The sequence below is a fragment of the Pagrus pagrus genome (assembly GCF_965226575.1).
Source record: "Pagrus pagrus genome assembly, chromosome: 4".
Taxonomy (NCBI): Eukaryota; Metazoa; Chordata; class Actinopteri; order Spariformes; family Sparidae; genus Pagrus; species Pagrus pagrus.
In genome coordinates this window covers 26,863,158-26,992,781 of record NC_140188.1, presented here as the reverse complement: position 1 = coordinate 26,992,781, position 129,624 = coordinate 26,863,158, and the positions used below count along the sequence as shown (strand labels likewise).

Here is a 129,624-nt window from a genome sequence, read left to right as displayed (position 1 = left end):
ACACACACACACACACACACACACACACACACACACACACACACACACACACACACACACACACACACACAGCCTCACTCTGTTCTCATGATAAATGAGAATAATGCACAGGTCACATCACAGTTTCCTCAGTCTTTTTTCAAGGGGTCACCTCATCACTGCAGCCCCTTCCAGGGACTATATAGAGAGCTGATGAGTGGTGGAGATCCTCCTGAGTCTTGCAGAGTGGATATGCATTCACTTTAGCTTTTGAAATATTTATTTAAAGCATCTTGATTTGGTGGTAAAGATGCTTTTCTCAGCAGCCCGCTGTCTCGTCCTCCTACTCCTCCTGAACTTCGTCGATGCTGGTGAGTTGCTGACTGCTTCACTGAATACGGTAATGGATTGACTCAGATTCATGGCTCAGAGTTTGATTTTATCTACTTTTCTATAATTTGACAGTTTGATAATATAAAGATTTAAAGTGATTTACCCATATCATCATCTGAATGAAATCAAATATGACAAGGTGATCAAGTAATGTTTCATTCTTTGCTCATCGTTGCAGATAGAGTTTATTTATGCTCGCTGTTGTCAAATTTGAGCTGGAGGAAAAAACAAGGCTGATGCTGGCGGCGACAGTGAATCCCTTGAGAAGATATTGTTTGATCTTGACTGGTCCTGAAATAGATCACAGATTTTGTAGGTTGAGTTTTAAGTATTTTTGTCAGCCATCACATCAGTGACATCAACATAAACCCCTCTGTGAAACATGAGCAGATTTGTTCAGGTGTTTTTAAAAATCAAATGGCTGATAGAGCCACACAGCAGGCTTTTTAAAGCAGGTTGCATCCTTAGGTCAGGATTAAATCTGGTGTTTCTCAAAAACAGCCTGAGCAATTACACAGAACATGACTGTGCATAATCGTCGTTCCCTCTTTTGTCCGATTCTTGGTTTCTGTTTTTAATGCCAGGACGGCTTCTGACGAAGATCAAGGAGCGCGTGCGTCATCTCCAGCTGCAAAGAGCCAAGCAGCACCTCCTGACACACGCAGCCAGCGGTCGTCAGCCTCTCCAACATGTGAAGGAGGGCAGGATTCACCAGAAGCTGGACCACTTCAACCGACAAGACGTTAGCACCTTCCCTCAGGTAGAGAGAGATCAAATAATGTTTTACATTTCAAAGTCTGGTATTGATCTATCCAGTGTGAGTGCGTTGAGCAAGGCCTGACATTTGAGACATAAAAAGAAAATGCACACACAGTTTTTGTAATGTTGTCATAACCTACACTAAGGCAATACTTCATTTCAAGCATCCAGTTATATGCAATGGTGTTATTTCTGAGAACTGTTCACTGTAAAAATCAACTACAAAAAAACTGTAAAACCCTGTAATTTACAGACTTTTTCCTGTTTTTTTTTTTAATACAGAAAAATATCATTACAATTGAAAAAGAAAACATCTTGATCAATCTTTTTTACAGAAAATTGATGTGTTCACACAAAAAGTACTTAGTACTCAGTATGCTAACACACAAATTAATCATAATTTCAAAATATTGTTTTTTTACTAGATGAAACTGTTACATTCAAATTAAATACTGTAATTACTTTTATGAAATCAGATAAATTTAGTAACAATTAGCAGTACAAGAAGTATTGTTTCTGTAGTTCTATCTTGATTTGTCTGTTAATTGACAGATATCTTGTATAATTACGGACGTTTTCTGAACACAATCGTTGAATAAATGTGTTTCAATCAACTTTCCAGCCATGTATTTCACAAGCTAGCAATTTTCCTGTGAAGACTCCACTTGACTCCACTCCGGCTGTGCTGATGATGGCCCACTTTTTCGTAATGCGATGTGCCGGGAAGCTTGTTAGCTTTGCTGTTTTATGTCACTGTTACTTTTTGTTAGTGTTGGTGTACTGTATGTTCAGAATATCCTGGTTTATATTGGTAATTGTCATTTTTGGTTCTGGTTTATAGTATGTACCATTAGTGTGAAGTTCATGTCACATTTCTTGACTCCAAGTGTTAATCAGCCCCATGATGACAGCTGCTTATCTTCAGAATTGAAATCTGTTGAAGAATGAACATATTTTAGAATTGCTGCTTGCAGCAGTAGTACTCATCTGGTCCACGCAGACTTTGACACTGATATGTTTCTGATAAACATTGACTGATAACTTGGCCCGGCACTGGTATACTGTTATAATTATAAATCTCACCTGAAGTTTTAAGAATTTTTGTGTGTGTGCCTTTTGTTAAGGTGTAAATCAATTATTTTTTATGAGTAGTTCATCATTTTATTACATTAAATATTAATTGCATGTACACGTTTTTAAATTTTATGATAAAACCCAACTAGTAACAGCACTCTTCTGCAATTTTAACATGGATTATTGGTATTGATCATTTTGAAAGGTGATTTAATTATTTTTAAATATGCAAATAAATGATGAAAAGCCAAAAAATAAACAAGATCTCGTATAAAATTAAAGCTAAAACTGTATTTTGATTATAGAAAATTACTTTTTTTTAAAAAATGATACTGTTATTTACCCCAGCTGCTGGAATGGTCAATGTTTATCCAGTGCAACAAAGCTAATAGGCTGGATTCGCAGTCTTGCTGGCTTAAATCAGAAAACATAGCTGCAGCTGTCCTACTGAACTGTGCTGCTGTAGAGCAAAACTCTGAAGACTCGAGCGAAACTGAACAAATTCCACCTCCCCACCTCCACCAGGCACAGAAAAGATGACATTTCCAAACAGCATTACAACATGCAGCTCCTTCAGCTCTCGCTGCCATTTGAGGCTGCCAATGTGCAAATGTGTCCACTGCAGCATTAAATTAAGGATTTACTTACACCAAGACTATGAATGTGCTGCCAGTTTGGGTGAACCTGAATAAAACATTTCTTTAGTTCTTCTCTCTGCCTGTCTTTCTTCCAGAGGTTCTTTGTGAACGAGGCGTACTGGCAGTCGCCTGATGGACCTGTGTTCCTCTTCATCGGGGGAGAAGGGCCCATATATGAGTTCGATGTTCTGGCAGGTAGGATGCAGCGCATGTCCTCACCTGTCTTCACACACTTTCAAACAGCAGATTGGTTCAAACGGAATAGAGAAAATGCCTGAATGAACAAAGGAAGTGTCTGACACACCATCACAGATTTAGAAATGAAAAATGGAAACAGTGAGTGAAGCATCATATTATGTGTCAGTAAGATGGCACTTTGCAAACATATTTTTCACCTTTCACTCTGTCAGAACCAAATATCAAATCTCACACCATCTGCATCGCCCTCACATCCTATTTCTTGTTTCTGTTTTGAATTTCAATGCTGCTTTCTTCACAGTTTTCAGCTGGGAATAGTGCTTCATGCTTATTCATGCCATTTCTGTCTTTGCACAATTTCTAGCCTGCAGTACAAGGTTTATGTCAAGGAAAATCAAATAGGTACACTCTGAAATCACTTTATGTAACACATCATGTCATTCACAGTCAGAATATCTCTGAAGATTATTTGCAACAGTTTTTTATGTCTGTCCTAATGGGAAAATATGACTTTTACATACCTGTAGGAGGTTTGCAAGTGTTGTGCATCATCATCCTATTATACATTTGATCTCCTTGTTTTTCTTGTATAATAAGAGACAACACCATTTTCATGCACTAGTCAATTTTGAGATTTTTGTTTTATTTTGTTTCCATAACTTTTTCAGAATAGTGAAAAGAATGTTGACAATACACATTCAGGTGATTTTCCTTAGTTCAGATACAGTTCTAGTCCAGTTCTGGACATTCATGGGAATTAGCAAATGTTTAATTAGATTTCATTTACGCATTTCAACATAAAATATCAGAAAATCTACTAAATATGAAGAGTTACTGACTTAACCTAAGTCATGAACTGGGAAAATGTTATGATGATAAAAAAATATGGGTTGGTAAAAATTCCCAACCCATTTTTTCAAAAAATGTATGGAATTTTACAATACATAACTTTAAAGGCTGTTTTCTCACACAGGGTTTACACACATGCCCAGGGCCTCCTTGCCACTAGGGGGCCTGGACGGAGTAGAAAAGAACATCAACTTCCTACATCAAAACATGTTTAACATATACAGTAGTTCACAATATTTTAAAAAATATAACAATCTGAAAAATATCTCAGATCTAAAACTCTTTTTCAATGTTTATACATATTTTGATTAATTTTTTTATAAACAACATTAACTTCAGTGTTCTGGAAAAAGTATTCTAGTGGTCCAGCTCATCAAAGTTTTCCATTTAAATATCTAAATCTAATTGAGTAAAGACACAAATTTAAATGAAATGTAAAATGCATGTAGCGTAACATATGATATAGAGCTATAATCTTCCTACAAATGCAATATTCACAAATATAAATAGCTAAAATATATACAAAAAATAAATCAGTGAGCATATTAATAATCATGTGGCAGTTAAGTAATTTTGCTTGTTTACCAAATATAAAAATGTGTGTGTAAGGGGGCCCCCGAAAAAGTATAGTCTACCCAGTGTAATCTATCCATTTAATCTGGCCCTGCTCTGGTTTAACACAGAAATCTTCAGCAGCATTTAGATACAAACTTTCCAGTTTGCTCCGATCTATATTCTAAGGTTTGCACAGATTCATGTGTCAAGCTGGATTCATAAAGCATTTTATACATAAAAACATGGTGATGATTGACTTTTTCTTATGCTCTTGACATTATTTTCTGATTTATGGGTTGATAAAGATATTAAAAATTCCCTGTGTAAAAACCTTTGACTCTCAACAAAATGAAACAAGAATTCTGAACCTGGTTTTGGCAAATGTTCAGATATCTGTTGTGGAAATGTGAGAGTTTCATGGTAATATCTATGCGTTACAATTTTTACATTATTCACCTGTAGTGTCTATGACCTTCCTACTACACTGAATCTTATCTGCTCTGACCGTGTTTTCCCAGGTCACCATGTTGACATGGCTGAACAGCACGGGGCTCTGCTATTGGCCCTGGAGCATCGTTTCTATGGCGACAGCATCAACCCTGACGGCCTGGAAGCAGAGAACCTGGAAGACCTGAGCAGCCAGCAGGCGTAAGTGTTGTGTGTGTGTGTGTGTGTGTGTGTGTGTGTGTGTGTGTATGTGTACATATGGTTGTAAATGTGAATCTTTCACCCTGTTTTTCACCCCACTTCCTCATCTCATGTATGTGCATGTGTCTGTTTTTACATTTATGTTCATTTACTCTTCCCTCCTTCTTTCTGTCATTCTACGACAGGTCAAGGTCATAAAGGGGTGGCCAGTGACCAAACACTTGCATCAGCCAATCAGATTCAAGTCTCTTTCCTGACCTTGCCTTGACACAACTCATAGCAATGAACATACTGACACGATTTTGCTACTTTAAAATGTAGAGCAAATAAAAAATATTCTGTCCCAGGGAACCTGAGGATATTTTCCAGGACAGTCGATCAAAAATAAGGACATACAAGGGAAATCCATGACAGGTTTCCACCTTATTGAACATGTGAATGTGTTTACCTCTGTCTCTTTTTCTCCCACACTCATTTATTTTCTTTGTGTAGGCAAGTGTGAGGAAGCTATTATGTTTTGTATCCATGCATCAGTCTCTCTCTATTTACATTTGTCTGTATGTCTGTGCATGTATCTACAATATGTGTCCTGTGTGTCAGGTGAAAGACTGTAGTGTGCAAAGGTTTGTCAAAAATGTTTAAATAGAGTTTTTGTGTTTGTGTCCAGGCTTTCTGACTTAGCTGTATTCCATCAGTACATCAGCCAAAGCTTCAACCTGAGCCGCAGGAACACCTGGATCAGCTTTGGAGGCTCATACTCTGGAGCTTTGTCAGCCTGGTTCAGAGGAAAGGTGCAGGACTGGATCCATATGAATGTCACCTCGTATAATTAGATTCTAAATAATAAAAAAAGCACTTTAGTTGAGGTCAGGCAAAGATCTTTTTAGTTTGTGAAATCGTCAATTTAATCTATAGGATTCATTTTGTATAAGGTACAGGAAAAATCATGATTTTGGTTGAATGTTAAAGAAAACATCAGTTTGTGAAATAGTCCAGCAATTAATTTTATAGGATTTGGGTACATGGACACATGGACATTTAACATTTGAACATTTTACGTTGGAACAATTTGTCCCGACGTATACAAATACTATAGAGCAAACTGTGTGCCTTCTTCATCAACTTCATGAATAAACATTAGACTTTATATGAATACAACATCCTGTATCTTACTTCATTTTTTGCTCTGTCTCTGTTCCTCCTACTGCAGTTTCCTCACCTGGTGTACGGAGCTGTGGCCTCCTCTGCTCCTGTCAAGGCCAAACTGGACTTCTCGGCCTACAGCAATGTAAACTGGCACAGGGCTGTAGCCGGGATTTTTGAAAACACTGATACCAAATGTTCCCCAGTGCAACCATTTAAATCTTAGAATTACATTAAAAACAATAATTTATTTTTCATTGTTATTAATCTTTGTGTCACATTTGTGTAAGTCTAAAAAGAATCAGTCTTAAAAACCCTAAATATGTCATGACAGTGTATACACAGCCCTGCATATTACACATGCACAGTTGCTAATTATCACTAATTAGTCTAGTGATGTACACGTCCCGTAAATAACAATATTCTCACTCCCACATCTGTGATATCCTCTGTTTCAGACTGTTGGCCTGAGTCTAATGAATGAAGCAGTTGGTGGCACAGAAAAGGTGTGAAGGCAGCCACCTGCCTGCGTATCATATCACAGACATTCAATTCCCGTCTGTCATGTGTTAAATTCAGCCTCATCCTCTTCCTGTAGTGTCTGGCTGCTGTGCGGGAAGCCTTTGCTGTTGTGGAAGCAGCACTGATGGGTGGCAATGTCAGCCAGGTGGCCGCTGACTTTGGCTGCTGTCAGATCCCCAAGGAGCTCGATGATAAGGTGACAGCTTTCGGGGAACACTTGGGTGGTTACTATTACACTGTTAAGAAGTTTTTTACATGTTGGACAAGCCAAAGCTGAACTTAAATCACTGTTTTTTGTGTTTTTAATGGCCACAGTAGGGGAGAATTAGACTAGGGTTGTTCAGCTGGTTGTAATCTGCAACCTCCACTAGATGCCACTAAATCCTACGCAATGGACCTTTAATTACTCCTCTGTTGATACGAGCAGTCATGTTCCAAATGTGCTCCTTTGAACTATTTTAAACTTTATGTTATTTTAACACTATGTAAAAACATATATTGTTATTAAATATGCTTTTAAATCTTAAATCTTGCTTTTTGCCATTTCAAGCATCTTTTAATCACTCTAAGCTGTTTGCTTTTAGCTAACTACCACATCAATTCACTCATTACTGTAGCTAACTATTGTAACAGTATATTCAGTACTATCTATTTTAATGACTCAAAAATGACTTTTAGTTAACTATCTAGCTCTTTTCTCACTAACTATTTTTTGCACACTCACATGTTCAGGCGTTACAGCTAACTCAATCTTTTTTCATCATATTGTAGTTTCTATTCTTCTGAAATGTATCTGCTACTATCTTGCATTTTACATGTACCCTTGGTTAGGGTAAAATCAGTGTTCTCATTTCATCTCATTTTACTCTTTTTCTCTTAATTCTTCCCCCTTCTTTGTTTAGTCTTTTTTTTCAAGTCTGGTGCAGAATAAGTGGTGCTGTGTGGAAAATATGCCTTGTACTATATATTTCTATTTCAGATTGAGCTGATGCAAAACTTGGCCGACATCTTCATGGGAGCAGTGCAGTACAATGAGGAAGGGGTGCTCATGTCTGTCAATGAAATCTGTGGTGTCATGACCAATAGAAGTGAGGCACGTGAGGAGGAGATGGAGGCTTACAACCGCCTCGTTAAACTCGCACAGGTATAGAAAACACACTGACAAGGATGACCCCCTGTAGTTTTCCCTTTTCATGCATGTCATAACCACAAGATGTCAGTGTTGAGCCATTTCCATGAACTCCTCACAAGACACAGGCTTGTTGTCCCCCTACAGTGACAATGAAAAGATGCAACCATGTGAGATTTCTATTGCCAGCAGAATTATGCAGCTGGGGACCTAAAGGGCAGGTGTTTTCTGTGTTTTGTGTTTTTGTTTGTACAGATCTACCATTCCACCAGTGAGGAACCATGTCTGGACATCTCCCATGAGAAATCAGTGAAGGATCTGATGGATACGTCCCTCCACTCAGGCAGGAGAGTAGAGAGACAGTGGACCTACCAGACCTGCACCGAGTTTGGCTTCTGTACTACACACACACACACACACACACACACACACACACACACACACACACACACACACACACACACACACAGACAGCGACATGCATTTATTCAACCATCATTTTTGCTATGTTCTGACACCCTTTCCTTGTGTGTATATATGTGTGTGTGTGTGTGTGTGTGTGTGTGTGTGTGTAGACCAGACTTGTGAGGATGTCACCTGTCCATTCTCCGGGATGGTGACCCTGCAGGTCCACACTGAAGTGTGTTCCATGCTGTTTGGCATTTCCCAGCATTCCCTGCCTGGACGCATTGCCTTCACTAACACTTACTATGGAGGAGACAGCCCATCCACACACAGGGTCCTCTATGTCAATGGTAAGACTGGCTTTACTAGAGACAGACCACCTAACCCTAACCACTATTAATGACTGAACCTGGGGGTAAAGTTAAAGGAACAGTGAGATGAGGGATTGGAAAAACAAAGGTTTAGGATTTTATTGCACATTTAAGAATCAGTGTCGTCATTGCCACAGGTGGAATTGACCCTTGGAAGGAGCTGTCAGTGGTGCAGGGCAGGACTGAGGAGGGAGAAGAAGCAGAAACCATTTTCATTGAGGACACTGCTCACTGTGCTGATATGTCGAGTGAAAGAGTCACAGACCGCTCCTCGCTCAAGAAAGCCAAACAGGTACATCATTATGTAATCTGTAACATAGCAGCATAGAGAAGTATTCAGATTGTTTGATTAAAAAGTAAAAAGTCTACAAATATCTATATCAGCCTTAAAAACCTCATGTCAGAAGGTAGCACCATGTCCAAACACATACACACATGTATTTAGCCGCATACATCGATCATATTTCATAGCTGCTTAGTAGACATTTACGCATTTATGTGGTTGCATCATTATAAAATAAAATCAAGTGTTTGTGTTTCTGCCTCTCAGGAGATTGAGAAACATGTGGCCAGCTGGCTGAAGACTGCTGCCCAGGAGAAAACAGCCTGATCAGATCACATTATAACCTGATCAGCTCTTATCACTGTTCCCTGGAACTGATAAGAAGCAGTTAATAAGCTGGTGTGTCTCGCTGCTCTGCTTCATCATCATCTCCCCCATCTCCCTCCTTCTTCCCTTTAAGAGATTTTTGTCTTGTGCCTTTGCAGATATGTGTCCTATTTTAAAGTTACCATTAATTTTGGAGTTCAGAAACAGCTGTCTTTATTGTGGGCTACATACTGCATTTCTTAGTTATCGTTATATTTGATATTTATGGAGAATTTCAAGGTTTACGTCTACTGAGCTCATGAGTGTCTGTGTTTCTAAAAAAAAGCAATGATTTAATAGCTGTTTCTATATGTTGACTAAAATAAAATGTTCTGGTTTGATGGTTGTTTTTTTTACAATATTCATCTGTTGCCATAACCTGGTAGCATCACTAGGGTGCGATGTTGTTACATGTGTGTCAAATTCATTTCCTTCTCCTCAATCTATGTGAAACAGCAGGGAATCAAAACTCAGAGGACTGTTGTCACGTTGGTAATTATCCACTTTTGATAGAAGGCCACAAATGTCTTAATTGTGAACAATTAGCACAGATTTATTGATATCATCATATGACACTGGTTCATGAGATAGTGTCATGTCATAGAGTGTCTGCAGATGTGTGCAGTCGAGTTTGTAACAGTGAGAGAAATCGTGTAGAGATGGAGAGTATTTTTTGTGATGAAGGTGAGGAAGCACCAGTTGTCCCAAGGCCATCTGTTTCTGTCTGTGTGTGTGTGTGTGTGTGTGTGTGTGTGTGTGTGTGTGTGTGTGTGTGTGTGTGTGTGTGTGAGACCCTCTCAGTTGGGGGTCAAAAGTGGGAGGTCATGACCCCGCTGACCCCGTGGGAGTGGAGATCATCAATCAACTAGGGGCTGGACAGAGCAGCAGGAGGGGACACACACACACAGTGACACACACACAAACACACACACACACACGCATACTGTAACACATACACTCTGCAAATATACCATGGTAAACAAATAAACGTTGCATTAAATACATCAAAAGCACATATGAATCCAAATAGTTTGATGAAACAAAAATGTATCTTGGACCGTGGAAAGCTGATAACGTCCAGATATCAAACCTGTTTTTAATGTTGCAGCAGCCCAACACACACACACACACACACACACACACACACACACACACACACAAGCTATTTGGCTCAAAGCAAATGTCTGAAGGGCCTTTCAGCATGTAATTGTGTGTGTGTGTGTGTGTGTGTGTGTGTGTGTGTGTGTGTTTTGTTTGATAACATACAAGCTTTCTTATTCATGGAACACTCACAGATGCTATCACACGCCTCAGCACAGAGACCAAGCTTCAAAGGTGGAAAGAAAGTGAGTAAATCTGAGGCACTTTTTCACTGCAGTGCTCTCTAACATCTCCTCATCTCTTTGCTATTGCAAACAAGCACACCCACAAATAAACACACACACACACACACACACACACACACACACACACACACACACACACACATTTACACACACTCCGAGAGCCACTATCAGGGTTATCAGCCAGCACTTGCAGAGCGACAGGGCATGCTTTTTCTCTCTCCTCCTCCTCCTCCTCCTCCTCCTCCAGCCTGTCCTGTTGATCAATGAGGAAGTTCTTGGGCCTCAACTATTAATCAGAGCCTATCGGCTATCTGTCTGCAGAACCAACCAATCACGGGCCTCCGACAGCTGGGCCATGAAAAATGTGGCCCCGGTGGATGGAGGGGAGGTTGGGAGGGGGGGGTGAGGAGGAGAGGAGGGAGGTGAAGGAGCACTCTATCTGATCCGAGTCAGGTCACGGCTGCACAACTGCACTTTATGCACTTACAGTTGATTCTTAATGTAATGATGACCACCACACACGCACACACATGAATGAGTGCGCAGGTTTCATGACCGATACACACAGAATAATACACTTCAATCAACACATTTTGTTCCTGTTTCACATTTACATCCAATTGAGGTGTTTTGCAGCCATGCAGCACCCGCTGTGCCACCACTGCAGTCACTGGTGGTGGCCAGAGTGACAGAATCGTGTCGTAAAACTATAATGAACAGTGTTTTTGAGTGTTTGCAGCAGAAAGCTCCTCAGCGAAGCAGTACAACAATGTTGATCTGCTGTCCAATAACTTGGCCTGTCCTCACGCCTCAAAGCTTCATCAACACACTACGATCCCTCTTCTGCATAATCACCATGCTCACACTCATCCATTCGCATCTTATTGCCATGATTAGATTACATCTAATGCTATTACACCGCTCCCATCTCTCCTCCTCACTCCACCTCTGTCCCACTCTCTCCCTCATCATGGATTTCTTGCAGATCTTATTAGTGTGTGATGCCGACCAGGTCTCCCACTTTGGATTTATGAACCCTCAGACTTCTCTCCTTTAATCTCTCCCTCTCCTCCTCCGCTCCCTTCCTGCATCTGTCCATCTATCATTCCCAGGGTTGGCTTGGGCGGAAGAGTATTAATCCCTCCATCTCATCTCTCACTCCTCTGGACAGATGAGGAGGTGGAGGAGGGAGATGGAGATGGGAGGAGGAGGAGGAGGAGGGGTCGAGGGTAGGGGACCTCAGATTACTTTTCATAATATTTCTGCAGCATTGTGAGAAAAATGGAGAGGCATTACAGGTAATGTATGCAGATTTACGGGACGATAGGTCACCTCTTTGATGCTTTCAACAGGTACGAGGATGAGCTGAAGTTGCCGCAGAGGTGAGTGTGTGTGGGCGGAGTGCAGAAGCAATAACTGCAGATAGGATGATAAACAACTTAGTGTGCGTGCGTGTGTGTGCAGTGTTACATTTATATGCCATAATGGGGTCTATGCAAAAATGTGTCTACATGCAAAGTGTGCATTTCTGCAAAAGGGCAACAGAAGCGGCATCTCATTACCTGTTGATGCTCATGTGTGCAGGACCATATTTATAGGGAGGAGCTGCCTTGCACATGCAAATTCATGTTTAGAATAAAGTGACAGATGTAGTATGATTTCTGTAGTTGAATCTGAAGCTCATGTGGAACAGTATTACTGCAGAATAAGAAGTATTTTCCATGTAAATGAGGATATATAAATATACTGTCTTTGGGGTTTAACATCTCAATTTCAAGTATTTTGTTTAATTGTAGTTATATTACATATGTTCAGTGTAAAGGTTCACGTTTAGTCAATGTGTTTATGTACCAAATGACCAATTTGAAATGCAGTATTTTTATGTATAATACTTGAATAATAAACATTTGAAAAACACGTTATGTGTATACAGAAGTTCCCTGTATAAGTTTGCATTAATTTAATTTAGTCAAACTACGTTTTTGAATTTATTCACATTGATGCATACATAAAAAAGTTCTAAGGCATTTCACTAACAGTGGTATCATGCGAGCAGACTGCATGCATAACGTTAGGGGTTCATACGTGTTATAAGTTATAACACGTATGAACCCCTAATGTTATAACTTTTAACGAAATAATTCGCAAAATTGGCCACACACCTGACACGCCAACTACATCACTTATTTGTCGTCAGGCATTATTGCTTCTGTTTTTGTCTCAATAATGCTCCATGTTCACATAAAAACAGAAAATTAGCTTCTCTCTCATATTAGTGCTGGTGTTTCTATCCATCCATAAATAAATGCATTACCTTGTGTTGAACTCTGCTGGCAAACATCTGTAATTACCAATACAAGACAAAACTTTTGCAGTAGATTTCGGGCAGACAAAATGCTATGTGTTGTGTGGCACAGGAGGTTAGCATACAACTATTAAGCTAACTAATTGATGAATGTAATACAGCTCTATCTATATATTTTTTCTACATGAATAGATCAGTGGCATATTTAGCTAACACTGGTAGCATACCAGCTATGTAACATTATAGAGCGTGCGTGCATAGTGGTTCATTCGTCTTTTAACAAAACATTTCACAAAACTTGATACACATCTGGCAGGCCAACCTCCTCACTTCGCTGTGAAATTACTCATTTCACTGTCAAAATTTGACCCATTAAGTCCAATAAAATTTGGAAAGTCTAGAAGAGCTGCACGATAAAATTATTATCCCCATCCATTTTGCCAGGTGCTAAACTGGATGTTAGCTGGTTTAGCCGGCGGAAGTCTCTAGTGCTCAACTCTATGGGCCGCACAATGGGCCACTTTCATAGGAATGACTGGGGCTCTGTCTCCAACACTGTGTCCAGATTTAATATAACGTCCTTGGACATAACCACATGCAGAACTGCAGTAAAAACAGATATTTGTTGATTTAGTTATGATTATGATTACTTTTCCTAAGGATTATTTCAGACAGCGGTGCGCCATTGCTCGTCATAGAATACATTTTTTATCAATGGTCACATTGGTGTTATTGTATACTGTCACAGTATTTATTGGCTTCGGCAATATTGTTCTTGAAACTTCCATTCCAATAAAGCCCCAATGAATTGAATTGAATTGGAAAAATACTATGCTATAGTCAGCCATGCACTGCCGTCTAAAATAATCATTAGCAAAACAAATCATAGTCATAAATCAATTTCTGGTTTTTCTGCAATTCTGTGTTTGTGGTTTGTCCAAGTGTAGTTTCCTTTCCTAGCTGTCCAAGATGGTGGATGCACTCACTCATGCGGCGCTTTGATCGGGAAGTCACACTCACCATGCATTGGTCCTATTTTTGTCTCAATAATGCTCCATGCTCGCAGAGAGAAAGAGACAATTTGCCTCACACCGATGCTTGCATTAACGTTTCTATCCATCTGTAAATGTTTTTCTTGACCTGAGTGCATACAGTATGTCCTTAACACATTGTTAAAGATGCATTATCTTCCAGGTAGATGTCCATCCTGTCTGTCCTCAGAATGAGGTCAGCAGGGAGGGAAAAGGGAACTGTGTATTCCTAGCCACAAAGATACCAGAATGAAGAGCAGTGGATGCGGTGAGGGGTCCATAGAGCACTGGGTACGAGGTCCAACATCGTTGTGCTCGTGTGGGTCAGTTGCTGCTCTGTGTGCTCAAGAGGACACAGATATCCCGTGCCAGCACAATAAAATGTCAAAACCAGAACACACTCTGCATAAATGCAGCCGTGGATGCACAGACAACAGGCAGCCTCAATCTCACTTCTGCACGCTTTTTCATAGAGCCTGTGTGGAGTTGGCTCTGGACTATTTAAAGGGAATAAATATGCTATTTTCTGCACCATTAATTTGCTCTGGACAGTTATGTTCAACAGCTCCTCTAAACCTTTAAGTGGAGGCAAGCAGTCAAGTCTCTTGGTGTATATAAACTTATATGCTCCACCATATATCCTTCAAATGTACTTTTACTGTTTTTCACTCTTGAACCATAATAGATCACATGCACTTGAAAGTAACATTATTTCTCCTCAGAGATTATTTAAAAACTGTGAAATTATATTTCCACTCTGTTTCAGTCTGTCCGCCCCCCGTCACTGATGATGCCTGTCAAAAACACACTGAAACAGACACACTTCTAATACACACACACACACCAAGTATGTTCAACAGAATCCAATAAGCTTGTGGAAATCAATTGGAATGATCAGGACATTTAATGAGTCCAGTCCCTGCAGACCTAATTCTCAGAAAAGCGAAGAAACAAATTCAAGGTAAAGAAAAGAAAAAAAATAAACCTTTGACCAACAGTCAGGGCGAAGCTCTCCCCCTCCCCTCGCACACTCCCCCCCTCCATCCGAGCCCTTGCAGTGACAGGTAGATTAAGGGGCGTGATAGATGCCCCTCTCTGTCTCCCTCTCTCCACCCCCTTTCCCTCCCCTCCATCCATCATGGCGGCTGGTGTAATTGCGGCTGCGTGGGGCTGGCAGAGGGAGCCTCCATCCATCTCCTTAACAACAAACAGTCAGGAGGACGGATGGCGCTGCGCTCCCCAGTTAATCTCCATCTATAAGGGAGGGGGGGGGGAGCATGGAGGAGGAGGAGGAGGAGGAGGGATGGAGAAGGAGAGGAAGAAAATAACAGAATGGTAGTGTTGGCTTACTATAAACAAAAAAAGATGGAGAGGGGAAAAAGGCAGACGGATGGAGAGATGGTGGAGAGCTGAATAGTGGCCATGCCCAAACAGGTAGAAACAGGAGGGAAATAAAGGAGGAGCAATGACCCGGGTGGGGGTGAACGAGAGAAACTGGAAGGAAAGTTTGCAAACAGGCAGCAGGAGCAGATAAGGGGGGATTTGCTTGGCGAGCGTGCCAGAAGAAAGCAGGAGAGGTGGAGGAAGGGAGGGGGCGAAAATTTATGTCTATGCGGCCAGACGACCCAGAAACTGGAGAGGTACAAGCTCATAAAAATGCACTCTGCACCCCCCAGCTACCCTCACTTTTACCCCTCTCTGTTTCTCACTTTACTTCCCTCCATCACTACGCTGCCTCGCTCTCATGCAGGCGGTGGAGGGCCACAGCTCTCTGATGTTTTGGGTGCTTGTGTGCGGTTGCCGGAGGTCACGGCAGCCATATTTTCTTAATGGCGGAGTCACTGAAGTCAACAAGGCTGGGTGGCCTTCTACCTCCCTCCATCTTTCTCTGGTAGAGTCGGGTAAACTAGACTTTGTGGTGAGGTGAGTTAGTAGGTTGTTGTTTTTCACCTTGCAGATGATGCATTATCATTTGAACAGCAGCCGGCAATGTCATATTTCTGTTGCACCAACAGCATCATGTTGGACAAACACCACAGAGGACAAGAGCAGTTTGTAAAGTCTACCGTCTTTTGTTTTTAATCCAGTCAGAACTTTATGAGATTACACTGGCTGACTCTATTTATTTCAAACAGGAAAATACAAAGACACATGCAATCTTGCAGGTAAATGTCCACAGTTGAACACACACTCACAAACACAGTTGCCTTCTCTACTTGCTGTTTCCAGTTTTCTTGCCCAGGGCATCGCCTGCAGTGAGGACCGACTTGCAAGAGGAGCACCTTGACCCTTCAGCACGCAAGCTGGCACACAAAACCACGGACACGCACGCACAAACACACACATACCACTGCCATGATAACACACGTGCATGCCATAGTGGGAGTGCACACACTCAACAGGCCTTGGTGGGTGCAGAGGAGTGAGCGCTTGAGCCTTGACAGGGAGTGACGAATAACTGCAGCAGCCTTGACATGCAGAATGGTCCCACAGTGAACCTGCCTGACTGATATTCAGCTGTGTGCTGCAGGAAAAGAGCCCGTTTCTAACACGAGGGCTCCACAATGGGAGGAAATTATGTAAACCTGAACCAAGAAGCCATGTCTTAATATTGTAATGAGCCATCACATCATGGAAGGACAATTTCACTTATTTACTCACCATGTGAGGAAGAAAATGATTTTCAAAAAGGAAATGTATTTCATCTCCTGTATGTGTATGTGTAACAATTAAGTTTTGCTTCATATTAAAACTCAGTATATAGAAATGTATTGAAGTTATAACCCTTGTCTTTCATACAAACTGGGCTTGCACATGTGTTGATCGTGACAAATGGAAATGAGCTTAAAGTATGGTGACGTAAATCAGGAAATAGTCATGTTTTGTTATTTGGTCTATGCAGAAAAAATACATATAGCTTTTTCCTTGTGTAAAAAGTAATTCATTCACAAAGAAATGTTATCCTACATAGTAGTGACAACACACTGTCACTAAACTCTAATGACAGTCACCTAAATAAACTCAATATTTTAGATGGTAGCATTGTGTGTAAAGTGTTGTGTCAAAACAGAAGCACTGCATAATTTTCTGTATCCCAAAATCAATAGTTTAATTTATAAGCAATTGTGAAAAGTAAAACATGAAGTTTAAAATGTATTAAACAATGTTACTACATGTGTTTTTCGTGCTGTTAAAGAGGACCCGGGGTCTCCAGGACTACAAACAACATCAAGGTCTAAACAAAACAAGACAAACTGTATTGAAATCATTTGTTTTAGTGCGTTTTTACAATTTATTTCCACTGTTTGCAGCTTTTCTCATAAAAGTACACACACTGATCAGTGAGGTTGTTTTTTTTTACGCTTTTCTCTTATGTCATAAGTTTTATTTAATTCCATTTGGCTTCTTTATTTATCACGCTGGCAATATTTTGATTCAATCTTGTTCCATCTTTATTTGTGTGTGTTATCATAGAACATCTGTGTTCTTTGGGACAACATACTACAGGTGTGTTGCCTTTCAGCACAGGTTTAACAACATATGTTGTGTTAAAATGTTGTTGTCATTCACATAATGCATCTTAGAAAAGTAGGTGTTGCCCCGCAGGCACAAGGAGATGTGATAGAAATGACAGATCCCTGAGTGTTTGTGATGTAAATGAGTGTAATCTACATGCTTAGATAATAGTCTGTTAGATAAATGTTACAGAGGGCTGAGATTTATGGTCCGAGTTGCAGTGTCCTGAGGACTAACACTTACACTGGGTCAAGAAGTCTCTCAAACATTTAATTTGTGAAGTTTTGAATTTTCCACGGAGAGGCATGAGGAAGTCTAGATCCGTGTGAACATGAAATCTTCAGATGATGCGCACTTCGCTGTTAATCCTTTTTTCATTCAACCTGTTAACAAAGTGAAAACAAGCCTCGGATCGTCTTTTCCAGCCCATTGACACCGCTTCACGGCTGTATTACCGGCTCAGTGTAGGAGGGGGCTGAGCGCTGTGATCACCGCTGCGGGGAAGCAGCGCCCTGCGGTGTTAAAAGACCCCTGACAGGACGGACGGTGCGGGCCCCTCCACGGTCAAACTCCGTGCCGCCCACGGAGACGCCTGCCCCGGCCCGCTGCACCCCGCCAGGCCGCTGCTGATTGAAGTGCAGCCGCCTGTTGGCCCCTCACAGCGGGGCGAGAGGAGGGGAGAGGAGCGTTTTGAATAATTATTATGTTACTGAGGTGTCATTTACAACACAAGACTGGGCCTTTAGATATTCCACCAACACGTCAAAGGGACTTTTTTTTCTTCTTCCTCTGGTTAAAATTAAACTTTCTCACAGTAATGGTTTTGTTTTCGCACTTCTCTCAATCAACAAAAAGAACAGGGCCAAAGGGGACATTTGGGCAGCGTCAAAAGGCTGAGCCACAGAAACAATAAAGCACTTTGAAAGCTATTATCAGACGGTTACTTTGTGTCATCTAGCACGCTTCAAACTTATTTATGACCCTTTTAGTGGAGCAACTTGATTAAAAGTCTTAATTTTTTTGGCTTTCGGTTGTATTCTCCCCTGCTGATAACATTTTAAAGTGCACATTTACATTTATTTCTGAAACTTCTGAGGCATTTTTAAAAAAGAAATATCTGTTTTGCAGCCAGCAGACACTTGTGTGTAAGGGATTCCCATTCCCATCACCTTAATTGCCTACCAAGGGTTCAATAGACTCTAATAAACATGCTCCATCCAACCGGACTGAGAGAGTGATCACGATTCCTCTCCCCGGTTATCCAGAGATGATTATAGCGCAGCGGCAGCACGGATGGGGAGAAAAGAGGGAGGATGGAAGGATGATATCAGCTCGGGAGGTGAGCCTTGATAAAATAAAAAAAAAGAAGAAGAAGAAGATCGAGGGGGTCCTCTTCTTCTTCTTCTTCTTCTTCTCCTTCTTCTTCTTCTCCTTCTTCCTCTTCTCTGGCGTTTTGTGTGTGTGATAAGGAGGAGGAGGAGGAGTGACGGAGGAAGAGGAGGAGGGATGGAGGGAGGGGGGCCAAGAGACCCCGTCGCGTTTTGACCCTCCGAAACCTCCCCGCACACCACCACCACCGCCACCATCACCACTCCTCCTCCTCCTCTCCTCTCCTCCTCCTCCTCCTTCTCCTTCTCCTCTCGAGACTGAAAACACCATCGCTCATTCCCAGCCGTGACATTTTCCAGCCTGTCGCCGTATGCTGCGCGGACAGCGAGCACAAGGAGCCAAAAAGGAAGGGACTGCTTTCTATCCGTCTCTCCCCAGCGCAGCACCGAGCATCCCGACGCTCGCGAGCCGGACCGAGAGGCGCACCAGGCGGAGGCGAGGCGCTGCAGGAAGCCGCTGCTCCCTTTCACCGGCTCTGCTGTGGACTACACCGGACACGGGCCGAACAGGACTGGATACGGCGCATATTTACGTCTCGGTGGGACATTTTACACCATTTACTGGAGCCTTGTGTTATTTACTCAACACCTTCAGCCAATAGCATTTAATAGGCAGCGAGCTTTAGTACCGCTAAGTGTATTATAAACCATTAAGCTTACATCGGCAGCAGCGCACAGAAGGATATGAGCGTCCATAAAAGCTCCAGTCCCATCATAATGTTGTAATATAAAACCCGACGCGCTCGGAGTAAACAGGCAGAAGGAGCAGGTCTTGATTGTTTTTGTTTTCCATCCACAGCCATATGTTTGTGTTGAGTCCTCACAGGCTGCGTCTGCATGGCGTTAACGTGTTTACAAGCCCAGTGCTCATGAATGTAAGAAAACATATTTACTTTTATTTGCAGGACCCCCAGGGACAGAGGAAGGGAGCACAGCTCGCTGGACTAGCCGAGCAGCGCATCATCGTCTCCGGTGTGGGACTGGCTGTCGAGTCGCATGGAGAAGAGGGTAGGTCTGCTGTTTATTTGTCTTTATAACGAAGATGGGTTTTAGACCAGAGCCTGGCGCGATTTGATATCAGCGAGGAGGCGAGGTAATTAGAGAGACATCATATTGGGAGCATATGGGTGGGAATCCTCTTTGCACCCCTGGGTCTTAGCAGCCACGCAAAAACACAAGGCCCACTGGAAACAGACTAGTGGACTGTGGAGGCATGGGCTCAGTGTTTAGGGGGAGACAACAGGAGAATGTGCCAGCAGAAGCGTCAGAGAAATCCTTTATTTTAACTGTAAAAAAAAACACTCAGTGTGTGTGTTTGTGTAAGTATTTTTAATGCTGCTGCAAAGAAACAACTTTTAAAGCAGCCGCAATCCCTAATTCATGAGTTCACTGGAGGTAACTCGAATTGTAGATGTCAGCAGTCTTTCAGAACCACTTCTTAGGGAGCTGTTGACGGGATCTCATATTTAACCCTCTGCTTCCAATAATATGGATTTACTGTTGTGTAATGTCAGCCAGGCGTTAGGATGGCGCATGAGGGTTAGAGTAGTGTCGGTCATTAAGAGGCAGAGGAGAGGAGATGCAGCCTCTTCAACTCGGTAAGTAGGTCAGGTTTTTTGCTACAGTGATTCAGAGGCATGGTGGTGGTGGTGGTGGTGGAGGAGAAACGGGCAGAGGCTGACGGGCAGCAGGAGACCTCAGAGTGGAAGGGAGCAATTAGAGATGTACAGTGTGCAGACAGAAAATCACTGCTGTATGAAAACAGACACACACACACACACACAGAGAGAGAGAGAGAGAGAGAGAGAGAGAGAGAGAGAGAGCAACAGCATTAAACAACATTTAAATAAACAGATGTTAGATAATATAAATGTACTTTCTGGTGACACTCTGGTCATTTATACAGTTACAGGTTCTGGAAACTAATGACTGGATGTAAAAAGAGAAGCACGCATGTGATCTTTCACCGCCTATTCAACTTTAAATTGTACTATTTTGTGCGGTAAAAATGTGCGTAATAAACAAAAGTCTTACCAGTTTCTTCGGGCAAAATTTTAAGAAAATCAAATGGAGTTTGGTGTCTCATGCGTGTTTGCTGGGAACATGTCGGGACCTGCATAAGTTTTTAAAAAGTTGTAGTTGTTTTGTAGCAGAACTTGATGTTGATTTGATTTGTTTAGTTTACATGTAGTCATAACTATTTAATTTAACTTCAGGCAACTTTTTTTTTTTAAAAACTTCAGATTTTTATATCAGCTTTCGCTCGTTTTGTTAAAGTTTTGACAACTTTTTGTTGTTCTCCGTCCTGTTAATTAAAGTGCAAAAAACAAAACAACAGGAAACAAAGAAACTGCCAGACTTAAGGCAAATGTACGATCATTTTTATTTGAAATTAAAATGATTTCTTGAGGTGAAATTGTCCTGAAACAAATTCACGTTTCACTTTTATTTTCTAAATCGACGCCTGGGAAAACTGTGTTGGAATTAGTTCACTTGTTTCCTACTGGATTATTTCTGGATGTAGAAAAGCAGCACTGTTTTTAATAAAAGCCGTGCTAGAGTAAAATATAAATGTTTGTTACAATGAAATAGACCCGTCGTTCTTTATTAACAGTATGAGCTTTGTTATAAGGTTTAAAAGTGTCTGGACCAACGTTCGTCCTCATTTTTAACTCTTTGTTTTGCTCATTTTAATTTTCCACTCCGATATAAATCTACTTCTTCAAAGCTAAATGATGTTTTTCCTACACATCATGAGAAGTTGTCGGCGGTTCCCAGCTGAAGCCTCCACTCGCCTGTTGAGGGCCTGCAATAACTCCCCTGCGTCGGTGGAAACAACACAATCAAGACTTGTAATGAAAATGTTGTCCTGCCATCTGAAGCCTGTTTACCAGCTCCGTGACTCTTAAAAAAGGGAAAATTCGCGGAATTTGTCATCTCGACTTGTGCGCTTTGATCCGCTTGACGCACAGAAACCCGATAGGGTCCGTGCGTAAAGAGAGACGCGCAATCCGATAGCGGTGATTGTGTTAATAGCCAGCCTCCATAAAAACTAGAAGGTGTCCCGGGCCAGGGCCTCAGAGCAGGTGCTTTCTGTGATCCCGGTGGCCATATGGGACTCTGAAATACAACAATTTGATAAGCCATTTAGGACAGTGGTTCCCAAAGTGGGGTCCGGAGACCTCCAGGGGTCCTGCAGAGGGGTTTGCAGGAGGGCAGTAGAGGGACATGAAGAGGGATAATTTAATTTCTCTTTTATTTAATTCCCATAGGTTAACAGAGGGGAAGTGTAATAATAATTACTTTTACATTTGTTCAACCGTTATTGTCTCACCACTTACTATTTAGACATTTATGCACTCCACCTCCAATGGGACACTTTTGGACACAAATCTTGGTGTGTGTGAGACATTTTCACTTCTGACAGGATAAAAGAAGTGTGACAATTAAAAATAAATATTGTTTTAATTCTGTAAATCTTAAAGATCAAATATTAAAGCGTCACTGTGACAGTCTGTAGTAAATCAATGCTCGGGATAGTCTCCACAGGAAAAACTAGGCTAAGCAGATCATAACTTTTATGACTTGGTTAAAATAACACTCAAGTGAAAGGTGTCCGGGCCAGGCCACCTAGCAGGTGCTGTCTGTCTGTGATCCCGGCGGCCCTCGGGGACTGTGCTGGGAGTCCCCTTTAATCCAGCAGACAGAGAACCAGAAGCAGATCTGCTGACCTGAGCAACGTCGCCTCAGAGACAGAAGCTGCAGTGAAGCACAAATTAGCTCGGTAACACAGAGGAGGAGAGGAGGGAACAAGGGAGTCACACATGTATATTCATGATGCTATGTGTACTCTGGCTGTATCTGTGTGTGTCTGATTCACAGTGTTAAAGTGTGTGTGTGTGTGTGAGCAGGCCCCAGTGAGGCTGTCACAGCGGGATGTGAGGGACGTCTCAGCACGGCTCCTGTCTAGTCTGAGTTTAGGAGGGAGGAGATGATATTAGCAGCTACAGGCTCACCGTCTTTCTCCAAGGAGCTCATTTGCCTCTTTTCTCGTCTCCTCCTATTCAACAACTAAGAAAATCTGCTTTTCAAGCCCGACTCGCTGTGCATTTCTCAGGTTATCCAAGTGCATCTGAAAGAGTTTCATAATCCTGAGGGTGGTAGAATTTTCAGCAGCATGTAATCGTTCATCTGAAGTGAAGACAAAGAGATTTCAAGGTTTTTTACGAGGGAATGGGGGCGTACTGTATGCACACACACAACTCGACTGTACCACAGAAAACTGCAGGGATATTCGTCTATCAGTGAACACACACACACACACACACACACACAGAGAATATTTGGAGTAAAAAGAAGAGTGTTGCTTTTCTGACTGTTGTCTTGCTTTGCAAAGATTAAAATGTTTTTTCATTACAACATTACAGACACTAATTTCTACAAATACATGTGCATGTAAGAGCTGAAACAAGTTACCATCAACAGTTCTGATGATCTTTCAAGAATTTTTTTTAGCAAACATGCTAGAAATTATCTCTCTCCAGCTGCTCACGTGTGAACATTTGTTGGTTTCCTTAGTTTTCTTTGATAGTTAATTAAATATATTTGCATTTTGGACTGTTGGTCAGACAAAATACAACAACTTGCTTTGGAAATTATTATGGGGATTTGTTTAATGAATTTCTTACATTTTAAAAACCAAATGATTAATCAAGAAAATAATGGTAAGATTACTCAATTCTGAAAATAAATAGTTGCAGTCCTAACACACACACACACACACACACACACATATGCAACATAAAATTCCAACATTAAATGGCAGCACAAAATATGTCCAGCACTTCGGCAGATATGAAACCACAGCAGCAGACCTCCTAACCGAGAGTCCAGTAAGCTGTGCCGCTGAAGCCCCCTGACAGCTCGGCCACCTAATAAAATCACAATATGATTTGATGTCAGACAGGCGCAGATGTCGAACGTGTCTCATGTTTTCTGTCTTTCCGTCTAATTGTGTTTCAGTATGAAGAGCTGGTGCACTACTCAGGGTCGGAGGGCATGTCGGTGGGGGGGTACGGGGACGATGTCAGGCCATTTCCTCCCCCACAGTACGGACCCACCGTCCCCGACTCCCTCAAACACCACAAAGACCAGATCTATGGGTAAGCATGTGTTTGTGGGTGCTTGAAACCTTAGACAATGATTTATGTAGCCTGTGAGTGGTTAGAAAATAGTTGACCAGTTTAAAATACATGTGCACTTTTAGCAGATTAACATTTGTATAGTGAACATGAAAATACATGTGAAGTGTTTACAGCTGTCTGTTTCATAAATACTGTGCTATAAAGTTTCTTATAACACCTTCTGTGAATGTATCGTGTGTACACTATGTCAACTGTTAGTGTGTTTATGTATAGTATGTTAACTGTGTATACGTGTGTGTGTCTGTGTGTGTGTGTGTGTGTGTGTGTGTGTGCAGTCACCCACTGTTCCCACTGCTGGCCTTAGTGTTTGAAAAGTGCGAGCTCGCCACCTGCTCCCCTCGAGACTCCGCTTCCCTCTCAGCCACCTCCCACCTCCCCGGCATGGCCAATCACAGCGACGTCTGCTCCTCGGAGTCCTTCAACGACGACATTGCCGCATTTGCTAAGCAGGTGAGCGACAGCCGTGAGCCAATCACAGACCAGTCGTCAAGGAAAGTTTTCAGATTTGTAATCAATCTGTTTGTTTTGTGTCGCAGATCCGTTCAGAGAAGCCCATATTTTCTTCCAATCCTGAGCTGGACAACTTGGTATGGTGCACTCCGAAATCACACTAAAACATAAACACACCTGTTCACATATGCATTGTGGGGAACGTGTCAATAAGTAATCCACATTCTCCTCTCCACAGATGATCCAGGCCATACAGGTTCTTCGCTTCCATCTACTTGAGTTAGAGAAGGTCGGTCATGTACTGCTTGTTATAGAAATTAACAAAACTAACAATGTTGATTTGTTAATTTTGATTGTTTAAGAGTTTCCAAACCACTTATGTTGACAAGGTTCAAGGGAATGTGTTTTAAATTAGAGATGTGGGAAGGCAAATTTGGTCAGTCTGTGAAAGACATTAAAGAAAAGGTTGACAGTCTTTTGTCTTTTAATCGCGCGGAATGATTACAGCAAGCAAAAACTTCTTCAGTACACATGTGAGCGTGGGTATAATGTTTTAAGAGAGACTTTAAAAAATGTAAACCTCTCCTTTAATGTTCACACCACTACTGTAACACTACTATAACTGCATGCACTGACGAATGTGAATCTGTTTTTAGGTGCACGACCTGTGTGATAACTTCTGTCATCGCTACATCACCTGTCTGAAAGGCAAAATGCCTACAGACCTCATCCTGGATGATCGGGAGGGCGGCTCCAAGTCTGACATAGAGGACTTCACTGGATCCTGCTCCAGTCTGTCAGAGCAGGTGAGATGAGCTATCAAACAGCGAGGCGCCACCGTTCACTCATCTGGCTGCATCCGCTGGATGTCTGAATAATGACTCCCCGTTGTCTCACCTGATGGGGATTCCCCATCTTCCCATCACTCTTCCTCCAACCTCCTCTCTGTCTCTCTCTTTCTGCAGAATGCGTCATGGTTACGGGAGCCAGATGAATGTGCCACGACTCCTCTGGGAACACCGGGCTGTGGCCTGCCTTCACTGAGCACAGGAGACAACTGTAGCGACACAGGTGTGCATAGAAACACACAGACATGGTGAAAATACTGTATGAGTGACAAAACACTGCCAAGTGATGATGAAAATATTCTGTCACAATGCCATCACAAAAGATTAAGACCAAAATTTACACATAGAATGGCTGTGAGATAGGGTTTAGACTGATGTATCTCACCAGCTTATTATTGTTATTCATATTGGAAGTTTTGGATATGAAACAGTATTTGCAGCAGAATGTATCATTGTTGTTGGTAATTATTATTTTAAATGAACTGTAATGCAACTTTTTGGTCAGTTTACATAAATTCAGTTACAAATCTCTTGAGTCTGAACGCAGATATGGCAAATCAATGACATCACATTCTACAAGAAACTATTGCTTGGCCTCCAAAAAAGGTCAAATCTGATTGTAAAAATATGAATACAACATATCTGCAAAGACATAGCATAGACAACCCTCATAGACACTTATAGAAACGGTCCCTGAGATACAATATGTGCGTTCCTGCAGGCGATGGTCTGGACGGAGGAGTGGCGTCCCCGAGTACAGGCGAGGAGGACGATTGTGACAGAGACAGGAGGAACAACAAGAAGAGAGGGATCTTCCCCAAGGTGGCCACAAACATCATGAGAGCATGGCTCTTCCAACATCTGTCTGTGAGAACGCTTTTTCATATCCTTATCCCATCAAAGTTAAATTATTACAGGGGAAAATATTGAATTTGGACAATCATTGAAACCATCCTGCAGGAGCTGAAACAGAACAAAGAAAGCTCGTGTAGATCTGGATGTAAGAATAATTACTGACAGGGTGGATTTAGTGTGAGGCAAAACATCACTGACAGGAACAGAGAGAGGAAGCGAGTGTATCATAGAGGTCAATTAAATTAAATGAAAAATTGGGGGATTAAGTGATTATGGGAATATGCTCGCTGTTTAATAACTGTGGAAGAGATAGAAATGGAGTGAGTAATTGTCGGTGAGGTAATTAGCTACTAAATGAGGCAGGTCAAATGTTGCTTCACTCCAATTATTACAGTATGTGTGTGAGTGAGAGAGAGAGAGAGAGAAGGAGTGAGGGGTTTCTCAGGTTGAAAATGTGAGTGGAGATGTGAATCCAGATGGAAGGTCATCAGTATGCACGCTGAGATTTCTGTCAAATACATTCATTCATTATAGATGATTAGATCACTTCTAGCCTCAATGTTATTCTCTTGTTCATGAAATAAAAGAAAAGCCACCAAAGCCTCACTGTTTTGATTCCTTTAACCTTTGCTCTGTGTGTCCTCTCCCAGCACCCGTACCCGTCTGAGGAGCAAAAGAAGCAGCTATCACAGGACACGGGACTGACCATCTTACAGGTCAACAACTGGTCAGTGCACTCCCAATCAATACACTAATTCTAGCCCTGTGGCTTATCAATAATCAGTTAAACTGTCATGTTTAAATGCAGGGCGCCAACTTTCAATTTAACAACACAGCTGTTGCCACGTCAATAACACTATCTGCACGATACTGTGCTGCAGAGATGAGCAGTAGCTATATTTTATGCCTCACTTATGTCGCATATTTTGCTGAGTAACTCTTTATTGTGCACATTTCGTGCAAATAAGTGTCAGTTAAATGAAAGGTAGCACTTTTACAAGACTTTTGGAGAAGAACATCATCTGGTTTATTAGAGAGAAGCTTGTAACACAGGGAGAAATGTCCTACTAAGCAGTTTTTTCTGAAGCGGCAGCGCAGCAAAAATCAATTTGCGCTATGTTCATAAAACAGAATAGCAAATCAATATCCAATAATCAGATGGTTTACTGCACCAAATTCCCTATTCACTCCCCGGGCACACACGTGTCGTTACAGGCCAAACACACACACACACACACACACACACACACACACACACACTCATTCACACAACGTTTCCATGTTGCCATAGAACTCAGTTACTGCACCCCCAGATATTGATACAGAAACACACAAAAAACTAAATATGAAGTGTGTGTTTCATGTTAAACAGTAGATTTTGTAAGCTGATTACATCCATGTTTTTATTTGTATCCCTGCAGTGCGTGCACACACACAGAGTGACCCGATCAATGCGGATCAATCAATTATCACAGTGCGATCGATACCTGCTCTGCCCTAACGTTGATTTACTCTGCCCCCTGAAAGGGTTAAGTGGTTGTAAAATGAAAAAGGTTAATAGTGTCCCGGTCAGCCTTTTTCTCCATTAACGAGGGGCCTCGTCCATCTCTCGCTCTCTCTCTCTGAACACACTCTTTCTTTATGTCTCTCTCCCCTGTGCAGGTTCATCAACGCCAGGAGGAGAATAGTTCAGCCAATGATTGACCAGTCAAATCGCTCAGGTCTGTGTTTATACGTCAGTCAGCTGGTCGGCTGCCAGTTAAACAACTGTGTATATATACGAGTGGGTGTGTGTGTTGTTGTGTCTGATGGTGTGTGTCGTCTCACAGGTCAGGGTGGTCCCTACAGCCCAGAGGGAGCAGCTCTTGGGGGCTACGGGCTCGACGGACAGGCCCACCTCGGGCTTCGAACTGCAGGTACGGTAGCCTGTAAGGAAATACTGCTAACTTTCACACGCTGAATGTACAGAGTACAAAATCATACTAGTCAAATATCTAGTCAACAAATCCAATGAAAATACAAAGCCAGCTGTGAATCGATACTACTAACAAGCACTGTGTGTATATAAAGGCATTATTCTTCAAAAACTATTAAAAACACATCAGTGAGTCACACTATAGCGCTGCATTCATGTTCCGTCATTACCATGAACACACACTGTAGTCTATTTCGAGTTTGAGTTAACAAACACCATCCCGCTGCTGAAATTCTCACTTTAGCACCAACTGTGGATTCATCCACAGCTGAAAATAGTCCCCAACAAATGCACCATGTACTCCTGTTACAGTAACATTTGCTAAAAACTACAGCGAGGAGCTGTTTCTGAAATTTAAAACTAAAAGAGATTAATGTCAAAAAACACCCTATCTCACATTGTAAAAGAAAGTGAAAAAAAAAAATCCTTTAACTGCACCAAAAGTTAATGGGGTCTACTCTTTACTCTTGGCTGAGACGCATCCTCCATCCCACTTCTTTGCAAATCCATTCAGTATTTTTTGTGCAATCCCGGTGACAGACCAACACACATACAGACACAGGGGAAAACATAACCTCCTCGGCGGAGGTAAAAATATAAAATATCACCAGCGTCATCCTTTAACTCCACTTAAGGAAAACTCAAATGTAGCTCACCGCTGCTGAGTGCCTTGCAAAAAAAGAAAAAGAAAAAAATGAATATGGCATTGAAGGCAAGGAGTTGAAATGAGAAATCTTACTTTAAAAAATAAGATGTAAATATTTATTCTCTGTTTAATCCTCACTCTGCTTTTTCATTAATATTATGAATATAAATATTTATATGCATAAGTAAGGAGTGACTCACCACCTATTTAGTCAAATGTTAGAGCTGGTTTCTTCACAGCCTTCCATAACTCCCCAGTCTGTGTGTGATGTGAACAAACGCTGGAGAAGGCAGCATTGTGTGGGAGGTTGTGGACTGAAGCTTTAAAAGAACAATCTGTGATTTAAAGGTGAACAAAAGGCTAGCCAACCACCACACAACCATCACAACAAAAAACTGGAACCTCACACAAGTGATTTAATACTTATCACAAGATGTTGCTAGCCGTTAAAAAACTCATAATAAGCAGCGACAACTCATGTTATAGAGCCAAATGTTGTTCAAAACCAACAGGGATTTAAAATACCAAATATATCTGTTTTAGTTTTACATATGTATTGAATGATTGGACCCGGAACAAGCTGATTAAGAATATAAATGTAGTCAGGCAGTGTGGGATTGGAACATTTTAACAAAGTGATACTTTATCTAAACCTGTCCTCTGTGTCTCCCCGCCAGGTCTCCAGGGGATGTCTTCTCTGCAGGGTGACTACCCCGGCGCTCTACTGTCCCAACCAGGCTACCCACCCCACCCAGGACCCTCCCTCCACCCCTATCCGGGTCCACACCCCCATCCCGCCATGCTGCTCCACCCGCCACCACACGCACACCCCGCAGAGCCGCTCCTCGCCCAGGGACTGGACATACATGCACACTAGCTGTGGGGGGAGTCGGGGGTGTGTATGTGAGGGCAAAGTACTGTATGAATGTGTGTATGTCAGTGTGTGCAGTGAGATGTATATGTGTGTAGGTATGTGTGTGTGCGTGTGTGTATGTGTGTGTGTGCGTGTGCGCTATGAATGAGTAATGATGCATACAGAACACTATTTAAAGAAAAGAGACACATTGCTCCGAAAGTTTACATTCCCCACTGAAAGACACTGACCTCAATGTAGCTGTTCCACTCGGTAACACACACAGAAACACACACACACACACACACACACACACACACGTAGACATAAACATAACTCACACACACAGTCTGGACCCACAGGTTTAAGCCATACCTCTTTCAGAGTAGAAGTGCTTCCTCCTCTCCAAATGTCTCCACTGTGTCCTGTGGGTGAGACACATGCTTTAAACTACACTTCCCATCATGCCTGCTGAACCACAGGAAGAGGGTCGATCAGATGAATATTTATCCCCGGACATTGCTTCGGCACACAGACGTTACTGGATGGGACTCGATCCTGTGAACACGCCTTCTTCACTACTCCCTGTCTTCCTTCACATGTTGTCTGTCAAAGACACACACACACCTTCACACACTTTATTTAAAGCTGATTTGAGTTTTTTCTTATTCTATTTTTATATTTATGTGTGCCACTCCAGGCAGATGCAGCTTCACGCAAGCTTGTTGAATTATTAGTGCTCTTCCTCAGCATGAAGCTAAACACTATGAATGACTTCCAGTCTGCCTCGCTCTCGTACCACTGACCTCCTTAAGATGCCAACAGGTGTCCGTTACCTTAGGATCTTTCCTACACACGCACACAAACACAAGACATACAAACATAAAGCGACACACACTACGCTGAAAGCCATTTCTACACACACGCATACACACACAAACTTCTGTAAGCATTTCTAGTACATTTTTTTGTCTGTCACAGCGGTGTGTGAGGGGAGCTGCAGCCAAAGGACTCTTGACACATTTCAGGCTCCCTCTCCACTCTGCTCTGACTGCTGAAACATTTCTGAATGATGATGGAAAATACCGTTAAAGTATTAAAATGTTTTTTGTAAGATTTGTCACTGGTCATCTGTTTGTGTGTGTTGTCTTATTCTAGCCGTGGCTGGTTTATTACTTTGGTGCAGGAGGTGATGGATTTTATGTCATTTTGTTTGGAGTGTATAGAAACTAAAACTACAGGTCAGTCAGTGGGTCCCATTTTATACGACTTTGTATTTCTAAACAAGCTGTTAGTAACTGAATTTATACTCAGAGATGTCAGTGTGCATAAATGTACTTGATTTTTGGGTATGCAGTTGTTGCAAATTGTTGATAAAAACCTAACAATGCACCAAATAAAGGGAACATTTCAAAGTATTAAAGGTGCAATATGTAAGAATTTAAGTTTTTTAATTAAAAAAAAAAAAATTATATATATATATATATATATATATATATATATATATATATAAAGAAATAACACTTGACATAATGATGTGTACATATTTTAGAGGTACTGTATCTACTGAAACTAGCATGCTAACCAGCTAGCCCAGCCCATACAGGTCCAAAACTGTTGTGCTAGTGTCGTAAACACTAATACACTCCTGGGTCCCCAACTCCCAGTCCCCTACTGGTAGCTGCATGGCTATATAGCTAACGACAGCTACAGTTAGCAGCAGTTAGCGGTTACTCTGGTGATATGCCGCCCCCTATTTGTTTTAAGTTTAAATTTGACAGTTGGCCAATTCTTGCATATTGCACCTTCAAATATTAGGAAATAAAAACAATACTTGATGAGACTGTAGCTCGTTTATATCATTTCCTGTTAGGACAAAATGTAAAGTAATATACTTGAATTTACCATACACAAACCTCAAAAACTGCATTGTCAGCTAGGTGGTTGGTTATGCTATTATTAAGTCACATGCACATACAAGTACTAAGAGTCTCTGTAACATTGTATTGCAAACAGAGAACTCTGCCATCTGTCCAAAATTAAAAACAAAAGTAGGATAAGACTGTCAAGTTTTAATATGTTTTGAAATTCTGGAAGGCAATCTGTCCAAGTTCTGTATTCAAGGGGGTGTCAAGATTTAGCAAGTTGCCTGATCTGGTCTGATGAACTGCAGTTTTAAATTCATGAAGAGGTGATAAACTGAGGTACCTTTAGTTGGAGAAAATTATAAACAAAAATGTCAGTGTACACAGGTAGCCAGCCAGCTTTTTCATATAGTATACATGGATGAGTATGAAATGTATCTCCTGAAACAAACTGTAGGGCACAGAGGTAAACAGCATCAGGTTTTTTGATGGTGAAATGAGCAGCAGGAGAGTAATATCTCTGCAGTCAATCGCAGACATGATAGTTGATTATACAATGGTTTTCCTCTTCTCACGAGAAAAACATGCTTTATTCTGAAACAAGAAATCAATTTTTATCATTAGATTCTGTGTCATGTGTTATATAAGCTAAAAAGCAAGACTGCAAGATAACCAAACTTCCAGATATTTGACCAAACAACTTGAATTTCAGTAGAGATTGCAGGAAGACGTGCTACATGATAAAGCATGTTCGTCAGCATTTTGCTCAAGCTTAAGTTTATGCAGAGATGTCTTAAGATTGTTAAAGACAGGCTTGAGTTGAAGAAGAGGCATGTGCAAACAAGACTGTATCATCTGCAGAAAAACGGATATTATGATTGTAGTAGAGTAGAAATTAAAATGGAGTAATAATTTTGTTTATATCAATAGTAAATAATAATGGACCGAGCACATAACCTTGTGGTACTCCCTTGCTTATTTAAAGGGATTGTTGATTTGAGACCAGTACAAATAATTATAAACACATGCAATGGACTTCAATCTCGCCATCTTCGTCTTCAACGACACCATTAAACCTGCCTTTTTCCGTAGCTAATGATAATGTACCTGAGCTAAATGATGCCTACGGAAACCTTTGATGTTTGGTTACAAATAACGCTCAACACAGAAATTAGATTTCACTGGAAAATATGTTAAAAATGTAGGTTTGTACTGAACGTCAGAAAGGAAGAGTTTACGAAACACTGTCTTTCCTTCCACATTATGGATAATACTCATATAAATATAACCTGCATGGACAAGTAAAAAAATTAAAAGCATTCAAAGAAATATTGCCTCACTAGCTCGAAATCTATCGTGTTTACTAAGGAATTAGGACAAAGAAAATGTCTAAACCTTATATTAGACAGAAAATGTATACATTGAAAATCAGAAATGGTCATTTACGAGCAAAATGTTCTATTTTGCGGATTTGCAAATTTACGAAACACAGCAGCAGTGGGCATACCCCTCCAGCTTGCAACTTCTACCAATCCATGTAGATGTTTTCTTTCCTCATTCTCTCTCCTAGCTTCTACTTTAGGATTATATGTGCAATTAATTCTAAACATCTGTACCATATACAGAAAATGGTGTAATGAAACAACAACAAATTTCAAACGACACAACCAGAAGTCAAAAACAGGAAGCAGAAATGATTAAAAACAGCTTGTGTGTCTCTTAATTTACAATAATCCATACCACTCAGGAATATTTTGGCTCCTTCATGAGATGTTCAACACTTATAATAAAACACTTTCCAAGCCACTCACTTTTACAGGACCTCTTCTTGACAAATAGTGTAATCTTCCGTCTTTTATACAATCATAAGTCATGTCACTCCGTCCCCTCCACTGACTATCAGTTTAGCTCTGACAGAGGCCTCAGGCTGCAGCTGCAGTGATCTGTCACACAGGCTGGATTATCACTGGGAGGAAAGATTTTTTCTTTAATGCTTCGCAGGACAGACCAGAGCTCCTTGTGGCTCGTGTAGATCTTTTCCAGCCCTCACATCCTTCTTGTTCATCACCAAAATTAAGATAAACATCATGCGTCGACAATGTACAAACCCTACAAAACTTAAACAACCTCTTTGTTTTCTGTCCTGACCTTTCCCCTCGCTGCTCCTGATGTACACATCCTATCCATAACCTTCACCTCTTCTCTGAACTACATCCTGTCAGTCCTCAAACATCCATACATAATTCCACCTTTTGCCAGCCTACATCCACCCACAGCACCCCAAACACACAACAAACACAGTGAATACCCCCCACCCTGCCCCCATTCGGCCTAGAGCCGGAGGGGGGTCAGAGGCCAGAGTGCAAACGGAGGTCAACAGGAAATGGCTGTTCTCCCTGGCACCCAGGTCCTGACCCCAGCACCCCTCCACTTTTCATTTCTCTTTGTCACTCCACACACTCTCTTCTAGGACATGTTGGTCAGTATGCGCCCCTCACTTTTACTCTTTCACCTCTGCACCTCTCTCTTTTCACAGCATGTAATATGTCTTGTAAAAGAGTACAACAACTTTTGTTTTCGTCCAAACCCTTTCTACATCTGAAGGCTGGAAGGTGAACGCTGGTTTACCACAAAGCTCTTTTTGTAAAAAACATTGGTACGTCTTAATTTTTATTTTTCATGACATGATAAAACCAATAAACACAAATTCCTTGAGTTGCAAATGTGGTCACATTCAGGACTACACACATGCACTGTCCATAATTAATCTTAAGTATGTTGCCTTAGACCTTTATCTAATATCCTGCCTAAAATCTTTCCTCAGAACCATTCAATGTTGAGACATCTTTGTTGAGGTGTTTCAGTCTGGACCAAAGTGATGGACATACACTTTATTTTTTAATTGTACTGATATTATGTGATTTTACACTTAAAATGTCAGTATCAGATTTTGTGAGCTTTCTTTTAAGGGTTATTATCTACCAAATTGATTTGAAAAGAAGTCATTTACACCCTTTTGAAAGCTGAAATCTTCACTGTAGCTGCTCAGCTAAAGCGCACACTGAAGTGGTCGAACCGCTGCTTTATATGGTTTATTTTAGCCACTGGTGGCACTTCACATTAGGAAAGATGGTGGTCCTGGTTCAGTACAGAAAGGGTCAATAGTGTCTTGGTGTCTTAGCCTAAACCGTGACATTTCCCAAACCAAGGGTTTTTTGTTGCATAAACCACAAGCAAATTAGGATGCTAAACACAGTCTTGCGTTTTGTATGCCCACCATTCACACTGACCATCTCCATGAAACTCGCTGGCAATACAAAAATGTAGCACTTCCCTCACTGGAAATAAACATTGCCAGTGATCACGATAAAGGCAGTAATTACATTTCATTACAAAGTGTAGTTGGCCAAACAAATTAGTGGGATATTAATGTAATTTCTAAGAGATACAGTTGAGTATCATTATCAGTATCAGCCAGGATCAGTCTGGCTCCACAATTCTTTACTCTAACAACAACTGAACCTGTTGCTCTACTGTATAACAGCTCCATTTGAAAACAATGATCCTGAAATGTATAATCCTGCAACATCACAAGTCAGGCAGGGATCTCAACCGAAAAATCAACAACACATACTTTATTCATACATCAGTGTACAGCCCGCACTCACACAGCATAATTCATAGTCATAGCCTCAGCTTATGATTGGTTCAGATAGATTGCCAGCCTTTTCTCTCCCCAGCTCAGACTCCATTAGACGGTGGGAATTAGACTGCATAAAATCTGTTGACTTCATGCTGACAAATGAAGAGGAGAGGGGAAACGGGAGGGAGAAAGTGCTTGAATGCATTTATGTGGATTGTGTTTCAATGTTTGTATACTGTGGTTAGAAGAGAATATATTGTAGGGAGGTGGAGTGTGTGGCACTGCAGTATGATTCATTCTAACAGCCTCACAAATCAGAGGTGTGAGGTTTTGTCTGAATTTTGAGACGATGACTGAAGTGAAAAACGTGTTTTTGTGGGAAATATTTTTCATAAAATCACATTGGTTGAAACATTTTGTTAAAATGACAACAGTGATTGTCATTTTAAATGAGCTCCATTGCAGCACTTGTGCAGTGTCGGCCCTGTGCAGGATAATATATATTGCATTCAGTGTGTATTGCTACATTCCTTATAATGTCTCAATCATTTCAGTCCTGCTGGTTTGAATTTGACCATTTGGGCTATTGACGCAAAATGAATACACATGTGTAATGTGAAAATGTGCACGTCCGTGTGTGTCAGCGCATGAATATGTGTGTGCATAAATATGCACAATTCCATTTTAACATAAAGTGTGTGTCCGTTGGAGGGTGGTTTACTCTGGTGGTCATTAATCATTCAATTACACACCTGTCAGAGTTCAGACAAGTGGGAGAGAGGGAGGGGCAGCGGGGTAAGAGGAGTTAGGGGGTAAAAGAGAGAGAGGCGGAAGGAATGGAGGAATGCAGCGGTGAAAGGAAGAAGAGCAGAGAGAAGCTGAATGACAGAGAGAGGGAATGAAAAAGGGTTAAAGAGAATGGGCGAAAGTTTTATTGTGTTGTAGTGTGTGAACGAGCCGTGACAGAGGCAAGCTGCTGGATGGTGACAGGCCACAATAAGAACAAAGACACTTATGTATTACAGGGTACGACTAGTGACAGATGAGGACAAGGCAGCACAGTAGAAGATGAGACCAACTCAGCACTTCATCTGAACTGATTTGAGGTTTAAAGTGAAGCAGTCCAGAGCATCCTCTGTGCATTTAGAGAAAAATGCAATAGTATGATAGTTATTAAAACTGGGACAACAGAATATGCCAAAAAGTAGAGGTTTAATATGACTAAGGCAAATCTTATTTGGTATTTTATGCACTGCAAAAACTCAGAATCCCACCAAGCACAATTATCTAATTTGTAGTCAAAAATATCTATATACATTTTTTCTTTCACTTTCTACCACCAACAAACACTTTTATTAATTTTTTTGTTTTTTTTGTTTTTTTTACTTACTTTTGTAGGTTAGTGCCAGTTTAAGTTAAAATAGCTATACTATTAAAAACTCTAGTTAAGGGAAGTTGTTTTTACTTTATGTATTATGTTAAGTACTCAGTAAATGGCTCCTGTGAGGGTTATACTATTAAAAATTATGATGTAACACTGAATTATTATTAAAGATGGATTTTCTGTGTAAACCATATTTAACTGCTGTAGGTTGAGGAGGAGCTTATTCAAAATACTTAACACAGTATACTGTAGGGCAAAAAATATTACAATATAGTACATTATTTAAATCTGAATTGTACTGGAGTTGAAGTATAAAGTATAGCATGATAATACTCAAATAAGAAACCCTACAGTTTTAATTTAATTTGTAATGAGTTACATTCTACCATGGAAGACAAGCAGCTATAATTGTTAATCGAGATGTTTTTCACCAGAATCTGCATGCTGTTGTCTTCTTTATCAGCGAATTGACTCATAGTAGTTGTAATATTTCTTCATTTCTGATATGGAGGAAATAATGCCAACGTATGTTTGTTCTGTGTGGCTCTTTGTCCCTTCATATACAGTGTATGTTTATGTGTTTGTATACTGTATGTGAACGCCCCCCCCACACTTAATCTTCTGTGCCTGTATGTGTGTGTGTTGCAGTCTCCATGTTAAGCTGCAGTACCTCAACCGCCTCAGGCCACAGCCATCTGTGCCCCCCCTCCTCATTTCACATACACACAAATACACACACTCCTCTTCTCTTCTCTGCGGACCCCCTCCTCCCCTGCCACCACCACTGCCATATATCTAATTTATGGCCTTGGTGAGTGCGTTACACACACTCATGTATGCATAATATATCACATGTGTGAAAGAACTGTGTGTGAGAGAACGAGTGTGTGACACTCATTGGCCAGTATAGACCGCGACTCCTCCCTCGACGCTTTCCTAAATTTTGCTGTGTGCATGCATGTGTGCGTGTGTGTGTTTAAAAAATGCGTGATTCTCTGTGTTTCTTTCTCAGTCTTCCACCAGATCTGACATCACTGATAAATTGTGAGAAGAGAAAGGGAATGTGTGTGTGTGTGTGTAAAGGCCCAGCTGTTTCTGGGCTTGACATCCACATGCAGGCAGAATGCCAGATGTCTCATTAGGCAAATTTGATTGGCTGGGTCATTTAGAATGCAGCGATGATACGGTTCCATATGTGTGTGTACATGAAGCTGAGTCTGTGTCTGTGTGGACATTTACATAAGAGGCCCGTATAACTATTTACATGTGTACATGCCTGATGTATGTGCATTCATTAACTATTTTCTTAACATTTGAACTTACAGGATGTTAAATGTAATGGCAAAAAAAGCCGAAAAACTGTATATAACAGGAAGTATGTCAATCTTAAAGGGGCTCTGTGTAACAATTTGTGATGATAGATCAGTTTTTATTGACCATATGTGAGCAGATTTTAATGTGACGTGAAGAAAGACACCTTCCCTGTCTTTTTCTGTCGTCTATACAAGCCTGCGGACGATTTGTTTGAGTTGTTTAATGCTGCTGGACTGTGGATTTCTTTGTGAAGGACTCTGGTTGGTTTTAAAGCGACAGTCACACAAAGGATGTGACTTTATGCACGTTCTCAAGCACCTCATCTCAGTGCCTCTCTCTGCTCCACTAACAGAGATGACAGTAGCTAACGTTAGTTTAAAAATGGGGTCCGTTACATTAACTAACGACTGGCTTCCAGCACAACACAGAAGCTGAAAGGAGCCCCTTTTACCTCCTTCAACTTCAACTGCCACTCCAACCTTTTTCTTTAAATATACTCCATTGTGTGTACTTAAACAGCTACTTCATCTGTTTGTCAGATTCTGATTTCGCTGTCACTACTGCTACTTGTCATGTCATTCAACCTCAACTCCTGCTTTAAGCTCCTATTGTTGCTTCAACAGCGACACATGCTTATACTTCAACTGCAACTTCAAATCTTTAACCTTCAACTTTGACTGCTACTTTAATTAATTTTGTTTAAAGCAATATTATGTAACTTTTCTACCTTAAGATAACAGCTTCAAAATCATTTTGATAGTACAGAAAATTGCACAAAATGCCAATATCTACATAATGTTGCTTTAAGAGTCTTTCCTTCTGGCCACTTCACCTCCTGAGATTCTTTACACTCAAACTGTCATTTCAATTTATATCAGTGCTATGCCTACCTGACAAACTTTGAATAGTTTTAACCTCAACTGCTCAATTAATTCTTGTCTATCAATTTTCAACTCAGGTCCCTAAACTTCAGCTGCCATTTCAACTTTTCCATTGACAACAATTGCTACTTCAACTTCTTTTATTGGTGAATCCTATGCAGTCAATTCGACTTCTGTGAACCCACAACACATGTACAGTATCTTTCTAAAGTGTGGGTACTGCATTCAATGTTGTGTATCATCATGTGCAAAAGGGGAATGTCTCCTCCTAACCAAAACATACCTGCAGGGACCCACCAGCCACACGGGTTACAGCACTTGTTGACATAGTTTCTCTATTCAAAAACAGCATGAACGTATTCAGAGTTTATTGTTTTTTGCTTAATATATTCCCCCGTACAAATACAGCGCCACCCTAGTCAATTAGTTAAAAAACAAACCTGTGCAAGCTGTAACTATAAGCTCTACATCTTAAGGTGGTTTAATGCTGCCCTCTGGTGGTCCAAAGGGAGACAGCTTTTTGTCAACTTTTTTGGGACACTTCAGGGGTAGATGAAGTCAGGATCAAGCAGAAAAGACACACCTATCTCAGTTAATGTGTTAAAAGGGTCGCAAACAGCTGCCTACTTACACATCCAGCAGACACAGAGTAACACTATCACTCATTCTGACTTGTGTTTCTGTCCATCTGATGACTGTAATACCAATATTCACTCTCCTTTTAGCATGCAAGCTGTGCAAGAAAAACTGTTTTATTAATACCTTATGAATTTACTCTTTTTGCACATTGTTACTTTAATATTAATACAAAATTACAAATCAGAAATGACAGTAGTTGAAAATAATCATCATATAAAATAATCCCATCTCATGTTGCGCCGCCTCCAAACACAAACTCTACCAGTCATGACAATTTATTTAATAACACAAGGCGACAGATCTCTAGCTTCAAATAATATCACTGTAAGCTTATGTTTACACATTTCTGAGGAAACAGTGGATTGATGGCTGTTGACCGGCAATATATTATTAATTGATCAGTGTGATCAATTATTAGATGTAAACCCAGGTATCAGCTGATCCTATGACACAAATAAACTATTGTCAACTTATGTACAAACTCCTCTCTTCTTTACAGTTACCGGCAGAACCCGTAAAATGGAGCAATCGCCAACTGTGGCCCCTAGACACAAGTTATTGCCTCAGCATGGACTTAACGAAGATTTCTACTTCCCCAATATTTTTAAGCTGCCTTAAGCATTATTTTCTCATTAAGATAAGTGTTAAATAGCTCTATTATACAACAGTAATCAGTGTTATCGAGTGTTTGGTCAGCAACCCAAGTCTCTCCACCTCCTGGTTATGCAGTAAAAGAGAAAAGAAACTTTCTGGTAACCCTGCCCACTTTATCCAATCAGGACAGAGAACTCCACAAAGAAGCGATCCTGTCTGCCGGTCAACAGGCCGAGAGCAGGATCCTTCTGGCAATGGCAGAACATAGAAAGGAACAAATTCCTGCCCTCCAGGTTACACTACCAAACAGGCCAAGTGATGAAAAGCACTAGAAAAGATGGAGGCAAAGAGAGCTGTCGAAAACACTGCAAAACAGACAGGAAGTTAGCTAAAGTGATGCTTACAGCAGCTTTAATTTCAAACGGTTTTAGATCCATGTAGAAGTGAAAAAAAAATCCAGTATTTTGCAAAAAAAAGCTCAAATTTTTTGAAAAGTAAAGATATTTCTGTATCCCTTTCAAAAATACCTTCAGGTTTACCTCAGGACCCCTGGAGGAGTCTCGACCTTCAGGTTGGCATTTTTAATTTAATTTTTCTTCTTTGGCCTCTGTAGAAGAGGAATCTGAGGTTGGTTCATGTGGCATGGAGAGTTTGACCCACTGAGAACATTGTTTGGGATGGCCTGACTCAAAAATGTGTTGCTGACCGGTTGCTATTCTTTGCTGCTCAGGTCCATCCTTCATCCTCTCTCAGTCACAATCCTCTGTGGTTCTCTTCTCCTACTGTACATAGAGCCAGTCCCTCTTCCTGTTTGTCTCTTACTACGTCCATCTGATTACAGTCTGATGCTGGAGTGGACATCTGTGGTTTGTCCTCAGCTCCTCGTCCACTGCTTGTCTCTTCGTTCAGCGGCTGCAGAGCCTCTGCGGTGCTTTCGGTCTGCTTCTGTGACGCATCAATATTAACAGGATCAGATTCTTTCCCACTGTCCTCTTTGCTTTCAGTTTCTGAGTTCTTCACGACCTTCTCCCGACCCGACAGCCTGCGAATGGTACGTCTGTGTTTGCTGCGGCGTGATTGGTTGCAGTGCAGGGTGCGCCTGCGATGCCATTGGTTGAGAGAGTTTTGGGCTTCGACGCTGAGCTGACGGGCGGGCAGTCGTGGCTGGAAGCTGCTGATGTAGTAAAGCGAGGCGTATAGAGTTGTCAGGTAGTAGCCACCTGTTGATATAGGGAATACATACAAAAGTCTGTGATTAGTGATGTAGCAGCATCTAATTGTTTAATTAATTAATTTATTTATTAACTGAACAAAATTGGCGGTCAAACCCAAACCTCCATTTGGAGACGAGAGCTGAGCTGCACCAGCTGTTTTGTAGATGCATCACTATGTTTAGAGTCCTTCCAAATTCTATGTGACTACAAGTTACATTCAAATCATCCATTTACTTAATCTGGCTTAAAACTTTAGCAGTGAATTAGCTGGGAAATGTACGTATGACTTTTTATTTTTTATTTGCACATTCGAACATAGAAATATGTGTGTTTTGGTGTGAGTAGTGTTCATGCAGTTTAGAATGAGTGAGAAAAATATGATAATGCCAGCCTAGTTGATGTCATGCGGTCATTTAGCAAAACGTTACTGGCATATTCTGTAATTTGAGGTAAATTGTGTTCTTTTGGTGGATTTTAATTCAAAATATTTTAGTTTACATTATAATAAACAGCAATTAATAAAATGTTGAATCATATTAATAAATAACACACATGTTTGCAAGCCAACAGTTTTAGTTTTATCAGTTAGCTAGTTACAACAGCAACAGTTACACCTGGAAGTTACTGGGTGGTTTCTAGAACAATAAGTACCAGCCAATCACAGCACAGCCATGCAGGACTTAATGAAAGAATCTTGGGTAAAGAAATAACACAATCTGTCCACTAAAGTGTGGTTTGATCACATCTGCCTTACCCTCTCCCTGCAGCTGTGTAGGGTCCAGCAGCTCCATCATGTAGTCTGTGTCCAGCTGTAAGGTGAACACGTCACTACGGAGCAGCACCCATGTCAGGCAGGGCAGGAAATCATCTGCCCCAAACACTTTTCCTGCAGGAGAGGAGAGGAGAATGTGGACTTAATTCTGCCAATCCAGAGACAGACAGTTATAAAAGTATTAATCATAAAAAAAAGAAAAATGCCTGGTTACCTGAGCTAGCGTTAGCACTCATGCTGTGATAGATGCTCTTGCAGACTTTGAGCAGGATCTGGACCTTTTTGTTCGGTGAGTAGGCCTCGTGCACACTAGTCCACCTCTGCTGGATCCGCTCCAGGGTGACGGAGTCAGGAACTCCAACTCCAGCCGACCCCCCTAGCTCCTCCATCCCCTTCTTCTCCAGCACGCGCAGGTTGTTCTGGAGACGCTTGAAGATACCGTCTTCAGTCCGGGAGGAAAGTATGCAGGAGTAGAGGTGTGTGGAGACAGGCTTCAGAGCCACCTTGTGGAGGGTAAGCTCTACCAAGGACTCTACAAGAGGGTCAAAAGGTATGTGAGGAGGAATTAGAGGAGTACTTAATATTGATCTACTGGGTTGCATGATAATAACACAACATGTTCTGTCAATTACACACTCACTCACCGATCTCTGAGTCGTTTATGTCAGTAATGCTGTCCAACAACGCCTGGATTTCTTGGCAGTCCAACAGTGTCTCCTTCAGTGACGTGAGCGATGACCTCACTTCCTGTAAGAACTCCATCCCCATGACCCCGCTGGAATCAGCGCTTCTCTTCAGCGTCGTCTCCACAAATTCTTTCACAGCCTCTGCAAACGGCTCACCTTTCCGCTCACTCAGCTCCTGAACACGATTGGTTAGTCTTTTTTTCTGACTCACCAGCCCACCAATGGCCTGACCCACCGCTGACAGTCGATGTATGACCTTGTCAGCCAACCGGTGAGCGCAAGGGTAGTGCGGGTTAGGGCTCGGCGTTTGGGACTCCTGCTCTTCTTCTATGCTGCTGATTGACAGCGAGTCAAGCTCCAGCGACGGCGGCTGGAGCAAAGAGGAGGGCCTGGGCGGGGGCAGCCAGACTCCGTCTTCAATCCAGGACACCCTGTGAGGAGACTGAGGCACAGTGCTGCCGGAGTACTGCGGCTCGAACACTGCGCTGTTCAGGCTTCCAGGGGTGGAGGGAGTAGATGGAGGAAGGCTCTCTGTACTGTCTCTTTGAAGAAGGCTGGAGGAAGAATCTCTGCTGGGCCTCCTGAGAACCACCCCGGCAGGAGACGCTGTAGCTGACGGGGCTGGGGGGCAATTTGGTGAATCAGCTGACTTGGCTCTGGTTAGACCTGGACCAGGAAAATGTGGAATATGAACACCATGTGGTTTCTGATTTCAAGTATTTAATCCATGACGGAGCACATAGAACACACTAAGGGACGCACTTTTACTTGGTCTAATTTTCCCAAAACTTTCAAATGAAACTGCATGAGTTTGCTTTTGTGTTTAAAAAGGTCACTTTAGACAAATCAACTAATAAAAAGATGTTTCCATTTACCCCCAATAGATTTAGCCAAGGTTCTAAGTTATCTATGTCTAAGTTTTCATCATCAAAAAAAATTCGTTCTGCGTCATATCCTCACTTGAACTCTCCATCGCGACAGCAGAGGGTGCCTGGTCCAACGAGATGGCTCGTTTATTTTGTAGCCCCGCTCCTGCCCATGTTCTGGTGGTGCTGAGGCGTCGCTCTCGTCTGTAATTCGATGGCTGTGTGGCGGGCTGTGCAGCAGTCGCCCTGTGGGTCAGCCAATCATCTCCATGTTCACGAAGGTAGAGGGGATTGATGATACACAGGGCCCCATTTGTGGAAGTCAACTAAGGAAAAACACAACAATGTAGGCTTGAATCAGGCAAGAATTTGTCTATTTATCCATCTATCAGGAGTAATTTGGGGTTCAGTATCTTGCCCAAAGATCTGGATCTGGGGATCAAACCATCAACATTCCAATTAGTGGACAGACTACAGCTGCCTTCCTGAACCATAGCCGCCCCCAAGGTAGTTGCTAGCATTTTCTGGCTGTGGTCTTGTGCTGGGCAGCTACTGTACTGTTACCAGACCTATTTAGCAGAAAACTGCTAATTTCTGTGTCTGAAAATGATGCTCATGAGCATGGAGAATGCGGGACAACAAAACCAAAACAAAACAATGAGCTTAAAGAGGCTAAAACACTGAATAGCAAAAGGAAAACATTATTGCTGTTGAACCTTTGTGGGTTTGTCAAAATGAGCGACTCCTTTTAAATTAAACATTTGAACCATTGTTGATATAAAAATATTGAATAATGCAACTTTAAGGTGCTGAGACACATGCCGTCTTGCTTGCAAACACAAGGAATTCAGAAAGTGTTTCCCTTCTGAACACCAATCTTATACAGTATCTTACCATCACCTGTACTTTTACACACACAATGTGCAAACACACACACACACACACACACAGAGTATATACCTGTATGGAGCACATTACGTTGCTTGGCTCCCTCTGGGTCATTTCATCAGTCTGCTGGTCAGGGGGTGTGCAGAGCCAAGTTTCTGCATTAGAGAAAGGTTGTATGAATTAGGCAGCTCTTCAAAAATGTCCTCCAGGTTTAGTATTTGCGACGTGGCTTGCGGGAGTTGAGACGAGACAGAAAACAGAGGTGGAAAAACTCACTTGGTTCAAGTTGAGCGAGGCAGTCTTTGTTCTTATCGGTTACACCATAGATCCAGCAAGGAATGGAAAGACAAACAGCCAACACATCCCTGACACAGACAGAGATCAAATAAATGTGTTAAACAAACAGAATCAAGAGGTCTGCACAGATCTCGAAATGGCCACAATGTTGCTAATAAGATGTTGGAGAAGCCCAGCGTTAAAATGGAGGCTCAATCACAAACATCAAATTCATTAATTCGAACCTCAACATCAACATCCAGCAAACAAACAGAAAGCAAACCAGATTAAAATAGAAATGCTAACATATTAAACAACAACAGTGTCAGTTAAAGGGGCAACATGTTAAAGTTTTAGTTGAATCAGTCAAAAATTGTCAACAGAATGTGAAGAAATAGCAGTTTTGAACTTATGCTGTCTATGTATTGTGTTGCAGAGACATCTACCGAAGTAAGCATGCTAACCAGCAAGCCCTGGCTGTCCCCGTCCAAAAATCCTGCGCTAGCAGTGTAAACACCAATACTCCCCTGATCCCTGAGCTCCCAATCTGAACTGCTAGCTGCACGGCTAACTCAGCTAACGTGCTAACAGCAGCTACAGTTAGCAGCACTTAGCTGTTATTCCGATGATATATGATCCCCCTTATTTGTTTTGAGTGTGAATTTGACCGATGGCCAATTCTTACATAATGCACCTTAAATCATTTGCAAGCCGATAGTGGACAGTTATTTAGTACAGACTTAAAGCGTCCAAATGATGAATGGGAATTTAGTTTTAGTTCATATTGTAAGAGCTTCAAAGAGACTGCAGCACCACCACTAAAATAAGTCTTGTCAGCAACCAGCCAGTCACTGGAGCGAGTTCCAAATTGACCAGGGTTGTAACACAGATGTAATATTTGATGGTAACTTTCCAGTCAAGGTTTTAAATATAAACAGACACCAGTGATCATTACGTCTCTCAGACTGGCTGTCACCAGTAATAAATCTAAGGGTTGAGTGGTGCAGCATGTCTGGAAATTACGTCACCGTAATCCCAAATTGCAAGAAAAGTTTAATCAATAATCTACTTCCTCCAGAAGAAAAGGCAAGGATTTCTTTTTTAGAAAGAAAAAGTACATTTATGATATAATTTATAAACTAGATCACCGATGTGGCATTTAATGAAAATGTGTCATCGAGCCAGATGCCAAGATACTTGAATTCAGCAGCCGTTACAATAATCTATGTTTTTGATCTTGAAAACACCAATAATTAATTTTTATCATCATAGAGATCCAGCTTTAGATTGATACGAGCTTTCTTGAGAGCATTAGATGAAATCTGCAAGTTCTCGATGGCCAGTTGTACAGAGTCCACAATACAATATACAGTGGAATCATCAGCATAAAGATGGGCCGACAACAATACAAAGACATAAAAGACACAGCAGGTTCTTACCTGGTCAAAGAGTAGAAGAGCACGAGCTGAGCCAAGTCAGAGAAAGAAAGACGAGATTCGGCCAGCTGGAAGACTGATGCAGGGAAACAGAGAAAGGGTGGGCAGATTTAGTCGCACGACAAAACATACATTCCTGGAAACACACTGAAGCTTGAACCAGGAAGGTCTAAAGGGGACTTTCACACTAGCCTCATTAGCCATTATGTGTGATATTTTCTGATAGTGTGGCTGTGGTTTGGTAGGTTTGTTTCAAGTCAGAATGGTCTCTTGTCTCTTTAACCCGTAATGTTAGCTATAGTGCATGCATCTGCAGAGAAGTAAAAGTAGCACCAATAGGTGTGGATATAATTTGTAACTGAAAGGGAGTTCACAGTTTAAGGAACCAGAATTTGCAGTTTGAGAGCGACCAGGAGGTGTGTATCTGATTACCTGCTCATGTTTGTGCTGCTGGCATGCTCAAGTTCAACAGCAGAAAGTATTTATTACTGAACATGTCTACTCTAGTCAGTGTCAGAGGACAGACTGAGTCATAGAACAACAGCTAAAAGTGACAAAGTGACACCTCATCACACAAACGCCCCCATACAGAAAGAGAAAGTATAGCCTATGTGTTTGCATGTGGTTGGTCCGTACCTGTGTCTGTGCTTTTGATATTATAGTCAAGAACTGCTTCATTTTCTCCTCCAGCAGACACACACAGCAGGCTGGGCTGAGACGTTGCAGTGTCGCGAACAACCAGGAAACTCTGGAGGGAGACACACAGTGACTCATTTTAGCATCTGAAGTGTGACGGAAGCTTGTCGAGCCGGTTTTCTCTTCAACATTCACGCTGGAAAAGTGCACGTTGTGGCTCATTGGCAACCAAGCCGCAAGGAAAGGAACGCTGATGAGTTCAGACAGAGCGTGGTGAAAATCAGCACTGCGTCAGAGTTTCCATGACAAGATTTGATCTTGAAAATTTGTCATGATGACGTGAAAGTCATTTCCCACCATTAATAATTGTTGGTCAGTTCCCGCTCTTAAAGCTGATAGGACCTATGGGCAACTTATCTCTCATAAATCTGCAGACTCAGTTTACAATCTATATGTCAATTTGTAAAAGATTCACCAATTATTAAGGGTTACTAATTGTAGAAAAGTTAGCAAACATGTGAATCAAAGTCAGATAATGGTAAATGGGTTGTTTGTTTATGCTGCCATATTTTTAAATTGTACATAAGATATTAGATTTAAAAAAATACTTTGAACAGCCACAGTTGAAATACGTTTTTACACTGATAATAACTTTGCTGTAACTGTAGACGCTCTGCTGGCAGAGCCTCTCGATCTGATCACATCCCCTTCTTTGGAAACAGTGACTAAAACAGAAGAGGCAGTTGGTTTGGACATGATCAACTTGAGTAAGACGAAGCACATACAATCCCAAATACAGCAAATCAGCGGCTCAGTCATGTAGTTACATCACCACAACTGAACTCAGAGGTGCTCTCAAACACTAGCACGCATTTATACACACACACACACACACACACACACACACACAAAGGAAGTGGCTTTCATGCTCAGAGTACACAGAAAGTTTTCGCCAAACTTCAAACACAGACACGTAGCGGGCCAGTGGAGATATCACAGGAACAAATAATCCTGTTGATTCATAATGGCAATGTTAAGTCACAGATTCATGCGAAGACGCACTGGAAACTACTCAAGCTGAAATAAACATTTTTATGAACTTTTTTGTTCAGCATTTCAATTCAACAAAATCAGCAGGCCTACAACCAACAGGAGGGACATAGTACTCAACTCTTAGCCTTTCTATGACGGTCTCTGCAGTAAAAACAAACTCTCACATCTTCCCTATGATTTAACACTTATTTGCTGCCTGTTACGAGTTTTGCATTTCAGATAAAAAAACGAGCCCTTTCATGTTTTTCCTCAGACCTACTCACATTCTCTCTTTGCTGCAGACGTATCCATTTTGTAATGTCATTTCCCTCACATGCGCACACTTTTATTCAACGCTACTTCTGCATTCAGCGCTAAAAGATGTCCCTGTCATCAGATAGTCACACAGAAAAGGGAACTGCTTTCATGTGCATGTCAGTGTTCAGTGTGAGAATGAAAATGTAAGCGAAACAAACAGACATCCCTTCTGTTTGTCTGCTCTGCTCGTTTGAGATCCAGCTTGAGGATACTGAGTTTCATATAATATAGGATGGGATGGTCTTAGTTGGGTTACTTAAAAATGAGGGGTGAATTATTTGAATTACCAACCTTCTTTCAGCTCTCAAATGTGTTAACAAAAACACAAACATTAAACATATTTTAATTCAATAAATATCCATATCTATAATTCAACAAGTTATTTTACCCCGTGTATGTTGTAGGATATATCAAAATGTAACAAACAGAGCTACTGGACAAAGTGGGAGACCATTGGTCCATTTAGGATCAGCTGATAAGTTTTTAGTGATTATACGGATTTGGGATTTCTGTCATAATTCTGTACGCTTCAGGTAAAATCGAACTTTCATTGTGATAAAATATACCAGGCAGGTTTCAGCTTTTTCCAAAGAGGAGAGTTATTGATTGTTACAGAAGGTTTACACTCAAAAGGCAATGATCAAGACGTATATTGCATTCAATAGATTTTAAAGTTTTAAAGTGTCAGGAATGTCCTTGACGTGTTGACAAGTGACTGATTTACTTCACTGAATTCTCTAAACACGTAAAGAAACAAGTTATTCACCCTCATATTGAAGAATTGGTCTCACATTACATAAGAAAGTTAAGACTCCTTGATCGATTGCTTTTAGCAGTGAGGAGGGGAAAAGCTCACCCCAGCAGGTGTTCCACGGATAGCAGCGTGGGCCTCCTCTCTATCCCACGGTGCCCTGGGGCACCAGGCCTCCTGACAGCCCCTCAGCTGCTCCAGCAGCGACAGCCTCCTCCTGCTGCTCCTCCACGGGATGGCTGTGGTCCCATTGACTGAACTGTGAACCGCCCTGGACACAGACATATGGACGCGTTTATGTGCACGTACAACCGTCTGTATACATGCACATAAACAACAGATCGGTGTGTCAGTCAGACGGATTGGGAACAAAATAGATCATGACTGCTGGTGACTTCATGCATATAAGGATAAAATACTGACATTTTTTATGGAAATGTTGAGTTTCATTTAAGATTTTGCTTTTTAAACATACATTTGAAGTAATGAAACCAAAACATCACTAGACTTTTAGAAAAGCACTTAAACACACGTTTACTGATTGTATGAAATGAGTTGATACTTACATGTGTTGGTCTGGCTCAGTTAGTTCTTGTATCTTCTCTCCTCTACACTATTGGCACACTTCTGCACATGTTGCAATCTTCCCTCTTGAACTCTTCCTTTCTGCACGACGTAAAATGTTGCTTAAGACCTCAAAATACCAACAGGGCTTGAAAAAAGGAAGCTCTCGTACATCCTCAAGAAGTTTCCTGCTGTATTGTGTAGAGCGTTTTGTATCTCAGTTGTCGTACGGCTGCCATGCTTGCCTCCTTCTGTCACCTGCACATGCTGGCATCTGATGCACTTTCAATTTTCATGTGAGCCGTTCAGCTGATGTTTCATCGCAACCTCCTCTTCACCCTCGCATCCCCTCCCCTCAGGTCTGCATGTGGTTAACCCAGCTCTCAGTCAGAAGACACTATGTTCTGTAAAGAGATACAGGTGCCTAATTTATCTCTCTGCAGCTCTGTTTGTGTCCTCAGCTCAGAAATGGTGAATGTAAAAACTGCAAATCTGTCCTGAATGCACTTCACCACAACTCTGAAATGATCTGTTTGGTAGATTTTATCTTGCAGCTGAGGAAGAAAAGCACACAAAGAAGCATACACTTAGCTTTGAAGTCATCAGTAGGAGATAATGCACAGAAAAAAACTGTAGCACTATTATTAGAAGAAGAAAGTACACTGGCTCGAGTGACTGCACAGAGGTGTTTCATGTCTATTTTATCTCATGTGCATGTAGGTGGCTTGCTGGCTGTCAGATAGCCCTGCCTCTCACAGAAACCACAGAGAGACTTGTAGTTGGTTGGTCAGTATTTCCGTGGCAAGTAGATTCACAGTTCCGTTTAAATGAAATGCTATCAGACTTTCTGTTTAAATCATTTCCTGCCAACACCATGATCTGTACTATTGCAATGGCCAATATTACCTAACTGGCATATGATCCCTTTTGTCCTGTCAAACCGGAGCAGAAGGGCAGTATCTTAAATGTTTTAATCACATGCTTTGAGCTCTGCTTTTTTAAAGTATTCTTAACAACTGTAGAAGCTGCCTGAAGACAGGCACACTTTTGTTAGTGTAGATTTTAGCATTGCTAACGGCATGGCTCTCTCAGTTGGCCTGTCTGATGGTCCAGACTGGAACGTCTCAACAACTATTAGATCGGTATCCATGAAATTCTTTGCAGACATTCATGGTCAAATCTTTAATATCTCCACTACTTCTGTTTATGACCAAATACCTGTAAAACTTACTTGTCACCATCAGATGTACTTTGTCTCCAGTGCTAATTTGCAAATATAGGTATGCTAACATGCTAAACAAAAAGGGTGAACATGCTAGACATTGTACCAGTTAGAGATAACAGACTACAGACTTTAAAGGCGGTGAAAAATCCGGAAAACGTGTTTAAAACTGTAAGTAGCCTAAGACTTATGACCTAGAGCAGTTCAAACAACATCATCTTTAACGTTAGCATATTTCAATGTATGAATCAGGGTAAAAAATAAATAAATATACAAAATAAAAAGTGGCCAATTAGAAGTTAAAGTTGGCTAGTGCCACCTCAGCCAACCATCTGGTGGACTGTCACAGCTGCACTACATATCAACAGTCACTCAACCTTTCCATTGTGAAACTACTGTAAGGGAATATGTGTGTGTGCGTTTCCCTTTTCTCAATGGTTCAAAGAGTTGGAAAATGTGATGTGATGATTTATTTCTGTGCACCAATCAGAGTTCAGCAATATCTGAATCAAAACGTGCCGACAGTCGCAGGGCTGTTTGCTTATGTCTCCAGATGGCTGTCATTAATAAAACTGCACTTACACCATCTTGATGAAGTCAGTTAATTGATTTTTTTTTTCTTTAACTCATTAATATTTGATGTTAAAAATAAATATTTAAGATTTCAAACTAGACTTTCAGGGTCATTAAAATAACATGTATAGAGATACCCATTGGCTTCTTGGACACGTGAAGCTTCAGTATTCAGTACCGCAAAGTTGAACTCCTCTCTGGCACAATCTCAACTAAAATGACCATTATCAGCTTTAAAAAGGTCAGATTTATTGCAGAATTTAAGTATTGTGTTCCATTATTTTGTACAGATGGTAATATAATTGTGTCCCTCCCCTGTAATTGTTTTATTTCATTACAGAACAATTCATGCCTTTTCAGAGAGCCCAGGCAGTTTCCTATGAAACAACATTTTAGCAATTTTAGCAATTTTAGCAATTCTTGTCTTTTATCCTTCTTGTGTCACGGCAGCATTTTATCCATCCCTGAAGATTTAAAAAGGTAAAATGAATGAAGGACAAAGTCACGTCCAGACTGTAGAGGGTGCAAAGTTACTGTTATGTTTTCGTATCATGTACAATTTGTTGTTCATCTGAGAACATCTGAAAACATCTGAGAACATCGTGTTAAAAGATATTACAGAAGTCAAATCAAGTATAAGCAGAAGGTTAACATGAAAAACAGCGTTAATTTGAACATTGTTAGTCTCACATGACCAATTTTCCTATTGTTATATTTACAACTACCTCAGTTCACTCATCAGGAAGTCTCTGACCAATCAGGCCAACAGTATTTGGCTTGGGGGGGGGGGGGAGAGATGACAGATAAAACAACAGCCTGATTATCTTTTGAGGAAGCTTAAACTGAAATCAGATATTGAATGAATATACCGAGTTGAAGTGGCTTGGCCCAAATCACTCCATCAGATGTGTTCAATAGTTAACATTGTACTTTGTCCTATAATGCAGCAGAGAAATGAAAACCCTGCTGCGGTTTTGGAGATTTTAACTACTTTCCACAATCTGAGATCGGCACGTTTTTCTGAAATATAGATATGTCTGAACAATTCGCTGTCTACTGCGGTAAAATCTGCTGAGACAGATGTGAGCTAATGCAAAAATATAAAACAAAATAAAATAAAATAAAGGAAAGTAGATTAATAATCAGTAAAGTGCAAATAACGTTTACAAACAGGACAGGAGCATACAACACAGGGATGTCCTGTGAGATCATTCAGAAGAATTAAATGTCCGCAGATGGAAAATGAGCTTCATTTCCAAACAAAAACCCTTGCACCATAATCTCCCTTTAAGGGCCAACTCCAAACTGCGACACCACTATCAGTAGCTTTTCTGAAGAAAGGGAGCTTTTGTAATGAGTTACTCCTCCTTTTTGGTCTCTGGTGCCACCGATGCAGAGCTGGCCTTGGCTGCAGCTCCTTTGCTCTCACTGCTCTTTTCGTTCTTGTCCTCGCCGTCAATCCTGGCATGCTCCTGCTTCACCAACTCTTCCAGCTCTGCCTGCAAAGAAGTGGAGTGGCAAAACAAGGGATTTAACACGAGTAAGGCCTGGTGACACGGAGGACAGAGTGGTGAGCGGAACGATGAATTATTACATATAACAGCTCATGCTTTACGTTTATAAAAAAGCCCCTCTGCAGTGGTGACTTAAGACCACAACATCACACAGGAAAATCAGAAATAGGTTAGGCCGACGTTTAAAAGCTCTCACCTTTTTTTTTTTGCTTCTGCTGCAGTTCTTCACTCACAAGACTTCATGACAACCACTGGTCGTCTTTGCAATAAACTGTTTGCTGTATATTTAGACGGATCAGTGTGTCTACATATAGCTTTGGTATTTCTAGAGGAGCTCTACTGATATAACAATTATTTCATGTTCATGATGAATGAAGCTTAAAGGTTTATTTGAAGTCTTTCTAAGAGTAAGATGCAAGTATGGACAGCAGTCTCATGCTTATACGCTAAATATGAAACAAGAGCCAGCAGTGGTTAGCTTAGCTTAGCATAAAGACTAGAAATAGGGGGACACAGCTAGCCCGTCTCTTTCTAGATTTAAAATGGATCACCTATACAAAGCTAAAGCTTATTGTTTGACACACCGCTTCTAGTTGGTTTAATCTGTACACAAACAGTTGCGTGAAAACATCTTGTGGTTACACGGAGCAGCATCTCCGCTGCTTGCTGGGCAACCTCAACATGAGAACAACAGTCAAAGGTGCACCAAAGCTGTTGTTCACCAAGGAATAGTTCAGCATGAAACCATAAATAGAACAATAAAATGTGTTTTTTACATTTCTGTTTTTGTTCAGATTAAACAAACTACTGAAAAAGACGTGTTAATTAGTGAACTTAAGAGGTGTTGGTAGATGGTTCTTCCATTTCTGACAATATTGAACTCTAACTATTTGTTTTTATTACAGAAATAGTTGTCCCCCTGCAAAGAGAACTAAAATCTTGATAATGATTCTCAAAACGATAGTATGTTAATTTAACATACCAGGGCAGAGTACTGTATGGGAAGAGTCAGTTAGAAAATATTAAATTAAGCATTAATGATAGAGTATCTGTAAGGAAACTCAGTCTGTGTTGCAGGATATGGTGAGAGCTTAGAATAAAATTAATTAAAGACAGGGGGAGCGAGAGGAATAACACCTACAGTAGCATACAATTAAAAATGAGATTGTGCTTAACTTCACTGACCCCTAAGAGGGAAACCGTGATAGAACATTGCGTTTCAGTTAATTAGAAGTGGGCACATTGGCCTAATTACCTCCAGACTGAAGAGATTACACTTAACTTAGAATAATGTGTGATTGTACTGTAGTACATGGACTGCGCTAAAACAAGAAGTACGACCTGAAATGAGTACTGGATCTATGAAGATGACAGTGAAACTTACCTTCCATCCCAACAAGTCAGCGAGAGCCAAACAGCCGTCATCACATGTACTGATGTGAGCTACATCTCTGGAGAGAAGGAAGAATGTCACTATGTTAGAACCTCTGCATGGCTCCACACCACTTCCTTATTTGCAGCACTGGTGCACATACATTACTGATGCTGATATAAAATAAATCCCATTTTAAGTGTTTCTTCTTTAACATCTATTAAGTGGTTGATAAGCCAGTAACATGCACTTTGTTATATGTGATGCATCATCCTTTAAGTAGTCTTCATCACTGTTACCAGATTCCCTGCGTGTAAACCTTGAAAACTGTTGGCCTGTAGGGCAACTTTTTGTGGCCCAAATTTACTGTGCTGTTACATTATTGACATAACACACACTCACACACACTTGAGCATCAAAGTGGGGAATTGTAAAATTGTGGTTTCACCTTCCTAGTTGTTGCACTGTCACATATGACTGGACAGTTTGTCAGTGGTACCTTGAAGTTAAATGGTAAGTATAGCAGAAATGTAGTGCAGCACTAAGTATCTCACTAAATCATCAAATGCATAATGCTTTGGGACCCTCTGGTGGTTAAAATGTAAACTGCATGATGTCAGTTAAAAAAAGACAACATTAACATGTTTAATATTTAAAGAGTATCAATCAGTATTGACTAGTTTAGAAATTTTTAAAAATCATATATACGTTGCAATGGGAGGATAAAGGTAATATAATAAAGCAGTTGGAGAGAAGAAGTAGCTGCATCTCTGTATCACCTGTACGCCTTGTCTGAGTCAAAGTCCATCCCTCCTCCAAAACCCAGCAACCCCAGCAGAGGATCAGCCTGCACAGAGAAACACACAAACAATGCTGCACAGATAGAAAAACAATGGAGATAAAGACAGAAAAGGGTTGATTGAGGGGTGAAGGTTCACCTGTCCTGCCTTCTCCATGTTAATGAGCAGTCTGGGGCAACTTTTTGAAACCCTAAAAGAAAGAAAGAGTCAAACAAACATTTACTTAAACATGCCAGTGATTCAGCTGAAATGCAAAGTCCCACTGGCTTGTAGACTATGTCTGATTATTCCTGCAGCAGTGCAGCTTTCAGGAATATGAAACTTGATCTGCAGTACCTGCTGACTAGGCCTGCAAAAGGTTGGACCTGCAGAGACGTCCCCATGACGATGAGAAGATCACAGCGAGGAAAGTCCTGTCAGGTACATAAAAAAGGTGAGAAGAGTTTATTTCTGCAGAGGTGTTGCAACACATTCTCTTTGAACATGCATACTTATAAACCGTCATTATGTGCTCACCATCTTCATTGAAGTGAAGAACCGGGCGGGTAGATTTTCCCCAAAGAAGACGATATCTGGGTGAAGAACAAGCAAGGCACACTGAGATATATGGTGACGCAGTTATTTAGCACTGAGTGTGCCTTCATCTATGTTCCAATTGTTCCGATTCTTTGGTCAATGGCCGTCCACCGCAAAGTCCCACCCTCTCCAATCTCACATTTTTATTAATATCAGTCAACTAACCCACATGCAACCACTTCATAAAGATTTCAAATCTGCAAAGATGTTAGAACTTCTGTGATAATGTGATGATACTGCTTTGATAAATGTACTCTTTTCTAACTGTATGTCCTCTGTTATATTACAGATTCACCTGCTTACTTTAAAGAGAATTAAGTTTGAATAATTTACCTACACTCCTGTAAGATGGACTGCACAATAGCTGTGTGTGTATATGCACTCACATATGCTCACAGACATACATTAACATTTGAAACCTCCAAGTACAGTCCAGGTGAGGAACAAGCTCACAGGTAATACTTCTGACACAGCTGCCTAGGCTACCAACATCGGCAATGAGTACGGGCAGGTTCTCCTCAGTGTCCTCAAGTACTGAGGGCGCTACCTCCCTCCCAGGTAATCTACTTGGACCGTGACTGCTGCAAGCAAGACGGCGTGTCAAAGATGGCTGCCTGATTTCAGGTATAAAACTGAGATGTAATTACTAAAACTGAAAATAACAGTAACACAGCAATGATATGTTTTAGTCGAGATGATTACAACAACATAGCGTATTTAAGATGTGAAATAAATCTTTATCACAAGAGTGGGGACAGCTCACAGTTCGCCTTGACATCTGGAACCTGATGCTCAACATGTGTCCTTGGTTTGAGTAAAGGCCGGTTTGGAATTGGTCTCAGCCACGTTTGCCCTAGCTCTTTCCTTGATCACCTCATGCTTGGCACGCCGACTGATACTCGTCGCCAGCGATTACTTGGGTCACAACACAGGACGCTGGAGTCACACGCCCCTCCAGCGCTAAACCTTCTGGGTGAGGTGTTGCCCTCCTTGCACTCGCTGTGTAAAGACTTTGGATGTGCAATTTGACACAGAGCACCGGGAATTCCAGCCCCTTTATACAGGAGACGCATCCCCCTCAGTTGCTAGAGAAGGGCTTGGGACAGCACAGGCTATTCAAAATGTGGAAACGCTTCACGAACTTGCGTGTCAATTTGTGAAGCGTTTCATTCTTGTAATGTACAAAATATATTAAATGGTACACAAAAGGGTTTGAAGAATGGAAGGAAGATGGAAGTATAGGAAAACTACATTCAGACAAGTAGGACAATGCTCACAGAGCAAAAATAAACAGAAAATAATTGAAAACCCAACAGAGAGACAAAGATCCACTGACCTGGCTTGACCAAACTGCTGCACTTGTCACATTTGGGAATGTCATCAGAAAATATTTTTTCTGAAAGGCAGAGGGAGGAGGTTAAAGTCCTGAACGCCTCTAATCACAGCTCAAGCTCCAGCATTTAAAAGGCAAACCAAATACACCTTTCATCCAGTCCAGGTTGTACTCCTTGCGGCAGCAGAAGCTGATACAGTGAGAGGTGTAAAACGTTCCGTGAGCTTCAATTAGATCGTCTCCCTCGAGGCCGGCCACCCGCTCAAGAGTGTCAATATTCTGAATGAACACACATATTTTAATGTCAATACAACAACAGAAAGAGTTGATGTTCAGCATGTGAAGTTGAGACTGTTTGTTTTCCTACCTGTGAGTAGCAGCGTCTCAGGAGCCCCTTGTCCTTCAGCAGCTTCATGAAGTAGTGACAGACTGTCGGCTAAACACCGATGACAGTCAACCACAAGAAAACAAACAGCTGTGAGTACTTTGATTGTTTTCTGAAGTTAGATTTTAAGCTTAAATGTTCGATGTGGTATTTAACACAGTGATTTCATTTTTAACATTTATTTGTGGCGGCAAGAAGTGTTTTATACCTTAAACTGTCCTGGGTAAAGCTCCCTGGCCAAGGCGAAGAAAGGCTCTGGATGTTTCTGAGATTGAAGACGAAGAAAAATGTTACATGTTATTGTAGTAACTGGAAAGGACGGTTGTCAGATGACTGTACAAGTGTATACTCAGCAATTAGCCATAGTGGCCAATAAGTATTCGCCCATTTGACTGAAAAATGGTCTGAGGTTTTAGTGTGCACTGTTTCTGTTTCTGAGTTCAAGTCCCAAACCTTTTCAACCCAAAATTAGAATAGTCTTGGCGTTACACCACATGCAAAGAGAAATCCATGAGAGTTAGCTTAGTTATACTGTTGATTAAACAGGTTATAATTAAGGTTCAAACATCAATAATCTAATTTAAATCCTAAAAATTCAAACCAGACAAGGATTTTAGAGCCTGAGAAAGCTGTTATAAACAGTAGTGTGTCATTCTTTGAACTTCCAAGAATGCAATCTTTTACACACCTTGAAGTAATCTATCTGGAAGATGGCCTCCGGGTAAGGCAGGTTATATTTCTGCAAGTTTGCATACAGGCCAGTTCCAGGTGAGCGGAAATCAGGGATCCCAGCCGCTGTGGAAGGACACAGTCTCGAGGGTTACAGATGAAAAATTAAAGAAAAAAAAAATATTTAAAGTAGATTAATATCTTTAAATGATCTGTTACATTCAAACTGAGATACTCACATGTGGATATTCCTGCTCCAACCATGCAGAGGATGTTTTTACCTGTGTGGATGCAGAGAAACTTCTGACTTAGATCAATAACAAATGCATTATTATAAGAGGCTTGTAGATTGAAGAAAATCAAATTAACTGTAGTGAGAAATAATGGATGAGCAGAATGGAATCAGGAAAAGACTCACATTTTCCACTCTTTATGTATTGGGCCACTCCTTCCAGAGTCAGCTCATCCAGGACTTTGTCTGGTGAGCCGAGTCCCAGGGTGCTGGAGAAGAGGTTACGCAGGAAGTCCACTGGCAGGAACAGCAGAAGACAACACATTTAAGAATAAGCAGAATACAACTAAACTCATTTACTCAACTATTGTAGTGAAGTACAATTTTTATGTTCTTGTACTTTACTATTTCCATGTTATGCTACTCTAACTTCTACAACACCACATCAAGGCTAAATTTCATGCTGCCTTTGTTTGCTCACACTGAGCCAAGCGGCACCGGCATGAAGCTGCTCCTGTGTGTCATTTCACACAGCATGCCGGCGTTGAGGAACAAAAAGAGGTGTGACAGTACACATCACATCGAAATCTGTGTGTGTGTGGTTTTTAAAAAAATATGTTTCTCCTGGTTTCCACCAGTTAATCTAAATATGTATCTGCCGGCTGTTTACATCATCATATGGATGCTGTTGTAATGTGTTGTGATTGAGATCCTGACCCACCACATATTCTGGAAAGTAACAAAGAAGTTTTCTTGCTCTTAATTACATCACATAATCGCAATCAGTAAATAGCAGACCCTGTCTGGATCTCAATCACAAGGAGGGATGCTTATTATTTAACTGTGGGAGCTGCCTGGCTCTCACCGCCAGGGACGCTGTTTTTCAGGCAGACAGACAGGATGACAGCCATTTTTCCACGTATAAATTGGATGAGGGCTCATGTCTCTCCCTCTCCCGCTCATGGAGTAAAAGAGAAAAGACATTTTCTGGTACCCCTGCCCACTTTATTCAATTAGGACAGAGAACTTCATAAAGAGGCGGTCCTATCGACACGTGAACACGTATAGAGCAGATCCACCTGTTTCCTGATATGTCTGCTGATTACCACTTCACATTCATGTGGTGACATAGAGAGGAGGGAAGGGATTACTAGCTGTAAAACTGATGGAACGTTAGCAAAAAATGATGACCATGTTAACAGCAGCTTTAATACCAAATATAACTCAACTACTAAATTATTATGTATTATTATAGATTACACTTAAACACAGCATTAAAAAGTAGTTCAGTTAGTCTCACATTTACCAGCTGCAACATTAAATAGAAACATTAATGCATCAAAAATGATCATCCACAAATATCATATATACGATTCTGAAATAAACTTCTGTGCATAATGAGTACTTTTCAGTGCTTACCGTTTAATTTGATGCAAATTCTTTAGTACTTTTGTTTTGTGAATGTAGGACTTTTACTTGTAAGAACGTATTTCTGTACTGTGGTATTTCTTCTTTTACTTAAGTAAAGGTCTGAGTACTTCTTCTATGCACTGCATACAGATAAAAGCAGTAGCAGAAGAATCTACTTAATCTAAATGAGCTATGAATGATAATAATAATGTACCAGATGTAGTATTGACTGAAAAACAGCTGTCAGAGATTAGTACTTTGTATTTAATTGTAGTGCCCCACTCTCGGATATGTGTGAACAAACAAAGGCATCCCAGTTGGCATTGCCCCCCGGGGACAAATAAAGTTTTTTGAATTGAATTGAATTAATTGAATCACACATACTCTCTGTGGCTCCTGCAGCTTCCTCTTCACTGCTGTCGTCGGACTGCTCCTACAAAAGGACACAGTACTGGCATTAAAACAATGACTGTATGAGCAGTAAACCATTGTGAATTGCCGTTTCCTTATTCTGACATCTGCGTTATGAACGTGACAGACAATGACTGCTATGTTTGGACAGTTCAAATCTGACAACCGGCTAAGTAACAGTAACCTCACGGTACGTGCTAACGCTCGTTAGCTACCCTCATAGCTGCAGATAAAGTGGCTTTCTTACCTCTGGTTCAGGTGTAACCTCCTCCTCTTCTTTTTTGGGAAGCTCTACAAAGGCGAAATTAAATAACACGTCAAAGTCTGCCTCAATAAATATTTCCTCATGTAGATGGTCGTGTTAGTTGCCTAGCTAGCTAGACTAGCTAGCGCGGTGTAAAACCGTCTGTCAAAGTTGTAACTCAATGTTCGCATCAGACAGTCATCTTACCTGATGCATCAGACATTTATCTGCCTACTGAGACCCTTTCAACACAAGGGTCCGAGTGACAATGAATTTAAAATCAAGATTTTACAAAGTTACGGCAATTATCCGCTGCAGTTGGAGCTCAGCTGGGAGGTCTTGTTGTTGTCCGTCAGAAACACTGTCCGTGTCTTTTGTGACCCACTTCCAATAGCAATTGGTTCCTACCGCACATCGAACTTACTCTTCTGTTAAACGTCACATTGACCTCTATTAACAATATTATATATTCTATCTTAACTCTACCAACAAGCCCACTGTTAATTAACATGACTAAAATGAGAGTTTAAGTTCTACATACATTTATTGTGTGCAACCTTAAAGCAGGCAGCACCCTCTGAAATGCCTTGAGAAGTAGGTCATATAGAAAGCTCTGTTCATATCAACACTGGATACCAAATCATCGTAGTTATCTTTACATCCAAAAGTAGCTCTGACATCTTCATTCCCTTTCACTCTCGTCCCCCAGTCTTACTTGTGTCCTGCTCAATGCAATGCTGCAGTACAAGTCTCATACTGGATTATGGGCTTTAGTTTCCTCACATAAGCTTCCACAGTGAAGATTAGATATGTGTGGCCACATGGATTCATTGTCTGTTGAACAGTACTTGTGGGTTCAGAGACAAAGGTAATTAATTTACAATAATAAAAATGATATTTGTTACGACCCCCTACAGAGCCTCCAGGCTGCTCTGGTCAGATGGTGGAAGGAAGGGAGAGCAAGCCTAGTGCTCTTCCCCCTTTTTGGTTATCCTCAATCACTCAGAACCACTTTCACCTGGGAAGACAGGAGACTACGCAATGCATGTAACAATATTAAACAATAAAATCTTTATTCAGTACATTTACAATCATATTTACATTTCAGCAAAGATAATCATCATTACCAAATGTGCTGGCAAAGTGTAAGTAACCTAAAACAGACATGATTTGCATAAAGTCTCTCTTTTTTATACCCTTGACAACAAGTTGGTCCAGGAGGTAAATAACACGAGCAGTCATACCTTAGTTTTTTTTCCACACCTTCTACTCACTTCTTTGTTATGCTCATATCTAATTGGATGATGTCAGTGTCCAATCAAATAGAAGTCTTACTGGTTAATCCTGGTGGAGTGTGTCAAGACTTGATGTCAGTTGAACCATTTTCCAAAGGTGGACTTTCATAACCAAAATGGCCTGATACTGAAAATAAGCTGTGCACACTGTATTGCTGTAAAAATCGGACTTTTCAGCTCCTCTCTTCTTATGTCAGATCAGACTCTTTCTCTTTCTGAACTTGAAGTCCCTTTATTCCCCTGATTCCCATCCTTGTCCATGTGCTACCTCTGCCCTTGCACTTGCTCCTCGCTACCCTCTCCTCCCCCCTGCCTCAGGCTGAAGTCGTAACCAGTAGCAGTGACCTGACACTGTGGTAACATCTCCTCCAGCAGGATAGTGACCAACCCAGGACTTGATATCCCAGGGAGTGATGATACGTTCAGCTGCCGCAGTCCTCTGCAACACACAAAAATGGTGGTACTTAATGCAACAATAGTGTTTTTGTTAAAATAAGTAGGCTATGTTGTGAGTGTTTGGATAATTACTTGAGATTCCTGAGTGCAGCCAGGCCACCTGTGGTGATGCGTGGACAGTAAGAGATGTCCAGTTCCTCCAGGGAGTCCTGGAACATATGAAGCCGGGCGAGGAACCAGTCGTCCACTTCAGGACATCCTCGTAATGACAGTGTCCGCAAAGATCGCTGATCCTCTGAGGGAGGACAAAGCAGATCAGAAACACTGAACTTGTAAACAGAATATCATTGAAATTAATTAACAATGTATGTTCCTGACAGAGAGAAAATAAGGTTACAGTAGAAAATTATTTTGAAAGGAAAGAAAAAAACAAATAGAAAAGGCTGAGTTGGTGCTCATTACCCAGGTTCCCCAGTCCTGTGTAGTTGATGAGTGTGTGGTTCATGTTTATTTCCTCCAGGGGTGAATCTTTGTGATCCAAGAAGTCCCATTTAAACTTGCCCCTCTGGTCTGCGCGGAACCACTCTGATTGGCCAACAAACCTGATGGCACAACACAGACGATCACATAGAAACTGGATCAGAACAGCACATTTGAGACATGACTATTCAATTTCATCTTTGCTGCATTATTACAGATTATATGCAAATGTATCAAAGAAGCAACGTTGCATACAAAAAACTTAACACATTTATTGGCCAAAAAAGTGATGAGCCAAAGATTTTTTTCTGAATGTATTGAGTGCATTTAAACTAATTTGAAGACATCAAATGCAAATATTCAAGGAGTCAGACAGACGGCTGTTTGCAAAAAGTCAATCCCCAATCAATTGGTCAATCAACAGAAAATCAGAATACACTTAGTTATTGATTTATTGTCATTTTTTAAGCAGAATCTTGAAAATATTCACTTTTCAATGTGAAGATTTGCTGCTTTTTCTCTGTTTCATATCACTGTAAATTTATACTCTTTGGGTTTTGGATGGTTTGTCAGACAAAAGAGCATTTGAAGATGCCATTCTGGGAACTTTTGATGGCTATTACTTCACAATGTTATATATAGGGCGGCAACCAATGATTCCTGTCCTTATCGATTAATCTGCTGATAATTTTACAATTAATCGTCTATAAAATTTAAAGGTATTGTGAAAGATCATCACAGTATTCCCAGAGCCCAAAGTAAGGTCTTCAAATTGCTACTTTTGTTCAACCACCAGTCAAAAACCCAAATACATAAATCTCATAAATGACAAAGTAAAGCAGCAAATCCTATAAGATATAAAGATGTAATAATGTCAAACACGTGAACAACAGGTTGAGAAAAAAGGAGCTGTGTCTCATCATGACATTTTTAAGAGTTATAATTAAATATGCTGTGTGATCATCTTGTATCCATATGACAGATAACATTGCAGAAGCAAGGAAAAACAAGGTTCTTACCTAAATCCTCCCTTCATACTCAAGATATAATACGCTGCTGCTATGTTTTGCCCGTAATACTTCTGACTGTAGCCATAGTAACTGTGAAAGACAGTAGGGAAAAGAAGATGGACAAATATTCACATGAATTCAAAAGTACAATAACAAACTGCACCTGAAACCGACTTACAGCACCTTGTCACGGCTGTTATGTCAGAGCGTAAAGAACTGTTATATTATGAGTATTACCAATGCTGATCTATGTCAGAAATTGCTGTTATGACAGTCACATTCAGCTCTAAATATGAAAATAAAAAGAAACATTTTGTGTGCTCAGCAGTAACTGTGGGGAACTTTTTGTTCAAGTGTACTGATTGTAATTGCAGCTATAATGCAGAGAGTGGTGTGCATTCAGCTTGAGGCGAGCCTGCAACAGATACCAGCACAAAGACAGCCAAAAGGTTTCTTACGCATTCTTCTTCTGAATCGCCCTCCTCCTCAGCTGAGACCTCCAGCTGAGGAGCATCTCCACATCATAGAAACGCTGGGTGAGGAAGAGGAGAATCCTCCTGTGCAGAGGAGGAGGAGACACAGGGCTGGAGCTCCAAGGTCGCCTGGCAACGGTGAGGAGAGCCGACCGCTGGCAACATCTGTGTAGAGACTGAGAGGACAGACAGGACGGACATGGACAGGACACAGTGACCAACTGTATCTTTTCTTGTCAGATAAAGTCTCAGTAGAGAATATGAGAAACAAAACACACACACCTGAGGCCAACAGCGCTTTTGTTGAACTTTGTATTGTCTGAACCCTTTGTTTTGATCATTACACAGGCAGAGGAGCATGTGTGACAGTTTAACTGGTGTTCATTTTAACTGGCGAGGGTCCCAGATGTGCTGGAGGTGTGGTTAGAGAATCCCGTCTCGAGAGGGGTCCTCGGCCCTGTCCGCTAACCAGGAAAAACCTTCCGATCACCCTGCTCATTGATCTAAGTCACGTGTATGTGTATTAATGTTGACGTGGTTTGAACACTACTACTCCACACGGAGATGCCGGAGTCTGCGACCTGCAAGCCACTTCACAACGAGCGCTACAGAGCACACAGTGACAGTGTAGGTGACTGTGTCGATGCCTGTCCAGAAAACGCAACTGTCAATAAATCGTCCAAAAGTGCATGTTGTCGGTCTGATATCTTTGTCGTGGATGTCTGTACTCACATACAGCTCATGGGTGAAACAGTCTGCGGCATCTGTTCACGCCGAGCGGCTCAAGAGCAGCGTGCAGAGCGCTGTTAGCTGCGGCGGTGAGTCCGCAGCGTCCAGGTCAACTTGTGACACTTCGTATCATCGAGTATTTCTTTCATTCCACACTCCGTTCAAATGGTCACTTAAAGTCATCGGTCCCAGCGGTATACATCGTTATTAAGCTGGCGCCAAGTCGATGTGAAAACTGTGTACTCTGTCATACAGCCTGCTCGTCAAACAGTCTGCAGAGTATGTTGATATCCAGCCCGAACTCAGCGTGAGGTCGGTCAGCTGTGGCAGAGCGTGAGACGCCCAGATCAACCTGTGATACAAACACCTGTAGCGACCGTAGATCGCGGTTCATAGCGGAGTCCAGACATGTATCTCACACTGCTCAAGGTGTCAAGATGAATATCAGAAGGGAGAGGATGACTCCTTACCAGAAGTTAGGGCAGGTGTCAGCAACCTTTACTATCTAAAGAGACATTTTTGCCCCGTCCCTTGCCAAGAAAATCTGTCTGGAGACGCAAAACATTTTTGTGTCTTATAATGAAGGTAACGCGGCCTAGAGAGTCTAACTTAGCCTATCAAGATTATTAACAGGCCTAAATGAACATTCATTTATATTTTCACATGATGTGGCGACTCTGCAGGGGCTAGTTATGCTTACAATAGGTAGCCTACTTGAACTTGCATTTCCATTTCAATGATGCCATGTTTTGGTGCATTTGTGAAATAAAAGAACTAACCTACCGTTAATAGAAATACAATAGCGATACAGAACCATATATGCAGACCTACTTAAGTCCTCCCTGTGTTTGTGAAAATGTACACAATTAAAAAGTAGCCTCATTTGATAATAAATAAAACACATAGGCCAGGCTAGATTTAAAAACAGTAAAAGTTTAAAAAAACCCCACAAAAGATAAAACTAAAAAAACCACCACGGTTTGATTTTATTTCAGTCCATCTCAGTGTGAGTTAATCCTTTTTTTATCCTCAGCCGCATACAGTGATCAGCCCTCGGGCTAGAGCATGAAACACAATGTTAGCTCAGGATCATTCACTTAATCACAACTTGATAGAACAGATACAATTCTGTGTGCAGGCTGCACATTATACTGTCAGAGAATGTAACAATAACTGTTGGCCTAAAACACTGATGATGATATTAAAAATATATTTATATTTACATATATAGTATTAATTTTCATGTAAAATGTCAAACAGGGAGCTGCTGCAGAGGGGCAAAAGAGCCACAGGTTGCAGAGCCCTGAGTTAGATTAAAAGGGCAAATTTGTGTGGCCTAGGTTGGACAGTGACTAGACTGTTTTACAAGAGCAGAGCCTCATGCATGTAAAATATAAGATAATTGTGTCCTGATTAGTAGCTGCACGATATAAAGCCTAACAAAATATTCTCGAATTACTGGCTGTATTCCCCACTTGTCATCATTTACACCCACCAAATCAAACCATGGGCAACACACCAGCTCCGTGTTACAGCAGAAAACAAATCCAACATATGTCAATGTGGTGGACAACATTACATTCAAGATACAATGCAAGCCCTATGTCCTCTCACACAGTAGCAAGAGTGACCCACAATTGTTACATAAGGAAAGACGACAGTAATGTCAGTAATGTAGGACTTTATTTTAGCTGTCCCAGCCTTTACAAAAGTAGTCCCCCTCAGTAGAGGGACGACCAACACATGTGGTGAATACCACATGCTGCATGTGATGCATTCAATCTGAAAGGGAAGCAGATGTCAGATTTTGGCAAACAGGTAAGCTCTTTTGCCCTTTTACTCTAACTCACACTGAAATGGACTAAAATAAAATTAAACTGTCCTGTGCTTCTTTTTTTTCCCGCCTAACTTCTGGTAAGGAGTCATCCTCTCCCTTCTGATATTCATCTTGACACCTTGAGCAGTGTGAGATACATGTCTGGACTCCGCTATGAACCGCGATCTACGGTCGCTACAGGTGTTTGTATCACAGGTTGATCTGGGCGTCTCACGCTCTGCCACAGCTGACCGACCTCACGCTGAGTTCGGGCTGGATATCAACATACTCTGCAGACTGTTTGACGAGCAGGCTGTATGACAGAGTACACAGTTTTCACATCGACTTGGCGCCAGCTTAATAACGATGTATACCGCTGGGACCGATGACTTTAAGTGACCATTTGAACGGAGTGTGGAATGAAAGAAATACTCGATGATACGAAGTGTCACAAGTTGACCTGGACGCTGCGGACTCACCGCCGCAGCTAACAGCGCTCTGCACGCTGCTCTTGAGCCGCTCGGCGTGAACAGATGCCGCAGACTGTTTCACCCATGAGCTGTATGTGAGTACAGACATCCACGACAAAGATATCAGACCGACAACATGCACTTTTGGACGATTTATTGACAGTTGCGTTTTCTGGACAGGCATCGACACAGTCACCTACACTGTCACTGTGTGCTCTGTAGCGCTCGTTGTGAAGTGGCTTGCAGGTCGCAGACTCCGGCATCTCCGTGTGGAGTAGTAGTGTTCAAACCACGTCAACATTAATACACATACACGTGACTTAGATCAATGAGCAGGGTGATCGGAAGGTTTTTCCTGGTTAGCGGACAGGGCCGAGGACCCCTCTCGAGACGGGATTCTCTAACCACACCTCCAGCACATCTGGGACCCTCGCCAGTTAAAATGAACACCAGTTAAACTGTCACACCTGAAAGACTACCTTTAACGTTAGAAATCATGAAAGAGCTAAACCGTATTTATAGGTAACTAAAATATATATGCCACTTAAAACTCCAATGAAAATGATAAGTCCCGCTTTGCTAGAATGACTAATATAGCGTTAAAAAAACAACATGTTAGCTAACATGAGCTAACGTTACATTCAGCGTGTATCAGCCTCCTAGCAAAGACTAATAATAGCTTACGCTTCAGCCTATCACCTGGCTGTAACCACGGCCCTATAAAAGGCTACAAGCTTTCATTTAAAATGAACAAGTAACAAAATGTTTAAATGTGTCATGTAAGTGTTATAATTACTTAAAACTTGAAGGGTAACTTACCATGAAGGGGGCAGACATGATAACACCGTTCAACGGATGCGCGTAAGGGACAAACATTGCACCTTCGCATTTGGACAAGTGTTGTTCATCGTGTGAGCCGCAGAGTGTCGCTCCATGCGCGTCTCTGATGCTGAGCAGGTGAACTGTAGCTGACCTGAGGTAAGAAGCCAAGCAGTGCAGTTAATGGTAACATGAAAAGCCAAATGAATTACAAGGAAACATCGCAGAATAAAACAAACTTTGGTATTTTAGGCAATGTTCTGACTTTTTGAGGGCCTTCCTCATGTTGGAGCCCGGGTACGTGGTAAAGCTAACTAATATTTTCATCTTTTTTAGATGTTATGTAGCTAACAGAAAGATTCTCAAAATGACATTTAAAAATAATGTTATATATTTATGTGACACGTAGCCCAATGTGGCGGCCATGCTGACACATTGCTTCAGTGAAAGCCAGCAAGCATTGATGTGTCTACATGTACATACATTTCTCTAACAATGAGGTAAAACTATTGATAGCATCACAAATACAATCAGCATCTACTCACTCATGAATCCTGTTGATCTGGTTCCAGTTGTATTGGCTGGGACAGTGCACATCAAGAAATTCAACACAAAAAACTCATTTTTTGCTGTTAATTTTATTCTACATAACTTGATTTGGAGTAACATCAAAGTGCTTATTGTTAAAACGTATTCATTTGCTCATTTGGGCCAGGAGGCAGAGCAGGCACCCACCATTCTTGTTTCGATTCCTGGCTCCTGCAGTGTACACGCCGAAGTGTCCTTGGGAAAAATACTGAACCCCAAATCTCTCCAGTTGGCTCTTCCATCAGTGTACGCATGCACATGAATGATTATCGCTCCTGATGAGCAGGTGGCACCTTGCATGGTAGCCTCTGTCACCAGTGTATGAGTGTGTGTGTGAATGAGTGAAGGCTGGCTTTGATGGTCGCTAAGACTAGAAAGGTGCTTTATAAGTACAGTCCATTTACCATTTAAAATTTGCTTGCTGACTCCAAAGTAAGCATTGAGGCTGGTGGAGTCACTACACGTGCACGCTTGGCTGACTACTGCCATGCTTACATCACTGAATGTCACCAGCACTTCTGAAGTTTGACTGCCATTGTGAAGAACATGAACCTGTCCTCAAACCCTTTCTCTGTTGCTGTGGAAGGAGTATTGGATGCAGTTGGAGCTAATTGAAATGAATTTGTTTTGATAAGTCCAGATTTCTGAAGATGTGGCTCCATGCCAAAAGGTTTAAACCTTTCCACATAAACATGTGAGCAAAAATTAAATGTTGGTACACTGAACAAGAGCAGACTGAGGTCAATGATGACTGACAGTCAGATGTACTTTGAACCTCCATTACAAGACTTACACCTGACTGAAAGCAAATCTTCAGTCCAAGGCCATGATCACTGCTTCCATTAGGACTGATATTTACTGCTGAGTGACATTAAATAGTGATAAAATCCTCTTACTGCGAATTCAAGTGTACAGTACCAAGTGCTTAAAACTCACTTATGAAGATAGTCTCTTAAAGACTCATGGCTCAGGATTTTAATTCTTTCTTCCTGGCATGAAAAGTTTTGACACCCCTGATCTATAACCTCACCAGAAAAGATGCTCAGAGAATACAGACAAATGATGTCAAACCTAGTCATTGTCTTCCTATCTCCAGCTATCTTCGTTAATGATCATTGCACTTGTATATTCATCTTTAATCACATGTTGTCATTTTTCGATGCTTAAGCCTTTTAAACCTTCACCGTTCACCTCAGGTCCTCCTCTTTTTCAACCACAGATCAAGACATCAGGATGATTCAGCAACAAGGAATACAGGTTAGTTCAGTCTTGTAGTAGGCGGTTGAAGGGGATATAAGGGGGGTTCATTATTATTAAGTTCTTTATGTATTCATTGTGACAGTTGTGTTTATGCTAGGTGTTTACTATTTGTACAGTTTAATTCGGTTTATTTATTCAATTTAAGTTTGTTGTATCATGACAGTAGCAGAAACAAGACATGACCTGGAGATGATAAAAGTATTTAAATCAATATGGAAAATATTTATTATTAACAGACACTGAAACTTGTCTAGCTATCAATCAAAAACTGCAGCAGCCAGTTGAGTACACCTGTTTGTAGTCTGAGCAGTTTGTCACCACCTGCTTAAAGCTAAACTGTCACAGTACAGAGTGACTTTGTTACAGCTAAGGTTGTAATGCTTACATTTTGTTCACTGGCCGTGGAGAAGGCAGGAGAAGGTGTCCGTGTCAGACTTAAGTGTGCAAAATGAGTGAAAAACAACATGCACACCACTTGCTTTGACTTTAGAGTATGAGCATATGGCTCACTAACTCAAAAAATAAATAAAACAGTAATAAATCAAATGTATTTGTCCATTTTTTGCCACCATTACTTGTCATGGTGTCACACACACAAACTTTATACCGTCACTTAACATTGCACTGACTTGCAAACATTTCCTGGACACTTACCCTGACCTTAACCATAATCTCTACCTACCTAACCCCAACCCTCACCCTAACCTTTGACTAGGTAATAATAATTCATGTTGTGGGGACCTGCTGATTGGAAGGTGAATCCCAATGTGACTTTGCTTCCACAGCTTATTGCGGGCCGTGTCTATTGACCGTGTGTGTGTGTGTGTGTCTCTCTCTCTCATCGCATCCACTGATTATACCGCACAGGTCATCAACCCACAGAACCGCAGGCAGCCTAACCGTTACCTGGTACTTAATAGGTCTGCTTGCTTAGGTGAGTAAATTTACACACACATACTTTCACACAGAGAAACAAGCAACAAACAAGCTGCCGAATAATTTTCACGAAAGAAATTGAAAAGAGATAAAAACATGCATCTATTTTACATTTTACTCAGTTTCTGTATTGCCATTGAAGATCATGATGTTGATGTGTGATGTGACTTGTTGTGTTTGCATTTTAGGTTATCTAATCTGGCCCAGATCTGCTTCATGAACTCCAGAGCCTGCTCACACTTCTAGGGTTCATCAGAGATGTCAGCTGGCAGAAGGACATACTGGAGATTCAGCCTCAGGAATAGCTGATGAGGTACAGCAGCTACACACACACACACACACACACACACACACACACACACACACACACACACACTCCCTGATCGACACAAACCTGGAGACCAAAGTGAAATAACAACCACAATTTTCCTCCACCCTCTCCAGCTGTTTTATGAACATTTTAAGAAATCACATCATATCAAATCCAATGTGTGTCTCTACTCAGGGAACTCTTGAGTTCTTAACAACTGTCCTGGTACAGATGAGGAGTCTGGCTCCAGCGCTGCAGGAAGTCACAGCCTTCTTGGGGAACAGATACCGCTGTCCTGTAGAGAGGAACCTGATGTTCAAAATGCAGAACAGTAGGACATGCAAAAGGTAAAACCACACAGAATAACACGCAGGCCAAACATTCTCCCAGCTGTCCACAGTTTTACTCTCCTCACCCAAATCCCAACCATCCGTGACATCCATACCGTGATGGTTCAGTACGAAAACATGTACCATTAAAACCACTGTACATGACTGTCTGTCAAATGTATTCAGTAATACTTTAACAGTAATACTTGGGGGGGAAAAAATCTAAATTGCGGATTAAAACAAAGTTTTAAAACAGAGTTTTAAGCAATTTAGAGGGTTTTTAGGGTCCTCCTAATCGAGGTCCTGGATACTTGGTACCACTATCCCGCTCACTACTACAACCCTGTCCCACACACATAAATAACTCTTAATGATTTGCTTATGATCATAAAGGGGGCGTTTGTGACTTCATAAGGCTCTTTATTAATATACTGTTAACGCACTTTATTCATTTGACCTTCTCCACAGGGAGGTAAAGGTGAAGAATGCTGTCCGTGGAGACATATCACTACTGAAATAATTTCCCCAAATTGAATGATTTCAGCTTTTTTATTGGTGCAAAAAATAACACACACTAACTGAATCAATCCCCTCAAGGTGGCAGCCTATAGCCTCAGTCTGCTGCTCGTGTATATTGTGTCACATCTCCGGACCAATATTGCTGGTTTATTCAATTTTCCTCCAAGCGTTCTCTGGATTTTCACTTTAATACCACAGGGAGAGAAGACAGCTTGAGGCACTACTCATCTGACAGATGTGTCACCGAAAGCATACCAACACCACACAAATCACTATCACACACGCACGCGCATGTGCAAACACATGTATAGACCTCCCCAAGCTCCCGCGCACTCTCGCAGCGAGTTTGATGTGACAGACGGCTCACACCTGCTGGTCCGAACAATTAGTAAATGAGATCACAGCTTGCACTTCTCCTGTGTGTTTTCAGAGGCACAGAGAGGAAGCAAGAGTGGAATCAAGTATAATACAAAGTCAGGAAAACTGTTTATAGTTCATTAGTCTCTTGGTATTACTTGGAGAGATTGACAAAAGAATGGAAAGATGGAGGAAAAGGCAGTGAAGAAGTGTGTGGTCTATGTGGAGCCCGTGTAAATCACATTACTTGAAGGGTTGGTTGAATGAACAGATGGGCCAATGAAGTAAAGAGTGACTGGCAGAGGGAATGAATGAATTGATCGGGGAATGGATGGTGGAATAGATGGATTGTTTACTCGACCTGAATTTCAATGCTTCTACAGAACGGACGGATAGACAGTGTTGTATTGTCCTCATAGTGCGAGTGCCTGCAGAAAACCTCCCGTGTGTGTGTGTTTGTGGGTGCTCATGTGTATCTTGACTCCTACCTACATTGAGATTGATGATCATTGATTCTGATCTGTTTGAGATTTACAAATTAAATATTCTGCATGCAGCTCTGGTTGGAAACACCTGGAAACAAATCGATCTTTATCAGGCTGAGATGACAATTATAATTTTTTTATATCTGGAGAATATCTAAGAATATTCATCTATTCAGACTAAAATCATTTCTCTTAACCTAACGGTATTTTTGATGGGATTGTTTTTCATGTTGTCTACGTGTGGTTTGATGCACTGCATTCATACCCCCTGTTTGTTTATACTCATGAATTTTTGATTGTGCCTTAATGGATTTTTGAAAAGTGAACCGATCAGTAGCTTCAAGTTTGAGGTCAACAAAGCTTCGTCTACAAATACACAGATGGATATTCTGTGCCATACCAACAAAGTATAATTCCTTAAATGTTACGCAAACAGCTTTAATGTAGTAGCTTACAACAGTATTGCTAAAAAGCCAAGAATAGTGGCATTTCATCAAATATGGCTTTTTTCATCTTTTCCTGAGTAAACAACAAAAAACTATATATGCTGTATGCAAATCCCTGGGCCCTTCCATTAAGCATTGAGAGGGTTAAATACTTTATTTAAAAGGTTTAAGGAAGGATAAAAGTGACATCCACAACCGAAAGCTGCAAAAGCAGCATTCTAGTTCCTCAAAAGCTCGTCAATTAGGACTTTGTTAACACAGTAAAAAATCAAAGAAGACAGGGATCATGACCTGTTTCCACAAATTTTGTACTCCACTGATTTTCTTTCTTTTTCTACCCTCCACAGTGAGGTCAGGATGAGGTAAACAAGAACATGCCTAGAGCTGGTAGGTGTCTGTGTTTTTTCCTGGACAAAAGCCTTTCAGGTGGTGCCAGTACAGCTGGAATGATTAGTAGAGTAATCTGTTATCGTCCAAGAAGAGGAAATTCTTTTTAGGCAAAGTGTCATATAAAACATGTACAGAATAAACATAACATACAACAAGATAATTTTTACTTTTAAGTCTTTTTAAAAGAAAACAAATGCCAAACTGAGCCTCGTTCAATTTCTCCAATTGTGAGTATTTGCTGCATTGCTTTATGTTTTACTTGATGGTAAACTGAACATCTTTGGGTACAAAACAAGTAAATTGAAAACATAACCTTTGTTTGTTTTTTACACAATAGCTTAATGGTTTTCCTGTCCTTAAGAGAAAAACATGCTTTGTTGGTAATAAAACATTTTTTATTCTTGCAAGTTGCTGAGGTTCAAGATTACAATTCCAATCTTACCAAATCTCCAGATATTTAATAGATCAATTGACTTCAGTGTCAGTGCCATTATGTGTATGGATGGCCCATCCTCATTAGAAAAATCAGGAAGGTTGCACCTGGCAAATAACCTTGCGGTATTCCCTTGGTTACTAAAAAGGAGGTTGATGTGAGACCATATTTGCTTCTATGCTTTCTGAGCACGATCATCCAAATCAAGACAGCATAATATGACAGAATTATTCATTGAGAAACAATCAGCAGAATAATCGATAATGAAAATAATTGTTAGTTTAGGCCCTAGAGGAAAGGCCTTCTCTTTATGCTACACTGCCCCCTTTAACACATTAAAATGCAGTCCTTACCATTGACATGAATCTCAAGGGGAACACGACTCCCCCATCCTGGGAAAAATTTGGTTTGAAAAAACAAAAGTAATGTAATAAGTAATGTTCCTGAGTTGGCAGTGTGTAAGAGTGTTCGTTAGCGGAGTGACTACACTACTTTTGGTGTTAGGAAGTGCTCATGAGAAGATTTCATGCAGGTGTCCCCTCCTGAGTTGATTTTAGATTTTCAGCCCTGGTCCTTACATTGGTATAAATCCATTATCCCCTCCACTTGCTTGCTTGAGTGTCAGTGAGTACACGGCAGAGACATTCTGGCAGCAGTCAAACACATTGAGCAGATTTCAACTATTATGCACAGATAATCTTAGTGCGCTCTTGTCAGATGCTAATGACTATTACTATTTTATTTCTCTTAAGCGGGAAAAGGCAGAACAGCTTTCACAGTCTTGTTAGCAGATGAAGTCTGAGGTTTCCTAATAGCTGCCCCCTGTGGCTCCCCACGTTTTACTGTGAGATGGAGTGAGTGGTGGCCCTATGGGAAAGCCATTAGCCACTGGTTGTCTCTCTCGTTCTTTCTCTCTGCCCCCACCTCTTCCCTCTGTTTCTGCAGAGATGTGGTAAAGACACACACACACATCACGTTCACATACGCACATGCACAAACCACTGCTGCATTCTCGAGACCGTTAGCGGCTGTCAGGGTTGTTTTGTTTTGACCAGCTCCCATAAGGCCAGTGGAGTCTGTAAATCTCTACAGTCTTGGCAGGAAAGCCGTTAGTGGGCGGTCATACTGAGCTAGTTGCTTAATACTCACATTGAGGGACAGCCACTGAGAGGGCAACTGGAGGGCACGAAGGGTATAATGAGTAAACCAACAAATGACTGAATCAATGCCTAAATCAGACATACGTAGATGTTTAGTTCATATTTGTGCAAACTGCTTGAAAATGAACTAAGTAGAAGATGTGATATTGAATATATGATTTACCAGGACTTAGGTACAGAGTTGTCATGGATGAACCAGTCTTCCTCTGCTTAAGCTTTAGTTATTCACAATAAAGCCTAATTGGCACACACACACAACCATGCACACACACACATTTTCCTTAATTAAGTGTGCATACCGCTGCTGGACTATTAATGTGATGTGTGTCCCCTTATCTTTTGTCCATTCGCTCATTATTCAGACACCTCTGCATACCGTTTGTGTGTGTGTATGTGTATGTGTGTTAGCACAAGAGCACATAATCATCATCATGTTATCTTTCTTTTCCACACATCTGTACTAATTTCCATTGACGTAATTAATTACCATGGTGATGAACAGCACGCCGACCCAACCCATCGTTATACACACGGCGCAATTATACAGCACCATTATCTTGTAGGGAGATGTCACTCAGAATAGCACAAAAGCCAAAAATAGCATAAGCTGTTGGAGCATGTCACAGGATGGAGGGACTGTGTTCACTGGAAAATGCTGATACACCTAAAATCATACACATACTGACAGATAAGGCTACAACTAACGATTATTTTCATTTTCAATCAAAGGTAGGGCAGTCGATTCTGGAGAATGATAGTTGGTTATTAATTCTCATTCCCAGGTCGTCAAAAAATGTCGGTGTTCAGCTTGAAATTCTGTCAGTAAAGTGTCAGTATTTGACAACCTGGGAATGAGACTCAACAGTCAACTATCAACTATCTTTCCTGCCTTTAGTCTATTATAATCTAAATTAATCAATTAATCTAAAAAACATCAGAAAATAGTGAAAAATGTGCGTCCCAGTTTCTCAAAGCTGACATCTTTAGATATCTTGTTTTGTCAGTACTCAAAGACTTTTAGGAAATCTCAATATCTGAGATTCTGAAAAAAGCATTTTTGCCATATTTGCAGAATAGATTACTTTATTGATTAATTGATTATCAGATGTGGCGCTTATTTTTCTTAATTTAATTAATCGATAAGTTGACTAATTATTACAGCTCTTACATAGATGCAGACATCATCAAATGCTGCTGTTTGGAGATCAGTACTCCCCCGTGTGTGACCCTGAAAGAGCAGCTCCAGTGTGGGTGTGGGCTATTAAAGAAAAAAAAAAAAAGAGCGAGGTCAGGGTTGGATTTTCCCCTGAGACCTCACATCAGAAATGAAAGTTACTGCTCAAAATCCTTGAACATGCTGATGCACACACACTTACCTCAACTCAAGAAACATCCTTTAAATTCGGTGTATTAGATTTATTGAATTAATTGCCGCACATAAATCCTGCACTCCAGTTCTCACGTAAAAAAGAGCCTTTTAAATCTCTCTACCCCGCGTGTCTCTCTGGAAGGCAGTGAATGTACATACTGTATGAGTATTCCCATTAGGTTGGAGAGAGTTTTCAAAGTGTCAGCTACATAGCAGCAGATGAATAATGCAGAGGAAATAAAAGGCTTTTTTCTGCACAGCAGCTACGTGAGCTATGATACATCAGATGTAAAGTTGTAAACTGATGTTAACCTCAAATCATCTGCCTGGCTTGGCATCTCTGCCGTGTGACTTTTGAGTGACTCCTTGCCTCCACAACAATGATATGTAGTGTTTGTCATGAGTTCTTTTGAGCAGTCATTTCACTTAATTAAGGGGAAATAAAAGCATGTAGAGTATAGGAGATAAAATGGAACAGGCTGTGTGGCACATCCATTCACTGTTGTCAGAAATTAATGTATTTTACATTAAAGCTAGATCTATCTAATTAAGGGTTAATTTAATATATATATCAGCCATTTGATATCCTGTCATAATTTTCTATTTCAGTTCTTCCCACCTCCTCTTTAACTTCCTCTCCTTTGTTCTTCTTTGACTTACTGCCGAAGCCATTTTTTCCTCTCTCAGTTCTGTATAACCCCCCTCTGTAACAGCACATGCAAGTCAGGGTTTTTAATGTATAAATTCAGCTGGTGCGTTATCATTTCCATTCACGTCCTTTCTCTAATCCCTGCCTCGTTCTGTCTTTGTCAGCAGAATATTGAGTCGAGCCCGTGGTGTGTAATAAGCACAGTTCAAATGCACACACACACATAAATACATGTCAAAAAAGAAAAAAGGAGAGCGAGCGAGAGAGAGAGAGAGAGAGAGAGAGAGAAAAAAAGATGACAGAAGATTCAAAATGACTCCAAGATCGAGCCGCAAATCAAGAATAACTAATAGCATGTTCATATTCTGGCTGTTCGTTCGCGGTGTCATCAATCACGAACCCTGTCTTTTCACTCCGCTGTGGCTTCATTAAGCTGATAATGGACTCTGGGCTGTGTGTCAACCAGGCAATATCTGCTTCTATTCAAACTGTGATTAAATAACCTCTCAGAGCAGCCAAACTCACTCTGAAGTGGGTTTGCCCGTATAATGTAGCTGATAAATGACTTTCATTGCAACTTGTGGTTTTACTGTACAATAGTGCAGTTTTCTCAGACATGACTTCAGACATATTGCAAAAAACAGTGAACAGTTCATTCACACTATTTAATTATGGCATATACAGTATATATTATATTTTAATACAATATTTAACTATATGTATAGACAGCATCAGACTCATATCAATCATTTTTAAAGCCTAATTGTTGATATCTCATTTTACAATAAAGCCTAAAAGTACCTGTGTTATGTCATGGATGTAAAATATTGATAAATGTATTAAATCTGTTATAGGCAGACAGAGCTATTACATAATCTACCAATCTTTCTGTCTCCTCCCGTAACCCCGCAACAAATCAGGACCCTTTACTCTGTCAGGTGATAAGCTGATTAGAGAGACAACAACCTCCTGCCACAGGCCGGCACACAGCGGGAGGTCTGATGAAGCTGAGCCAAACCCTCGTCTAAAATACTGATTGATTCCGTTGTCAACCACAAACAAAGTCTGAGGATTCTGTTGAAGATTATCCTGCTATGACTTTCCCAAAATCATTTTAATGCTGAGATCAAATTCATGACAAGAATAAAGCAGTTATTTCTCCTAGTAAGCACATGTATGTGCTTTTGTAGCTTAAACTGACAGTAACCCCAAATTTCAGCAGTGATTTGCAGCAACACTTGTTGCATGTAGTCACACAAAATATTCATTACAAATTAATAATAAGGCTCGTATTATACTACTTGTACATGTGGACCGGTGTAACGGTTTATGAAGCTCACGATTCGGTGCATACCTCAGTATTGGGGTCACGGTGGGGTGAAGGTAGCATCCAGAAATCAGAGGGTCGCTGGTTCGAGTCCCCCAAATTGCTGCTGATGAGCAGGTTGGCACCTTGCATGGCAGCCTCTGCCATCACTGAATGAATGTGTATGTGTGAATGGGTGAATGTGATAAGTGTTGTAAAACACTTTGAGAGGTCTGTAGACTGGAAAATCGTTATAGAAGTGAAAGTCCAGTTTAGGTTCGGTACGACAGATAACACAACAAAAAACCCTTATGGATAAGGTCAGGTCTCTTGTCATTGGACAATGACGCACGTTTGTTTATTTCCACCTGAGGCGGCTGTTACAGCCTGTAGTGTGTTAAATAGTGAGCATACAGTATTCATACTTTCATGCAGGGCTGATAAAAAATAAAATGTAAATGTGATGTAAATGCGAATTGCTTGAATAATGTCTTTGGCCCTGTCTGTTTTCATATGCGGAGGCAGCTTTAAAAAACAGCAAGGATAACTTATTAGACTTTTTTTTTTCTTTCTTTTTACTGGGTGATGCCGCCTAATATGCGTTACAACTGAAAAATCAAACATTGACAACACACCATCAAAATTTTCCCACACAGCTAATTTTAAAGAAGCGGGCCTCTAGCTCCAGTGTTTCATTTGAACTCGCAGTATTGCATTGTCAGTCACAGTAGCCCCATTCACCCTCGCTGTGTGTGTGAAAGTTACAGACGCGGAGAGGGGGGACAGTTTTGGATTTCCAGTTTCGCCCTCTGAGGTAGTATCAGAGCTGCAGCAGAGGTGAGACGGCGTCTGTGTGAGTAGAAAAGCCGGCGGCGCGGATTAGGGGCGTGTCGATCTGATGGTGTTCACAGTCTGACAACTAAACAAATCAACAAAACAAAACAAAAAATAAAACAGATCACACATCAACCCACACAGCAACGTTACAGGACCAAACAACAGTAATGTGGTAACTGGTAGTGTCTTTGGCAACGTATTATTTTGGAAAATAATACTGCATTCCATACGTGGAAAAGTGTCTGTCATCCTGTCTGTCCTACCTACTTTTTGTCACATTTCTGCCCAAAAACAGCGTCTGTCCCCAACAGCAGAGCCAGTCAGCTCCCGCAGTTGAATGGCAGAGATTATGTGACGCGATTCAGAGCAAAAAACTTAAACTCGCCATGTTTTTGTTGCCTTCCACTATTGTGTTGTTGTAGTTACTGTGTCTGGCAACTTGTATTGAAAAAATCACAGTGACTTGTTCTATTCTTTTGATGTTTAATGGTGGCTAGTAAACCGTTTTAGGTACATTACCACATTCTGAGTGTAGATCAGAACAATTATACTGTCGCCTACTGACATCAAGCTCTTGCCATAGCGTGACAGATATATTCTGCGAATGACTGCAAATATCGAATCATGGCATTTCTGGATGAATAAATGTACCGTTACTCCCCTAGTACTTATTTTGTACATCATAGTGACATGTTATGTAAACAACATCATTTGAGGTAAATAAACAGTAACCTGATCTAGATTTGATGACGTACATTCTTTTTTTACCTCCACATAATAAATTCTGCCTATCACCTAACAACCATAGCTCAATAACTATTCATTAAAATCAGTGGGTTAGTCTGACAGTCGCCATCTGGAGCTATCAGATGGCGAGAATGCCTGAGCCATAACTGCTTTGATGTTCGGATCACTACCGTCCGTCTCTCATAATGTGACTGTAGCTTCATCTCCCTTGAAAGTTCCCAAAACAGACTGTAAAAAGCACTGAGATCTTTTCTCACTGACTGGAAATGACGTCAATAAAAGCCCTCAGAGACAAACTTGTGATTTTGGGCTTTATAAATAACACTGACGTAACTTGTCAGTACACTTCTGCTTCTCCACACTGGCAGACCCTTTTCACAGTGTCACAGCAGGGTGAAGACAGCTGCAGCTTATAAAATAAAGAAAGGGTAGGTTTGACAGGGATGTGCCAATTAGTAAACACTGACAGTAGTACTGACTATTGTCAATTCTTGTTGCTCATCAACAGACCTAAATCAAAGCACTGAAGTCATTACGTTTATTAGCTGCAGCTGTGTTTTCTATGCTACAACAGCTCCGTGAAGAGTCCCTTGAGAAACCAATGTAGCTTTACAGCAACAGATATTAATGAACTGACATTTAATTATTTATTTCTCATCACTTATTATACTGTGGCCTCCCTAACTCTGGGATAGTTTATTGTTAGTGGGACATTAGTGTAATGTGCCATTAACCCATCAATGTCCCACTGTATTCAACCTTACTATGCTGCATTTATGTCGTATTGTGCACACAGCAACTGCTAGGAACTGGTTCATGCCAGCCTCCGAGTTGTTGAGCCTTGTCAGAGATATCAAGAGTCTCTCAATTGGTGAAAAGAGCTACAGACATGTCAAAGAACCTGTGGCAATGGGGATGCAAAGCCATAATTTCTGTTGCCACCAGATTGACAACAATTAATCTGAGGGTAGCTGACAGCTAGCTCGAGCTAAGTGAATGCATGGTGCTTGTGAATAAAGATATTTTTTTTTCATCATGTTTCAGACAGTCCACTCCACATCTCAGCTGAAGGCTAGAGGCTCGAAGCTACATTAGCCACCACTAGCATATCACACTTGAATGTCCAACTGAACTATCGGCAGTAGAGCTGCATTGTGGGAAGAAGAATTTGTGGAATAAAAATAACCCTGTTTCTGTTGCATCAATTTGGTACTTTTTTCTTTAAGGCAACATTATGTAACTATATTATCTTAAAATAACAGCTTCAAAATGATTCTGATGGTACAGTGACTTGTAATAGGGTGATTAGTGTCTCTGTCTCAGCCACTCCGCTCCCTATCGCTTGTTTCTGCACTACTGTATGTAACTTGGAAGAGCAGGTATCATCGCAGTGTGGAACGCTTTAACGTACATTAAACACAGCACCATCTTTGAGTGATTTGGGGGAAACTGGTTTATATTTTATGCAGAAAACATCCTCTGATTTCCGGTTGATGTCCTCAGGCTGCTCCTCGTCTCTGAGATTTACCAACTTTCCTGGTTGTCAGGTGTGGAGCCGGAATAGGCACCAGAACGGGAGCCAGGCAAGTGGGCGACGTGATTGGTCTCAGTAGCTTCTACAGACATCATGACAGTGGTGAAGAGACAGAAGAGGACGCTGGTGGAGGAGAGAAGAATAGACAGTAACCAAGCAAAAGACAAGAGTACATCTCAGATTGGCTGTTTTTGTCATTTGCAGCATCTTTGCTAAATTAATTGCTGCAAACAGATGCAACAGATGTCTTGCTTGATGTTTGGCTGTATTAGCAAAGTTGTCAACTAGCTAGGTCAGCCCATTTCGACAGAGGTTTAACTTTGGCATGTGTTGCTGGCCAGGATGTGCCACTGTGGCTGATGCTTGGTCTCCTGTCTATCCAGATGATAGCGGTCTGGCTGATTAGGAATAACCAATAAGAGGGGGTAGGGCACTAGGCTCTGTCTCTCTCTCACTCCATTCCACCTGACCAGAGATGCAGTCAGTCAGCTGGGGGGCTGGCTGGGGTATTATGTTTTGTTTTATGTTTATCTGATGGGTGCAGTAGTCTAGTTTTTGTGGTTTTGTTTCAATTAGGTTTAGTTGTTCCTTTGTGTTAGGGTTGAGGGTTAGCCCCCAGCTCTGACGGCCCTGGTGGGTTGTTCTGGGAGGCGGCCTTTCTTTTGTTTCTTTTGGCCGGCCCATCAGTTTGTTTGTTTGATTGTTCTAACTGACAGAGATACCTGGGATTTGTATTTTCCGACAATAGTGTAAGAAAGGTGTAGCGCCAAATCGCATGAAATACAATTTCCCACATAATGTTGCTTTAAAACAGCCCATTATATGTCCAAAAGTGGTACAAGTGCAATGCTTGATTTGCGGTATATTCTTTAAATGAATCACTAAAATATGAAACTTCTAAAAAAACAACTAAAATAGAGGTTATTTATCTGGTGTGCATTCAAGGCTAGCAGTGTCTACTAATATTGTGTAAATGCCTGGATGTAAATCCAGTTCACTATAAAGTGATTCACTTCTGTTGAAGCTACTGAACTGAAGTGATTTGAGACACACTATTGACCATATTTGGAAATACAGCTGTTAGTTCCAGCCTGGGGGTAGAGTGACCAACTGCTGAGGCTCAAAATAGCCTTACACTTTTTAAACATTTTCAATCACTCTCAGTAAAATTAAGTGTGACCTAACTCTCTAAATTTACACGTTGAGCGTCTTCAGTCGTAAAGGTCGTGAAATCAGCGAAGAGAATCAACCAGTGCTTTAAGAAAAACAACAGTTCCAACAGGTGATTTACAATTCATATCAGATCATTGACAAGCGTATATGAATGTGTTATGAAGCAAAGGCGAGCTGCTGTGTTTGTCCATGAAGACAGAGAGGAGGAAGATGAGGAGGAATGGAAAGTGGTGCCAAGAGCAGTGCAATTTGTTATTTTTACTCTTCATGAGGTGTTACATGTCACATTATGATTCACTGATTCTTCATGTGACTGCTGGCTGAACTCCAAACAAACCATAATACATCAAATTAATGTTTTGAGATCATACAGTGTATCTCATACATTGTGACATATAAACAACTCAGCATCACAACATTTCTTCTAATGATGGTTGTTGGATATGATTGGCCCTACGCAAACAGATCTCAGTCCTCATCATGACACACACACACTGTCTTCTCTCATTTCTCTATATCATTATCTATCCATCTGCTTTCGTCCTTCATATGCAGCTTTATCATTGTCCTTCCCTCCTCTTCCTCTGCTCATTTATTCACTCTGACATACCCATAATGTCTCTTCAATTTCCTCTTTCACCCTTCACCCGACCGTGCACCCATCCATCCATGCTACTCAACCTTAATCATCAGCTTCACCCTCCTCTTCACCCCTCTCACTGCTATGTGCTTTCATATCGCTGAAGTCAGATTCATAACAAATTCTGGAGTAACAACACAAAAAATATGCCTGCGCTTGCAAATTCGAAATCACTTATCAGCCCCTCTTCCTCTCTGTTTCCTTCACTACCGCTCGCATGCTCCATCCATGCGTGCCATCAGGGCCTACTTTATCATGTTGAAGCACCGAGGTTGAGAGCTAATTAACGAGGATCATACTTAATACGTGCTCAGCCATGATTTTCACATCATGCGAGTCTGACAACCGAGTGGAAGAAGCACATATTGCAGCCGTCAGCCTTTCGACTCATCTTTCTCGTCTTCATCTACTGTAATTCACAATCCTCTGTCACCTCCATCTGTCCTTCTTCCTCTGTCAATCTTTAGACGTTGCATTATATCTGTTCTTTGGACTCATTCAATTTTTGTCTTTATGAGAAAATTTGTACTGCATGTTTTGGGGTGTGTTCATTTTTCTGCAAATACAATTGATCGGGGTCACTGACCTCATAAGGATCACTGAAGGTCAAAGTAGATCCACTTTTAGATTTCATTATTACATCATCCCCTTTCCTCACCACTCCCTCCAATGACCCATTTCTCCCCTCCTATCTCATCTCGTCCCCCTTCCCTCCTGCAGGGTTGAGCACGCAGTGCGAGGGGTTGTTTGGAAAGATAGAATGATTTACTCTTCATCCTTTGTGTGCTCTTCTGTTGATAGATGCTAAACAAAAAACAGACATTTCTTTGTAGCGTATTGAGCAGCTTGGCTCACGTTTGGTGTGACTGGTCTTTATTTCTCTCACTCACCTTCCTCTTCTTTATTGGCGCCTCATCTCTAAGGTCCATCCTCTTAAACAAAACAGTAAAAGGCAAACTGAATAATAGTAATTCCCTTGTTGTTGTCTGTATTTTATTGTCCATTGCTATATTTTCCTCTTAACTTCCATTTATCATCATTAATACTCACTCTTCCTCCTTAAGGGTGAGATATGCTACTGGAATACTGACGATACAGTAAATGCACTGATTTAAGAGCTGAAGCCCAGTCAAAATTTGTAATGGCAGCCATTCAGACAGCTTGTGTGTTCTGCTCAAAAATAGTCAGTGTTTGTGTGTGAATAGCGACTTAGCGTGTGTGTGTAAAGAGAAGGAAAAAGGGGAAATCACACTGCCTCACTGATTCAAAATGATTTTTGCCTCCTCTGAAAGCTACATAGTAGAGAAAATTGCTTTTTGTCAAAGCTGGCCTATGTCCTGTGACTGGGCAATGCGTGAGATTGTTTTGTGAGGACATGCATAGTCTGTATGTAGGTTATGTCCTAATTTCCTGGTGTACATCAAGCCTCGGATTATACAAAGGACAATGTAGTCCTGTCCTTTTTTCCTATTTTTCACTAGAATATGTGAATTTACTGCTTCTTTCTTTAACATTTTAAACACCACTGAAAAAACACACTACATGCAAGTACGGTAAGACAAACAGCAACAGGCTGATAGTGTACACCATATTCATCTGTTGTAATTTTAATATTAATGAAGGGTTAAATATTGCAGCTTTAAAGCAACATTATGTAGAAATAGGCATTTTATGTGATTTTTTCGCTGTGATCCTCCCCTCTCACTAACGCTACACAGTGCAGAAACAAGTGATGGGGGCAGAGTGGCTGAGACAGAGACACCATTCAGCCTATTACAAGACGCTGTACGATCAACATGATTTTGAAGCTGTTATTTTAAGTAAAAAGTTACATAATGTTGCCTAATTGTTGCCAGATCTTCATTTTTCCCCTTACGTTTGTTCACTCAACTTCTACAGTCTAAACAGTAGAAAACAAAACATAAACCACTATAGTTGAGGCTGCCCACTCACCCCACACAATTTACTCCCTCTCATCTGTATATCATCTGGTGTCAAGCAAGAACGCATTCAGTAAAGAGTGACTTCACAATGAACCCAGCTGAATCACATCTGTTAATAATGCATGCAGAGGGGAAATTAAATGTTGAAATGTAATAGAAATGTGTGAAATATGCATGAAGAAACAATATTTTAATCATGTGGCAATAGTAGCACGCAGACGGACAGATGACAGCACATGTTCGTGTATACATCCATGCATACGGTATAAACCTACATCTCTGGCCTTCACACACACACACACACACACCATCTGCTGGATGAGCTGACACAGGCTGAAGGTGTACACTTGTGACTGACAGTAGAGTCATACTGTGGTGCTGCGTTGTCCTTGCTGATGGCCTGTAGAGAGTCACAGTGATTCAGAGGAGGGTGAAAGGCCAGCATATTCATTCATTCATTCATTCAACCTTTATTTAAATCTCGAAAAATCATTGAGGGCAAGTCCTCATTTTCAATGATGTCGAGAGCACAAATGCAAAAACAGAATAGGTGCAAAAATGTGATAACAAACAGAAACAATGTACATAATCAGAGCGAATAAACAGAATGGGTACATAAACATGATAACATAACATTTTTCTGTGACATAATAAATATATTTATGTAATGTAAACACTGATCTGAAGCAATACAATGTTTACAGTGTCATTTACTTGAATGACACTCCTTTGTCCTCACAGTTGACTATATTTGGATATGAATATGTATAAATGTGTATGTGTGTGTGGACTGTACTGATACACTGAGTGTTGCCTGAGTAATCGACATGGACTTGTTTCACCTTCAGCTCAGAGTTCAGGACAGCCCCACGCAAATCTCATTAATAGTTATCCCAGTTCTTCCTGACATTAAGTTTTTGTTTTTTTTTTCGTTGAAGAGGCAGCTGACTCATCTGTCCATCTGTCTGCTTATCCAGTCTTACTTCCATCGCCCCGAAGGGGAAGAATTATTGATGGCGCTTGGGCTCATAGCTACAGCTAAAGTCAGATGACTAACTGCTGAGTAACTACAGAGAGTTAAAGTGACAGCTAGTGTTCTTACATTGTGACATTTTCAGTAGAAAACATAGAGACAAACACAATCACTACCAACCACTGTAGTAGAACAAAAATATTTACATAGATGATGTGCAATCTTCAGTAACTGCCAGGTACATTAGACCACAAGCTTTGGAGCAGCTATGTATATGATTGCACATATTTTGCATATTTGCATTTTGCTTAAGAAATTAGCTGTTTGTTTTAGCGGTCACTCTCACTCCCTCCGTCCTTGTTGCATTGGCTCCAATTCTATCTACATTTGGTGTGAATATAAAAAATATGGTTATTTATGGTTGAAGGAGTGTCATGCATTTTCTGCTCAAGAAAAAACATTTGTAACAACAACAACAACAAAAAATGAAGTCACACCTCAGCCACACCCCTTAGTTAAATAGCGAACTGCCCCTAATGGAGTATTTTTACATTGTCACCAGTCTCGTCTTCTCCCCCAAAATTAGCATGTATATGCAGGTATTTTAAACATGGGTAAACCCGCTAAAAACAAATTAATGACTCCTTTCCTGATGCCAAGAGCTGAGTTTGGCTTTCCTTTGCCTTCGTTTTTTTTTTTTTCCCCTTGTGTGTGATGTTCATCATCCTAAGCTAAGAAAATATAAAATGGTAGAAAGTAGCATCATATACATTCTGAGACTACATCCAGAAGACTTTTAATAATAATAATAATAATAATCTGAATTAGACCCATTGCTTTTTTCCGGAGCGGTTGATGGAAGTAGCTAAGGAGTGAGACCTCTTGCTTCTTTCTGTTCTCTGTTGAGAGTTGCACATTAGCAGTACTGATCGGCAGCTGGCAAGGATTGGGTGTTGACATGGAAGCCACTGACACTGTAACAATGTTCACTTTTTAAGTATCTTTTACTTCAGTCTCTCTTTCAAACTCAGTGTTGACTGAGCAATGTTGGAATGCTGCTTGAACAGAGACGGGTGGAAAAGTTTTAACGAGCCAGCGTCCTTCACTTCAACACGTGTCGTGACAAAAAGGGCAAAAATGAGTGTGTGAGTGTACAACCAATCGGAGCAGGAGCTGATAAACACTCATGATTACTGCAGGTTCACATGAAGCAGCCCATTAAAGACAAAAGCCAGATGGTTGTGGGTGTTTTTTGTCTGGTGTGAAAGGGGTGTAATAAAACCAACAGATGCCATGCAAGAAACCTTACCCTGAGTGGTCTGATGGGAATTTGTAACTAAAAGGTCCAGTGGTGAGGGATTACCATTCAGGTGTTTCCCCCTTTGTTCTTTCTCAGAGTTGCAATGTATTAAACGGCACTGTGTGAGTAACGTCATGAGAGAAACTTTCCTGGCACGGTCTGAACCAGCAGCTTCCAAGAATTTGTTGCCGGTGCCCCATCCGTCAGCTTACCCTAAACAAAGTGGCAGGGGCTCGAGATACTGTTAAAATGACGGATTGAAGCTTTAAAGCCCCTGTAATGATCTCTAGTGGTGAGGATTATGTAAGGAGAGTGTGTCATGTAGATGGACGGTGAATCGTTCCGGTCTGTGTATCTGTGGAGGAGGAGGATAAGTTTAAAGGGGACAGGGATGGGTACATGCACGTGTAGTTGTGTACAAATATACATGTCTGTGTGTATGCTTGTATATGTGCGCTTGTTCCACCACGCCGCTGTCTCTCTGAAAGCACTTAGCAGACACAGTCCAGCGGCCCTGTAAAGAGCTCCTGTCTAATGTCCGCTGTCCCTCTGTTCCTGTGCATTATGTAAGGAAACACTGGGGCCTTATTTATAAAACATGCTCTTTGACTTTATCCTGGATTTCATCGTGCAGTCGTTTCAACAACTGAGATGGCAAAAAATAAGTTATCAATTGCAGACGTGAGGTGCTGTACCTTGGGCAAGGCTGGAATTTGTTTTTAGCTTCTGATGGGTGACAACGTTTGAAACAAACTAGATAAATCCTAAAAATAGCAAAACAAGAATAACAGCATCGGAACTCTGAAAATACTCCTCTGGTAGCAGTTAGGGAAGAAGAGCGATCAAAGGCACTGCACAAGTCTATTAAAAAGCCTTCTCTTAATTTGGCAATCAAAGCTTAACTTAAGTTAGCTCGGTGCTTTAAATTGCTGTCACATTAGCTGTTTTTTTTAATTAAGTCATAACCTTGGGACATATTTAGATTGTAAGCATGAATTGGAACATTTTATAATTATCCCATTGTGTATAGTCAAGTACAGTGGGGAGGTGGTACGATGTAAAGACTAAATTGAAGTGACATCACAGCCGACACAATAGACAGACTCCCTCAGAGATTGTCAATAATTCATTGAGAGACTTTTTAAAGTGGAGCAGTTTGAGGACATAAACAGGATTGCACAGAAACTCTTTTGTTTTGACAATGATAATTATAGCTAAGTATATGCCCATTTTCTACAAATAACATCAGAAAAAAGAAACGCACGAATCACACAGATTCTTTCATATTCATGACTTAAACAGTATGCAGTGTAAGTGCCTGCTGGAGAGTCAGGCTGCTTTAAAGGGCATGTCAGGTTGAATATGCCATATTTGTGCAATGCACTCCAACCTGCCATTTAAAGTGTGACCACGACTGTGAAGGTCACATACTGTAAGAGGATTTAGTAAGATAGGCAAGCAAAATGGCGTACTTATATATATAATGTAAATGTTGTGACAGTCCATCTACAGATTGAAGATTCAAACCCATAAACATGAATGAAAGAATCAAATATTACAGTCACGAGGCTTCCATGTGACAAGAGAAGGTACAGTATCTCTGGTGCTTATGCACTGTTTAAAAAGTGTCATGGCTCCAGGAACATTGCTCTGTTTACGTTTAGGCTCCTGGTCCATGAGGAACAGGTTGTATATTGCTGCCTGATCTTTACAACTGTTTGTGGAAGTAGATTAGTTTTTTTTTCACCATAAGTTATTATATTTTCCACTGCCAACACAAACTTCCTTTAGTTTATTTTTTGTCCTTCAACAAATTCATTGCGTCTTCTGTACATCATGAAGTGTTAGTGACTGCCTTGTATGTTTTTCTGTGCATGACATGATCTCAAAATTATGATGTATACACTTTGTTAACCTTTCACATGCTGTGTTGGTGGTCTGTGCTCACAGAAATACTAAACACTGACTCAAAGAATGAATAAGGGAATAGCGAAGGAGTAAGTGTACTTACGACTACTTGGCACAACATGTATAAACGGCATTAAACATTCACCTTGCACACCATGTGCCCAGTCCAGGTCAACAGGGTTTTTCCTGGCACCAAATTGAGCGGCGGTGGTCGGTGAATCACCGGCACCGCTCTATTTGGGCAGGCCAATGCAGCGCCAAAATATTTTTGATTGATCATTTTCAAACATTTTAAATTTGTGCCAATTAACCATAATTTCAGATACTGAACTCAAAATGACCGCAAAATGTATAATTTCAGTAAGTATATTTTATTAAATCGTGTTCCAGTGGTTCCTCAAATAAAATAAAAATGTACTCATTTACAGTTCAAGTGCCAAAAATGTGAACTATCCCAACAAACAGCAAAGTTGTTGTTTTTAAAAAAAAAGAGAAAAAAAAGAGAGAAAAAAAAGAAACACAGTTCACAGGATACAAATTAATTAATTAATGATAGCATGATATGGGCAGACAACAGAGATACACAATTTTGTATTTACATGAATGAATGTGAAGAAGAAATATGACTTTAGGGCCATTTAGACAATCCTGCAGATTTTTTCAATAAGATCATTGCATTATTTGGATTTAATCCTTCATAGCCTTTTTCAAATACATAGGTTCACAGACTCTACAGGACATAGTACAGCCCACTAGCTTCAGCACCGTAGTAGTGTAGTAGTACTCCTGGCAAAATATAAATGGATAAAACAAACCCTCTAAACCAACCGTAATAGTGAAGTACAACCAGGGAAAGTGGTATATATAGCTGCTAGCTTGAAACACTACCAAGATGGACAACTGTGGTCACTTCGTGTTAAAAAACTGTGATGAAGACGTAGAATGATTATAGTGTATTAGTTTTTGCCAGCATTGACCATTTTAAGTAGTGGTGGCCTGGAAACCGGCAGGGGCGGCTGCCTCCAATGTTAATATGCAGGAAAAACCCTGTTCAATTATTCCTTTGTTTCAGTTAGAGCTACAGGTTTCACTGAAAGTCTGAAGTGTCATAAATTAAGTCACAGATAGAAGGGACCTAATGTCAATGATCTGCTTTGTAGAGAGCACACAAGGTGAGCAGAGGTGTAGTGCTATTTGTAAGAAGAACTGCAGCGCATCTATGTGGCACGCTCATGTGTGCACAGTAACCCTTCCCTTTTACCATCCCCATACTGCCCATACACTTCCCCTTTTGTTCATGTGCGTATTACATTTTGCTTACGCATAGCGTTCATTTCTGAGGATGTGCTCAACCAACACTCTAAACGGGCGCAGGATATGCGAGGCAGCCATCATGTGCACGCAACAGTGTAGTTAAAAGCAAGTATATAACTGGCCTTAGTTTGTGATGTACACTGAAACTCTTAAGTGTGTGATGTACGTCTCAAACAATAGCTTCATGGTAGATAGATTGCATAAATGACGCTGAGGTGATAGGGACTGTGGTTCAGTGGTGCTTGAGGAGGTAGCCAGACATTGCCCGGACACCATGTCATGCCAATGAGGGTCTACCAACTGACCTGTTTGTGTGTTTGTGTGTGTGTGTGTGTGTGTGTGTGTGTGCGTGTGTGTGTGTGCGTGTGTGTGTGTGTGTGTGTGTGTGTGTGTGTGTGTGAGGTTCCACGATGCTCTTGCCAATCCTTTATTGTGTGTTCCCATATTAGATGTCTGTTCGAGTGTGCAACAGTAAAGTGATTCCAGGATCCCCCTCAGTCCTTCATAATATCTGCATGTGTGGGTGTGTGTGCACGTGCTGGTGTGTTTGCGCTGGCGGTCAAGGAGGGCGCCTGGGAGGACTGGTGTTTGATTGGCGCGTGCTGCCGAGATCTGCTCCCTCCTTTTAGCGTACGCATCACTTCCTCTCACCCTGCCCAGAGCTACTGCCTCGCCGTCTCACAATCACTCTGACACGATTCCCTCTCTTCTCCTTATTTTTTCTTCGTCTTCTCGTGACTTACTGTCCTTCTTACTTTGTCTTTTCGTTTGTCTTACTATTCTGTCTTAGTTTAAGTGCCTCCTGCATTCCTGCTCCCATTTCACTCTTTGTCCTTGTTCATTGTCTTTTTACTTTTTCCACTTAGCCTTTTTGTTCTATCTTTCTTTCGTAGTGCTCCTTTCCCTCCCAGTCTTTATCCATTTGTCTCTCTCTGCTCTCCCTCTTAACTCTCAGAAGGCCACTTTTGTTTTAACAACTTGACAGCCAGTTCATCATCCTCAATGAAGCATTTCGCTGCCTCTCGCTCCCTGTTTCTCTCCTCTTCAACCCCTCCCAGATTCATCCCTAACCTCTTTCCCTTTCCATATCTGCTCTGTATTCAATCCTAAAGCAACCCCTTTCCTCCTCCTCACCCTCTTCCTCTCCTCCTCCTCAGCTGCTCTCCCTGAAGACAGAGCAGATGCAGCCAGGCAGAACAGCCAGCATGTTCCCATGTTCTCTTATCCAGCTCTGCGGCTGCAGCAGCCCTCTTAAACCTCTCCACTCCTCTCTCCATCACCCCCTTTTTCACCCCCTACTTCATTTTCCTCAGCGCACATTGTTTTTTTTCCAACCTCATTCTCTTTCTACCATTACAGTTTTTTCTCTCTTTTTAATTCTCTTACTTCCCTTATTTGTCTTCTCTCTCCTCCATCCTACCTTCCTTCCTTCCATGCCTTCCTTTGCCTCCAGGCTTTATCCTGGTCCTTGCATCCCTCCTCTAGATCCCCCATCCTTGCTAAACATTGCTCAAGGCCATTCTTGTTTCTTTCTTCCTCAAGCCCTCTTCTTTATTCTCATTCCCCCCTGTGTTTCAACCACTAACAGTTTGGTTTCTCAGTTTTCTCCCTCTTTCGTCTTCTCTTCCTCTCAGCTCAGCATCAAACCGACTCTCTACTGATCGTCCTCTTCGCTCTACCCAGCTTTTATTTACTCCTTGATTCTCATCAACTCCTCCCTCCTTCTTGTGCAGTTTTTATCACTGTCACACATATGGGTTCATGTTTATACTAATGACTTTCTTGCCTCCTTACTTTGCCTACAGCCTTGTCACATCATGTACAGCAGCATTTTGAGGTGCAGCGAGCTTTAAAAAGGATATGCTCATTTGAATAAAAGACAAAGACACAAAAGCACTTATTGGAGTCAAGTGATTATGTTGGAAGTAGCTGCTAGATATTTGAGTCATAATGATTGATACAGCTTTTATCTGGCTGGCTCCTTTCAGTTCCCTCTCAGCTCTTTATCTGTCGCTGTCAGTGCAAACACATGCAACGCCCAGTACGAAGCATTCATCTTATTCAACCACAGCCAGCAATTACCCCGCTTAGTGTTAAAGCCACTGTGTGAGCTCCAACGTATCTCATCCCATATGATATCAATAATGTCAGATTTTTACAATAAAGACATGCAGACTCCTATAGGAATTATAGTTACTTTGATAATGCCTCGTCACGCCAGAAATGAACAGCAAAATTGAGTCTTGGTGTGGTCCTTGACTGCATGATGGAGCTTCCAGGTCTAAAAATACTGAAGCCAATGTGGAAGTGCCTTAAACCTGTTTAAATTTCTAATGGCCAGCAGGGTGTGACTCCCCTGGTTTCAAAAACAAGTCCAACTGTATGTAAGCTAATGGGAAAATGACCCTACTTTTCACTGGATTAGTTACCGCAGTAAACAGTTTCCTAATTAGTTTATGGTCTCAACATTAGTTTTAAGTCTATTTCAATACAGTGTAATGTTCATTTAGTAAATTATGGTCCCATTTAGTGTCAAATCGGGCAGTGGTGGCCTAAAGGTTAGAAAAGCAGGTCACAAGATTGCCAAATCTGGGTAGGGAAAGTGAAAGGCAGCGTTTGCCTCTCCCTAATAGGTCGTAGTCACATGGTGGCCATTTTCCCCTAACCTCACGCTCAGGCTGGGAAGCTTGAATGATGGGAATGCTGTTTTCTTGGTTGTCATATAAACATAGGGAACCTGACAAACTATCATCACTTCACAACTTCCTGATTGATCAGCAACTGAAAAGATGATGGACAGTGAAAATCTGGAGGTACATCAGGCCATATTTATAGGTAAAACATATTGTATATATACTGTATATATATATATAAGACTGTATTTGATAACCCACTAGCTAGCATTAGCATTCAGCCACTTCCTATCTAACATTAGACTACTGCAGGCTTAGATAAATGTATCCAAGCTGTGTGTTGATGTTATAGAATTAATACAGACCTTACCTGTATCATAAATCACTATTAAGCAGTAATGCTAATGGAAATGGCTGAGTGCTAGCGTTAGCTGTTGTCTACCATCAGCTAATTGGTTATGAAATTTGTTGTTTTACCTTGAAATATGACCCAGTGTCTCATCATCTTTTTAGTTCATGATCAATTGGGAAGCAGTAAAATGATAGCAACTGGTCGGATTCCTCATGTTTATAGGAATTGCAACCTGGAACACAGCAGTTCAACATTTGAGCTTCCCACCCTGAGCACTGAGTCAGAGGAGAATGGCCTCAGTGTAAATATGGTTGATTACAACCACTGAGGTGCCCTTGAGCAAGGCCGTTAACCCCAACCGCTCCAATGGAGCTGCTCAGTGGTCAGCAGATCAGACTGTGGTAGCACTGAGCAGTTTCCAGGTGTGAATGTGTAACTGTGTAAATTGGATCAGGGTGTGCCTGAGAAAGAGTGCATTGCTGTCAGGGAGACCCTCCCTGAATAAATAAAGATGATAAAAGCAGGGAATGCTTTAAGGCGTTGTGATTGACAAGTTGCCTCTGTGGCGTCTCCTCAGGCTCTCAGTCAGATCCAATCAAGATATTCTCTCCAGCTTTCCCCACCCTCTCATCCTAATACAGTCACTTTTGGCTCCAACAAAACAAGGTGCCAACAGCCATAAAGCCAAACTTGAGGCTTCAAAATGGTCGTTCACAAACCAATGGGTAATATCATGGTGGGTTTCCATTTGGGGGTGGTGTTGAAAGCTTGGTGATGGCTACAATTATTTGTGGCTACAACATGGTTGATAAGAAGATTAATTAAAGCCCAAAATTGTGTCGTTATAAATGCTTCTGTGATGAGCCCTGATACGAGATACAAAATGCCTACCACATCATCAGACCGAATACAGATGCATGCAGTGTGCTCTATGGTAATTAACTGGTCAGGGGATCTAATTAAGAAACAGTCACAGTATGATCTTAGTTTCAGGCGAGCACACAAACCAATTATAACTGCTGAATAACCTACTTAAAGTCCCTCTCCACTCAAAAAAATGTGCTTCGCTAATAGTTTTTTCACTTGGTTGCTTGAGTTTGAGTTTGAAAATGAACCATTCATTTGCATATGCAGGGGGTCTGGGTTTTTCTGGAAAGAACGTATCAGACACAAAATATCCAAGCAAATTATTTTATACATGTCTGGAGCTGAGTAATGATACTACAGAGAGAGATTTAATTACATTAGTGTTATCAAGCTGCAACAAAACAAATAATGCCATGGTGGTAATTATAAAGATGAATTATTATTTGATTGAAACCACTGTACATCTGCATGCATGTGTCTGATGTACAGCCCTGGCGATCCTTTGTTGCATTTTGTTACATCATACACTGTACTGTAGGAAAGCACAGGACCAATCACCTACCTGCTTTATGGATGAACTTGTTAACCCTCAACAGAAGCTTGTGAGGACAAAGCTCAGGTTTGTTTGTTGAACAATGTAAAACGAAAGACTTATGCAACAGTGCAGCTTCCTTCATTTCTCGGATGTGACTACATTCCTTTACAGGTTAAAAGTTCACAGTGATAATCCTCACATGGGATGCAGCCACTGCACCTCAAGAAAGTAAATCAGGACATCTTTGTATGGATGAGGTGCAGGCCCCCTGAACCATGAACTGAGGTCCTGCTTCTATTATCATGATGCATTGCTGATGAATGAGCGAGCTGCATGCAGAGGCACACTGGATGATTTCACCGCTGCCTGGTGTATTGATCCCCGGTGAGAGGAAGGCGTTTTTTTGGTAATGACCATGGTGTTTCAGATGACACTGGTGGAGATGGATATGATGATGAGGAAAGGAAGAGCAGTGGCTGTGCTCGGTGAGGAAGAGGAAGAGGATGGTGAAGGCTGCTGCAGTGATGATAATCCTATAGATGATGCAGCCAGGGTGGACGGCTCTGATCATGGTGTTGGCGTGACGGAAATGATGATGTTCATTGTGTGTGTGTGTGATTGCATGCCATGAGAAGTGAAGGTGGTGGTAATGTTAAAGGATAAGAGGACAATGATGTGGAGGATGATGATGGTAAATATGAATCCTGGGTATGTGTGTGTGTTTCAGGAAGTGACGCTGAGCAGCCAGCCATCTGTCGGCAGATTAATCCTGGCTGTGCTTAGAGATATTACCGGCTGGCTTATCGCCGTGGCAACAAGCCTTCAATCCCAGTCCAGCGCAGCCACCATGTGACCTCGCCGAGGAAGGTGGGTGGGGGTTGGACACACACGTGCACGGTGGCACACATACACACACCACACACATGAACACATCAGGCACACACAGAGGTTTGGTAATATGATGCATACATGCATATTCAGTATTTTGTTAGTGCACGAACACTCCTGCATGCATCAACTGTGCATTGAAAAGAGAGGGGGGTTTAAGAGAAAATGTGACTGTGCTCCTACACACATACACGCACACACACACACACACACACACACACAAAAACACACATGCTTCCTCCCCTCTCATCAGGGCCATGGTCTAAAGGTTTTAATCCTGCTGAAAGGTTTCAGTGTCACCTATTGAGATCAGAAAATGTCATTGCGCCAACCAGCCGGGCTGCATGCAGCTCTCTGCAAATATTTTTTTCAGGCAGCTATATATAGACCTGTATCAATACGAATTGTGGACACCTTTGTTCTGTTTCCATCACACCACAGAATGCTTTTGTATTTTCTAAATCCCATCACTCCCACATGCTCAAAAATCCACCCTCTCACGTTTTCTATACACACACATCACATTGTACAGGAGACGGAAAACACACACACTGCATGTACACACAAGCGCTTTCAGGTCATAAATCAGCAGGCACGAGGCCAGTTCAGGCTTGATGTAACATTCAAGGTTTTATTCAGTCTTTACATACAGTACACCAGTCAGAAATATACAGTGGACCTTCAACGAAGGTCCGTCAGGTACACCATAAAATCTGCAGTTGGAAACGACAGATTTTTAGATGAAGGTTACAAAGCGTGAAGTGTGTTTGAGTGTTTCATCGTTCCTGTTTTCAGTCCATGCTTTTACATCCAGACAGATGTCACAGTAGAAGCTATGCTCAAGAATGACAAGTTTCTAGGGTTACGATAATTAACTATTTTCCCTTTCTGATCCCTTAAATATTGATGACCACAACAGGATGCCAAATATTGGCTAAACATGACATTGCTCCCCCACTCCCCCGACAAATCACCATTCAGGTTTCATCCCTCTCATTGTAACATGTAGCTTCTCACACAGTTTACAGACGCACGTCATGACATAAAGGTTAACTGACCATGAGGTACTGGTCTGAGAGGAGAAGTGGAAAGTTGAGAGGCGGACCTGACATCTGATCTTCCTCTGCCCCACTTGTTCATCGTCTCTCTTTACAATTAAAACTCAGTGAATCACATCTGCAACCCTGCTGCCAGTAGGTGGTTGCAGAGCCGGTGAGAGAGAGATGCACAGGGGGGCTGTTTGGTCAAATCCGGATGGTGGTTTAAATTCCACCCTGCCTGTATCTGCCACTCAGTGTAATTAGATGAAGTAATCACGATTGATATCATGACGGATTAGTGAGAGGTTGAGAGGTCCTTCTCTGAACCCTGAAATGGTTATAATCCAGCCCACAGGACAGCAGCACCAGTATCAGACATGGCTGGAGGTGGGGAGGAGGGAGCTTTTGATTTCAGAATGAAATGAAAATTGAAGCTGAACATCTGGATGAAAGGAGCTTTATAACTTTCATTTTTCTCATTCAATTAAACACAGTAAAAACCTTTTTTTTTTTTTATTGGAAACAAGATGTCTAATTTTCAATTTAAATGAAAAAGTGATCGCCTAATTAACTACATATGGATGTGATTAACCTTGGCCCATGAGTGCACGTTGTATTCTGTCAAAGTAATGCACCAAGTCAAGTTTAACCTTTTTCTTTTTTTAAAATCTATGGCTTTTTAGATTGTAATAAGTAAGAAGCCCTTGAATGTATACGAGATACTGGGCAACTTGCTCAAGGGCGACCAACCAGCCCTTAGAGTTGGCTACATAATGTGATTACTAAATCAATCTGAGGTCCTGTCGGCAGCGATTCAGAGAGTAATGTAGTAGTTCAGTGAGCTCTGTGTTAATGAATGAAACAGCTCATTTACATGCTGCTTTCCTGAGGAATCAGATTGTTTGCTACTGTTCTGCAGTACAATGTGGAGAGTTTCATGAAAAATGATATCATTACCTGCTGTGGGCTTTTGTTGCCCATTTGTTAGTAACAGTCAGGAGTAACAGCTAGTTGTTTTAAGGAGACCTGCATTGCTACATGATGTGTGGTATGTGGGGCAGTAGTGTGCTGAAGACAAGGGAATGTATCTTAATTAACGTTTTTGGTAACAAGTCCAACCTCAATAGCACCAAGAGGTAAATAATCAGACTTCAAGACAATTTTTTGGGTGGCCTTTACAGTACAAGATAAGATGGTAAATGGAAAGTTCGGGCCAGACGCCAGAAAAAAATGTTGGCAGTTTACATTTCTGTGAACTATGGATATGTTCAAATTTGTAAACGTCATACGTATCAGTCAAAATGTGTACACTTCGTCTCATAATACGTTCACAGTCAACATCTTCAAGCTGACTTTCATGTCAGGAGATGAGATCTAACCAAGAAGGCTGCCAAGCCAGTGACTGCTGTTCAAGCCTGCGTTTCAACATTTGTAAGTGTGAAACAACTGGATATTTTTAAGGAGACGTCAGCACATTTCCAACAACAAAACCAATATCAGCTTCTTCTAACCTGAATGAAGTGGTTTGTGCGCTTTAACCTAACCAGACCATAAGCACATTTAACCTTGCAGACGTAACGTACACTGCCAACATTTATTCTGGCGACTGGGTTCGAGAGTATGCTGACATGTTTAATATCATTTCTATAAAAGCGTTTGTGTGTGTTAATGTAGTAACAGCATTTTTTACTAGAAAAGATTGGTGTAAAAGATCAGCATTGTTTTCTTTCCTGAGTCTGCTGTCAGTGTACTGTACCCCAATAAATGTCCATAAGGAGCTTCACTGAGGATTTAACCATATTTAACACATTACGAGGCTGTAAATTGCAGGTTAATTACACATTGTGCTGGGGACTAAACCCTGGAATGTTGTGGCGTCTGACATCTTATGGTGCCAGTTTTTAACCTGTATGCTTATATTCCTGTTTACCCTGTGTTTTACTGGCTTATAAATCAAAACATCCTCCACGACAGATTGTAAAGGTATATATTCATGTGCAAATTTCTTAAAGTAGAAGATTTACTGTACGTAGTGTTTTCAGAATCTTTTGGGAGGTAAATTTGAGACTGATAACCTGTAATAGGAAGTTTTAACATCACTGAGTTGGTATTGTCTTCCTGGCTCTGTACCGTCTGAGGAACTGGGTAATTAATATACACACTTGGCATCAAGACATAATAGCTTCGCTCCACAGTTTGGACTAAAAAAAATTCTTTCTTTTAAGATTCTGTTGAAGAAAACATAGAAACATGCTTAGTCTAGCCATTACACATGCAGTTTAAAAAATCTTTGAAAATTAATGAAATTTTGCATATCACTTTGGCAAGGGAGGAAATATATTTTTTCTGCTAGTCTTATATTTCAACATTCTACCCTTGATTTTACACATTGAATAAAAAAAAGTTTTTTTGTTCCTTTACATAGAAAAAACATCTTTCTTTTTTGATATGTCACTGCACAAAAAGAGCAACAGACAACAAAATGAATCCACAAGTCAAAAAGATAAGCAAATGAGAAGAAAAAAAAAGTTGCATAATTCATTTCACATTGACAAATATAAATGTAGACTGTGGAGACTGTGGAGAGTAGTGGACTGTTGGAAGAACTGGGGCCGGCTTTTACTTTGGAAAATGGTGTACCCACTGACTGTGTAACTTCTGGAGTCATGAGTCACTAATGAATGCTGGATAAATGTAAACCAAAGAAAACCAGGACACATTTATGGCCCTCTACATCCTCAAACTGTGTGTGTATACAGTATGTGTGTGTGTGTGTGTGTGTGTGTGTGTGTGTGTGTGTGTGTGTGTGTGTGTGTTTCTGATCTGAATGAAACCAGACATAAGAGCAGAATCCAAGAGGAGGAAACCGAAGTCAAACTGCTGTTGTAAAAGTCAGACTAGCTTGTTTTTCCTTGAATGAATGTCTGTTTAACATGTTTGCATCGACCAACCACCAAAAATAGGCCTCACACCAGCATCGACCTGTGCTCTGTGGAGATTACAGGAGCGCTGTACTGTGCAGGGTCTGACCAGCAGGAGCTGCGTATAGTACAGGACATTGGCTTGGCCTTTAAGCTCAAGGTCAATTTTTAAGCCTTTGCTAGAAGCACAAGGTCCCAGCAAGTGAGGGAAACCATCACTCAACCTCTATTATTAGGCATTCTGGCGTGCCCTGTCAAAGTACTTGTCCTTCCTAGTGTGTACAGTAGTCTGCACCGATCCCATTGATCCCCATAGAAATCCTCAGAGGAGTCTAAATCTGGGGATAATCACCTGTAAGAGTCACAGAGATTATGACAGTGGGAGTGAATGGAGGAACAGAGAGTTACGGGGATTTCTTCTTCTGCATCAGCAGTTGCTGCTGCTCCCAGACCTGCTGTAGCTCTGGCTGATGATCAGTGTATTTGCAATCAGGTGAATTGATTTTTTCTTAATTTTTCTTAAATGTATTGTTCTACTTAACTACAGATTCCTATGTGGGCACATTTGAGGCTTTCAATAGTGTTAACAAATTTTCCTTTTATGACCTAGGAGTTTGTCCAAAGGCATTGTGGGAAATGTAGGAAATCACTACAAGCAGATAAGGCAAGTCGAAGGAAAATGGAAACAACAAAAAGTCAAACTACAAAAGTGTTTACACATTTCTTAACATTTACAGCAGATAATGCTGCGATCTGATGGCAGAAGAAGCCACAAATATACAGTAGCTGGAATCTGGTATCTAGTGGTGCATGAGTGGTCCCTGTAAGAATCAAACACCCAAATGTGGCAGTGTTGAGCTAATGCAGTGTTGAGCTACATAAGGCCATTTAGATTGCAGTGGTAGAAAAGGTTCTCAGTTGACACATCTACAGGGCAGGGCTAAAGCACCGACCACTGATGTGCTACAGCATGTTGAGACCGGGCTAAAGACGCATTTATGGATTTTTTTCCTCAGTTAGCTGATATTTTGGTCTCTGTAACATGATCAATGAGCATGAACAAATTTAAACATACAACATTGGAGTTAGGGCTTGTGTCACCATGGACAACACTATGCTGGTCCCATGTATTTCTGTTTGTGGGTGTTCGTGACATTTTCCTTTAAAAGATTCCACATGTAGTCCACTGAATTGTCTCTATGTCTGGTTTCACAGGCTCACAGTGTGATAGCTCCTTGTTATAAATAATGCTCTTGTGTGTGTATGTGTGTGTGTTTGTCTGTGTCTGTGTGTGTGTGTCCACTGACACAGCCTTCGTCCCAAAATAGCTTCCTTCAGTCTGCCACTCTCCCACTCGTCTGCATTAATCAAGGTGCAACACTCTCTGTCATCTTCATCTTTTTCTTTCATGTCATTCTTTTCTCTTACAAGGCATGCATGTTGAAATCCAGTCAGGAAAGAAATGCTAAATGAAAACACTGAGATTCAAAAACACAACTGTCCCTAGAGAGTTACTACTCACCGGCTACATAGCTTGATCATTCAAGAAACATCGCGTCATGTAAACATGCCTTTTTTCAAAATGGCTCACAGGCCAAAAATCGCCCGAAGCTGTGCAGCTGATTGTGAAGAAAAACCAAGGCTCTCTGTAGAAAACACGCAAAGGTGTTGTGTTTTTAACGGCTGCATTGTTCTACATTTTGAATGCAATTCAGTAACAATTGCGATTGAGGTTTCCTGAGCAGCTGCACAGCTTCAATGCGTTTTAAAACAAAGCTCACGAACTTGTCCCTTCCCGCCCCCTACATGTCATTAATCAGTTCCATCAGTGAAAAATGCTTTAAACTAAACAAAAATGAAAAAAGACAGACAGTTTATACATTTAAAAAAACAGCAATATGATATCCCAACCAACCCGCTCGCAAAGATAAATAAATCTATTTGGATATATTCTAAATGGATAAATAATATTACCATGATATACTCTATATAACTTTCCAACAATAATTAAATATCTCAAGGATGGCACCATCGCTTTCTCAAAAAAAACTTTAACTCATGGTGATATATTTTTATAAAATTTGTAATAAAGTGATCTGTTCCTCTCCTCGACAAGCTCCCGTTCCCATCCTCTCCTCTCCTCTCCTCTCTTTCTGTCTCTCCGTCTTCTCTCAGCACACTGGAATGCTGAGAGGAGGGAAGTTTGGTTTGTGCTTTAGGAGAGACTGACATTTACACACTGTTTGTCCATTTGTTCATTAGTTCCTCTCCTAAGTTTATGCAGAAGGACTGCAGCAAGGGTCATTACTGTCATCCGAAGCCCCTGGGGTCTATATAGCTGCCAACCATTGAGTGGAGGGAGCGAGAGATTGGGGAGAGGAAAGAAAAAAAGTGTTTATGGTACTCGCCGTGTTTGTGTTAAAATCATCTTTTGCCAAGAGACAAAACATAAACATCGTCAGTCTTTCTCTCTTGGTTTTGGCTCGTGACGATGTTCCAGCAGAGGCGAGGGTGACACTGCTCAGAGGCAGCTTTTTCGCTTGGCTTTGGTCTAACTCAAGTCTCTGATGCAGGAAAGACAAACGCTCCCTCTGTCCCTCCTCTGGTATGTCGTATGTTTTTTTCCGGGGCGTGATGTCTCCCACCTTCTCTCTCGCTCTCACGCGCTCACCTTCGTTCCCAATAGTCCGTCATGGCTCTGACAGTTCTTCCGTTCCTCTTTTAATGATGTTGCTGCTCATCCTCCTCGTCCCATCCACTATCCTGTCCTCCCGTTTTCACTGAGGCTGACACAGTCCAGAAGTAAAGCACCATGGGATGCATCAAACACCGCTGTCATCTTCCAATATCCCCAAAGAATACAAAACAGCCTCTCAACTGTTCCCAGCTCCCTTCCCCTCTTCCTCTCATCTCTAGTCTTTGCCTCTTCAGCCTCTTGAGGATTTAATTCCTCACTTTAAAAGAAATGAGGAGCAGAGGAGAAGGTAATTAGTTAAAAAAAAGGACAAAAAGTATAAAATGGCAGTTGGAATATCCCCCCATGAGACCAAAATGTGTGCATCATGTTCATGTGCAGAACACATCTTTTATTCTCTCTTTTTTAATTGTCTTCTTCCTCTGCTCTTTAATGACTTTGAGTTTAAGTCGTAGAGCCGGAGGTTTGGTCTTTTTACATTCTGTTTCATTCCATCATCACAGAGAAGGGGTCATCTTCTTGACCTCCCCACCATCTTTGTTAAATTAAAATTATAATTAATTCACTCTCTCTCTTGCACATTCATCCCACTCCTCCTCTTTTCCCTCTCTTCATCATCAGACGTAGGCTGACTCGCTGGACTGTGTGCGTCCAAGGTTTGGGGGCTGGGACAGATGCGCCATGTCCTTCTTCCTGATCTCGCAGATAGACTTCCTGCGGGCCTGGACGCCCCTGATGGCCGCCTTGATCTTGCGCCAGCCCAGGTGGTTGAGCTCGGCCAGGTTGAGCACAACGCAGATGCCGCTTACAGCAAACATGAACACCAGGAAAACCGTTTTTTCCGTGGGGCGAGACACGTAGCACTCCACCTCCTTCAGACACGGGTAGCGGTCACACTCGAAAATCCCAGGCACACTAAAGCCATAAAGGAAGTACTGGCCTGCCAAGAAGCCAATCTCCAGCGCGTTTCTGAACACCACCTGAATGATGTAGAAGCGGGAGATCCCTTCTTGCCGACGAACCTTGGAGCTCTTCCCGTGGGTTAGGCCTCGAGGGGCATTGGGGATCTCCTTCACCTCCAGACAGTCGGGTTCTTCCTTCCCTCCTCCGCCGTCACCGCCATGTTGAACTAGAATTCCATTAATGTTGCGGAGCTTTCGCGCTCCGTCCCTTCCACCGTAGTCCCTTTCCATTATGGGATACAGGAAGGAATAGCGCCGGTCTTTCTGCTTGGCCGACTGGTGGACGGAGTAGGTGATGAAGCAGAGGCTGGGCGTGCACACCAGTATGATCTGGAAGACCCAGTAGCGAATGTGGGAAATGGGGAAGGCCTTGTCGTAGCAGGCCTGGTTGCAGCCTGGCTGAAGAGTGTTGCAGATGAACATGGTCTGCTCGTCCTCATACACGGTCTCTCCAACAATTGCAACGATCAGGATACGGAAGATCACCACTACTGTTAGCAGGATCCTGGAGGAGAAAGAGAGAGATAAATGGGGTTAATAGTCAGAGACGTACAGCGATTAACTGTGTCAAGAGGAATGAGATGTCCTGAGATATCCTTCCCAGCAGAGGTTCTACAGATGTGCTGAGTATGAGCGGACAGTGCGGGAAAGCATGGAAGACGACTAACAGAGATAAGAGAGCTGGTAAAGGATGAATGTGAATGTACAGAATAAAGATTTCAATCTAGAATTGTATATAATCAGCTTTGAAAAGTGTAAAAATGGACAATGAAATATTATGCTGACTTAGAATTGTCCGTGTGCAAGAGTAATCTATTATTAGGATCAATTAACAAAACTATGAAGTTTTTAAAAGCAATCATTTAAAACATTAAAAGTGTTCAGTGAGATGAATTCATTGTACTGTAATTGCAGAGATCTGTGGCTTTGCTTGCAGGAAATCATTTTTCACACATATTCAACTTTGATCAGAACCAGAATCCAAAATAGAGCAGGCTATCGTAGCTTTTTAGCTGTGTTGCATCGTTCCCTTTTATTCAGTCTCCTCTGTTGGAGAACTGTTCCAGTTCTAACAATACTTCACAGACATTCATGAGACATAAGTCGTTTGTACAAACACATCTTTTGAATGAATTGGTGTCCCATTAGGAACAAAACTGACGCTTGCAAACACGAGTCAACTGTCCGTTAGCATGCTAGCTCTTCAGTAATGAAATTTAATGAAATGATGTCCAGTCCTAAAAATGAACCCAGCAGGAAGTATAAGTCGCAGTACAGAGAAAATGGAGAGCAGCTCAGTAAACTATGATTGACTAGTGCTAGCAAGGTCCAGCTTGCTAGTGTGTTAGCAGTTCGTTACTTTGTGAAGACGCACCGATGAATTTCATTATTTTTTCGATCAATCAACTATTTTTATGACTAACTATAAGAGAACTACTGAGACTGTATGGAGGAACTGTAGCAAGAGTAGAAAAGAAGAGGAAATTGCACATTACCACTTGCTTTAGAAACTACACAAAAGGGCAAGATAAAGTAAGAGGAGGAATCTATTATAGGACACAAATTCTGAATGAAAGAAAACGAAGAATCAAGGTCGAGAAAGAGTGATATGAAATTGGATTCACAGCAGGGAAGAAGGACCTTGAACTCCTTAATCACTAAAGAGAGGTGAGAGAGCAGACATCGGGGCAGAGAGGAGAGAAAATAATCTGTACTAGTGATGGAGAAGGACATTGTGTCACTGTTGAGTTGCTGTTCCTCCTGATAAGAACCAGAGAAGAATAGTGCTCCAAATCTCATTCATCAGCCGGAGTAAACACTCGAGAAGAAGAACAGTTATGAGCGGAGCCTCGACGTGTCGTCAGCGCTCGTAACTCACAGTCCCGTTATCTCCGACTCAAGACGCAATTTTCTAAGTGTGTGTTTTGTGAGGGTGTTTACAGGTAAGATGACACATCTCATCTAATTTTGGTATCTTCTGCATCATTAGGCCCAGTTGCCGTGGCAACCTCAGATTAGACTAACTTAAATCAGGGCTGTGATTAGTTTTGACACACATCCAAACACACACACAATCATGCAGAGGGATCTCTCAGTTGTAACTGTGCTATGAAAAAACAAATACAGGTATTCTCTGAGAGATTATTGAATCTGAAATTGGGATTACTGCAATTCACTCTGAGCGTGCATATTAATGTGTGTCTTTCTAAGTGTATGCTTAGATGTGTTGACTTGTCATGTGCATACACTTCATGATGCTAGACATACACACAGCCCTGATCTGTTTCTTCTCTTGCTGACATCTCTCTCTTTGTTCTTTTCTTACTTTATTCATCCCTCATTTATTTTTCAGATCTGAGACCGGCAAAGCACTTTAGATAGCAGGCTTTTTGCAGTGGGTGCAAGCCTGTTGGATGTCTCACGATGTAATCTGTGACTAAACAAAGTCTGGAACAAGGCTGCAGACCACAGAGAGGCCTGGATGTTGCTGTTAATCTGTTGATTGATTGCTGCCTTGTAATTCAGTCCCACAGATACGCAGAAGTTCCTGCATGCCATAAGATCAACTCTCACTAATCGCCACCATTTATATTAATGATAATCTCATAAATAACGGTATGATAAATCGCTGTCATTACTTCATATGAACCCAGAGTACACACGATTAAAGCAGAACCATCAAAACCTGACCTCATTACATTTATCATGGATTTATGGGTTTTTGTGCATACAAGTCAATAGATGGTGACATATAAAAATGGCTTTTGAGGCAGTGCTGATGGGCAGCGGGATGCTGCAGGAAGAGCAATTTAGTCCTGAGAAAATGTCAATGTGCATAACAGGGAGCATTTAAATTTAAAGAGATGAAGCTTCACAACAAACATACTGTAAGCGCTTTTTGGACTTTAATAGTAACTGCCCACCAGTTTTGTGAGGAGCAGTCACATTTTACTGCCTCATTATTTTTATGCTGTTTTCAGGACAAAATCCCTTGATAGGTGGCCTGCTACCTGGGACATATATAATAAAAACTAGAAAAGTTAAAGTAAGTAAGTAGTTAACATTAAATAGTTAGTAAAAGTAAAAACATTTTCTGTAACCAATCACAGAGTAGATAGAATATCTGCTTCCTGTTTATACCGGCACACGCGTGCACAGTGTAAATGAACGGTGATGAGATATGAGTTGTTTTACAACCCTTTTATATCCACAGATGTGTGGACTTGGCCTCAGCAGTAAACACAGAAAGTTCATTAGACATCACTTCCTATATTTTATCATCAGTGTCACGCACCAGATGTCAAATATCACAAGAGCATTGCAGCTGGAGCCATAACGGTCCAGTCATGTAGGGTTGTAAGTCCAACACTGTCACAGCACTTTTACACCAACATTAGCATGTACTGTACGTATATGCAGATTTTTTTATGCAGTAAAAATCTGCTAAAAAATATGTTTGACTTTTTCACATTGCCAGGAGAGAGAGCCAAGACGTTGGTTTCCTATTTTGTTTTTCCTTATGTTTTTTTTGTCGAATATAAAAAGGGTGTTACAGATTCCACGTCTGGAAATATGGTTGCTGGGCAGATACATCACTGAATCCTGAGGGTGCTTATATATACATTTACACTCACGTATGTTATCAAATACTGTCCCTTTGGCAGTGAAATCATTGTAAAGCGTTGAGAACTTCAGCATTGGCTTATTTTGTCGTTGGATGATGTCTTTTTCTTCTTCTCAGTAGAGGATATCCCTCACTCCTCTTGTGAGATTGAACAGTTATACAGGGACGCTTTCTCCTCTGACAGCAGCCTCAGTAGGCAGCTTTCCATTTAAAGTCCCACCTTAACCTCTTTCCTCTATTTCACCTGCAACTCTCTCTCGAGATAAGTCTGGATTTATAAGATACAATCAACCCGAGGCAGTTGCTGTCACTTGAATTTACCTCGGGGCAATCCACTGCATTTCATAGAGAGAGTGCTATTTGTGTACAATCAGTGTAGATTTATCAAATCAAACTCTGTTCATCTGGACGCTATTGTGACTGCGCAGTGGATCCGGGGGACGCCCATGCCACTGCACCTTACGCGTTGCCAGATAATCATTAGATGGCATTTGGCTGTGTGAATCTACCAATCGCACAGTGGCTTTACCAGTCTTGTGTGGCACAGATGTGGAGTCGAAGGGCAGAGTTAATCCTTTCCAAAGTCTGACGGCGTGCCGATCACATGTACCTCTCATCACTGATGACCTCCAGAATGAAAAATAAAATACTTATTGCCAATCCGCCCACCTGTGATCAGCTGGCATGTGGAGAGGGATCGGAGGAGGGAGAAAGAGAAAAATAACCGCAAAAAAAATGAAAATGCTTTTGCCCTCGTAGTGACTCCATTAAGGAGCTTATCGAGCAGAGAATTCACAATACCAGAGTGAGGGAGCATTGCACCAACTGTGCTCACGTGTGCACACAAACACACACATGTATTGTATATGGGCACATATACACACATGCACACGCGCACGGATATCTATGCAAAAAAAAAAAAAGCAAGCAGACAGTGAAATGGAGGCTGTTTTAGACTGAGTACTGAAAGAAGACGTCAAATTGCTGTTGAAGATGAATGAGTTCCAGACAGGGATAAAAAGATTATAAAGTCACCAAAAAACCAAGTGTGGCTCGGACATCTTCTCCTTAAATTAAAAGAGAAACCTGCCAGTGCTGGGACAGAGTGCGAGAGATAGAGGGGGGTAGTAAGGAAAAACCAGCAATGGAGGAAAATCTCATCATAGAGAATGAATTATATAATAGCTTCCACACGCAAACCCACTGCTGTAATCTGTGGCTGGGCCAAGGGAGGATTCTTGCATTAGGTTTTTTTTTTTTTTTTGTTAATGCCATCGAATAGCTTTAGATTATCGTACGCCACACAGCAACCCCCACCTGTTTTTTCTCTCCTCTCCAGAGTATCTTTCTTTTTTTTATTCTTTCATTTGTACTCCTGGTGTCCCTGCTCTGGTCCTGTCTCTCTCTGTGCCCCCCCTCCCTCTCTGACAGGAATAATCTCCAGATTGTGTCTGTAGTTTTCTATGAAGAGCCTCCTTTCTCTGTGAACACTCAGAGAGGACGTCAAAATGCATGTGGTTTCCCACTAAAACCGAAAACAAAGTCCTTCTAATGCACTCTCTAATTGTTTCTGCACAAAACCAAATTGTGGAGAACCATTTATGCTCCATTTGTGTTGGTGAATGGATGATTTAAGTTATATCTTGATGACAGTGTTGAGATTTCATTGAAGTCAAACAAACATGCTAAAAAGCTGCTGATTGCAGCCTTTCAAATGTGTCGTTATTGTCATTTTTACTTGAATACTTTGGCGTTTTGGACTGTTGGTTACACAAAACAAGCAACTTCAAGATGTTGCTCAGGGTCTGACATTTATTTTTTTACTATTTTCTCATACTCTTATAGATTAATGCTGAAATAGACAACTTTTCAATTGTGAAACTTTTCAGCTTGTGCCTTGATCGAACTTTTATTTTTCTGTGAAAAAAATCCAACTCGGTGGAAGACTAAATATCATAGTGAAAGAGAGGTTTTCTAGGGAACCAGTTTATATGTGATTACACTGAGCAATCAGTATTTACTTTACAAAAAAAAAAAAAATCAAATAGTAAAAAATAGAAATGAACCAATGAAAACAATCATTGGTTTGGATCCACGTCGTATACCATATGCTTCAAGCACATGGCAGACCTATAAGCACATATCTTTACACACTCAAAGCCTCTATTCCCTGCAGACAATATTTACTGTTCCCTTTGACTAATAAGTTGCTTGTGTTACCACACAGGCGGTGGTGTTTATGCAAAACATTATGCCAACACAACTCCAAAACGCCTCCTCTCCTCCAGCAATTGTCTGTCGCCGACCTGCTGTCTTTCTCTCTTTCTCTTCCTGATTATCTGACGGCGGATAGCTTGCACTGAGGGGCGTTTGTCTCATTCAAAGCTCTCATTATGGACGTGCAGTTAATTGTCAGCAATGAAATGTGTAGTAATGTGAAAAATAATCATAGTTTCTGCATCTTAGTTCCATCTGCCCCCTCCCCTCCCCTGACACACACAAAAAGCTGTTGCTGCACCGGCACACTGCATTATTCAACTTCCAGAGAAATTGAAATGCCATTCACAGCGCAGCTCCTTTGATATTATTGAGGATCTCCCTTAATGTTTAATGTCAGTCTGTTTTAATGAAATCTTCAACGCTGTTTACATCTTAGTTGGAGAGGATGAGCTTGATTAAAAATAGAAGCAGGGCGTGAGGTTGGAGTTGTGTGTAGCTCAGGAAGTAGAGCTATAGTTGAGTTTTAGGGTTGAGGGTGGCAAACGCGTATGAAAAACATACACATTTGTGTTGTTGTGAGGTGGATTATCATGTCCACTGAAAAAAAAAACACAAAATGTAGTTCCCCACTGAGAGACGGGACCAAAGTTGAAGATGTTGATAAAAGTAGCATAGCACAAAATTCAGGAATTGTGAACGAAGGAGATAACAGAAGAAAATAAAACAGGAGAAGGCAAAGCTGTGTGAGGATAATGAGGAATAAGAAGCAAAGGACAGGATATAATTGGTCAGGGATCGATACAGAGCGCAAGGTTTTGGAAGATGTGGCGCGGAGATAAAAAAAAAAGAAGGAGGAAGAGAAGGGTGGAGGAAGAGCGGCTGTGGTTCCTTTACCCAGAAACCTGAAACAACCCCCCCTTTCGCTTTCCCCTTGTCTCTCCTCCCTCTCTCACTTCAATCTCCCCTCCACTCAACTTCCCTCTGCTAGTTACCACGGCAACAGGCGAGGGGCAGAAAACGAAGGGAGATGAGGAGAGAGAGAGGGAAAAGTGTGCCGACTCGAAGCTAAGTCAACTAAAGAGAAAACAGCATGTTTCTGTGAGGAGCCGAGCAGATTTGTTGCACCAGTTAGAGCGTGGCTTAGGTGCCTCGAAGATGCTTGATGCTTGTTTACTTTATGCAAAAAGCCTGAAGAGGAGTTTGCTGAAACAATAAATTATGCCAGCAGGGCAGACTATATCCTGCTACAGTGTAGGAGTTGCTTAGACAATAATTCAGTGAGGAAAACCAGAACATATTGGCCCCCTTTCAGAGGAAAGACACTTAGCTTCTCCTGTTGTTCATAAGCTGACAAGAAGAAAAGATGTTGAAAATAGGTTCTTGTCAAAGTAGGACACAGAAACCGTTTTAAAAATGGATACATAGTCTCAAAATAGCACAATTTTCTGGTTTTGAAATGTTGAATTTTAGGACGGATTTTTGAAGGATGATCAGCAATAAGAGCAGCTCTTAGCTCTGTCTCTGCAGGGTTAGGAGTCCGTCAGCTGCTCTCTGATGTAAACAAGTCCAGTGTTATGGTTGACCTGCTAATCCTTTTCAGAGCCTCACCTTTAGCCCCCATCAATACCTGTTCCCTCACTGTTTAGCTCTGCTTTTTTTCTCCGCTGCTGCCGCGTTTACACTGTTAATTACACCAGTAACCTGTATACCTCTTACCTATTATAACCACCAGCTCTGATATATTCACAATCAGCTTCCCATTTTGCGTCTTCTGTTTCACAACCTCTGGTCTGTACTGTGATTTTGTGCAGTGCAGTCTGGTCATCAGGCTGTATCGCAACTAATACATTGGGTCACTTTAAGTCAGAGGTCTGGAACCAGGCACTGTGGTTACACACCAAATGCAATTTCATGAAGTGAGCAGTCCCTCGTTTCAGAGGTCAGCACATCTAACCAAGCGAGCGCAGCCTGATGGGATTGTGGGGGCTGCGTGAGCCAGACATGCTATGTAAGAAGTTGCTGTAAATTTCAGTGTAAGCTACTGTTATGTCATTAAGCAAGATGGCCACATTGACTTTCAGGCTGAATTATCTGTCTGTCAAACGGACTTTCACATCACACTTCAGGACTTTAGTGACCGTCACCAACGTTTAGATTTGGCAGGTGGGCGTGCCAGCTACGGTTACCCATAATACCCTGTCTCTGGGTTGCAGAGACACTTATGTGTATCCTCAGAGAAGCATATTTCCAGCTTTAGGAGGTTCAGGTGGATCATTTTACACAGGCTGTTCCCTAACTTCAGACTAAAACTGTAATTGCAGTGTAGTTTCACTCAGCTAAACTGAATTAAACCAAAAAGTAATAAATCTCAATATACTTTCGGACAGCACTACAAAATGTGAAACTCACTATATAGCGAGTTGCTAGTGATTTTGCCATCATACATTAGAAGTGACTGACAAAGAACGTCAGTCTGCTGATACAGGGGCCAGATTAGAAAATGCCCGTATTCGTAATTTTGGATAGCAAAGACAAATAGACCTATTTGTCGGTAAAGTAAAAGTACATATGAAATACCAGGTCCGTATAGGAGAAAAAAGAAGGTTATTTCAAGTCTAGCTAAAGTCTACAGGGCATTTCAAAATTGGTATAATAGATTGCAATTTAGATCAAAGATTGTGTTAAATAGATCATGATATTATTTTTTTCCTCAGTCCATCCATCTCTGTGTTTACTCCAGCCTTTATCCTGTCTTTCTCCTGCTTATTTCTATCCCTCGTAATGTTTTGACGTTCTGTCTCGTGTGTCTTAAGGGTGCCAGGTGGTAACCCAAATACAACATACCAGCAGCTCTGACAAATCTAATCCTGTCACATCAAATGTGGACACACACTTGTCATGCTCTCTCGCTCTCTCACTCTGTGTGTTCCTTTGCCAAGGTTTATCAATAGCTCGTAGTTCATGGCGGGTCACCTGGCACCAGGCTGTATCCATCACACACAGGAGCCCTCAGAGAGGCACACACACATGCACACACATACAACCAGAAGGGACGTTCCGGTGCTTCAGGCCAGTGACAGAAGGAGTGAGGGGGCTGCACTCTCCCCTGCTGACAGACCTTTATCCTGCGTAGCCACCCACCTCCTGACATGTACACACACTGACACACACATTCACACACGGACACTCTCGATGACACTGTCATACGAAGACAAAAATATATAGTGTGTGCTTGTCTTGCGTACACAGAAACAGACAATGAATTATCTAGGGACACCTCTCCGTGCACATGTGCACACACACATTTTAATCTGAGCCACACAAACACACAAACACACATACACACACACGCTCTTCCAGCTGTTGCAGGGCGTCACAAAGCCGATTGTGTCTGACATTGCCGGGTGTTAGTTCCATCCTCTCAGAGGAAGATGAAGATGAATTTCTATCATACCATCCAGTGATGATGGTTTTACCATCGTATAGCCTCTCCAAGCTGGTGGCTTCAGAGTCTGTCAGGTTTAGTTTGGTTCCGTTCAGCCTGATCACCGACAGTATGCACCACTCTGATTTATTTGGATGAATAATCAAAGAGCAGTATTTGCAAAGCATCTAAAAATAAATGGCCCCAGGAGGATTAGTTGTACATATGTACAGTGTGCTATATACAATGTTGTATCAATATACTTCAGTTCTATACTAATGGTACTTCTGCTTTACTCAAGTACTTCCATTTTACACTACTTTATACTTCTACTCCACAACTCCATTGGAAAATTCTGTACTGTTTACACAATATGATATAAATAAACAATTCAAAAAATGTATTTAATAGCTTTCGTCACTGCTTTTATTTCAGATACTTTCTTTAACTTAAAGAACATACAGTATGATAAGTGTAGCTATATCAAAGTGTGTGGTTGAGGCAACTTGTAACGTTTTAGATGAGTTGTTTCGCCCCTTAATCATGTCACAACCCCATAGATTTATCTCATGACCTTTTGGAAGGGGCCTGACCCTGCGGTTGAACTTCTGCTGGATTGTAAAGCAGTTACAGCTAGCTCCACATCGACCAGCTACAACATTAACATGCTGCCTGTGCACTGATGCGATATTATTAAAAGAGACATATTATGCTCATTTTCATGTTTATAATTTTTTTTGGGTTACTACTAGAATAGATTTACATGCGTTAATGCTCAAAAGACACATCAGTTTTCTCTCACTGTCCAGTGCTGCTGGGCTTTTATAACTTTCGCATGCACAAAAACCTTTACAACACACTGACAGAAAGAAAAAAATGAAGACAAAAAAAACTGTCAAATTTCTAAAGAGACAAGTACTTTTAATTTTGATTCCTTAAGTAAGCTGATAATATCACTGTACTTTTACTTCGGTAAAGATTTCACCTGTAGGACTTTAACTTGTAATGGAGTATTATGACATCTTCATATTAATACTTTTACTCAAGTAAATGGTCTGCATGCTTGTTCCACCACTTAGTAACCATCTAAGGAGTAGTTTGTATACTGTACATGAGTTGTTGTGTGTAAGGGAAATTATCTTTAATCATTATGATGTTTATTATTTTACAAAGATGTTTCACTACAAAGCTGAATATAAGTACCCACAAGCACATCTACTCACCTTCTCCTTGCAGTGCATTACACTGTAAGTACTGTATATTTTGTTACAACGATAAGGTGGATGGTGATTTATTATGGTATGGTCTCTCTGTGTAATCCTGGGTCTGTAAGCTGCTGAAATGGAAATCTAATAATAGCATTTTCTAATACTGTTCACTTATCCACCCATCTCTGGTTCCCTCTCCCCCTTTCTCTTTCTCTCTTGTGCGCACACACGCAGACACACCCACACATAAAGGTATTTAAGTGTGTTGATGAATGTGAACTGACGAGGTCTGGCTCTGGAGATAAATTGATGAAGATCAGAGCCCTAGTGAGGCAGACAACAATCCAAATTTAACACAGTGTCTCTCACACACATGAGCAACCGTTCAGTTGTGCAGTTATACTAATCAGTAAAATGAAATATTGAATACTTGTTAGTGTTTTTTCATCATTCCGACTCATGACTGTAAGGATATTTTTTGGTTTGTAGTCTATAAATACCAATAACAAGCAGCTTGGTCACGAGAAACATGAAGTGTATCCCATTTTCCTACCGCTGCAGTAAGCAAGGCTCTTTGTGATGATAATAACTGTGGCAGTTACCTTGGCAACATGATCAAGTAAGACATAAATAGCAGCACAGACATTAAAAATAGACTTTCTAAAATCTGACTGATCGTTCAGAGTAGATCAATGGCAGGACTGAAAAGAAGTGGCACGAGTGCTCACCATGGCAATAGACCAATCACTGTGGAGTGTCGTTTTTTGGGTAGACTGTAAAGGTTGTGATGGAGGGGTGAGGCATGAGCAGGAGAAAGAGCAGCAGGAGAGAGGAAGGGAGCAAAAGCGTGGGCGGGAAAGGAGGGAGGGAGGGAGTGAAGGAGGGAGGGAGGGAGAGGGGTCAATGGAGGGAAATACAGAAAGCGAGAAAGAGAGAGAAAGAGAGTGAGCGAGAGAGAAATGATGGCCGTAATCCGGATTAAAACGGTGGGTTTTGGACAATCCCGAGTTAGGGCCGCCGCGTCCGTGCCAGCTCCCCACCCACGTCCCGTGCCAAGCTCAAGCCCAAATCAGCCGCTCTGGCACATGCAGGGAGCCTCCATGACACACAAGCAGACAACACATGGCGCCGCAGGCAACATCCCAAACACACTCAATCGGCAACAAATACTAATTTTATACTGTGTTTCTGATCTACCACGGTGGTTCCACTGGAAGTGGTGATGTCGGTGGTGGATGATTGTATGTTCGGGGGTGGTTTACAGATATAATTAGATACATGTATGATGAAATAGGATTACAGTGAGGTCGCAAGCAGTGTCCCAACCCATGATTTCAAGAGCAGACCAACCACCACTGACGGTACGGTAGTTTTTTAAAATCAGTCAACATCTAATGCATCATTCAGCACATATGGGAATAAGTGTACAATATATTTAACATTTGCTCATTATCACTTTTTATCAGGAAGAGATACATTTGAGTCAATTTTTCGCTTTGAGTTAACTTTTTCTAGAGATGTGACGCGCAGATGAGTTGCCCAGTTGTCATGGAATTGAACTGTAAGCGTCAAATAACCACTTTTCCGAGCACTTTGATGGTATGCAATGCAGATTTTTCCTAATAAAACAATGTATGGACTCACTTCTGACCCACGAAGGTGTATGGTGGTGGTGACCCCTGAGAGAGACACTGCCCTGCCTGTATTTTCTATTTTTGTTGTATTTAAACATCTCTGGGCATCAGCGATTCTGAAGAAAGACAGTTGACTGTTGAGTCTCTTTCCCAAGTTGTCAAATGACCTGGCAATAAGAAGAGTATGACTAAATGGGACTAAACAGTCAACTATTGCACCTTTAAATGCCGCGTTACAAACGACAAATCCAGCTTTGTATACCTTTAATGCAAGCCTATGTGCGTAACTTTTGAAGGGTGGCCACTGTGGCCACAAGAAATGGTAGAATAAGGTCGCAGTCACACATGACTGAAAAGGCACACAGAACTCAGTTTGATGGTCTGTATTCCGTTTGAGGGGTCAACCACACACACGTCATTGCTATTGGTTGTGGTTTAGACTTTGCAGGTTAAAGTTCACCAAAGTTGAACTCCACGTGTAGCCAAGATATGGACGCATTAGTAAAAGCAGTCACTGTATTTACCACCTGAAAGCCTGGAGATGCTTAGCTTACGTAGCTTAGCGCAAAGAGGGAACCATGCAGCATCATAATGTCTGCAGGGAGATGCAGCTCTCTCTAGTAACAGTACAATTTCTGCTGCTGTCATTTCCACAGGTTGTGAAGGCCAAATTGATCTTTTCTATTCACATTACAATGCTGTCTACCAAGAAGCTTCTCTATAATTGGCCAAAAGAGCAGTGTGAATGTAGCATACTGCCGAAAGGCAAATGCACTCCCTGCAGCTTGACTTCACTGCTTAATTGAAGAATGTGCGAATGGGATCATGTGTGTGTGTGCGTGGTGAGGTGTGAATGCATTGTCACACTCTATCTGGTTGTTCATATGCAAAGACGTCGACTGTGACAGTTCTGGCAGCATGTGTGTGTATGTGTGAGAAAGTGTGTCTGTATGTCTCCGCCCCCGAGTAATGAGTAGATACAATAACCACAGTGCACGCTTGCTTACGCACATGTTTGTATATTTGGATTACCATCTGGTGATGTGTGTGTGTGTGTGTGCTCACTTGTGAGGGGTGCAGTGAATCAGAGGTCTCCTTATAGTATCCTGGCAGGTATGGTGTGTGTTTTAGCAAGGTGTCAGGTGTTTGTGTGAAATCGTGATTTTTTTATTCATGTTGAGTCAGTCTCACTCTGCAAGAAGCTGAAGCTGCCTCTGAGGAACAGTTGTTACAAACACACATGCTCAAAGAGGTGAATGTACTCCGGTCTAAGTGACTCTTTCACTCTCAGCTTGTTCATTAAAGACCTCCGTTAAAGTGTGAAGATGCAGCCAGTGATGGGGTGGGGATGAGGAGAATAAATCAGTGGCAGAAGAGCGTCCTTTTGATCTTCAGAAAGCGAGATTGAGTGAGATAAAGTGAGGAGGCAGAGCGAAAAGGAACGAGTGACAGATTCACGGAGATGTCGAGAGGAGAGGTTTTATCAGAACATCAGCCGGCAAACGCGATGATCAATCAAACAAAACGAGAATGTCAGCTTCATGATCCCTACATAAAAATGCTGTAAGTCACGAGTAATAAAAAGCAGATTTTATAAATAAGACAGTGATCTTACAGTCACGAGCTCACACAAATAGATCCAACTGAGAAAACTTCAAACGCTTCGGCTTTGTACCACAGATCAAAGTTGCCTTTTTGTTTTAATTTTATCCCTCATATTTTAGGTGGTTTTGTTTATCTAACTGGATGAAAGAGTCAGATATTTATAGCAGTGTGCACGGCCAGTTTAGCGCGAGTCTTATGACATTTCATTACCGTTAAACCACAGTCTCACTGTGTGTGTGATTAACATCATCTGCCTGTAGTTTGTCACTCTTTGTAATGAGCTTCTGCTGTAGGACTACAAGAGTTTTTGTTCAGATGAATCAGTGTCTAATAGAGAAGCAAAGTCAAGGCCCTTCTGGTTTTCCTTATGGGAAATTGTGCCATTACACACATTTGTCAATTTAAAAGTCAAGTCAAGAAAGTCGCAGTTTGTTGTAAAATAGCAAAATACCAATTTGTCCTGTGTGAAACGGTCCAGTGAGCTACATCGTCTCAAACAATATACGTCACCAAGAACAACATGGCTGCCACCATGTTGGTCTTGGTGATTTATATATTAAAAAGGTATGGAGAAAGAATGTAAAGAGGTAAAAATATCATGAAGTCTGGCCATATTGACAGCTGCGAGCTAGCTAATAAATGGGACTGGGTCTACAAGGTTTCAGTTGTGGGTTTAGGTGAGTTTGAAATGAGACAACATCAATTATGTGACTGTTAGGTGTGTGTTCTTTCTACTTACTGAAATTTCTGAAATAAGGTGCCATGGTGGTCCACCAAGAGGAGAGGTACTTTGCCTCTCTATGAAAGAAACTACCAAGTTGCATTATGGAAAATGTAGGGTCCTCTTCTCACAAAGTAATTTATGTCCCACCTGCCGTTGTTTAAGGTTATAGTTGTGACCATAACAGTAATGGGGATAACAACTCAAGAGTCAAACCGGGAGTGAAGTTGGGTATTTTACTGTCCCTGTCACGTCGGTGTTGATTAAAGAAGATTCATCCAAAGAGAAACTGTCACCCACGGCACAGAGTGACTACACCTCATTAAGAATTCATGTTAACACAGCTTAATAGTAAATTACATGCCTTTGCATTCCATTACAGCTGGTATCTAATATTTATTACAACCAAAACTTCATGAATATATCCATATATGCACTGGTGTAAGATAACAACAAATTTACTCTGACTTGGTTGCCTACCTTATACATCCAGGAGCAGAGCTCATGTCAAAAAAGGTAAGAAAATCACCTTACAGAGATGTGCAACTCGCCTGGGATAAATAATTCATCAAATCATCATGTGGTAATGCAGATGAGAACAGGCACTGCTTTTCATCTTCCCGTGTTTAAGTATTGATTTTCTGACAACATACTGTAGATCTTTGCGGGTGATTCTCAGTCCTTGGATGTCAGATCTTACCACAGGTCCTTAGGTGCACCAGCAGGGAAGCGTTCTCAGACTGGATCCTGCTTTCAACTCCATTTGCACTTCACAGAAATTAAACTTTCAAAAAAAAAGTAAAGCCAAAAGACTGATGACAGTGATGGATTGTTGATCTTTAACTTTCAGCATCAATCAATCCTTTAAAGATTGTGTGGTGTAGTAGGTCAAGATGATTTTCACTGCTCTATACCTAAAATAATTCAAATAAAGGCTGCCTAATGGTCCACAGCTATCATCTTAACGTTGTTTTGTTTTTTTTGAGAACAATCATCCAAAGGTTTCTAAGCTAATGTTCATGTCTTATAGGATTCTTTAAAACCAAAACCATATTAAATGAACATACGACTAAATGACTAAATGGGGCTATTTTTGCACGGTTGCTCTCCTGTGTTTGTGTTTACGTGCGTGAGGTGATGTCCGGGTGAAACCAACCCCCAGTATCATTTTAACACTGACCTGCTCTGTCCTCCAGCGAGGTGCTAACACTAAACCTATAAGCCTTACTGAGTCACCCTGCCAGAGACAGTTTCTCCCCAAGGCCCTGCAAGGTGAAATCTGTCTCAACTCTGACCCCTTCGCCTGCTCTAATCTCTCTATCTTTATCCATTCATCCCCCTCTCTCCCTCTTTCTCTCTCCCTCCCTCTCTCCTCTATCTCATCCTTGTTATTGTATTCTGGTAAGGTCTCGCCTGAGTTTCTTCATCCGACAGTGTTTCCCTCGGTGTAAACTAGGGTTGGGCGATTCCTTCTATTTTCATACCGCCCAATCGTGGTTTTCGATTCGATTGCCAGGGGGGCAGCGGGAGTAGAAGGGGGGGGTGGGGGGGGCTGTTACGTCACAGCACGCGAGTGAAATGCCAGCATAGACTGCTTAGTCTCAGGCCCCTTTCACATGTGCACTGCTACCCTGAAATTATTACCCGGAGGAGCTTTATGTGTGAACGCAAATGTCCAAATCAGTTGACGCAGACATCAAACAGACTTTATGGCGCCGGCCTTCAAGTACAAAGTCTGTGTAATGTCCAGTTAGTATGAATTAGAGCAGGTCATTGTCTGGAGAATTCACCAGGAGTGAGAAGGCCTGCTGATGATGATAATGTTGATGACATTGCACGATGTGTAGGTGCTTCACACTCCCTTCTGCTTGCCTGTATATCTTTTATTCGGCTGTTAAATTGATATTGTGTGTCATCATTACGGATGAGTCCTACTCTTCTTCCTGTCTGCTCTACCCAGGTGCTAACCCTCGGCTGACACAGACAATCTGCTGTTGTGTGCTACATGTGTGAAAGGGCAACTCTGGATAATGTCCAGACCTGATTTTCGTGAGTTCATATGCAAAAACGTCTTAAGTTTCAAAGAAAAAAGGCAACATCTTGTATTTGGGGATATTATGGTATACCCAGATGCCAAAAGTCATGATACCTGAACATAAAAAAATCAGTTATATCACAATGTCTCCTGTGTTAAAACAACAGCTTCTTGTGTATGGCGCGACAATATCACAGCATCACGTTCCGTTCAACATCATTAAATCACCTTTAATATCACAATCCAAATCATATCCATTACTTGAGCTACTCTCATGAGGCACAGAGCAAAGTCTTGGTGAGCGGGCATATGGAGAACGAAGATCCAGCTGAAGATCCATGATAAAGAGACGGAAAACTGGTTTGTAATTAAAGATTTAACATTCACTCGTCCTGACTGATTGGGCTCAGCGGGCGACTTGCCGCTCCACCAAAAACATCTCTAAATGCACAGTAGGGTGCAGATTCCAGACATTATTTTTTTATAACATCTGAGTTCTGATAATAAGTTAAAATGGCTCAATATCAGTGTAGGAAAAAACAATTGTTGATCATTCAACACAATCAGCACAAGACTAATGTGTACCATGATACACCTTAGTATTACGTAGATGATAAAACTGATGTAAAATTGGTGTTAAAACAATGCGCAATGATGAAGATTGAGGTTTATCATCTAACACACACACAAAAACACACACTTGGAATAGGAGACATTGGTTAATCCATCAGCATGAAGACGCCACGTCAACCCTGACCTTAGCATATGTGGACTGTGTGGATCAAGAGAGGGACAATAAGCAGCTAAGAACCAGAGAGAGGATGGAGGGGAGTGGATGTGAAGTGTAAGCAGAAAGAAATGGGAACACTAGCTGCATAATTATGTGCAGTTGCTCTCCTCTTTCTCCCCCAGCTACAACTCTGCATCTCCAACCGTCCCTATGGAGGCTGGTTGTAGCACTCCAGTCATGAAAGAACAGCTCTCTCCTGCTCTTGGGGCTCATTTCCACGATGCTTGCATCTCTAGTAGGAGAACTAGAGCAGATCAATCCCACCATCAGTACTGATATGGATGCTAATGCATACTCATCGCGCATCTCCAGTAATGAACCTCTCTTTGGCATTCTGATTATTTCACTAAATAAATTGAGCTTTTGGAGGTGGATGCTGAATATTTGTTCTGAAAGCCTGAAATGCGACGGGAATCACACCCACCTCCCAGCAGGAATTAATAATCTCCCTATGAAACACGTGAGGTCATTTTAATAACCAGTTTCTTATGGCAGCAGGGAGAAGGCGTTGACATTAGAGCCGATGGCATCCCGGGGGTCATTACATATGGATGGAGGATGTGTGAAAGCAGAGACGGGAGGGACGGTGTGAATGAATGTCGGAGGTCTCGCTCTGCCTTCTCTAAGTGTCTCTTTTTAAAAATATCTCAGGGGAATCTGCCGCAAGCGAGGCGATATCTCATCCTCCTTATCGCTTTCTTCTTTTCTGCAATATAGCACACATTTGCCTTCACAAGACTCACTCCGTGCAAACAAAATCATCCATCACCTCCATGGGGGCTGTGAGCGCTCCACAGGGATTTGCTAAATAAAAGCACAATGATCTAAAGGTCATGTGACGACGGAGCTGTAACCTGTCAACAAACACAAGCACGCTGAGGCGCATGTACGTGCTGCTCACTCATAAATATTGGTTTTGGCTTGGTGTATGCACAGAGCTGTGCTGCAAGTGAGCACGTGGCACACACACACACACACACACACACACACACATTCTTTCCTAGACGGATGAGCTGAAGGCTCCTGAGTGACAATACTCATTTGACTCAGGGGACCCATGCCGAGGAGTCCTGCTGAGCGAATTGGCCTATGTCAAGAATGAAGTGTAGAGCTTATAGGAACACATCCACACACTCTTAATCACCTCCCGTAACGTGTACATGTGCAGAGGCATGCTGGGGTACATCTCTTCTCCTTCAGTGATTCTACCTCGTGCTCCAAATGAACTACAGCCTCAAGGAGTGTATATCAAAATGCACATCTTGTGCTCCAAAGCACTTTTAAGGCCCCAGTATGTTTCCAACAAAGTGCTTCTTGGATCACGTAACAGTGTCCGTAACCACCTTTCCAAAAGTGGATTCGGAGAGGTGTGCAGTCAGAGAATCACACGACGCACCCACTTTACGTAGCGACTGGCCAGCTGTGAGCTTGACTCCATACAGCTTTAATCACTTTTCGCGTAACACGATAAATGCTTTTGAATATTTTTCTAAAACTCAGCAGCGAGATGAAAAACGTATAAATACAATTTGGAATTATTACAGAGAAATTGACCCCAATTTCAAATGTGGCCATTGGTCACCTACTGTAGTTCATTGAAGCACGCTGAGGCCCTTATAGTACCTGATGGGCTAAAATATGAGAATATCCTTTTTGGAAAACATGTTTGGAAATAGATGGGCGTGTCGTATTTGATACTCTTTTTGAATGGATAGATAGTTCCATCATAACATTATAACAGTATATCACACTGTTGCATTTGAGGTTGTTTGTAACCTTAATGCTGCTAAGCTTACGAGTTTCTTAGAGTCTGTTTTTCTACCACAGATTTAATAAATCTGCAATGAGTGAAAACGAATCAAAAGAGTCTTTTCTACAGAAACAGACCAGGGATAAAAGTATCTGTAAGGAAGCAGAAAACCACTGGTGTCACAAGATGTCAAAAAAGACAAAAAACAAAACATCAGAAAAAAGAATTCTGCCCGCTCCAGGAGCATGACCAGAGAGTGTGTGAGACAAGCATGATCTGCTTGTAATGTCTCCCTTTAAGAAGCAAATGGGTTTTAAGAATGAGGACTGTCTTATCTTCGGACAAATAGTATCGTGGGGTAACTAGTCTGAAAGTGCTCTGTATCTTCAAAACTTCGGTTTTGGAAGAGGAGAGCATACAATCAGGGAAGATGACCCTGATTGAATGCTTGTGTTGACAGTTGTTGGGTATGTCTGGGCCCATACCTCATTTAACGAGGCATGTGGAATGAGAGTTACCCAGTTTATGGTTTTCACTCACTACCTAGAAAGACTTATTGTGACAAGTCACCTTCACTTTTACTTGTCCTCTTGGTGTTTACCCATGGCTCCCTTGTCAAGAAAGGTACATTTGGTCTGCTAATTACCATCCTGGTTTATTTTAACGGTCAAAAAAAGTCAATGAGGTACTTACAGCTTTAATTATTCACTTAACATTCCAGTCGCTGCAACTCATGAGTCCATTTGTATTGCAAATGGACAGGCCTAAAGACTGTTTCATTAAGTGCACTGTCTTCTATCAAGCTCCACTTCCTATTCCATTATTGGAGATCAATATCACGGTGGTGGGAAGATGGAATTGCATGTTAAGCAGTCCCACTCGGACCAATGGCCGCTCACAAGTGGGACTTTAGCCTATGGGAGCAGGACCACAGAGACAGCATGAGTGATGTGTTGACAGTAGTTGGGTAGAGAGTGCTTCATCACGGTTTCTCCTTAGTGGCAGTGTGTACCAACAGGAGCTGGGATCCCACAGTCCATCAGACGGTCTTGGGGAAGCCCATTTACATCTGCCCCACTGCCCGTAATGGCAGGAATTAATCACAGGTAGCAGATGAATACACAAACACACGGACAGGACTGAAAGCCAGCCAAGCACATGTGATATGCTCACAAAGTACACTGAAGCTCACGTTTTACACACGGTCTGAGAATTTATGCACACACACACACACACACACACACACACAAACCCTGACAGTAGAAGGGAATCTCTGTAGCTGCTTGTAATCTTACACAAGCAACGAGTGTTATATTCCCCCGAATGTGTGTGTGACTCATGTATGACGAATCGACTCAGTTCTGCAGGCTGTTGTCATGGTGGGCTCATGAGAACGCACGCTGGCATCGCTTCAGGGACAGCAACCTGTCCAACGCTTTCTCCGACTGGATGGCACCTGCGCTGACCAATGGGATGCATGAAACCACAGAGGGGGGACCAATAGATTTTAGGATTGAGGGAGTATTAGCGTGCGTTTATAAAGTAGTCATGTCAGCAGTGATGTCCCAGATTAGATGGTTTTGAGCTGTAGAAAAGCCAGATACAGGGAAGGCACTTTACTATGGGAACACAGAGGCTGTCACAGAAATGAGAGCTAGAAACGGTTGACTGGCTCTGTTCATATTAGCAGCACTAGCACTAAGTGGTGATTCGGAGTGCTACTGATCGACAAAACTTAAGAGATAAATAAATACCATGAATGACATTTTCATTGATCCATTTTTTCGAACTGGAACAGCTTGTAAAATGTCATATGTATGCTGGGCAGCATCTAGGCATAGGCATGTTAGACACATGCCTCGGGCCTTATTGCCACAAGGGGCCCAGAAAGAGAAGAAAAGAACTGCCTACATTAAATAATGTGTATCATACATTTTAAAATGGTTTGAAAAATATGAAAAATCTAAAAGAATCTCTGCTGTTAAACTTAAACTCGCCGGATACTGACACTGTGGGATGGTGGCCGACCCGACCTACGATCCCACAGCATCAGTGTTTGACAAGTTGGGAATGAGACTCAAAAATCAACATTCTTACAAACTAGACCTTGAACGTTTATACACTTATTTATACATTTTTAAATAAACACAATGTTAGCGATACTTTTTTTTTTACACGACTAACCAATTGTGTATGAATACTGAAATACATGTATACGTAGATTAGTTTAAATACTGTATATACCTAACTAAATTCATGAGCATAATAATATTATTATGGGATTTAGGTCATTTTGTTTGTTTACCCTGAAAAGCATCAGTCTGCCTAGAGTGATCTGTACATCTAATTTAATTTTAATTAATTTAATCCAGCCCTGTGTGTGTGTGGATGAAACACACCAGTGTATACCAGGGGATGTGTTGTGAAGCTAACAAACATCCAATAAATCACTAATAACACCACAAAACAATTCTCTTAGTAGAGCAAGTGAGCCATTCACAGGGGAAAGACAGTCTATAGTCAATTAGTTGGCCAACTGGACTCTTAGTCAATAAATCAGCCTACTCGTTTACAGCTGTGGAATTGAGATTGAACACCAAAACAGTTCCACTTGCAGGTTATCTACCAACTGTGATAACACTTTTTGAACCATTGTTATATTATTGTTGTGCATTTGATAAGCAAGTGCTGGTGTAAGCTGAATGCTAATGGATCACAATTGTAGTTAAGCTTGTTAACATTTGCTAATTAGTACTAATCACAAAATAGTTAAGACTTGGGGCCATTATTTGTTCAGGTATTTGGTCATAAAACCAAAGTATTGAAATAATCAGATGGTAAGTTACTACAATTCATCCTGAGGGGGAGAGGAATGTCTGCTTCACATTTCATGACAATCCATCCAATAGTTGTTGAGATATTTCACGTAAAACCACATCTGACAACCTCATGGTGATACTGGAGGAAAGGTCAGGGGATGACTAAAGTCAGCAGGCTTCATCCTCCTGGGATCATGACTGTCTGTGCCAAAATACCAACCAACCAACACTGCCATGCCGAGGTAGAGCCATGACACTGGCGAGGCTGGAAATACCATTAAAATGGAACATCACAGTGTGTATACGGGGTCTTAGAAGGTATTAAATTTAACTTCAGGATTCCTGCATATACCCTGCATCAGCCGCTCATGCAGCTCGTGCAATAGCTTCACTCTTCAACACGTCAAGTAGAGCTCAAGCCGCTCAACAGTGAGTATCCATGCTGAAGTATCATTGAGCAAAGCACCGAATAGCTTCCTATTAGCTGAAGAGACACATTGGTGTACTTCAAATCTCTGAACGTCCTGCACACATAAAAACATGTAAAAACATGCATACAATTTTGAAAGACCTTTAGAAGTATTTCCAAACCTGTGATTCTGTAATTCTGGTTTACAGAAACAGCATGTACATTATAAAATTTGATGTATGGCTGCATTGTAAGTGGTTCTGGAAATGGAAACCAACATATTGAGGCTAAACAAGTGCAAGTGAAGCTCTATAGGGTTGCTGGAAGTCCTGCATATGCATTTTGATATTTTGAAAAAGTTTTTTAACTAGATCCTCCCGTCATCTGAAAATTTCAGATGTCTGGACAACAGATATAATCTGCGTAAAGATGATCTGAGGCTTTTTGCTGCCGGGTGTCCTGGTTGCCCTGCTTAGGTCGTGACATGCAGCACCATCTCGTGACGAGACAGTCCTCTTGGCTTCCTACCAACGCCCTGCAGACTGAGGCCATGTGTCTGCTCGCTTGTCTGTGAGTAACTGCTCCTCGCTGCCTTCGCCTTCACTCGGGCTTTTTACTCTTTGTCCGTCAGCTGCTTCCTGTCTCTCACATCTCGCACTCTGTCGATTCCACTCGTCTCCTCTGTACTTTGCAACCAAACTCTTTCTTTTCTTTGATTGCCTTTATGGATTTCATTTTCTCTTTCGTTCTTATCCTCCTTAACAACCCTCTCTGTGTCTTTTCTTTCTCGCTCTCGCTGAGACCCTGCAGTCAGGATGACTAGTCCGGTTGATAAGCGACTCTGCACTCCCAGTGTCTCATGAATGAGGGGACGCAAATGCTGACCAATCATTCATCATTCCACCAAAGGGAACAACTCTAACTAACCATTCAACCAGCAGACTGCTCTCAGGACAAGACTGGAAAACCACTTTGGTTTCAAAACTCGACACGACAAAATTCACACTCAGAACTTTGTCAGCAGAAGACGACTCACGTTCTGCCAAAAAAAGTATATATATATATTTCTCCACATCATTTACTTCATAAACTGGCTGACATTTATTCACTCTATAATTCAAGAGTATTACAAGCCCTGGTGAGTCAGTAGCTTCTGGGGATTGGTTTAAACTGATCATTCGGACAGTCTCAAATGAACCTATGCTGAACCTGTGGTTTTTAAAGATGTCCTGAGAAAACCCCAAACTCAGGAATATGTATTTTACTAGATGTGAAATCATGTTTAATACCATCTACAGAGCTGGTGTGCCTCTGTGGCTAAAACACTCATTAATAATTGCTCATTCTGCGGCCGGAGAGGATGAGTTATTCAAACTAAAATACAAGACATGGCAGCATGTAAAACGATGCATAAATCATAACTGCTGTGACCTTGCACTAGTGACTAGTTTTTTTAGGTTGTGAAATGACTTCATACTTGACAGAAAGAGGAAGAGGAAGAGGAGAGGGGAGAGGAAATTGTAGAAAAGCTAAAAAGAGGCACGCTTGTGTAACATGATGGCCTCTGAAGCAAACTTGACAAAAGCGGGAGGGAAAGCGAGGGTATCAGCACTGAGAGGTACGGTAGAGTACTGTGAATGAAGGCATTGTGGCGATAAAGGTGTGATGTCCTGACACTGCTCTGGATCCTCTGATGTACAAATCCTCTGTGCGGGCTAATAGTGTCCCTCCTGGTTGCCTAAACCCCCCCACCCCACCCCATCATGTCACTCTGAGGGATTAAAGAAGCTAAAGCCTCTCTTTCCCTGCCATCAGCCACGTTAGACCCGGAATCTCTGACAGCGAAGGATTCATATACTGTATGTTTAAATTGGTCATTTCAGTACCACACAGTGTGTACACACAGACATACAGTGGAGACATGCATTGATAAAGAAATGCACACATGAGAGAAGCAAGAACCGGTTCTTCTTTCGTCTCCAATTCAATTCAAACTTCACCACAGTCACATGCTGCACTCTGACACGAACTCACCTCCCAATCATAGTAGAGTGCTGCTGCACGGCAGCCTCCAGGAGGCGCTCTAGGATGGTCCATTCTCCCATGGCTGGAGTTAGGAGGCATCCACTGGGCACAGGAAATTAGGTGGCGGTGCTTCTCAGTCAGCAGGGACCCAGTGCTAGTGTTTAAGTCCCTTTTTTCTGAAACTTCAAGTCCACTTGTTGGGTGTCGATGAGGTAGGGAGTGGCTTTGGGTGGCTCGTCCTGTGTATAAGAGGAGTAAAAAGCAACCCTAATAAAGCTCAGTGGCGCCTCATTGTTGCCGCTGTGATCTTTTTTAAGGTGCCGTCCGAAAACACAAACACACACACGGCCTTATCTGCACCTGAGTTGGTTGGACTGAAGCTTGTTTATGTGCTAGCCGCACACACGCCCACCCTCTCGTGTGTCTGTGTGTGTGATTCTCTGTCCATGCACCTGCTCAGGTGAGCTCGTCTTGCCACTTCTCTCCTCTGGGTGCACCTGACCCTGTTTACCTCCTAAACAGCTGGTCTCTCATATGTTGTCTCTCTGACACACACACACACTCACACCTGGTCCAGCACACAGTGCCACCAGCGCTCATCTACTTCTACTGAGCTTCGAGGAGCAGCCGTAGTTTGTGCAAACAGACATCCATCACTCGCACACTAACACTGCGCCCTCACACACTGGTTCTTTGACAGCATCCTGTAGTAACTCTGGGCAGGCTCAGGTCCATACACTCATGTGAGCCTGAGTAACCAGGGATCTGTGTCTCTGCTCGTTCTGCGCTCCTCCATCCTCTTTGTGTCTTCCTCTTTCCTTCCTTCTGTCTCCTCTTCCTCTGCCCTCTCTTTCCTGCTATTTTTCGATGGATTCCTTCTCCTCCTCCTCCTCTCTGTTGCTCCTCTCCTTCTCTCCTGGTTTGGTTTAAGCAGCGCTGGACTGAAGCATCGCTCTCCTCCTCCTCCTCCCCTCTGCTCGAAAACCGTGCGAGAGTCGCTGGTTTCTTCAGTCCTCCTTGTCCTCACTGCCTCTCTCTCTCTCTGCGTTTCTGTCAGCGTGGTTTACGAGAGGCAGCTCTCCCTTCTTCTCTTCCCTTCATCTTGTTTTTTCCTCCCTACTTGGTTTCTCTCTCTCTCTGCTTGCACCCTCCACCTGCCTCCGTCTCTCTCTCTGAGCCAGTAGGCAGCCAGACCGAGCGTGTGTCTAGAGGATTAGAGAGAGGAATCATCTCTCCGCTCCTCCCCCCTCTCGCTCCCTCTCACTCACTCTCCATCACTGTGTTTATCCCCCCCTCCTCCTCCTCCTCTTCATCTCCTACTGCTCCACCACCAACACCACACAAACCCTTCTCCACTCCTCTTTCTCACAGCACATTGCTCATGATTTTGTTCTCCGTCAGTGTTTTTCTTCATCTTCTGTCCCTTCATGTGTGTGCACTGAAACCAACTGTAACAGCCATGATCTTTGCTGTTTACACACACACACATAGACAGACATGAGAGGCTGTGTGTTTGTGTGTGTGTTAGAGAGAGAGATGGAAATGGAATTAGCGACAGTCATCAAGATTTAGAGTAATTTGTTCAGAGGATGCTCTCTCTCTCACACACACACAGACACACACACACACACACACACACACACACACAGTGTGTAGTCGTGAAAGATTTGTTTTTTTAAGAAAAAGACTTTACACGGTATCACTGATGGCACAATTATTTTCATCATCAATCAATCTGTTGACTGTTTTTCAATTATCTAATTAAAGCTGCTGTAAGCATTATTTTCTTATTAAGATAAATGTCAAATATCTCTATATTCCAACCAACATCACTGTTATAGAG

General features: G+C 41.4%; 6 protein-coding genes and 1 long non-coding RNA gene across 9 annotated transcripts; 3 read left to right on the top strand and 4 right to left on the bottom strand.

The window, feature by feature from the left end:
• The first annotated feature begins 818 nt into the window (after positions 1-818).
• On the top strand, positions 819-9,538 carry prss16 (serine protease 16). Its single transcript, XM_084350253.1, has 12 exons — positions 819-1,132; positions 2,939-3,038; positions 4,964-5,093; positions 5,761-5,884; positions 6,304-6,381; positions 6,695-6,742; positions 6,835-6,954; positions 7,738-7,902; positions 8,143-8,284; positions 8,463-8,642; positions 8,801-8,955; positions 9,214-9,538. Exons 1-12 carry the CDS (start codon positions 950-952, stop codon positions 9,271-9,273), a joined length of 1,485 nt encoding a protein of 494 aa, XP_084206379.1. The 5' UTR covers positions 819-949; the 3' UTR covers positions 9,274-9,538.
• Positions 9,539-19,061: 9,523 nt separating this feature from the next.
• meis3 (myeloid ecotropic viral integration site 3) lies at positions 19,062-31,047 on the top strand. Of its 2 annotated transcripts, none has more exons than XM_084350513.1 (13): positions 19,062-19,437; positions 19,804-19,906; positions 23,921-24,060; positions 24,378-24,552; positions 24,639-24,689; positions 24,791-24,841; positions 25,209-25,358; positions 25,518-25,623; positions 26,122-26,222; positions 26,906-26,982; positions 27,918-27,976; positions 28,085-28,171; positions 29,554-31,047. In XM_084350513.1, exons 2-13 carry the CDS (start codon positions 19,895-19,897, stop codon positions 29,751-29,753), a joined length of 1,209 nt encoding a protein of 402 aa, XP_084206639.1. In that variant the 5' UTR covers positions 19,062-19,437; positions 19,804-19,894; the 3' UTR covers positions 29,754-31,047. The 2 variants fall into 2 exon arrangements, with proteins under 2 accessions (XP_084206639.1, XP_084206638.1); XM_084350512.1 differs by having other exon boundaries at positions 19,063-19,437; positions 26,122-26,267; positions 29,554-31,046.
• Positions 31,048-39,215: 8,168 nt separating this feature from the next.
• Positions 39,216-51,686, bottom strand: rinl (Ras and Rab interactor-like). Of its 2 annotated transcripts, none has more exons than XM_084351611.1 (11): positions 49,491-51,686; positions 49,030-49,239; positions 46,824-46,935; positions 46,191-46,263; positions 44,752-44,840; positions 44,548-44,630; positions 43,682-43,913; positions 42,680-43,387; positions 42,250-42,567; positions 42,018-42,149; positions 39,216-41,269 (listed from the first exon to the last, which is right to left on the bottom strand). In XM_084351611.1, the coding sequence occupies exons 2-11, from the start codon at positions 49,207-49,209 to the stop codon at positions 40,803-40,805; spliced, it is 2,394 nt and encodes a 797-aa protein (XP_084207737.1). In that variant the 5' UTR covers positions 49,210-49,239; positions 49,491-51,686; the 3' UTR covers positions 39,216-40,802. The 2 variants fall into 2 exon arrangements, with proteins under 2 accessions (XP_084207737.1, XP_084207738.1); XM_084351612.1 differs by having other exon boundaries at positions 49,030-49,195.
• Positions 51,687-51,801: 115 nt separating this feature from the next.
• sirt2 (sirtuin 2 (silent mating type information regulation 2, homolog) 2) lies at positions 51,802-60,585 on the bottom strand. The gene is made up of 16 exons (XM_084351613.1): positions 60,437-60,585; positions 60,233-60,276; positions 59,959-60,007; positions 58,351-58,461; positions 58,172-58,213; positions 57,952-58,058; positions 57,472-57,528; positions 57,246-57,314; positions 57,028-57,157; positions 56,882-56,941; positions 55,486-55,541; positions 55,306-55,382; positions 55,108-55,159; positions 54,949-55,016; positions 54,182-54,248; positions 51,802-52,782 (listed from the first exon to the last, which is right to left on the bottom strand). Exons 1-16 carry the CDS (start codon positions 60,450-60,452, stop codon positions 52,642-52,644), a joined length of 1,146 nt encoding a protein of 381 aa, XP_084207739.1. The 5' UTR covers positions 60,453-60,585; the 3' UTR covers positions 51,802-52,641.
• Positions 60,586-61,277: 692 nt separating this feature from the next.
• On the bottom strand, positions 61,278-67,787 carry dmac2 (distal membrane arm assembly component 2). The gene is made up of 6 exons (XM_084350959.1): positions 67,718-67,787; positions 63,869-64,059; positions 63,420-63,500; positions 62,383-62,522; positions 62,053-62,215; positions 61,278-61,963 (listed from the first exon to the last, which is right to left on the bottom strand). The coding sequence occupies exons 1-6, from the start codon at positions 67,772-67,774 to the stop codon at positions 61,789-61,791; spliced, it is 807 nt and encodes a 268-aa protein (XP_084207085.1). The 5' UTR covers positions 67,775-67,787; the 3' UTR covers positions 61,278-61,788.
• Positions 67,788-70,428: 2,641 nt separating this feature from the next.
• LOC311256140 lies at positions 70,429-95,846 on the top strand. Its single transcript, XR_014622449.1, has 4 exons — positions 70,429-70,499; positions 70,690-70,814; positions 71,007-71,158; positions 95,738-95,846. It is a non-coding gene; the product is annotated as an uncharacterized lncRNA (long non-coding RNA).
• A 656-nt stretch (positions 95,847-96,502) lies between these two features.
• gjd1b (gap junction protein delta 1b) lies at positions 96,503-128,975 on the bottom strand. The gene is made up of 2 exons (XM_084352044.1): positions 127,791-128,975; positions 96,503-104,021 (listed from the first exon to the last, which is right to left on the bottom strand). Exons 1-2 carry the CDS (start codon positions 127,859-127,861, stop codon positions 103,172-103,174), a joined length of 921 nt encoding a protein of 306 aa, XP_084208170.1. The 5' UTR covers positions 127,862-128,975; the 3' UTR covers positions 96,503-103,171.
• Positions 128,976-129,624: the final 649 nt, after the last annotated feature.

Excerpts from the sequence above, each read along its gene's own strand:
- prss16 (XM_084350253.1), top strand. The coding sequence starts at position 950 with ATGCCAGGACGGCTTCTGACGAAGATCAAGGAGCGCGTGCGTCATCTC. Across the intron at positions 1,133-2,938 it reads ACGTTAGCACCTTCCCTCAG|AGGTTCTTTGTGAACGAGGC; the intron begins GTAGAGAGAGAT and ends TCTTTCTTCCAG. Across the intron at positions 5,094-5,760 it reads GACCTGAGCAGCCAGCAGGC|GCTTTCTGACTTAGCTGTAT; the intron begins GTAAGTGTTGTG and ends GTTTGTGTCCAG.
- meis3 (XM_084350512.1), top strand. Across the intron at positions 24,842-25,208 it reads ATCTACTTGAGTTAGAGAAG|GTGCACGACCTGTGTGATAA; the intron begins GTCGGTCATGTA and ends ATCTGTTTTTAG. Across the intron at positions 25,624-26,121 it reads AGACAACTGTAGCGACACAG|GCGATGGTCTGGACGGAGGA; the intron begins GTGTGCATAGAA and ends GCGTTCCTGCAG.
- rinl (XM_084351611.1), bottom strand. The coding sequence starts at position 49,209 with ATGTCTGTGTCCAGGGCGGTTCACAGTTCAGTCAATGGGACCACAGCC. Across the intron at positions 43,914-44,547 it reads ACGTAATGTGCTCCATACAG|TTGACTTCCACAAATGGGGC; the intron begins GTATATACTCTG and ends GTTTTTCCTTAG. Across the intron at positions 42,568-42,679 it reads CATAAACGACTCAGAGATCG|AGTCCTTGGTAGAGCTTACC; the intron begins GTGAGTGAGTGT and ends ACCCTCTTGTAG.
- sirt2 (XM_084351613.1), bottom strand. Across the intron at positions 58,214-58,350 it reads ATACATAAAGAGTGGAAAAT|GTAAAAACATCCTCTGCATG; the intron begins GTGAGTCTTTTC and ends GCATCCACACAG. Across the intron at positions 52,783-54,181 it reads CTGACTTGTTGGGATGGAAG|GCAGAGCTGGAAGAGTTGGT; the intron begins GTAAGTTTCACT and ends ACTTCTTTGCAG.
- dmac2 (XM_084350959.1), bottom strand. The coding sequence starts at position 67,774 with ATGTTTGTCCCTTACGCGCATCCGTTGAACGGTGTTATCATGTCTGCC. Across the intron at positions 63,501-63,868 it reads GCGATTCAGAAGAAGAATGC|TTACTATGGCTACAGTCAGA; the intron begins GTAAGAAACCTT and ends TGTCTTTCACAG. Across the intron at positions 62,216-62,382 it reads CACAGGACTGGGGAACCTGG|AGGATCAGCGATCTTTGCGG; the intron begins GTAATGAGCACC and ends GTCCTCCCTCAG.
- gjd1b (XM_084352044.1), bottom strand. The coding sequence starts at position 127,861 with ATGGGAGAATGGACCATCCTAGAGCGCCTCCTGGAGGCTGCCGTGCAG. Across the intron at positions 104,022-127,790 it reads CACTCTACTATGATTGGGAG|GATCCTGCTAACAGTAGTGG; the intron begins GTGAGTTCGTGT and ends TTTCTCCTCCAG.